The following is a 144179-nucleotide window of genomic DNA, read 5'->3' as shown; positions in this document are numbered from 1 at the left end:
TTTAAGGTTGCAGTCTCAGCATCAAACATATGAAATGTGCATAGCCTTTATGTCTGGAAAGCCAGTTCTATACAGATATACCTTAAACCTTCATCAGTGTTTCTAGTTACCAGCAAACATAACGCAAACTCACCCGATCTGTCGCTTCAGTAAAGACTTCCCTGATGAGTTTGTCATGAGCACATTAAGTCTGAACAGATAAAGCTCCAACTCTTATCTCTAAACCAACTCAGTGTTGTTTGAACAGTGTACCAGAAAGGGCAAGAAAGAGGATTTAAGGGACTTTGAATGTGGCAGATGGTCTAGTTTAAGTATGTTAGAAAAAATAACTTGATAAAAACAGAGAAAAGATAAAAACATCTGGGGCTGGGTGAAAATGCCTTGTTGATGTCAAAGGTTGGAAGACAATGTCTAGACTCTCTAAACACACAATATGCCAACGCTTCCAGCAGATGGGCTACAGCAGTAGAAGACTCCAACTGATGCTACTCCTGTTGGCTAAAAACAAGAAACTCTCCAAGAAGTATGCACAGGTTTGACAATATTGGACAACAGAAGAGTGTAAAAATGTTGCCAGATCTGATGAGTCCCAATTTCTGTTGCCACATTCAGATGGTTAGATCAGAAGTTGGTGGAAAGAACATGAGAGTATGGATCTTTCATGTCTTGTATTAACGGTTTAAGGAGGTAACAACTTTGGGTCCCAACTGAGCATTGTCACAGCCTACCCAAATATTGTTGCTGACCGTGTCCATCCCTTTATGAGCCAGTGTAGCCATCTTTTGATGGCAGCTTCCAGTAGGAAGTTAAAATCATTCCAACTGGCCTCCAGAGTCATCAGATCTTAATCAATACAGCGCTTTTGCGGTGAAACAAGAGATTCACATTATGGATGTGCAGCAGCTGCATGATGCTATCATGTCAACATGGACCAAAATCTCTGAGCAATGTTTCCAGTTTCTGGTTGAATCTGTGCCACAAAGAATTACACAACTGGGAAGGTATAAGGGCTCCAACCAGTATTTGCAAGATCTGTATCTAATGAAGTGCCTGTGAATGTTTATGTCTAATTGTGTTGGATGAAGAATATACAAAAATGGCACACTTTTGTGAATAAATCATAGTATTTTCAGTCTAGTCTTGTAATTATGTTGGATGAGAAAAATGTGAAATGGTCACTTTCACATTGGTAAATGGTAAATTATAGTGTTTTTAGTCCTGTCTTACTCCCCTCACCCTAAACCAGTCTCAGCAGATGGCTGCCTACCCCGAGCCTGGGTCTGCTGGAGGGTTCTTTCTGTTAAAGGGAGAAAGTCAAAGCCAGAGAAGTACAGTACACATAAAAAAAAAGTTTGCTGTATGTTTCGCTACAGGAATAATTTTTATGTGAACAAGGTACGCCGAAGTTGGCTAGACCTCTGTTGCCACCAGAATCTTGAATCTGTGCTGTATGTTTATGTTTCAGTACATCACTCTGAAAAACTCACAAACCCCGTTTCTGTTTTCATATTTTTGTCATTTTTGTTGAAGTACAAAACAGCCAAATGAGGTGGGAAAGGCTTGCGTTACATGTTCTGAGCGCTGTGTTTTGGATGTTTCGCTGTACTAAATGCTGAGTAGTGTTAATATTTGGAGTGGTTGCTGGTGTGATCTAAAAAGCAGCGTGTGGTAATGAACCCAGATGAAGCAGTTTTAATGGGTTTGTGAGGTTTTGCCAGAAGTGTTGGCGGTTTTATGAATATAGTTTGAAAACTTGATTTTGTGTTTAGTTTAGAGAAAAAGGTTTCAGGAAATGTGACCTGGGAACATTTTGCTCATTTTGGAAACTTGTGGGGGCTTTATGACCTTTGGGCATTTGCCCACTTTGCCAGGCTGACAATTAAGAATTTGCTAAAAATGCTGTTATATTGTTCAGTTTTATGAGCCCTGGAGCTGAATAACAAGTGGGTATTATTTTAAATTCTATTCTTCTCTTATCATGTGTGCCTTTGTTGTTTAGACTAAACAAGTGTGCATAGACTGCATGTCTAGTACTTTATTACTGAGAAGTACACACGGTTTTGAATCTACGGGGATAAGAGCTCTCTGGTGGATTCAAAATAATCATGAATGTTCTTTCCACATTGTAATCTCATTATGTGCTCACAGGGTGTTCTCGTTTCATTCAAATGCTCCTAATTGTCTCTGTGGCTAATTTATCCAGTGCCTCTTTTTCTTTTGCACAGCTAATGGATTTTTTTTTTTACAGTCTTCTCTCTCTCTGTTTTTCCTCTCATTTGCTGCGTCTGTCTTCTTGTCTCACTCTGACTCTTTGTTTCTATCTGTCTCACCTCATTAGCGTCTATTATCCATAGGGAGAGCTAAAAGCTAAAGATGCAGTCTTCAGAATCACGATGTCAACAAGTCATTTCCTGCCGGAGATACAGGACACTGTATGTGTGCGTATGACTGGGCTGCTAATGAGCTACAAATCCCCTAGTTTGTGTTGCGGCCCAAGCTGCATATCAGTGCTGCTTATTGGCAAACATGAATCCGGGCTTTGCAGTACAGCAGCTGAGATGTCCTCATCTATGTGTGTGTGTATGTGTGCCCACACACATACACACACAGATTAGTTTCTATCATCACACAAAGTGGAATCCCTTTAAGTAGCAGAGGGATTCCTCTGCTACTTAAAGGGATTCTTGCATTATAAGTAAAAGCTCAGTAAATCACACCTGCTGAATATAGCCTGGTGGAAAAAGATACAGGTAATGGGTTTCTTCATTGTGACAGAACTATGTGATGATGGGAATTATCTGAATTAGAAAGAAAGAGAGAAGCAGTTTGTTGCTGCAGTGCTGCAAAGCAGTGAGCAGCTGGCAGCTGGTACGTTGAGCATTTCCTTCTTATATCCTGACTGAAACTATATCCTAACTAAATGGGGGACCTTCACAGGGCCTTAAGATTAATCTGCAGCATGAAAGCATAATCATTTTTTCTGGTCTGGTGAATTAACTTTTCTCTGTCCTGAAAAAGAAATCCGTTATGGGTTTAACACAAGCTCAAAATGTCAAAATATCCCAAGAACTCTGTGAACTGTGTTTAGCTGCTCACCTCCAAACACACACTTTCAGTTTTTTCGTTTTCAATAACCCAGCTTTGGGGTTGTTAAAATCATCGTATTCCTCACCCAATGACAGTGTCATGTCAGGTGCTTCCGCTCTTCATTAAAACTTTGTGATGATTACAGTGTGGCCTTTGTCGTCTTTGTTTTACAGTGTGTCCTAACAATCAGATCACTTGTGGGTCATGCTAGGTGGAAAAATAAAAAAACCACTCAAATAAGTGGTGATTCAGCCACTTTCTCTGCTTTTTGAGATGGACTGGGACTCATTTTCTCACTTTTTTCCCCCTAGTCTTATGACAATGTGTCCTGATGGGTCTTCAGCATGAACATAACAGGAAGATTAAAGTTATGTAATAAGTGCAGGATGTAGTGCTCCCTCATCTTGTCCTCCACAGTCTTCAGTGAATATGCCCTGCCACTCTCAGTGGTTGTATCATACTATACATTTTGGTTTTTGTTGCTAAAAAAGGGGGCGGGGGGTGTCACCTGACTGGTGATGGAAGCAATAACTGTGCATAGGAGGAAACGATGTAGAAATAACGATATATAAACGCAATCGGTCAAACCAACCACTGGAGATGCAGCAGTAGGTGTAAATGACGGCGTGTCTCTGCTGTCCACTTATGAGCTGCCTCTTAAAGGCAAGTGGAAACAAGGTCTGAAAAACACGTGACAAAAAGGTTATAAGTTTGCAATGACGGGCACACACACACACACACACACACACACACACACACACACACAGACACACACACACACACACACACACACACACACAGGGATGCTGCTTGCTGTGAGGTTAATGGTTTTCTGATGTTTGTGTTGTTATAGTCCAGTCTGTGGTGAGCGAGGGGAGAAGACAGGAGAGGAGATCCACAACTGCTTAGTCAGCTTTCCTGTTGGTGTTGCCTGTTTCTTTTCTTTTTTCTTTCCCTCCTTTTTCTTTATTGCCATGACAACAATTACAAGCCACTACTACTGTCCAATACAGCTTCACATATATAATATATAATAATTCAACCAATGTACACACAGAAATGTCTGTTCGTCTTCTTTAAATAAGGTGTAATGACTGAAAACAAAACCAATTGCACACAAATATTGAAACTTTTATAGACACAATCTGACCCAGAAAGAGATGTTCTGGAGTCTCCTTTAGTTCAACATCTTATTAAATTTGACCACTGCTAAGCAAAACGGTGTGACACAATGTTACCAAATGTTACTTTAAAAATCAAAAAGACGTTTTTTAAAAAATGAGGAAGTAGATTTATAAGGAGCTTACTGCAGTTTCATTTCTTTATTTCCATGTTCCCTCTAGCTAATATATCATTTTTCTTATTTCCCATTCTTTGGACACATGACTTTGTCATTTTAGTATTCTGCAATGGTACTTTTGATTTTAGTGGTGCATTGCTGGGTGGTAGCTCTGTTCCACCTTGCATTGGCGGAACTGACTGAAATGACTGTGTCTGTCTAGCTATGACTAATTCTAACTGTGGGAAAGTCTTGTCCTGTCCTTGGCCCAGTGCGACAGACTCCACCATGTGATCAGAGGTGACAGATTCTCTACATATCAGACGACTCAGGTGTCCACGGCCACTTCCTGCCCCCTCGGACACACGCAGCACACACGCACGCACACACGCACGCACACACACATACTGACACCTAAACCCCAGTGTCCAATCTGTCTTCCTGTTTCTGTACTCAGAGCTAGGGCCCAGTCCAGTTCCACACAGCTGCCAGCCGTTTCAGGTTGCAACCTGAAAATAGATGCTGTGACCATTAACATCCAACATGCTAACCACAGAGCTTCCTGTTAAAGCAATGAAAGATGCAGAGGGTTACAGAGAGAAGCCTTTAAGGGCAAAGAGAATTAAATACAGAGCTGATTCGCTTAAACTCAGCTCATTATTTGTATTTATTCATATAAATATATATATTTATATTTGTTTATCTTCCTTATCTGACTCAAGTACTTGTCTCATAGCTATTTAGAATTAGTTGGACCTTATAAGTATAACAGCTAAGCACCAGTAAAGAAAACATTTTTTAAAAAGTATATTTTCCTATGGGGAAAATAAAATACAATAACTTTATTTTGAGAATAACAAAATAAAGCTACCAAAGCTTAAAAAACATGTTATTAAGATGAATAAACTATGAGGTACATAAAAAATGTAATGTATTTCTTTATTTGTCTGTTTTATTTTAGGCACCATGCACAAAATACATTCATCACATAAAAGGAAAAGATGCACTGTAGCAGATCAGCTCATTTCCAAATTTCCAAATTCCTGGGCAGATACAACAAACAAACAAACAAACAAACAAACAAACAAACAAACAAACAAACAAATCCAGTTAGAAAAGGTAAAATACAGTTAAAACAGTAAAATGTAGTAAAAAACAAACAAACTGTAAAATACTTTAAAAATAAAAACAAAAATATTTGTGGACAGCCCAAATCTTGTTGCGTTCCAAGAAAACCAGAAACTATAGAAACAATCAGTTCAGAATGTTCAACAGCTTTGACCTTTGACCTTTAACCTAGGCATATTTCTCATTTTGACCTGTCAAGGCTGGAGAAGAACAGCTGCCAGTAACAACATTAACAATGACTTTGCTTGCGTAAAGCGTCTCTGGTAAAATGTGAAAGAGCGACAGTGAGTAAGAAACCTAAATAGCAAGACTTTAAAATAGCTACATGGAATTCAGCTATTTATGTCCAACTGACATTTTTCCTACTGTGACATGTCAGAATATCCTGTGCAAAAATGTACTCTCTCTGCCTTTGTCCTCATTTCTTTTAATCACCTAATCTTCACACCCACTCGCTACCTGTTTTTAGTGACCTTATCATCAGTTCCTCATCATGTAAACCAGTCCAGTCTCCATTGTTTCCACCGGACCATCTGTTAGCACGTCAGCTTTCATGTTCTGTCCTGTCCTTCCTGCCGGGCTTCCTTCTTTCCTTTCTCGGTATGACCTTTTGTCTGCACTTTAAGATTTATACTTGCCTTTTCCTCTTGCTTAACACGCTGCTTTTATCCAGCTCACTGTGAACTTTGCTTTCACCTTACCCATTTTCCTCAGAGTTGTACATTTGAGCCCTCTACCTCCCACCTACCTGGTAAATCTGTGCAAATGCTTTTGAAAATCAAATGCAAATTAAAGACCTCAGCAGAAAGAAGAGCACATAACACCAATGTGCTCACAGTGTATTCACAAAGTGGAAAAAAACAACCTCAGTACAAAACAAGCCGCTGGAAGTTATTTTATTAGTGAATAATTAGGAGGTGATTATTTTTTAATCATCTGCTATTTGATCTATGTCCTCGCTTTATTCATGAGTTGCTCCTCATTAACCGTTTGAAATAATCAATGGAAAAAAAAAATCAGTATCTTTTCAGTCATTATTGACTATTACAGAATCAACTACTTATTTTGTCTCGAGTTACAAAGCACCATACTAAAAACCTTCTCTGCCACTCATCATTTCCTATTATTATTATTATTATTATTATTTATATCCCAGCTGATATACAGTCATTATTTATTGTAGTAATAGGGCAGGAATTAAACAGCTCCAATGACCCAATACAGGGTCAGTAGAGCTTACTACAGCTATCACAGCCGGAACAGGTCACAGACCATCAACAGGTCACCAATCTATCGCAGGGCTAACAAACAGAGACACTTCACACTAATTCACACCTACAGCCAATTGAGAATCACCAGTTAACCCCATGCATCTCTTTAGACTGTGGGAAGAAGCTGGAGTACGGACAGAACCCACACAGACATGGGGAGAACATAAATTCAGATTCCACACAGAAAGGCCCAAGCCAGCATTTGAACCCAGAGTAAAGTGCAAATTTTTCAGTAAAGGTAATTTCCATCAAGAGACAAGCCTAGACTCGACTTGAGAAGTCGTGCTTTGAAGCTCTTTGGGTATTTTGCTGCCAAACATAACCATATTTGGACAAGTTATCATGGTGCATTCCACTGGAAGTTGGAAGTTTACTACGGAGCAAAACAAATGCTATTTTTCTTCCCTTTTCCGACTTCACTCAGGAGTGACGTAGAGACATGTAGCATCAGCCAACAGTTGCAAGCCTGGTTTAGAAGGAGGCATCAGTTTAACTCACCAAAGCATAAACTTCTCGGACAGGCTGTAAAAAACAGCAGGCCTTACTATTCGCCTGATAATTTCATTAAAAATCCACCAAAAGGCACCGATGGCACAAACACAGTCAAGAGATCCAGTTCCAATTAGTCACAGAGAAGCATAGGAGTCAGAAACCTAATCATGAAAACTTTAATCCTTACTAAAATGAATGGGTGAGTTATAAACCCTCCACCCCCGCATATAGTTATCAAGGTTAGAGGCCCTATATTAATTTTTAGCACTGTCACGTTGGGTACATTTGGTTTATTCCTCTTTTTTTCTTCAAGTTTCTTATTGTACATGAGAACGTTTTTGCATGATTTAAGATTTGTCGTTACAGTGTTGAACAAATATAAGACTCCTTCACCCATTGCGCTAATTCCCAAGGTCAGCTCTCAACTGGTTAATTCAGGGAGAGAAAATTAGTAATTTTTGAGTCAGTGTGGTCAGAGTGATTTTCAGTCTGGGGCTCAATGGAAAAGCAGCTCTTATCTGATGCGTAAGTGTTCATCAGACCTATTTCTGGCTTGAGTGCCGACAGACAAGCTCAAGTGTTTCCTCTGTTTTGTCACACACACACACACACCAGTGCTGAAATCCTTGCATATCAACACTCACTCGGGGTGAAGTGTGACAAAATGCACACACACATACAAATACAGAGATCAGTTCTGTCACCCTGTCACTATGGCAACTGGGGCTTGGCAATTACCACTGTGGTGAAGTGTGAGCGTGTTTATGTGTGAGAGTACCTCTCCACACGTACATACTTGTTTGTGTACATAAACGTGTGCTTATTCGTTTATGTGTCTGTGCATGTGTGATGTCAGGATTGTCCTTTGTGAACGCACACTGACATCTCACCTCTCAATGGGAGCTTTTCAGTTTTCATCAGATACTCCCGCAGCTACTGCAGGAATCGTTTGAGGTCTACGAAGAGTACAGTGATGAGAATTTGCAACGTCTGCAGTTTTTTCTTAACAGATTTTGAGGTTATTAGATGTGCCCCGTGCCAAAGATAAGCTTAGAAACATTTTTGTTAAAAAGTTCTTAACTTATTTCCTGCATGTCAAAAACTTAAGTGCATCATTTTTTAAATTGAATGGTCAGTGGATGCTGTTTATATATACTCCAAGAGTTTCCACTATAAGCCACATTAATCCATTGTGATGGCATCAGCCACACAGGGGTAAATTAGTCCATTTTTCACTTTATTAGTTTGCTTTGCAGTTTTCTTCATTAATATAATTCATTAATCATTTGGTTAAACCTAACACTGATATTATGAGGCGCGCACATAGTAACATTGTGTGGTTTTTCTAAAATGTTTTGTTATATTAATTATGTTTCTCTTTCTTTGAGTTACCTGGGTTTGGGTGGTGGCTGTTTCCTGTCTGGGCAAAAGGCATGGCTGAGGACTCTGTGAACAAAATGCCTGCTCAGCAGGACCAACCATGAGCTTACCAGGAGCAGGGGTGTTTTAGGTTTAGTTAGGCTATTCTGTGCTTAGTTAATATTAGTGTGTTTTTGTCCCCCCCTATTGTGTTCAAATGGTTTGGCCAAATCATTATAAAAGCTACCCTCATGTGTCTTTGTAATTAGGTCAGTTTGAGTTAAGTTGTGTCTCACTTTGTTTTGTTTAAGTTTCTGGAAATTACTTTTCGTGGAGTTATATTTAGTTGACCTCTTTTATGGGCCTGCTAAGTATGTTTTTGAATTTTGTTAATTTTGAACTTTTTAATGGTTAAAATAAAAACAAAAAAAACAACCCTTTTTGAAGATATTTTCTTGCCTGTGTCCTCTTTGCTTCGGCTGCTTGGTCCCTCACACCATTCACAAAGCACTTTTACTACCACACAGAAACTGTTTTCACACGTGCTCTGAACCCCTGAACTTTTTTGGACATTACCCTCTGACATTACGTGAGAACACGGCTGTCTGGCACGGTTAGAAGTTGGTCAGAGTTCACAGCGGCAAGTGGGCGTCATGTCCCCAGCCTCCTGTGCGCTCTAATCAGGCAGCTCCTTTGCTGAATACAGAGTTTATGGTCTCCTGTTGGGGTCTGTTTTATGCAGCATTACATAGAAAGAGGGATTGTTGGAGTCTAACCTGTGCATAGGCAGAGATGCAGTTTTATGTAGTCTTCCAAACAGCCAACAATGTAGAGTAGAAAGCTGACTGGTTAAAAAGATTCCTTGGTCTTAAGTGTAAAGTGTAATTTGTGGTCTTGCAAATGTGTCTGTCTGCACTGACATTTCTTTTCGGAAAGGGGGAATAGAGGTGGTTTTCACCCACCCCAGATGTGCTACCATGCAGTCCTCCAAGAACCCGCCAAAAGCTGATTGGTTGACAAGTGGGCCTGAAATGGGAAGGGCGTTATAGCGCAGTTCATCTTGAACAGGAGCACCAACCCCCCCCCCCCCAAAAAAAAAAAAACAGAAGGAAAAAAAACAAAACAAAGAACAGCATGAAAAGCACAGACAGTGACCGTACTGGGCACATTTTGTTGTTTTTAACACTCTGTTTCGGTTCAGCTCTTTGTTATAATCAGTGTTGGGGAGTAATGGAATACAAGTACCTCCGTTACGTATTTAAAATACAAAATATGAGTAACTGTATTCTGTTACAGTTACCGTTTAAAAAGGCGGTATTTAGAATGCAGTTACTTTGTTGAAATAAATGTATTACATGGTGGTATTTTCCTGTTTCATATTGTGGCGGGTCAGGACTGTTTGGGTTTGGTTTGACAGCTATGTTCTGTTGTTCCAGGCGGCAGCGTTACGGTTGCCATGGTTACAGGGTGACACGTGCTCTGTGTGTTTCCTGGGGGTTGTTGTTGTTGTTGTGCTAAGCTAATAGACCGAATGCTACAGGCATAGCCCTAAAGAATGTAGCCTCATGGGCAGTGTAGTCCGTGCTGCAGGGAGAATGGACTGCCATATCCGTTATGTGTCTGTTAGCGGGAGAAAAAGGAGAGTGGAAAAGTATGAGCTGTCATCAAGCAGAAACGGGAGCTGGAAGCATGTAAATATAATAATAACCACTGCAGCCAAGAAGAGTGCCTGAAGAGCCCAGTTGTAAGTAAGCTATTAAGACTCGACTGTACACTGTGTTTGTGTTTTCCTCTAAAACAATAAGTTCCGTTGGAGCAGCCTTTCAAGGGCTCTCTCTGTGTCTCGCTAGCAAACTTGACCCAGACAACAAAGTAAAGCTATTTTTCGGCTATGAACCCGACACAGAACCGACATATTAGCCAGAGGTCCCTTTACTATGGAGCCGCGGACCTTCAGTAATAGTAATAAATCACACAGCAATAGTACATTCATGTAGTTGTAAAAAGCATGATAATATATTAAGTAATCCAAAGTATTCAGAATACGTTACTCTCATTTAGTAACCTAACGGAATACCTTACAAAATACATGTTGGGGCATGTATTCTCTCATCTGTAGTGGAATACATTTTAAAAGTAACATTCCCAACACTGGTTATAATGCTATAATTTTGCTCTTCTGCGCACCTGGATGAATGTAAGTGGAAGTGGAATGTAAACATGAGAATATTGTACTATCTCTACTTAATTTGCTTATCTGTGTTACATACTATAAGTTGTTTGTTTGTTCTGAGTTACCATATTTTTAGATAATTTATTTTGTGACTATTTTCTGATTTCTTTTGCACATTTTAGATTAATAATTTCTCTCAACTTTCTTTCTTCCTGTAGACTGTGTTTATAATATAACTGTACTCTTGCTTATTAAAATTAGATTATTAAATACCTTTATAGAGTATTTTACAGTTGATGTCACTGAGAACAGAATTTACATAATTTCTTCATCACCTGCAAGATATTTTTGACTAATGGTGACTATACCTGGCAAACAACAGCATATTAGCATTAAGATTGTGAGCATATTAATCATTTGGGTCAAAGTAAATTTGATAAAACCTTACTAATCAAAAAGGGAATTCATCAGCCAGTGGCAGTTGGCTGTTCACATGCACAATAAATGAAACATTTGCTCTATAAAAAAGAACAGGACAGGACAGGTTAAAAAAGAGGTGCACTGTGGGTGATGTAGTCACCAGCTTTAGAATGGAATAAACAAGAAAATATATTTGTATTTTCATTTTGTTTGATAATAGACAACAATAGATGCTTTATACACACACTACTGTCAGAGTTTGGATGTGCCCTCATGTAGCATCACCATTTCTCAGAGTTAGTTTTGCATGTAATATATGTAATATATCTTAGTTACCGTAGTCTAAATTAAAAATACAGCCATTAAATAAATGTTTCTTAGTCTGTCTGTTCCTTGATTGCATGAATCTTATCCCAAGTGGATGATTCTCAGCATTTGCAGGACTTCCTACAAGCAGTTCAGAGGACAGATACCTAATTATTCATGAGGTCTCATATTACACCCATCTTGATTTCCTTGTATTTAGTGATTTAAAGTGGAATAGCACCTTCACTCAGGGCTGCTGCTAACCCATCCAGTAGCAACTAACAGCGTTGCAGCTCAAAAGTCAAATCAGCATTACAAAAAGAGACAACTGTAAATCTGTTGACTTGTAGTAGTTAGTAATAATAGTTACTGTTCTTCCTCTGTTGTCATAGAAGCCATAGTTTTATGTAACAAAACAACTTTATAAGCATGAATTGAACAGTAAATTATGTCTTCCTGTTGTAAAGTCTATGGTTTCAGAGATATATTAGTGCAGTGTGTTCACAAAAAACTCTTTCAGTCCCATGCCACGCAACCAAGTGTCCATTTCTATGCTTCAAGGAGATTTTCTTGCACTTTGGAACAGTAAGGTTATACACCAGTTCGGATGTGCACGGATCATTAAAGTTAAAATAGGTGAGAGTACTGGGTTTCAAGGGGCTCTCCCTGCTTCGTTAATAATTCATAAGAGACCAATTCACCTCCAGACGGCAGGAACACTAACTAACCTCAGCTGTCTTCCTCTCACCATTCAGTCTACCTTTTGATGCCCATCTCACATGTCTTCGGGTGTGTGGGTCTACATTTTGCGTGTGTGTGTGTGTGTGTGTGTGTGTGTGATTTTCCTTCCATAAATGACCTCCAGACGAGATAGGATGTTTCGTCTAGAGGTCGGCTGTGTGAGGTAGAGAATGTCTCCTGTTTGTTATTGCTTTGCCTTAATTAGAGTGAGGCTGCTATTTGTGGCTTTACTTCATTCATGACACGTTTAATTTTCGAATATGTATGGCTGTATGAAAAGTATGTCATATTTATGTATGGCATTTCTCAATGAATGAAAATTAAATTTTGTTGGTCATACCATTATCCTGGCCATAGGCAGGCATTGGTGATCAATGCAGTAGCAGTACAAATCCAGGACTAGTAATAAAAAAAAATAAAAGTCTCCACCCAGTACTTCTGTAGCCAGGTAGATTGACTGTCACTGAATGAGATTCAGCTCAATTCAATTTATTTGCAATTTATATAGCACCAAATCACAGCAGTAGTCACCTCAAGGCACTTTATATTGTAAGGTAAAAACCCTACAATAATATTGATGAAACCCTATAATCACACAATCCCCTTTGAGCAAGCACTTGGTGACAGCGTGAGGAAAGCAAATTCCCTTTTAACAGGAAGAAACCTCTGGCAGATCCAAGCTTGAGGAGAGGCATCCATCTACCAGTTGGGGGTAATGATAATTACAAACTGAACCTGCTAGTGGGTTGAGTGGCAAGGAATATGGGACTGATAAACTTTCAGTCATTTTTTTGTCATTAAATTAATTGAAAATATTTGAAATCAGTTAACTTTGGTTAGGTGAAAGTTATATGGCTCTGCAGTGGTTCACAGATTTGCCTAACAAATTCAAACTTCCCAGTTTAATCCTGGAAGGAGAGACCATTCATTTTGGGATTATGTCAGGAAAGGCATCAGGTGTTAGCTACCCCCTGTGGTGACTCCTGGTGAATAAGGGAGCAGCCGAAAGTAGCTTGTGAGGAGGTGAATGCTGAGGTTCTGTTAGGATTTGGGGCAGACTTGGGGTGTTCTCTGTTTTCTCAATTTCTTTGCTCTCAGGTGGTGAGGAGGGCAGATTACTTGGACCTGCCCTGTTCAAATCCTGCTTCTGTAAGTTCTAGTCAGTAACCCTTATGTGTTGTCTGCTCTCTGGTATCTGCCTTGAGGTTCTGCCCCATTTTCTGAAGAACTTACCTGTTTCCTACTCTGGAGTCAAAAACTCATCATCAGTATTCAAGTTTTGGGATTTTCTGTGGAAAGAAAGACTTATCTGAAACTCACCTCCCTGTGCACTCTCCACTGAGCCACCTACTTCATCTGGAAGTTCCAGCTTGTCAATCAGCTACCGGTCTCACGGCTCATATATCCACAACAAATTAATGGCAGTTTAGTCTGTAGGAACAAAAACTGTATTTGAATAAGAAATAAAGGCTTTTTCTTGATATATTTAAGAATTTAAATCACTAGTTATTAGCATTATTACTTCCAATACAACTACAAAGATAAAATGCCATCCAGAGTGATAAATCTAGACTGACAAGCTATAATATTACAGTCAAAAAAGTTGTAAGCTACCAGAGTGCTCATGACACAATTAAAAAGAGTAACTTAAAACAGTTCCTTCTGTCATAATCGATGGCTCCATTTCATTGAATTAGATTTTTACAAAAGCAGCATTTGAAATCAGTTGTTGTTGTTTACAAACACATTGCTTGGTTTGAAGGTGCCCTGGTCTGTAACATCACACTGGGCTGAACCACTGCGGAGGCATGGGTGAGTGGATGACATTAACGATTAATGGCCCGGGGGTTGGTTGTTGTCAGTGGCAGATCGCCTGATGTCTCTCCAGACTGGCAGAACGATGATGTCATGCTTTAGAGTATCGATTAAACTCTCCCCTCTTACACATCACTTTGTCTCTCTCTTTTGCTGTTGTTCCCCACGTTTTACTCTTCACATCTGCCTCCTCTCTTCCCATATGGAAAAACAATAGTAAAAACTTATAAAAGACTTGCATAAGATGTGGCCTACTTCATAGAGGGAATCATATAAGGCTTATATGATTTACTCATGAAAGTAGCCACTTTTTCATTACTTTCATATATTGTTTTAGTAAGTATCCAAAACATACAAGTTTCATTTATATACTTTTTAAAGGGATCTTATATCTGTTTTCACTCTTGTATGCTTTTCATACAAGTTTTACACAAGACAGATACGAACTTTATACGATTTATATATATCTATTCCATATGGGTTGTGTCCTCTTCTCCCTGCTCCTCTTCCCCCTACAGTGACCTCATCAGGTCCATCATCAGAAACCAGAAGTGGCCACTAAAACAATAAAGCTCCCCTCCACAGAGTCATAAAACACATCATAATCAGATGGTACATGCCAGGATCAATATTTTCCAGCTAGACCCAGTACCCTAGAAGGCTGTTTTGGAAGCTTTAGTAGGATACAGAGGGGGCTGATGATTGATGGGGGCTGGGAGTTGGGTTACAGCTAAAGTGCACCAGAGAATCGATAGTTTGTGGAGGCCCTGGCACGCAGTCAGAGTTATGGACCGGTCTCTGGTGGGATCGTGAGCACACAGGCCCTGACAAAAACAACAGATTGTGTTTCACTTTCAAAAAGCATTACACGCGTCATCAATTTGGAATCAGCAGTATTGTTATACGAATTGTGTGCACCTGCTTTTATTTATTTATTTATTTTTGTTATGGTCAGTGATGGAAAGTGTAGAAATACTCTCATACAAGTACGCAGATTTACCATAAGGATGTACTGTAAACGAAAGTGCGTGTTATGGTGCGTTGGTCATTTCAGAATAATGTATTGTATTTAGTAGAACACACTTCTACACTTTAACTGTGATTATTTTCATTAATTTCCATTTATATGCTTACAAAGCTTTTGGATCAAGAAAGTCTTACCTCTTAATATATAGTACATTGCATTGTGTCTTTGTACTTACTTTTGATCACTCCACATCTTGTGATAATAGGAGCTCAGGTTAGATTTTGGTTTTGAAGCTTTTAGTAACAACCATCCCACCTGTCACGGCTGGCGGGGTGAGCCATGTGGTGTGGAGGAAACGGAGGACCCAAAATGCAGACAGCCGATATGAGGATAAGAGTGAGGGTTTAATTTACAGTGTACAAATAACAGAACTGAGGGCAGGACAGAACATAAACCTAAACTGGGTGACCTAAATAACAAACCGGATCATACAAATGGGGTGGGAGGCAGAGAGACACAGACGAGGAACAGACACCATGAAACACAGACGAGCCGACAACGAACACAGACCAACACCCACTATATATACACACACACGGTAAACGGGTAATGGCAGACAGGCGGGGACACAGCTGGAACCAATGGACATAACGAGACACAACCCTACAAAGTCAAACAGGAAACACACAGACTGTTTTACATAACAACATGGGGACATGAACAGAGCACCGAGGGAGACGCAGGTAGGGAAAATAAACACAACCAATACAAAATCAGAACAAACTAGAAAAATGATAATCATCAACTTAAAGCGCTGGGTCACCGACCCAGGACCATGACAGTACCCCCCCTCCAAGGGCTGGCTCCAGACAGCCCAAAACAAAAACAGACGACCAACCCAGGGCGGGCGGCGGGGGTCCAGGACGGAGGGACCACAACCAAACAAAAAACAAGCTCCAGTGGCCAAACGAATTGTCCAAAACACAACACAGACTGGAGTTCCTGAACAGGGTCCCAAAACATAGTTCAGGAGGCCGGCCCGGAGGCTGACAACTCAGGTCCAAAAGCCGACCGCGCGGGAGGCAGCGGTGGCGAAGTGGAAACAGTTCAGGAGGCCGACCGTGCACACGGCAGCGGCGGCGAAGTGGAAACAGTTCAGGAGGCCGACCGTGCACACGGCAGCGGCGGCGAAGTGGAAACAGTTCAGGAGGCCGACCGTGCACGCGGCAGCGGCGGCGACGGGGAAACAGGTCAGGCGGCCGACCGTGCGGACAGCAACGGCGGCGACGGGGAAACAGGTCAGGCGGCCGACCGTGCGGACAGCAACGGCGGCGACGGGGAAACAGGTCAGGCGGCCGACCGTGCGGACAGCAACGGCGGCGACGGGGAAACAGGTCAGGCGGCCGACCGTGCGGACAGCAACGGCGGCGGCGACACAAGTCCGGAGGCCGGCCGCACGGAAGGTAGCGGCGGCCTTTGGGAGGTCGTCCATATCGATGATGACGCCCAACAAGCGGCCTGGCAGATGACCGCCGATGTCGAGGCGGCAGTTTGGGACCTGAAGGCTGCGTGGCCTTTGCAGCACCAGACGAGACGGAAGCTGAAGCTGGACCAGACGAAGCTGAAGCTGGACCAGACGAAGCTGATGCAGAGGCTGGACCAGACGAGGCTGAAGCTGGACCAGACGAGACGGAAGCTGAAGCTGGACCAGACGAAGCTGAAGCTGGACCAGACGAGGCTGATGCAGAGGCTGGACCAGACGAGACGGGAGCAGAGGCTGGACCAGACGAGACGGGAGCAGAGGCTGGACCAGACGAGACGGGAGCAGAGGCTGGACCAGGCGAGGCTGATGCAGAGGCTGGACCAGACGAGACGGGAGCAGAGGCTGGACCAGGCGAGGCTGATGCAGAGGCTGGACCAGACGAGACGGGAGCAGAGGCTGGACCAGGCGAAGCTGATGCAAAGGCTGGACCAGGCGACGATGAAGCCGGAGCTGGACCAGGCGACGGCGTGGGTGAAGCCGGAGCTGGACCAGGCGACGGCGTGGGTGAAGCCGGAGCTGGACCAGGCGACGGCGAAGCCGGAGCTGGACCAGGCGACGGCGACGATGAAGCCGGAGCTGGACCAGGCGACGGCGTGGGTGAAGCCGGAGCTGGACCAGGCGACGGCGTGGGTGAAGCCGGAGCTGGACCAGGCGACGATGAAGACACGGAGGCTGCAGCTGGCGAGGATGAAGACACGGAGGCCGCAGCTGGCGAGGATGAAGACACGGAGGCCGCAGCTGGCGAGAATGAAGACACGGAGGCCGCAGCTGGCGAGGATGAAGACACGGAGGCCGCAGCTGGCGAGGATGAAGACACGGAGGCCGCAGCTGGCGAGGATGAAGACACGGAGGCCGCAGCTGGCGAGGATGAAGACACGGAGGCCGCAGCTGGCGAGGATGAAGCCGCTGCTGCTGCCGGCGGTGTAGATGAAGCCGCTGTTGCTGCCGGCGGCGTGGATGGAGCGGCAGCCGGCGAGGATGATGATGAGGCTGCAGCTGGCGGCTGGACTGGCTCCTCGGGCCCTCCAGCTGACGAGGCAGAAGACTGGACGGGCTCCTCGGGCCCTCCAGCTGACGAGGCAGGAAGCTGGCTGGGTTCTCCTGAACCTCCAGCTGACGAGTCTTGGGGCTGGACGGGCTCCTCGGGCCCTCCAGCGGACGAGTCTTGGGGCTGGACGGGCTCCTCGGGCCCTCCAGCGGATGAGTCTTGGGGCTGGACGGGCTCCTCGGGCCCTCCAGCGGACGAGTCTTGAGGCTGGACGGGCTCCTTGGGCCCTCCAGCGGACAGGACAGGCGGCTGGACGGGCTCCTCGGGCCCTCCAGCGGACGGGACAGGCGGCTGGACAGGCTCCTCGGGCCCTCCAGCGGACGGGACAGGCGGCTGGACGGGCTCCTCGGGCCCTCCAGCGGACGAGACAGGAGGCTGGACGGGCTCCTCGGGCCCTCCAGTTGACGGGACAGGAGGCTGGACGGGCTCCTCGGGCCCTCCAGCTGACGGGACAGGGGGCTGGACGGGCTCCTCGGGCCCTCCAGCGAGAATAGTCTCAGGACCAGCGGGCACAGGGGCCCCTGGCGGGCGCAGAACAGACCCAGCAGGCGCGGAGACCTCTGGCGGGCGCAAAACAGAACCAGCAGGCGCGGAGACCTCTGGTGGGCGCAGAACAGAACCAGCAGGCGCGGGGGCCTCTGGCAGGAATGGATCAGAACCAGCAGGCGCACGGGCCTCTGGCAGGAACAAATCAGAACCAGCAGGCGCACGGGCCTCTGGCAGGAACAGATCAGAACCAGCAGGCGCACGGGCCTCTGGCAGGAACAAATCAGAACCAGCAGGCGCACGGGCCTCTGGCAGGAACAGATCAGAACCAGCAGGCGCACGGGCCTCTGGCAGGAACAGATCAGAACCAGCAGGCGCACGGGCCTCTGGCAAACACAAAGCTGACTGCAGCTGCACCGAGCATTGACTCAGCTCAGGCAGCGACAGCCGGGTGCAGTCCTCAGCTGGCTTCTTTACCTCCAGGGGTCCAGAGTCTGCTGGGGGCTGAAACCCAGCCTCTGGGGAGGCCCTGGAGTGCATCTCAGTCTCACAACTGGCCAGCTCTTGAGGAACGTTTGCAGGATTGTTTGGTTTGTCTCTCTGCCTGGAACAGATGGGTGAACAATAGTGTCTTTCGGATTGAATTGGCCTAGCTGGTTGTACAGGAGGAGTTGGTGAAGATGATGGCTGAACAGGTGGCTGAGCTGAGGGCGACTGAAGTAAAGGTTGAGACAATAATGGTGGGGAAGTTGGAGACTGAACGGAGGATAAGGCTAATGATTCTTCTGCCAACTGGGCTACTGACTGGGCTATGGATTGTAACATGGTTTGTAATAGGTCTGGCTGTGACTGTAAGTGAGCTATGGATTGTGAGGCTGAATGTGGTGGGGGTGGCGACTGAGCGGCTAACTGAGCTAGTGGCTGCTGGGCAGCTAACCGAGCTACCGGCTGGGCAGCTGGCTCAAAAAACACAGCCCCGGTATAAACAGTCACAGGTTCAGGCGAAACAGAAAGAGTGCCTTTTCCACTCACCACAGCCGGCAACTCAGAACTCTCGGGGCCCGGCTGCGGCGATGGGCGTCGGCGGCGTGAACGTCGCTTCCTTCTCGAGAATAGCTCCGACCGGCCGGGTAATTCCACATCCGGCGGGCCGGGCCGCAGATTCCCCGGCGGGCGGTGCAACACATTCACCGCCGGGCTGGGTCGGGAAGCGGTAGCAGCTGGAGGGTGAAGGTGAAGTTCGTGAAGTATGAAATTCTGTGCGAGTGGGTGAAGAGAGTCCAGTAGCCAGGAGTGAGTAGAGATTAATTGCTGTAGCCTGGCTTCTACAGCGCGGTGAAATTCCTCCCCCCCATGTTCCAGCCACAGGTTAACTAACCTTGAAACGGTGTCAATCACTCCCTCCCGAAACTCCTGGGAAGGTGCGGATGCTGCTGGGTCCATTTTTGGTCGGCTCGTACTGTCACGGCTGGCGGGGTGAGCCGTGTGGTGTGGAGGAAACGGAGGACCCAAAATGCAGACAGCCGATATGAGGATAAGAGTGAGGGTTTAATTTACAGTGTACAAATAACAGAACTGAGGGCAGGACAGAACATAAACCTAAACTGGGTGACCTAAATAACAAACCGGATCATACAAATGGGGTGGGAGGCAGAGAGACACAGACGAGGAACAGACACCATGAAACACAGACGAGCCGACAACGAACACAGACCAACACCCACTATATATACACACACACGGTAAACGGGTAATGGCAGACAGGCGGGGACACAGCTGGAACCAATGGACATAACGAGACACAACCCTACAAAGTCAAACAGGAAACACACAGACTGTTTTACATAACAACATGGGGACATGAACAGAGCACCGAGGGAGACGCAGGTAGGGAAAATAAACACAACCAATACAAAATCAGAACAAACTAGAAAAATGATAATCATCAACTTAAAGCGCTGGGTCACCGACCCAGGACCATGACACCACCAATCTAAAAATTGCTGTTTATTGCTACAGTTTTAGAAAATGTTGCAACAAAGCAGCTTCCAACTGTTTTGGACAAATACAGCATTCTTGAAAATTTCCAGTCTAGCTTACGCAGAAACCAAAACAGCTATCCTTAGAGCACAGGTGTCGAACTCCAGGCCTCGAGGGCCGGTGTCCTGCAGATATTAGAAACAGGGTGATATCTAAAACCTGCAGGACACTGGCCCTCGAGGCCTTAGAGGCTCCAGTGACACTTTGATGTGAGGCGATGCAGGCAAATGTTCTGCTTTTCTGATCTTGGACATGACCTTTCCTTTTGATACTGTTTACCATAGGCTCAGATACTAGGTGGGTGTAATAGGTTGTATTTTGGAGTGGTTCTCATTTGAATCATCCTTTTCTGTGGTTGCTGATAAGTTCAGATCCTCTTCTCTTGCCTGTGGTGTGCCACAAGGTTCTATTTCGGGTCCCTTGAAATTTCTGTTGTGTCTGCTCCCTATATATTTAACCTCTTAGCCCCAACGTCCCTGATACCAGGGCAAAAGGCAGGAGATCAAATAGGCTTGGGGCTTAAGAGGTTAAGGACAATTCTTGTCACTGCAGATGACATTTAGTTATATATCTAAGCTACAGAACTCACATAAGTTCCTAGACTCTAATAAATATTGAATTTCTGATGATGTAATCCATCTTAAAGAAGCAAAATCAGAAGTCCTTGTTTGTGCCCCCAACAGCTTTGACCTATGATAACGGAAATTCTAGGTCCCTTTGCCACATGTGCTACATTTTCTATCAGGGACTCTGATGTCTTTTGACTGATCTTTCACTCTAGATAGAAACATTTAATCCATGGTTTGCTTTTGCTTTTATCACTTAAGAAATATTGATAAGTTGAGTTCCATTTTATGATTCTCTTGATTTGGAAATTGTTTTTCATCTTTATTTTGTCAAGTCTGGATTATTGTAATTCATTGTTCACTTGTCTTAACAAACCTTCTTTGGAACACCTACAGGTTGTTCAGTATATCACAGCACTTCTGACAGTCTTGTCAGGCCTGATTTGGACTTCTGCAGTGAATCTGTGTAGCACCTACAACATAACCTATAGAGAAATAAAGGAGACCAAGCTTTCGCAACAGTGGCCCCCACTGTGAGTGAAACTCGCTACCAGTGAGCCTGAGATCTGTGCACTTTGTGATCCCTTTTCAAAAACAGCTAAAAACATTTTAAACTTGCTTTCCTGTAATGGTTTTGTTTGTTTCTTTTGATGTTCTGGCATTTTTTCCTAAGCACTGGGATCTTTATCTTGAAAGGTGCGATATACATAAAATTTATCTTACTAATATTAATTTACTGATAGCTTTTTAGCCTATAGCATTGTCCCGTTAAAAGCCTCTTGTATCAATAACATGAAAGTGCCAAAACAGGAGCCAAATAACTGAACTGAACTCCACTGCAGTGGTTTGTATCATATCTATCTAATAGACTCCAATTTGTGCAAATGGAGAGTCCTCTTCACACACTGAGGTTAATTATGGAGTTCCACAGGGTTCAGTGCTAGGACCAATTCTGTTTACATTACATTACATGCTTCCCCTAGGCAGCATCATTAGAAGACATAGCATACATTTTCACTGCTATGCAGATGACACCCAGCTCTATCTGTCCATGAAGCCAGATAACACACACCAATTAGTTAAACTGCAGGAATGTCTTAAAGACATAAAGACTTGGATGGCCACTAACTTTCTGCTTCTTAACTCAGATAAAACTGAGGTCATTGTACTCGGCGCTGAAAAGCTTAGAAATATGGTATCTAACCAGATTCTTACTCTGGATGGCATTACCTTGGCCTCCAGTAACACTGTGAGGAACCTTGGAGTCATTTTTGACCAGGATATGTCCTTCAACGCACATATTAAACAAATATGTAAGACTGCGTTCTTCCATTTGCGTAACATCTCTAAAATTAGAAATATCCTGTCTCAGAGTGACGCTGAAAAACTAGTTCATGCATTTATTACTTCCAGGCTGGACTACTGCAATTCATTATTATCAGGATGTCCAAAAAACTCCCTGAAAAGCCTTCAGTTAATCCAAAATGCTGCAGCAAGAGTACTGACAGGGACTAGAAAGAGAGAGCATATTTCTCCTGTTTTGGCTTCCCTTCATTGGCTTCCTGTTAAATCCAGAATTGAATTCAAAATCCTGCTCCTCACATACAAGGTCTTAAATAATCAGGCCCCATCTTATCTTAATGACCTTGTAGTACCATATCACCCTATTAGAGCACTTCGCTCTCGCCCTGCAGGCCTACTTGTTGTTCCTAGAGTATTTAAAAGTAGAATGGGAGGGAGAGCCTTCAGTTTTCAGGCCCCTCTTCTGTGGAACCAGCTTCCAGTTTGGATTCGGGAGACAGACACTATCTCTACTTTTAAGATTAGGCTTAAAACTTTCCTTTTTGCTAAGGCATATAGTTAGGGCTGGACCAGGTGACCCTGAATCCTCCCTTAGTTATGCTGCAATAGATGTAGGCTGCCGGGGGATTCCCATGATGCATTGAGTTTTTCCTTTCCAGTCACCTTTCTCACTCACTATGTGTTAACAGACCTCTCTGTATTGAATCGTATCTGTTATTAATCTCTGTCTCTCTTCCACAGCATGTCTTTTATCCTGTCTTCCTTCTCTCACCCCAACCGGTCGCAGCAGATGGCCGCCCCTCCCTGAGCCTGGTTCTGCCGGAGGTTTCTTCCTGTTAAAAGGGAGTTTTTCCTTCCCACTGTCGCCAAAGTGCTTGCTCATAGGGGGTCATATGATTGTTGGGTTTTTCTCTGTATCTATGAAGCGCCTTGAGGCGACTTTTGTTGTGATTTGGCGCTATATAAATAAAATTGAATTGAATTGAATTGAATATATAGCCACTTATCTATCTAAAAGACTACAGGGATGACACACAGAGTGACACAACCAACAGATTCACACTTACCGGCAGTTGAGTCACCAATGAGCCTAGCCTGGATATCTCTGAACTATGAAAACTGAAACAGCCAGTGGAAACCTATAGGCAGAACAAACTCTGCATTTAGTAATGTTTACATACATGTAGAAAATTGGTGCTTCAATGCTCAATTGATGCCTCAATATTTATGGAAATTCTAAACAAAGATTGTCATAATATAATATAATCATTGACCAGTGTTTTTACTATTTAGGAAAAAATTGTAAATTTTGTTTTTGTGAAAAAATGTCTAGATCATTATTACTCATCGGAATCAAGGATTTCCTAAATTGCTTCTTTTACTGGAATCTTTACTAATGTTTCTTCAGTTAATTAGGTGAGGCATGCAAACATTTGCACTTAAAAATCCTTAACTGCATAAATAATTATAATTAATTATAATTAGTGTTTTCCTGTGACAACACTGCACTGCGCTGAAATAAAAATAAAGAATAAAAAAGAAATGACAATTCTTTATTTAGGCCCTACCAGGGAGAACAAACTCCCTGTGAAATGTTTGTGCTTCAGTCTTTGCAGTATTTATTATTGAATGAAAGATTATTGCACACTAGCGGAAGCTACTTAGTCACTTTGGCCAGTGCTATTAGGGTTTGCTGTTTACCAATTTTTTATTTTTTATTTTTTTTGCCATAAACCTGCACTGAAACAAAAAGACAAAAAGAAAAGAAAATGTATTATGTTTTCTCCCATGTGAAGGACTATGGCCTCAAGAAGAAAATCTATCTCTGTCCATATTTCTCTCACAGTCACAGTTTAACCTCTAAAAACACATCAAAACACTGTAGCCTTGCGAATTTTGCTATCCCTGAAAAATACAATTTCTTTAGTTTTTTTCTTCAGTTCTGAGGCTAAACAAACAAAGTATCTGCTCAAGGTCTACTTGGATCCTTATACCTGAGACCCAGTTCAGGATCTGGTCTGGTTCCAACCAGCATGTCTCCTCTAGTTCTGAGTGTGCCACGATGACAATGCCCCAGTGGTTGTTAGTGGACTCAGTTCTGGTTAATTTTTTTCTAGTGAACATCACAAGATCACAGGATGTTTTGTGAGACAGAGGCAGTGCCCAGAATTTCTCACTGCTTACTAAATAATTCAGGACACTTACTCCCTGCCATTATATTTTAGCGTCAGTGTTAGTGTCCAGAAATAAGAAAAACATCCAAAAGGACAAAACAAAACTGTACAAAACAATAGAAAGCTAGGTAGCACTTTCAATTACAGCTCAGTAATAAAGTGGTAATAGTAGGATAACAAGGAAAAAACAAGAACATAATAATGTAAAAAGGTTATTATCACTCAATTACCCATGGTAGTTTCTGTGCAGGAAACAGAGCTGCAAAATGCAAAAATGCCTGTTTCTCTTTAATAACATCCATCCATCCATCTTCCTCCGCTTTATCCGAGGCCGGGTCGCGGGGGCAGCAGCCTAAGCAAAGAGGCCCAGACCTCCCTCTCCCCAGCCACCTCCTCCAGCTTATCCGGGGGAACACCAAGGCCTTCCCAGGCCAGCCGAGCGATATAATCTCTCCAGCGTGTCCTGGGTCTGCCCCGGGGCCTCCTCCCGGTGGGACATGCCTGGAACACCTCACCCAGGAGGCGCCCAGGGGGCATCCTTGTCAGATGCCCGAACCACCTCAGCTGGCTCCTTTCGATGTTGAGCAGCAGCGGCTCTACTCTGAGCCCCTCCCGGATGGCCAAACTTCTCACCCTATCTCTAAGGGAGAGGCCAGCCACCCTTCGGAGGAAGCTCATTTCCGCCGCTTGTATCTGCGATCTCGTTCTTTTGGTCACTACCCACAGCTCGTGGCCATAGGTGAGGGTAGGGACGTAGATCGACCGGTAAATTGAGAGCTTCGCTTTTACACTCAGCTCCCTCTTCACCACGACGGACCGGTGCAGCGTCTGCATTACTGCAGCTGCAGCCCCAATCCGTCTGTCAATCTCCGGCTCCCTTCTCCCATCACTCGTGAACAAGACCCCGAGATACTTGAACTCCTCCACTTGGGGCAGGAACTCATCCCCGACCCGGAGTGGGCACTCCACCCTTTTCCGGCTGAGAGCCATGGCCTCAGATTTGGAGGTGCTGATCCTCATTCCCGCTGCTTCACACTCGGCTGCAAACCGTTCCAGTGCGAGCTGGAGGCCCTCACCCGATGAAGCCAACAGAACCACATCATCCGCAAGGATCAGAGATGAGATTCGGAGGCCACCAAAGCGAAAACCCTCCGCCGCTTGGCTGTGCCTAGAAATCCTGTCCATAAAAATTATGAACAGAACCGGTGACAAAGGGCAGCCCTGGCGGAGCCCATCACCCACCGGGAACGTCCGACTTATTGCCGGCAATGCGAACCAAGCTCTTGCAACGGTTGTATAGGGATCGAATGGCCCGTAGCAATGGGCCAGACACCCCATACTCCCGCAACACCTCCCACAGGACACCCCGAGGGACACGGTCGAATGCCTTCTCCAAGTCCACAAAACACATGTAGACTGGTTGGGCAAACTCCCATGCTCCCTCAAGTATCCTCGAGAGGATGAAGAGCTGGTCCAGTGTTCCGCGACCAGGACAAAAACCGCATTGTTCCTCCTGTATCCGAGGTTCGACTAGCGGACGAACTCTCCTTTCCAGCACCCTGGCATAGACTTTCCCAGGGAGGCTGAGGAGTGTGATCCCCCTGTAGTTGAAACACACCCTCCGGTCCCCCTTCTTAAAGATGGGGACCACCACCCCAGTCTGCCAGTCCACGGGTATTGCCCCTGATCTCCACGCAACATTGCAGAGGCGTGTCAACCAGGACAGCCCTACAACATCCAGAGCCTTCAGGAAGTTGGGGCGGACCTCGTTAACACTTTAATAACATATTACATAATATTACTTAGGATATTACATTGTTATTACTTTGGTAATAGCATAGTAATAACTTAGAAATGACCACATTATTATCCTCTTGGTTCCCCCTTGTTACCCTATCCTTACCCCTTTATTACTGAGCTTTAATACTAGAAAGTGCTACTGAAATCTATTCTTTAAAGTTTGTCTGAATTTACTTAAATTGTAAATCCTTTTTCTTTTTAATGTTTTCTCACTCTGGCCCCTGCTGGAGTACCAACAACTAGTGTGCGTTTGTCAAGGATTCAAGGAGGATCAAGTGATCATGTGACTTTTCACAGATCATTGTGTTTCATTGAGCATGTTTAGACACAGCCAATGATTCTGCTCGACCACACATACACTTATACACACACACACAAAACCCTGCCCTGCATTTGCCTTTCTGAACTGCACTGTTGATCGAGCTCCATTCATAGTTAATCAGCGAAGAGGAAATGTTGATCGTAGATTTTAATTATTATTTGAAATGGCCTATTTCCTCGTAAATCCTCCCCTGTTTTCCTGATCTTTTTTATCCTTCACCCACCTCTGTCTCGACACTCCGTTTCCCACTTCATTTCACCGCCTCTTTCATATAGTTTTTCTTCCAAATTTTACGCATATCGCCTCACTTCATCTCCGTCAGCTTCACTTTTCTGCTTCATTCCCTGTCATTCTCCTCATCCCGCCATCTCCACCACCAAGACATTCAAACAGTAGCTAGCTGCTGAATGGGAAGGCTTTGCTAACACCGCCTCTCCCCTGCTCTCCTTCTCTATCTCTCTCTCTCACTCGCATACACATATACGCCCATCCATATATCACTGAGTAATGTGCAAGAGGGGATCAAAGGGAGCATTAATTCCGCAGCACTCAAAATATACACACATTTGCGCACACACACTCACTGTGCTGAGAGCTATTCATTCATTAATAGAGTCACATGCTGCACATCTCAGTTTCACACATCGCTGGCTGTTAGTGAAAGAGAGGGAATGAACATGCCTGTGTTCATGCATGTCCGAGTATACTCTCAATATGTCTGGCTTTTGTTTTTGTTTTTTTGGTACATGATCGTGATTTTGTCTGCACAGGAACATAAGTGTGTGTGTGTATAGCTACAGTAGGTGCTAAAGACTGTTCACTCTCACGCTTCGGGAGATACATTAGCAAATCATAAATGCATGTGTAATTATGCATGCATACTCCTGTGCATTGTTGTCTATGCACTTGCTTTCTGTCGCCTGCTTGCCTAGATCTGCTGTCACATGGCTTTAGCTCACTATCACACGAGACAAAAGCGGTGCACAGGAAAATAATTGTACCTCACATTGCTAGGGGTTTTTTCCACCTAAATTCTGCAGGTTGGAAACATTTTGGTGTTAGAAGGCTCTTGAGTTTAGCTCTGAAACAGATTCTCTTTGACACTAACCATGAGATATGTTTTTTCAGTGGTGTGGTTTTGATAATAAAACAAATGAAAACCTCATCAACCATAAATGTTTTGGCTTTTATATACCTTTTATTTTAAACAGTCCCGCCTGATTTTTGATCAGCCCTAAACTCTTGCAAATGTGTCCCTTCCACAACACAGTGTTTTCTGTTGGAAAGCTATCTGCCTGTAAGAAATTACACACATGCAGCCCTTATGGATTACTTTCTGCTACGGGACCTGAAATTGGATAAAAATGTCCCTGTTTCCTCAATAGTTTGTATGGTTTCCCTAGCAGCAGATACAAACCACATGGTAACATGTCTGATTTCCGAGAAGCAGTGATAGGGTTACTGTTTACAGATCAGATGTGGATAAGAGATGGCAATTTATTCAGTCGCTGATATTTACCAGCTGCAACAGCCTGGCTGGTATTGCTTTCACCTCACATGTATGTATGTGTGTGTGAGTGTCTGTTTCTGTCTGTGCATCATCACAGCAAAATGCGGTCCCGGTGGCACCTACTGTAGCAGGAACTACAACAAAGGCAGTTTAAAAGGGACAGTGTTTGTACGTCTTTCTGTAGACAGATTTTTTTCATATAATCACAAGTCACAGGTGAGTGTGGTTGAGAACAAAGCACTATGTTGCTACCTTACTGTAATATGGTTCTTAAAACGCCTTGAGGCGACTGTTGTTGGGATTTGGCGCTATATAAATAAAATTGAATTGAATTGAAAACTTCATTTTAAGAAAGATAGAATGTATACATTGTTACTGTATATAATGTACATATGACATTACTGTATATATGGTTCACTGGAAGGGTATGAACAGATCAAGCTACGACCATCATAGCTGAAAAATGAAACTGCTGTTTCTCTAGATGCCACTTGATGCCAGAAGTCAGTTCCCAAACACCAATGTTAAAATGCCAAACCTTACAGCATTAAAAAGCATGTTTACAGCTTTGGTGAATTTTTTTAATATTGTCATTCACTTTCCTGGATAATTGACTCAGGGGCATGGCCCTGCTGATAACCAGATGTCCCCTAAAGTCTGTTAGGCCCCATCCACTACTTTGATTCATTAAATTGGACCTCTTCACTGTATGTGTGGTGTTTAACCCTTTTGGAGCATTTGTATTGGATTTTCTGACTGTGGCGTGCTCTGTGATACAGACCGTGGGGTGACTGTAGCTCAGGAGGAAGAGCAGGTTGTCTACTAATTGGAAGGTTGATGGGTCAGTCCATGGCTTCTCCAGCAGAAGCTGCTCTGATGCGTTCAGCTGTGTGTAAATGTTAGCCACTAAGCATTGAAAATAGTGAGTGTGTGATTGTGGCATGTTGTATAAGGTAGGAAAGTGCCTTACAAGAACTATTCCATTTATCATGCAACAAATTTGTGTTTCATTTTTGGTGATTGAAATGCTGATATTTTATTGATCTGATACTAATTAGCTGATATGTGCGTCTAGTATATAGTTTGTTGGGTGCAGTTTGCTAAACAAGCTTAGATATCTATAGCCACCTCTCTCTTTTTTTACTCTCTCTGGTAGAGACACCGCTGTACTTAAGTGAAATCTTTTGCACCACCACCAAGATGTTACTCAATAATTTCTGGACTCTGCATTTCATCTAGGAAATATGTTGTCAGTTTTCAGTAAAATGCTTTATTACCTGTCTGATTTTTTTTTTTTTGCATCATTGCAAAAACCCAAGTTATAATAAACATCACTCATTCTTTAAATGTGCTCTACAGATACAAGATTCCTAGAAGATACGGAAATTCAATAATGACACAGGAGCCTTTATTCCTCTGAATATTGAAAAGTTGAAGTAAACTACAGTATTACTAAATATATTGTTCTGGGATATATATAAGCATAATATATATATTTCAGTTATAACATGGACACTTGCCATCTCCAGAAGTTCTCAGACAACACCACCATTGTGGGCCGGATGTCGGAGGGAAACCAACTGAAATACAGGAGGGTCATCAATGACTTTGTCAGCTGGTGTGAACAGAACCATCCTCGCATCAATGCCAGCAAGACGAAGGAGCTGGTGATTGACTTCCAGGGTTTGGACATTGAAGCGGTGGAGGAGTATAAATACCTGGGTGTTCACCTCTATAACAAACTGGATTGGTCCACGAATGCAAATGCCCTTTACAAAAAGGGCCTAAGTCGTCTTCACTTGCTACGGTGTTTGAGATCCTTTGGGGTGAACAGGACTCTTCTAAGGACGCCTTACAACACTGTGGTAGCGTCTCTTATGCTGTGGTCTGCTGGAGTGGTGGAAAGGCAGAGAGGGACAGAGGGAAACTTAACAAATTGGTCAAGAGGGCCACCTCTGTCCTGGATTGTCCGCTGAAGTCCATCGAGCAGGTTGGGGAGGAGAGGATATTGTCTAAGCTAACATCCATTCTGGACATCACCTCCCACCCACTGCATGAGACTGTACGAGCACTGAGCAGCCAGTTAAACAGTAGACTTTTACACCCACAGTGTAAGAAGGAGCGCTACTGGAGGCAGCTTCCCAGCAGCTATCAGACTCTATAACACAATTTAACATGGTTATCTTACTCATCACCTGTTTAACTGACATATCACATATTTTTAATTACTGCTACTCATTTGCAGCTTGTTTGTACACTGTATATTTCATCAGGATCATTCCCTACAGTGTGGGCCTACAATGGCTACAAATAAACCAGATACATAAGTCTATAAAATAGGAATTCTTTTAAAGGGGTTTAAAAAGAACAAGAAACTAGAGGAGAAACAATGGAGTGCAAACAGACAAGTAGACAACTGTAGAAATACAAATATCCAATCCACACACAGGGCTGATACCCGTGTAAATAGGGATTCTTCCCCACAAATGAAAATTGTGGTGTTCCACTGTGTTCTGTGCTGGGATCAGTGCTTTTTACATTATACATATTTCCCTTAGGCTCTGTTGTTAACAACTATTTAATACAGTTTTTATTGCTATGCTGATGATACCCTGCCTTATTTATCCATGAATTCAGATGCAGCAAATCAATTACTAAAATAAAGTTTAAACTGGACAACTGGAGATAAAGTCATAACGTCCTAGATAATCTCTGATTTCCTACTTCTAAATTCAGACAACCAAAAATTTGGCTCTAAAAATTCTAGAAACATGGCGACTGACCAGATATTCATTATGGATGGCATTACCTTGGCTTGGATGTGAGAAATCACTGCGTTCCTTTTGACCAGGATATGTCCTTCAACTCTGTGAAATACATTTCACAGAGTTCATGTCTAGGCTGGACAGTTGCCATTTGATATCATCAGGTTGTACAAAAAGTTTCCTGAAAGACTTAAATAATCCAAAAATATTGCAGCAAGAGTTCTAATAGCGACTAGAAATAGAAAGCATATTTCCCCAATAATTGTTTGTCTTCATTGGTGTTGTGTTAAAACTAAGACCTCTTAAATTCAATTCTAGGTTTCTTTTAGTACTTTTGTTTCCGCATTATTCCAAACATTTCTAACAGAGCACTGTGCTCTCAGATTCCCTCTACTTTTAAGCTTGAGAGTAAAACTTTCCTTTTTGATAAAGATTATATTTAAGGCTGAGTCAGGTAGCTCTGAACCCTCTCTTCCTTATGCTGCTACAGGCTCAGACTGTGCTACATTGTGCTACTTTTTCACTCACCTCTTTTAAGTATTAATATAACATTGCTGCATGCACTGTGCTGTCTCCTGAATCAAAGGGAACCAAAACTGAAAAAATGTTTAACAGAAATGATGGAGTTGAAATGATGGAGCTGACCACAACCTCAATATCAAAATCCTTGAGCAGGCCTGTAGCTCCTGCTTTCCCCTTTTTACCAACGTGCTTAATCAACACCTTCAACTTGCAGTGAACTGCATATGTGTGATTAACCAGAAGAGAGACCTACTTTTTCCTCATCACACAGACAGCACCGGGGTTTCAGCTGTAAGCACTGGTCTCGCTCTAAATCCAGTGTGTGTGCTTCGACATGTATAGGCCAACCGCTGAACAGCTTCCACTGTAATTAGACACACACTGCCAGAAGATTAATTCATGCTATGAAATAGAACAGACAGAGAAATGAAGGGAGAGAATAAGAATGAATCAGCCAGAGTGGAGTGACTTTACAGGTTATGGCTGTGTTTCACAACTAATATGTTTATTAAGGTGTAAGCCATTATAAAAACTATGTAGACCCTACTTCTATGAAGTGTGTGTAAATCTTTCAGTGATTCCCTGTAGATTTTGTAAAAACTTGCCTATAATTGTTATATAATTGCCTACAAACACACATGGATCTTCTGAGACACATTTCTATAATAGTAATCATATGAAGTAGCTATAAAAGAGAACAACAATGATGAAAACATATGTTTCCAAACATGGGCTTTATGTCATGTAAAGCAGCTGTCTAAACAGGGTTGCCCAGACCTCCATCTCCCCAGCCAACGCCTCCGGCTCTTCCAGGGGTCACCAAGCCATTACCAAACCATCAGAAATATAATCTCTCCAGTGCATTCTGAGTCTGCCTCTTAGGCTCCACCAGCTTGGACTGAAAGCCTGAAACATCCTAGAATGCATTCTGGTCACATGTCCAAACTTCATCAATTGGCCATTTTCCAGGCGTATGTGCAACAGCTCTACCAGAGAGCCTGTCCTCATTCTACCTCTAAAGTGTGCAATCCAAAATGTTATATTTTATGTTATACAGATTTAAATATTATTTTATTTTATCTCCTATATTATCTCATATTATCTCCTTAAAGTTCCTAGTCAGTAACATTTACTGTATATGATGGTCTACTTGGGTACTTTATTAGTAATGCTTGTTTAGTTTTGTCATATCTGGCTCTTTAGCAGCTATATGAAAAACTATGTTCACCAGCCAGCTGCCAACTTTGTTTGTAGGGTCGTGCTGGTAATAACGCTCCAGTGTTATTGGAGCTGTTTTTTGATGTAACACACTGATGCTTAATATAGCATAGAGTTGGCTGGCAATTATCTGTAAGTTCATCAATATGCAAAGGTAGTTTCTGACTAGATAAGTCAACCCAGGCTTTCTCAATCTGATATGTATAAACTTTCACATAGAAGGAGTCGAGTAAAAACAATACCACCTGCAAACAGTGACCAGTCCAACAGTAGCAGCTAATTTTAGCAACGATAATGTGAAGAGGTTAAACACATAATACAGGTTAGAAACAGCACAGCTGCTGCAGCTAAAGCAACAGTGTGAGTCTGATTGGACAACCACTTAACACCGTATCCCTATACTACTAAAAAAAACCTACTCTATGAACATGCGTGTGTTTTGGTTTGTCAGTAATACAGGAAAACTCTAGGCAAATAAAGTCCAAATAAAAAAAACCTGACAAACAAATGCAGCATATAGACTTATCAGTATTCCTGCCCCGTCATTAAGACACAGATGATCTGACTACAATTAGACCTGCATATTCTGTTAGACAAATGTGTTTTTTAAATGTATTTCTAATCTCCTGCAAAGTTTTTAGCTTTTCTTTTATCTGAAGTCCTGTTGGTGTTAAGAAGTCCAAGGAAAAAAATAGTACAAAGTGTTTGTTAAGTTTAACAACCAGGAATAAAAATGCTTTAAAATTGCTTGCAGAAAAAACAAAGGGTTTTCCAGTAGGTGGTAGTACCTGGTCCCAGGTACTTTTTAAGTACCTGTTTGGCTGGGGCTGGCCAGACTGCGTACCACCAATTGGCCAGTCACTGACATCTCTCGGTGACTCATGAGCAACTCCTTCAAAAAAATCAAAAACATAATTTTTGAAAAGCAGCAACGAGGGAAATGGCTACACGAAAACCATCAAAGTTGTCCCAGGGCCTAACAAAAAGCCACAGATTGAGCAGCAGGTATACTATTACCTGTTGTGTTGGGTTGTGTTTGTGTCACATACAAATGACATCATGAATTTTCAAATATGACCCATGCACATGGACGCGGTTCTCAATTGCAATGGAAAATGACTGAAACCAGTAGAGTAGATCTCACAAAGTTGATTCTGTTCATCTGGACGTAGCGTTTTCAGTGGGAGAAATGTTTCATCACTCATCTAAGTGACTTCTTCAGTCTCAGCTGACTGCAGGTTTCCCTAACATTATAAACAGTACATTTGCTCAATGACTGACACTAGCACCACTGGCTAACAATGGTCTCTGAGGTCAAAGACCATTGATCAATGCCAACTGATAAATAACCATGAGTGCCATTCACAGAGAGTTGGGAATGGCTGCAATCACAGCATTGTAAGATGGTGAAAGATGTACCCTTAAGCCTCCTTGATGCCTCCTTGAAATCACCGTTCCTCCTTGTCCAGGGAGGAATTGATCAGTTGACCATTGATCAATTGTAATTGATCAATGGCCTTTGATGGTTGTTGATTAATGGTCATGCCAATTTCATAATAATGATCAAGAAACTGACCTCAGAGCTCATTGTTTGCCAGTGGTGCTACTTTCAGTTTCTCCCCCTGAAAACGCTACGTCCAGATGAACAGAATCAACTTTTTGGGGATTTCCTTACCTGGATGACTGAGCATGCATCACGACAATTAAAGTGGAGTCACATTGAGTAGGTACTAGTGGAAAAGAGGCTTACGTCTGAGGGATCTTCCAGGAATAGTGACACTCTTTTCCAGAGAACTAATTGATGAGCAGGTGTTTCCTTTGTGCATAAGATCTCTTCCGTTCAACTTAGTCTGCTCTGGAGCAGAAACTTTCCAGTACTACTTACTCCTAAAAGACTCAGGGTTACATCTGAAATCACCTTGGAGCGCTCTCTTTTATGCTTTTGGTTTTGCAAACAGTGACACACAAAGCTGATCAAAATTAGTTTAAAATTGGATGCTGTGTACAAATGAAAAAACAACAACGGATGAACAGCTTGCTGGCACAAATAAAATGATTATATCTATTTATGTTTAATTACCTTGTTTTTCCAGAATATTGTTTTTCTCCCTGAACACTGATGTTTTTTCCCCCTTACATAAATAATGTTTGGGGGGCATTCAACCTAGATAAGACAACATTTGTGGATTCCCTAAAAGCCAAGGTAATTGTGATTCGTTTCCACAGTAGTTTGAACAAATTAATTGGAAAAGGGTTCAGTATGTAAGTCTTCTTTGATGACTGAGAAAATTACCAATGACCAATCACGAGTGGTTTGGTCCAGCCCCGAAGAAAAGAAGCAGGATAATAATCAGAACAAACCCAGAGCAAACAAGTGCATCAATAGACATGACTCAACCCTCTTTGGAGCCTGTCCCTCTTAGACCATTGTGTTTTATTATTATTATTACACTGTATCTCTTTACAGGGCTTCAACAAAAAATACTCAAGGTTAAAAACAACCAAACAAGACCATCATAGATTTCAATATTAGTGCTGTTTTTCCAGTGCAGAAAAGTAAGGCATCCCAGAGCATCAAACATGAATTTATTTTCAGTTATCCAGCCTCGTGGAGCACAACCTAAGTCGTCCTCATACTTAGCCATTTTCTGTGTAAAGCATGATCATTCTACTGGAATATATACATGCAAGCTGGAGAGCAAGTAAAAACACCTTTCAGTTGGGTGTTGATCAAATGCTTCTACTAAAGAAAAAAAAAAAGAAAAAAGGAAGGAGCATTCACACTGGAAGACCAGACACCTTTATATGTAAATAAAATGCAGCAACGATGATGACAGATGAAATAACCTTTAGGATTGAGAAAAGCAGGTGATGAGTTGAACTCAGCCCCACTCAGCTTTGTGGCCAGTGTAGTACTATTGACAGCCATGATGGAGTGGTAGCTCTGAATGTTCAATACTCTGACCAATAGTCAGCTACAAACGAGTGTGCGATGAGTATTATGGGGACTGGGTGTCAGGATCTATTAGAAGAAAGTCAATCTGCTGATATTTAAACAAAGAAACAAACAAAAAAACAGTGGGAAGCTCTGTGAAATGTAAGTAAAAACTGAATGCAAATCTCGTGAACAATATTTTATTCACAACTCACTTGGATGAGAAGTGAAACGTCTTCAAGCCACTTAAAGAAGTCCAGATGCTTTTCTTGCCAAGTTCCTTAGACTATTATGATCAATCATCTTCAGGTAAAGAGCTGTGCCAGACATGCAACACAACATCTTATTTTGTTATCTGTTTTCAGTGGCACACGTGATATTTGCTGTTTGCTCAATTACCTCTGGCACCTCTCATTTTTCTTTATATTACAGTACTTTGCAAAAGTCTTGTGCCAACCATTTCTTTACATTTTGCTAGAAAAATGGGAAATAGGTGGAAATACAGTATATGAAGCAAAAATATAGCTTGTACACTTTCAATACAGAAATTTGGTATGCCCACTTTCATTCTTCAACACAGCCTGAACTCTCTTAGGCAAGCTGTCTGGAATTTTCTTTAAGTAGTCTTCAGGAACATTTTTCCAGGCTTCTTGAAGGACATTCAAAGCTCTTCTTTTGGTGCCGTTTCTTTCATTCTCTATCAAGATGATCCCACACTGCTTTAATAATACTGAGGTCTGGGCTCTGGGGAGGCTGATCTATCTTTTTTTTTCTTTTCTTTTTTATCCTTGTATGCTTTTACTGCACTGGCAGTGACTTTGGGATCAATGAAGCCACTGTCAACAGAACATTTTACAGACGGTATTGCATGGTGGATTAAAATCTTACTGCACTTTTCTGCATTCATAATTTGGACAAAATCCCCAGCACCACTGGCTGAAATGCAGCACCAAATCGTGCCAGTGCCTCCACCGTGTTTTCAGACGGCTGTAGTCTCTCCCTGTTGTACCTCTTGACCTGTTGCCACTGATTTTCAGTCCACTTCTAGTTTAATTTGGCATACCTGAGCCTTTCTCATTGTTTCCCTCCCTTAACAATGGCTTCTTGAAAGTCATCCTCCCACTGAGACCATTTATTACTATTTTATATTCTTTTTGACGAGACTTTTGGCAAACAGTAGGTGGATCAGCTGGAAGTAAAGATGTATCTCTTATTTCCCGTGTCAGGTCTTTAGTCAAGGAGCTGGATGGGTTGTTTTTTTCCCACCTTATTCTACAGGACGGGTTTATTATTTATACAGATCTCTCAAAACAGTACACAGAAGGCTTGGTCTGTGTTGGGAAGGGGAAAGGTGGCTTTTAGCTGGAGTTAAAAAACTGCTGTGATCAAATGTACTTTTTTCATATGAATTCTTTTACATGTTTGACTGATCGAACTTGTGTTCTGCCATCTTGCTTTTGCATTCACGTTCACTCTCTCTCTGGTCTCTCTACAAATACAGGAGGGGCCGACAGTTTTGAAAGAGACGACTTACATGAATGCGTTACTGAACCAGCCACCAAAACATAAAACAGAGAACAGTGCCTGTTTGTGAAGCTAGTATCTTCCCACTGAGACAGAAAACAGGTCAGTTTGAGACTGACTGTCCATGAGATGCATATTGTATAACAGGCTACCCAACAACACTGTGTCCTAAAATACCCAGTGCTGAGCTGTAAGGTGTCCAAGTGTGTGCATGTGTAGGTGTGCTGCGAAAACGCAAGTGTGTGTGCGCTCTGTGCGTGCGATAAATATGTGTGTGCTCAGTGGATAAAGAATGAGTGAGTCACCAGAATATGATTAATACAGTTTCTTTGCTTCACATTTGTTGCCTCTGATTTAACCAACGAACTGCTTCAACTGTTTCAATTCACTGATTGATGAATTGATTGAGCTGTGTCACCTATGATGATAAGGAGGCGCTTCTTTTGATACAGGTGCTCCAAATAGGAAAGATTAAATCCTGATTAAACGATCTACTGAATCACATCTGTCGCCAAGATAATCAGTAGCTTTCAGTGATGAAGTGGCTGGTTGCTGAGACTGGCATTTCAGCTCAGCCACAGGTTAAAGTATGTGAACACTCATAATCTAATGAACCGGGGTGCTGAGCTCAGCTAGAGTTGAATAGTGCTGGTGTTTTATATGCAAGTTTTGTTTTTATTTAATATGTCAACTTGGACTACAAACAGATAATCTAAAATGGGATGTGGTCATTTACTTTTGCACTGATGACAGATCACAAATATCGGTTCCAAGACTTGCACTTCCTTAGGTGGGTCGTTGGTTTATTTTTACAATATAACTATGGTTCTAAAAACGGCAAACAGAGGAAGGATCTCCACCTCTGTTTATGCTCAACTAGCAGGGCTAGAGGCAGAAGTTATAAGCAGAGAAAGATGGTGGGTGACATTACTATAGTGATCCCAGTCTAGCTCCATTACATTCAATAGTGAGTTGTGTTTGTGCTTCTGAGTCACTTTGTCTTTCATTCAGGTTTAAGTTAGTTTAAGGATCAATGTGTGGTTTTCACATTCAGGTATGTTTACTGTGATTTTTTTAACATATTTAATATATTTTTTTATGCTTTGCATTAAAATTTCATTCCTCATACACTTGCTGTATACTGAATGAAAGCAAAAGTCTGCCTTTACCCCCTAACCTTAATTACTGCATAACCATGACAAAGACACTCTAACCTGAAGTGCTTTTTTAAACCAGGTGTTGTCAATGTTTTGATGACTGAGTGACAATTTAGGAAGCTAGTAAACAGATGAGTGTGGGGAAAGCAAAAGCAAACATTTACTTTTTTAAACGTTAAGCTTCCAGAGAAGCACAATTGAACCTTTAGAGTTGCGGTCACATTCCTAACCTGACAGAGAGGTGTCACATTGTGCTTTTTAACACCATAGTAATAAGCTGGCTGTAGTGGCCCATCTTTCCCATCATGCCTGAAATGGACTGAGTGGACTGTACTTCACTGTAATCTGTTTCAGGTTTCTGTTTTAAGTTAAAGTTACTTTTAATTAAAGGACGTTGAACCAGTTTATGTTGGGATTTTCTTTTCTTTTGTTTTGTTGTTTTTTTTTTGTTTTTTTTTTTACATATACAGTACATATACTGACCTCATTGTTTTTCAAGGAAAAGAAGAAAAAGCCCTACTTGGTTAAAATTTTCACATTTTTCTTGTACCCATACTTGGACATTTTTTCCACTCATCTTAGCATTGCACATGTCCTTAAGATCAGTGGCGGTCCTAGCCTGTTTGGCGCCCTGGGCGAACACCCCCTCTGCCCCCCCCAACACACACACACACACACACACGAAGAGAGAGACAGAGTATGCATTGTATGCGAACGTTGTATGCAAACGGCTACTAAACAGACATAATTCGTCATACAATGAGAACAGGACAAATCAACAATTGACACTGACTAATTAATATTATATTATTGTATATATTGTTTGGAGTTTAGTCTGTTACTATTTTTACCATTTCTTCTTGGAGGAACTGTAACCCACATAATTTCCTTAGGGATTAAGAAAGTATCCTGATTCTTAATGTTTTAGGATACATGACCTGCCATTATCCAATGACACATCTGCTTACCTGTATCTTTTGCTCGTTTCTCCTTGTAGGAGTCATAATTAAATGTATTGAATTTTAATGATCACTGGGTTTTCATTTGTTTGGTTGCTATGGTGATGTGTAATGGGAGTCACGTGGGTGCTAGAAGCGACATTAATAGGGCGTTGTCAATCTGTCTTTCACTGGTTTGATTTTGACAGAGAGGAGGGCTGGGTAGCCCTAGTTTTTGTTGACCGCAGCACAACGAGTTTCCCCTTGTTGCATTAGAGCCTGTGATGTCTTAAGAGTTTGAATCGCAAACGATCACATTGCTCTGTAAACTTTTCAAGCACTTTAATAAACAAGCAAGCAATTCCACCTCTCGCATTATTGCGTAAAGTTAACAGGCAAATAGGCAGGCTCAGTCCCCGGCCTCTAGCGACTGTGGAAGTCCTCTTCTTTTCTGTTTTTTTTTTTTTAGAGTTTAAAAACGGGTTGTGTGTGAGACATTAAATCAACAAAATATAAAATATACATTTTAAATTGTTATTGATCCCTTTACCCCTAGTCCTAAAGTGTATATTTATTTTCTTACTCTTCTTATATATATATTGTTTGTTTACTTGCATTGCTGTAACTGGAGCCTCGTCGTCTCGTCTCTCTATATACTGGACTGTAGCGGACTTCAGCAGCAAGCAGGCGCACTGAGGGCTCTCGCGCTCACTTTTCGCGTATAGAATTTCGAAAAAACATCGGTGGAAATTATAAGTCTGTATCATGATGTCTGGTGTTTTCCTGTTTGTTGGTTTGTTTGTAATTTGTTTTATTTTGCGAGTTGGTAATTTTTGCTGCTCCAGCCAGCCAGAGCATCCCCCGCCGCCCCGCCCTCTCCTCCCTGTGCCGCAAGCAGCAGGCGCACCTCGCAAACGGAGGGCGCCCTTATTACTCCCAGCAAATGGGCGATAGAAAACCAATGCCATTCCCAATATGCGCTGGCATGATGTCGGGACAGCATGAGAACGAGCATTTTTTTTTTGCTGATGCCCGTGATGCCGCCCCCCACCACGATGCCGCCCCGGGCAACCGCCCGTGTCGCCTGTATCTAAAACCGCTACTGCTTAAGATACTTGAATTACTGCCTGTGTAACAGCGTTGCAACGATTCAAAAATCTTAGAAACTAATATAATAATTTTCTAATTTTATAGATTCAGTGAATGAACAATTAGGTGAAGTTATTACAATTAATATCTGTAGCAGCAGCGTGTGTCTGTGTGTCTGTGTGTGTATTTTAAAAATGGTATACATACAAATGCAGTTATTTTCATTCTCACAGTATTTTCCTGTATACTTACAGTTATGTGATAGTAGAGAGCAGAGCCAAAATGAGTCATGGCACTAACCAAGGACAGATATTTGTAATTCATGTAGAGTACATTGGTAAGTTTACATATACAGATAAATGACAAATATTCGAAGGTTAAGCTTCTCAAATGTGATGAATTGCAATTTGTATCATAAAAGATAAGTAAATTCAGTAAAATACTGTGTAAATCTATGAATGCCACTGCTTTTATTTTTCACTGATAAAATAATTAAGCTAAAAACAAACTGGTTAATAATAATGTAATAGCACAGATATAAGATCAACGAAGTCTTATCTCTGTGGCTGTCCAAATAGAGCCAGAAGTAGCCGAATTTAACTGAAATAGGAAGATAAAGCACTCCTTGTAGGAAGAGCTCAGATAACCTTTAAGCTGGCAAAAATAAATTGGTGTTGAGTCTCAACTGAGTTTCCAATAATGAGATACCCCGTCTGATACCCTGACATTGCCAAGAAGCTACGATATAAGGCTCAATAAGCATGTATCCAGTGCTGAAAGTTGATATATTGTGCAGCGATGCAGTGCGTGCTTTGGTAGTTAGAGAAAAGAGCCAGTGACCAGAAACAAAAATACTGCCTTCAGTTTACTAATATTGATTTTCTGGCTGCTGTGCTTTCAATTAGTTTGAGAGCAAAAGCACTTAAGACAGCTATACTGGCAGAGATAGTAACATGTCTTTTCTAGGTCACATAAATGTGGTGGTTCAAAAAAAAGACGACTCAAAGTCCACGACTTTATTAACAGTATTGAAGTAAACAGAGGGTGAAGGTTTCAGAAACCAGAGAGCAATTAAACTACCAAAGGCAAAGATCCAGAAAAAAAATGAAAAACCAAACAAGAAAACATAACAGGAAAAATTAGATAAGGAATGGTCAGGAGTTTATATATTCAAGGGAACAACTGGATGACTGAATTCAAGTGATGCATAAAAGAGAGCAAATAAACATAGAAGAGAAATTTCAAAATACAACAGGAAATGACTTAAAGAACACACTACATATCCAGAACTGATCACAGGTATATTTCTAAGAATATAGTTTAAAAAACGGATATTAGGATAGTGATCATGTGTTCCCTTAATGTTCAAAAACATGAACATTAAGGGAAATAATAAATATAATATGATTTATTATCAGATTACATAAGGATAATGCAAAATGAGAGCTTTCTTTTCCACATCTCCTCACTGTTTATCTTGACTTTGTTCTGTTTGATTTCCATGAAGGTTTTCATTGTTGCAGGATTTTATGGCATACCGTAGTACACTTACTGGCATTTGTATCTCTTTGATGCCCTGACCGACTGATTAATGCAGACTGATGTCTGTTGATTCCATTTGCCAGAAGCAAAAGATGCACAAAGTCAGAAATTATGTCCAAAGTCAAAGAAACAATATGAGTGATGAGCAAAGAACATAAATTTAAACAAAATTAAAGGGTAATATATGCTACTCTACATTTAAAAATATGTATTTTTCATTACATTGTTGGCACTGTAGTGGCAATTCCTTTTGTTTGACAAATCAAACATCACACAATCAAAAGTCCACAAGCCACTGCTGCACTGAGAGACTATTTTGTACGCAGGCAAAAGAAGTCCATTGTCCAAACTTGAAAGTTGCGTTTTGATGGTTTATTTATCCAGTTTGGCAAGCAATAACAAGATCCAATTTTTTTGTTACCTCCTGCTGCTTCTCCTGCTCTGGTAAAAAACCATAGGCCCACCCCAGTGCATGCTGGTCCTATACCAGTCGCTTTATTTATAGAAAACAAAATGGCCCTACAGCTCTTCCTGACTAATTTAACAAAGTAACATCAAACAAACTTTGAAACAAAATATTAACCAACAAATAAACCCCAAAATATTAAATAAACTAACAACAAACTTTAACTAATTTCAAAATAATAAAAAATAAGAACAAATAGCTCCAACACTCTGGCCCCTAATTGTGCATACAATCACAATTACTTTAAAGTCCCAAAAGGAGGAGCTATTCCCTTAAGCAGGTCCTTAATCTTTGCTAATGATCTTCTTCACGGTGAGGCTTCCAGTAGCAAAAGAAGTTTTGTCACTGGCCTTTCCAAAACACTGGTCTTTGTTTGTAGTCTCACAGAACGCACCAAGCCTTTTGCATCCTGGTTTACACTTAAGACTTTCGCCATCATCCACGATCCTCTTGGTGCTGTAGCGTCTGCAATTAAAACTACATCTCCAGGTATAAGACATCTTTTAGTCCTCATCCATTTTTGTCTTTCTTGCATCAGAGGTAGGTACTCAGAAAGCCATCTCTTCCAGAACAACTCTGCCATGTACTGTACCTGTTTCCACCTTTTCCTGACATACACATCACTTGGATCAAACAGTCCTGGTGGTAAAACTGGTTTATTTTTCAGCAACAACAAGTGATTGGGTGTCAGTGCTTCAAGATCATTTGAGTCACCTGAAACTCTAGTAATGGATCTGTCGTTCAATATAGTTTCAACCTCACAGAAGACTGTTTGGAGTCCTTCATCATCCAAAACTTGCTCTTTGAGAACTGAGGCTAAAATACTCTTTATTGAACGAATAAGGCGCTCCCACACACCGCCTTGGTGAGAAGCTGCTGGGATGTTAAAGTTCCATTTCATGCCATCCTGAACAAAAGCCTTTTGAATTTTAGCATGGTCCAGCTCAGTCAAACTTTCTTTCAACTCTCGATTCGCCCCAACAAAATTTGTAGCATTATCAGATCTGATGGTCGAAACTGGGCCTCGTCTACAGATGAACCTCCGCACAGCATTTATACAGGAGTCTGTATCAAGTGTACATGCAATCTCCAGATGTACTGCACGACTGGTGAAACAAGTAAAAAGAACTCCATACCTTTTAAGGAGACTTTGTCCTCTTAACACTTATAGGTCCAAAATAGTCCACTCCAACATTTGTGAATGGAGCTGTGTCTGGCAGGACTCTCTCTTCAGGCAGATCCGCCATCTTTTGTTCAACAAACTTTCCTCTGTTGCGTCTACACGTAATACAACGAGAGATGATTTTCCTGGCAGCAGAATTTGCATTCAATATCCAGTATTTTTGTCTTAGTTTTGACAGCATGTGTGCTCTTCCTGCATGTCCCAACCTTTGATGGATATGGCGTAAAATCAGTGTTGACACATGCATATCTTTTGTCAAAATTGCAGGATGCTTTACTTCCATAGGCATGGCTGCTTTATTCAATCGGCCACCCACTCTGAGGATTCCTGCATCCAACACTGGATCAAGTTTGTAAAGACAACTTCCCTTGGAGACTCCTTTGAGGCCATTGCTGATTAAAGCCATTTAAGTTTTAAATTTCTGTTGTTGTGCATATTGAATAATAGCTTGTTCTGCCTTTGCTAAATCTTCTGAAGTCAGATTTCCTTTCTTCAAAGTGGTCTTAAATCTTTCCATTCTTATCTCCACTTCTTTCTGACTTTCCAGATCATTCTTATTCAAACCTGCAGCAAGCAACTCTATCCTCTTCTGCACCAGCAACACCAAGGCCTCTTTCAGCTCTAAAAGCCAGGCTACAGAGATTTTAAGTTTTGCCCAAGACGAGAAGTAATGGATAAGATAGTTGGTAGGATTTTGTAATTCCTTCACAATGACATTTGTTGTCAGGTCCCTTTTGACCTCTGGGTCATCTGCAGAAATTACACTGTACTCCACATCCAGTTTAGGCCATTCCCTTTCTGACTTGTAGAGAAATTCTGGCCCTTTTATCCATCTTCTACATTTGAGGAAATCCCCAGCACTCATGCCTCTGGATGCATCATCTGCAGGATTCTCCTTGGAAGAAACATATCTCCACTGATTCACATCGGTTGCTTCTCAAATGACAGCAATTCTGTTTGCAACAAAAGTATTAAATCTTCTGCTTTCATTGGAGATGTATTTCAGTACAGTTGTACTATCAGTCCAAAAAACTGATTTTTCCAACCTTATCTGCAGCTCTTTTTGCAGAAGCATATTCACTCGAACTGCAAGAACTACAGCCGTCAATTCCAGCCTGGGAATTGTAGTTTGCTTGAGAGGAGCAACTCTAGCCTTCCCCAGGATAAAAGTAACATGCGTGATGTTATTCTTTTCCAACTTTAAATATGACACAGTTCCATAACCATCTTGACTTGCATCAGAAAAATGATGAAGTTGTGCCTAATCTGGTCTTCCAAAGCAACTTGGTTTAATGCAACGTTCCACTTTGAACTTTGAAATCAGCTGGAGATCCTCCAGCCAATCACGCCACCGCTGGGAAAGTGAGTGGGGAATAACTTCATCCCACTTCAAATTTTGTCGGCAAAGCTCTTGTAGCAACAGTTTAGCTGGCATACTGAAGGGAGACAAGATTCCCAAAGGATCATACAGTGAGCTGACCACAGACAAAATGCCCCTTCTGGTTGTTGGACGGTCCTGCAGGGAGGTTCTGAACTGGAACTTGTCTGTTTCTATGCTGCTGGGGAATATTGACTGTAGAAACTGGCATGGTCTTTTGAGTCAAAACATCTGGCAACAGCATGAAATCATTTGCTTCCAAACCAGACACCTCCAAACCAGACAGAACTTGTGCACTAACAATCCTATCTTGACTCATTGTTCTCAAAAGGATATTGGTCCTTTTACCTTTTAGATTCAGTCTTTTTGCCAGGGTTTCTGTACAGAATGTACCGGAACTTCCAGAATCCAAAAATGCATAGGTTTGCATTTTATTGCTCTTTTGGCTCTTAACTTGAACTGGAACTATAGGAAAAACTGCATTAACTTCATGACCGGCCCCAATATGCCCACATGTCTGAGTGGTTGCAGTTGACAAGTTGACATTAGAGCTTGTCATCTGTTGAGTTTGTTCTGAGGGTGCACCTGGATCTTTTCGCTCTATATGAAGAACCCCTGGGTGCTTTTGGTGACACACATTGCAATCCAAACGACTCCTACAGTCTTTGCTTGTGTGACCAACATTTAAACAACCAAAACAAATTCCCCTTTCCTTGATAAAAGTCAACTTATCCCGATGCATTTTAGCTTTAAACTGCTTACAATTCTCTAGTAAATGATTGCTGTGTGAACAAAACAAACAACTGTGCAGACCAGTGGGATTTGTTCTGCTTCCAGTTGATTGAGCTTTGACTCCTGGAACTGTACTGACATTAGTGGCAAAACTACTTCCCTTTTTTCTTTGCTTGGTGGAACTTGAAACCTTAAAGCTGCTTCCAGATTGTGAGTCTTGGATGTTGCCAAACACTGGATCTGATGCTACTTTCACCTGTTTTATTATGAAGGCAACCAGATCAGTGAACACTGCTCTGTGACCATTTTGTTCCTGCAGTTCATAGGCAACAACTCTCCATTTTTCCCTCAATTTGTATGGAAGTTTCATAACAATCATTCTCATATTTGAGGGCAAATCCAACTCCTTCATATAAACAACTTGCTGTGTTAGATTCGAACATCCTTGAAGAAAAAGAGAGAATGACTGTAGACCTTTCACATCCTCACTTTTAATAGGTGCCCAAGTCACAATCCTCTCCATATATGCAGAGGCAATTTTATTTGTGTTCCCAAAATGTTCTTCAAGAAGATATTTGGCTGTGGAATAGCCCTGCTCAGGAGGTAAATGCTGACAACTATGCACCAAGTCTTTAGGCTGCCCCCTAGTGAACTGCTCTAAAAAATGCAAACAGTCGCTCCAGTTATCTGTTTTAGCTTCCACTCCATTTTCAAAGGCATTCATAAATGATCTATACTGTAAAGGGTCTCCATCAAACATAGGGATGTTTCTGGCTGGGAGGACAGAAGATAAATTTTGTTTTACAAGCAAAGTAGTGATGTCATTTTGTTTTTGCATAATATTGACAATCTCCCTCGTGCAATTCTCAGTCAAAGTAGGAGACTGAGGCTGTGTTTGCTGCGTCACTTGAGCTGAATCATCCACCTGATGTTGGTTTTGACTTTGTCTAGGTATGATTACTTGTGATTCAGATGCAGAATTTGTACCAGAGTAATCTCTTTTTGCCGGAACAAATGTATCAGCACAAGGATTTAAACTAGGCGCTTCTTGTACGTGCCCTCTTTCAAAATAAGAGTTCATTCCATCAGAATGCTCAGAGCTACAAACTGAGTTTATTTTTAAGACACGGAGCTTTGCATTGGTTGCTGCCAGCTCTGTTTCCAAGGATAATTTCTCCTTTTCTTTTCTCAATTTCGCTTTTCTTTTCTCAGTTTTTCCTCTTGCGCTTCAATAGAATGTTTTTTCTTTAATGCAGCGAGTCGCTCCATGAGCGCTGCTTTGTCAGCCACAGCTTTAATGCGTGCGGAAGATGTTGATGACATTCGACTTTGCTGTGACAAGGTTTTTGAAGGTGGCTTTACACTTGAGATATTAGAGACACTGTCTTCAGGATTTATTTCATCCAAACTTTCAACAGCTTGATCATTAAGAGCAGTATTGCTTTGTTCAGTATACGGCTCGCCTGCTTCCTGCAACCAAACCTTTACTTTGTCCATAAAAACAGAGAATGCTGTCACCTTAGACTGAAAATTTGCGCTTTGCCTTTTCACTTCATCTTCTGGCAGTGGCAAACTTAAAAAGGATTCTTGCAAAGCATTTGCATCTTGATAGCATTTAATAAACTTCCCGAATTCAGAAGACACTTCCTTAACGTTCTCATGTGAAGTCATTAAAGCGGAAATTTTCCCCATGTACTTAGATGCTTGCTTACACATTGAACTCCGCTTTTCTTGGCATGTCTTTATATACAAATCCAAACCTTTTGGTGTAAATTTGATGCTTCTTTTCTCTGCTTGCATCTGAGTGTCATCCTCTTGTTTACTCTTAATATCATTTTTATTGTCCTCTTGGATTATTTCAAACATTATAAAGATGCACAGCACACTGAGAATCCATAGCATAGGGAACAAACATGACATCCATTTACCTGCTGATTGCAGCATACAAACATTTCCACAGAGGGCGTTGGCATGTTTCAATTAGCGATCCAATTATGCACCAATTTAGTACATCAAAACTCAGTTCATCAGTCTTTGTAGTGAAATAATGTCTTTAAACTCCAATAGCTTCACCGTTTTCCTTTACGGCTTAAAACAATATTATCACTCACCAGTTTTGATGAACGAGTGACATGTTGATCCAGGCCTCAACATCAAATCTGTCGGGAGTACTCACAGACGATCCAGTAACTTTTATACCAGTTCGACGGTGATCCTTGAAATCCATATATCCAACATATCCATTAATGAAGGATTATTCCTTTGTCCACGGGCGGGTTTTTTACTTTATGTAGTGGCAATTCCTTTTGTTTGACAAATCAAACATCACAAAATCAAAAGTCCACAAGCCACTGCTGCACTGAGAGACTATTTTGTACGCATTGTCCAAACTTGAAAGTTGCGTTTTGATGGTTTATTTATCCAGTTTGGCAAGCAATAACAAGATCCAATTTTTTTGTTACCTCCTGCTGCTTCTCCTGCTCTGGTAAAAAACCATAGGCCCACCCCAGTGCATGCTGGTCCTATACCAGTCGCTTTATTTATAGAAAACAAAATGGCCCTACAGCTCTTCCTGACTAATTTAACAAAGTAACATCAAACAAACTTTGAAACAAAATATTAACCAACAAATAAACCTCAAAATATAAATAAACTAACAACAAACTTTAACTAATTTCAAAATAATAAAAAATAACAACAGGCACAAATATAGAATGCAAGGCTCCTAGGAAGCAATCACATGCTACATGCTAACTTTCTAATATAGATAGATAGATAGATAATGACCTCCCTCTGTCTCACTTCCCTTCTCCTGTCATCCCAGTGCTGTTTCATGCTCTAATTCCTTGTGACATGTGGTCTTCATTCAAATCTGTGCAGTTTCATTCATCACTCCCCGTTAACCAATAGGAAAGCTCGATGTTAGCAATGTCTGCCCACCTCTCTCCTCTGTCTCTCCCAGAGCAAATGCATACACTCTGCTGCCATCGACTCCCTTCTCATTCGTGTATTTTGCCTTTCATTTTCATACACTGGTCTGTGCCCTTCAACCACAGTGAATGAAGACAGCGCTGCAGAGCAAACATGGTGTCAGGAGCCGTATGAGGAGAAAGATGAATAGACGGAGAGAGCAACAAGGACAGTATATACAGAGAATAATTGGCCGTGCTGCAGGGCAGGCAAAAAGGATGCTCAAAAACTATATCTGCATTCAGACAGGGTTTGATGGACATTTAGGACACACACACTGATGTACATAGCAAAGCTGAAAGAACCACTTAGTGAGTCATTGTCGATGGCAGTTTGAAAGTGACAGACTTTAGTCTAATGTACCGGCGATGTTCTCTGGTGGAGGACGGAGTTTTGTGGCAAACTAACACATATCTTTTTTAATGTGAAAGAGGACTTTCATAACAGTGTGCAGTGTTTTGGAAACTGAGGCTTCACATAAATGCACACCACAGCTTCATCACATTTTTCTTACTGAGTGGCTCCACTTGAGCAATGAGTTGACTCAATGTGTTGCTTAAGATCTCCTTTCTATAGAAACTGAAAATACTGAGAAATACAAGATATTAGTATTTTTTTTTGCTAAAGTTTTGAGCCACCCCTCATGTCTTTGTATTTCATTTTCACAAAACCAGACTGTCTTGTAATAATTTAAAGTGGTTATGGGTAATATTTCTCCGGCCTTTGTGAAGGTCTTTCAACTGGCTGCTTTTTCAACTTTTTTCAGTCCAGCATGCCACGTCTGCCATATTCAACCTAATCACAGGAGTGTCATGTCATTAAAATGCTGCAGTACAGAAAAAGTGACAGATTTACTATCACACGCTCAACTGTACAAGCTCTTTTCCAAACAGTCAGGGCAAAAACTGAGATAATAGAAAAGCCAGTTTTTGAGTGAGGAAAAATGTTATCTCCCATCTCTGTCTTCTCATTAAAGTAATAATTATTAGAAACACTATATATAAATATATATATTTGCTATGAACAACATCAAATATAGTTACCATAATGTATGTCTGTGCTTGTAAATTTAGGCATGCTCAAAATTCTTATGTAATACATCTAATTTTGAATTTCAGAGTACATTTTCTGAGATACTTACAGGATATTACGCCACATTGTACAATATTGTGCAAAAGTCATGAACCACCCCTCATTTCTTTGTAGTTTGCTTCAAGGATTCTGAGTTTCTGATTTTCTGAAAATTATTTGCGCATCCGGTGTGCAATTATTTGCACACCGGATGCTTTTTCACTCGTTTTTATTTAACTTCTCGCACGTGACCATTTTCAGAAGAAGGGACTCCTATTTATGTGCTGCTAATTCTCATTTCAAACCAAAATAAAGCACACATTACATTTTCACAACCAGCAGGTTTTTGTCTGTTTATTATATTCATTTGCACAGATGTATGTGAAAACTAATGTATCATCCACTCTATTATCCTACATATAATACCTCCAAAATCCAGAGATATAATGAGCCGCCTCTTTCATGTGTTGAGCTGAAGTGAGCCCTTGGAGGATTAACTTTGTGCTGCTTGGATAAAAGATTTCCTCTTACAGATGAAAAGGAAATGAAAGTGGGTGGGGAGGGAAAAAAAAGACAGAACGGAAGAGTAAGAGCAGTTCAGAGGCAAAACAGAGAAAGAGTAAAGGGGTGAAAGCAAAATTAAATAAAAAGAATAAGACAGTGGACGAGAAGGAGGGGAAGGACATTCAGCAAAAATGAATGCAAGTATAGAAGGAAGGATGTTATATTTAAAAAGCAAAATACAGTCAATCAGCGATCAGATTTTATTCATGCAGCAACATCACTATGTGAAAATATCAGTGTTGTGGGATGTTTGCTGAATCTCTTGACAGATTTTCAAGTACCTACTTTTCTTCTCTACCCCTCCAGGTTTAACATTTGTAGTTTCTAGTGAAGTTACTGAGTGGATTGCTATAAAAATCGATTATACATTCATCAAATGCTATAACACAAATATCTAAAAATATGACTTTTCCAAATATTTAAATAAAGACAGGATTTAGTTGTATTGCAGGCTTTTTTTTTTTAATGATTTGCACATTGATATTAGCACATAGCTTAAATTTGCCCTATTCCCATAAAACCTCAGTCATGCAGGCCTAGAGACCAGTTAGTGACCCTTTATGAGAAATTAGAAATATATTACATATAATCATTGTACTACAAGTACTCTACCCAGATCATGCTAAATGCTAAACTTATAAACTTATAAAGATATCCCATATAAATGGATCATGACTTGAGTGGAAGAAGCAAAAGTAATAGATTTTCATCTGATTTTTTAATATCAGGAAAGCAATATAGCACCATGTGTAATAAACATAAACAATTATAAGAGTGCATATGTGGAGATTTTTTGCTCATAAGGGGAAAACACTTACAATCAGACCCTCAGATAAGATCTAATGTCTCTGATTGGGTTAGACGGCAAGCAAGAGCTTCATATCCTGTAACTGTAACCAAATTGGTGTGACTGTTTTGTGGTTGTTGCTGTTGTCTGAGTATTTGTAGGTGTCTTTATAAAGAAGACACATGTTTTTCAGCAGTTAAACAAATATATACATAGAAAAATTCCAGTAGCTGATAAAGCTGCATTCCAAGCTGATAAAATAATGCTGACTGTCAAAGCTGCTTTGTCTCAGTTTCATACAAGGTGTCCTTTATGGCTTTACTGAGATGAAGCCGTCTCTCTGAACACCTCGTTTTTTAACTAAGATTATTATAGTATAATTTACCCAAGGTTATTAGTGCCTAGTGCCAGGTGAAAGAAAAAGCAAAAAGCCAGTGAAAAAGCAGCTGAACAGTAGGCTGGAAAAAAGCTAAACCAAGTGCAAAACACAAATGGCTAAAAGGGAGACAAATCATGGCTGCTGCCATCCCTACAGCCTCTTTAAGCAAACTTTTTAGCTCCCTATAATCAGACTAAAATCTCTCAGCTGCCAAAATTACTGTAACAAGTGTGTCAAGACACATTGCTGTACATAACGGTGAGATACAGAAAGCATCTGTGCGTTCCAGTTCTAAGTAAGAGTAGAAACATGCTATACAAGTACCAGTCCATTTAATTTGTGCCATGTAAGTAGCCCTGGTTTTACTTAGATGGCACAAAGCTGGGCAGCCAACTGCTCACAGACATGGAGCTGCACATACAGACAAAAAATACTTTAGGGAAGGTTTTTCCTGCAGGGGACATACGAATCACTTTCAAGGGATTTTCTTTTCTTCCAGACGTTACCGTTTGTCGGGGGAATCTTCTAATTTATTCCCTTATTATGATCATTTTGAGTTTCACTGTAGCAACTGCGAGAATATAACCTCATTATTACAGAGAAAAACATTCACAGAAATGTGTTCATTTCACAGTATGAACTCACCACTGCACATAACGTGTTTAAGATAACAGAGGAAATGGAAACCAGTACGCACGCCACTACGATCAGATCAAGAAGAATGTATGAAAGAACACATGTAACCAAATCTGTAATTGACTGAACAGATCTGAGTGCTGCAGAGTGGAGTGCGGGGATTTGTATGATCAAATGGGGGGGGGGGGGGGGGGGGTCTAAATATAGGATACTGCTGCATGATTTCCTCCGCTAGGCCTGGGATTCACCCAGCTGAGAAAGAAAGAGGAAAGGGAAGGAAAGGAAAGCTAGGGCCACACATTACAAGACAGATACAAGGAGAGATGTAAGCTTAGTCACATGGCTCTGCATCCATCCCCATCCATTACAACACAGTGGAGTGCCAGCAGCACAGTAATCTCTTAGGATCTGTCTATTAATGCTGGCCAGTGAACAATCTGTCTATGGTCTCACCATGCTATGAGTTGTAGTAATCAGCATCTTCGGCAGGTCTGTCAGAATGAAATCTCATATAATCCTGGCCAGGCTTAATTCCGACTTTTGGCAACTGAGGATGATTTTCTGCCAAACAAACATGTCTTTAAGTGTTTTTTCACAATACTGTTGTCCACTGTTTTCTGATATATGTCTCGTTTTTGCCCCCCCCCCCCCCCTTTTTTTTTGTTTTTCCCTAGTAATAGTTAGTAAGTAACGCATGTGTGTTTCATCTTTAATGATAGAAACCCTATTTTTGTAGTGGGGTTTGCAATGCAGTTTCATAAGAAATTCAAGCTCTGGTGCAACCAGGTGCCACTCAACTGTGATCAAAATGCAAATTTTCACAGATCAATACATGTTGTGTAATTCATGATCCATGTGAAATCAGCAGAAATTTTGAAGATACAACAGCACAGAGTTACACATATTAACACAATTCGTTTATGTAATACACCAAAATAAAAAAAAAACAAAAAACGTCTTATTCAGCAGCTGGTGGTAATAGACTCATCAACCAGGTCAAAGTTTTGCATGGGCTTTTTATGTGGGAGACAGAAAGCAGCAGAATAAAATAGTTTATTCATTTTTTCTTCATATTATGTGCCTGTGGAACTTTTTTTGAAATTGATGTTGATAATGTATTTTAGATTTTTTTTAATCTAGCGTAACAGAAACCCAGCCTTTTTAAGTTTGTGAAGCTTTAGAATTGAACAATTAAGGCCTTTAACTTACTGGTTGTCTTTTTTTCATTGTAACCTTAATTTTAAGATTTTATATATAATACAACATGACAAAAAAAAAAGCTTTAGCTTTAAATAACTTTAAGATGGTCTCACATTTGATCCTACAATACTTTGGTATACAATAGAGTTCTGATATTTAAAAGTAAGTAAGATTGTGTATTTACTTTTTACCATGTTGGACATTAATTTCTCATTTTTCCTTTTATGGAGAAGATGGAGTTTTTTATGATGTGCAGAAGTACTAAAGGCAAAATAGTAAGTTCACTTAGTCTACTATAAAAATAAGATCAGGTACAACCAATGACTGTAGAAAACAATCTTTTCTACAGTCATTGGGTACAACCAAAAAGTATACTTACCGAAGAAAAGTGGATTAAAATTAAATAACCTTAAATGTTCTTTCATTTTAAAGCGCCATCTCTGCACTTGCCCAAATGCAATATATCGTATTATTTTATTTGTTATCTTTTTTCCCCACATCTATCTCTATGGTTTAGCAACACAATAGACTGGCCACCTCTCCACGGTGTCCAACCTGTCTGCGTCCCTGAAGTGAAAATTTAAGAAAATGGATCGATGAATTTTATTTTGTTTGATAGTCAGTTTCTTAGAAATCATAGATATCTAAAAAACAAAAAGGCCCACATGCAGTATACATCTTTCTGTAAGGCAGGTATGACAAACCCGTTTTTATATTGTGGGCCACAACAGCCCGCTTTGATTTCATTTATATAGCACCAAATCACAACCGTCACTTCAAGGAAAGACCAGTTAAACTCCCATTCTGTCGGTATAAGGAAGTTTAACTGCACATTTAATTATTTGAAGATATCACTGTATAAGTATATATCTGTCAGCATGACTTGGGTTTAAGTTGTAGGAGATAAATGTGTAAGCTCACACTCAAAACCATGCAGTGGACAAGACTGGAGTCTTTCCGTGGCTAATTCTGGCCCCTGGGCCTTATGTTTGACACACCTACTGTAAAGGTTTACAAACCAAGAATGTTTGAGATGGTTAACTTAATCTACAGCAGTGTATGGGAGTGGCTGTACCTCAGGTGGTAGAGCAGGTCAGCTGCTAACCGGTTGGTGGTTCGATCCCAGGCTCCACCAGTCTGCATGCCAAATATCTTCGGGCAAGATACTAACCCCATGTTGCTCTCCGATGCATCCATCGGAGCATGAATGTGTATGAATGTTAGATAGTAAGCACTTAACAATTTAGAAAAAGTGTTTGTGTGATTGGGTGAATGAATTAGTTGTATAAAGCGCTTTGAGTGCTCAGAGTAGAAAAGCGCTATATAAGAACCAGTCCATTTATGACAGAAAAAATACCATGGAGAAAAAGGAAGTGTGCATTCAACAAAATTGCATTTACATACATTTTGGCCTGTTTTGTATTTCCGATGCTTTTTTTCCTTTTATTTATATAGTTCTGCTCCAAATATATACTTTCCAAATGCAAAAACAAAAGTGAAAGATTATGCAGAGGAGAATCAGTCAAAATCAAATCAGTGGGTCTTATAGTTACAAGCAGATTTGTCACGTTTTCATTTGTGAAACAGAAAGGCTGTGAGTGACACCCAGTGGCTTGTCGTAGACTCCAGCCTGTTGTAGAAGGACCCACCAATCAGCAGGAGGCGCTGTCACCATCCACATCTGTTTTTCTGCCGCTGACTTCCTCTCTTGGCTCCTTTTTCTTTTTCTGCTCGCTCGGGTTTTCTTTCTCTTCCGGTTGTCGTCTGTTCGTGTGGCAGGTATCTATTTTCCCCAACTCGGGGACTCTTAAAAATCCTCATCAATCTGAATGTATTTCATATGTTTGCAAAGAAACAGACAGTGATTTAGATGAGGGGCTTTCTTAATGATGAATCCATGGCAGTATTGTTTAGTTGGGATCCCAAATAAAGCCTGAAAATGACGTTCAAGGCGTGCTAACGCTCTGTGTAGCAGAGCTGTAGCTTCGCAGTAGCTTCCGACCACCAGGCAGTCTTTCTGAGCACAGCCGCACAGTCATTTTACGTAGTTTTTTAAAAGTTATTTATTTCATGTGTAGTTTTATATCGTAATTCTGTTGCTACCCAGATTTTTTTCCGACAGGCACAGCTTATTGAAATGAATGAAGCATAGTTAGCCACCTGATGCTAATCCAATCCCAGTTAATACTGATGATAACTACAGAATAAGGTCTGATGTGCATTTCTCCCTCCTTTTCTTTACTTTTAGATTAACCAGCGTCGAAATGGCCAAGTCTAAGAACCACACAACCCACAACCAGTGTAAGTAACTGCTGAAGTAACTGGAAAGTCGTTTTAACGAGATGCGGTGGTGTTGCCTTAGCTTTGCAAAGCTAGCTTCTTTGTATTAATTGTCGCTCCTTTTTATTTGAACAGCTCGGAAACACCACAGGAATGGCATCAAGAAGCCACGATCACAGCGATATGAGTCTCTGAAGGGGGTGCGTACTGTTACAGTTTTACATGTTTGTGTCTTTGAGGGAAAAAAAAACAGCAGCTCATGTTAAAATTCTCTGTAGTAAAGTGTGTTTTGTATAACTTTTGTAATGAAGTGAGTAGGTAGGAGTGGGTGTTATTGCCTTAAAATGTAATATATGGAGTATTTCTAAATGTAAAACGTTGCATTGGCGCTTGCTTGCAGCAGCATTTACAGTTAGAATTAAAGGAACAGCGTTTTCTGTCAGCCTTTTCCAGTGTGCTGCTGTTACTAGTGACTTTCTAATTTAAAGAATGAATATTTTGAAATAAAACGACAGCAATAGTATTGATAGCATTATATGCAGTGACATAAGTTCAATGTGAGGACAAAATTAGCCCAGGCAGTGTTTTCCCTGACAATTTCCTGTGAAATTATAAAATAGCTGTTTAACAATAACAAATGGTAACTCATCAGGTGTTGTACATCTGGTCAAGCTTTTTAAAGAGTAGTTTAAAGTCCTGTTTTTCCGAAATGTAATCACAATTGTAACTACTTAATCCATCATTTGTTCTTCCTAGAGTTGTGGTATTTATTTACATTTGGATCACAGATCAGCAGCAGTTGGCGTAGCTTGATTTGAATCAATAGTGCTTTTGCATGAAGTAGCAAATACCAATCAAAAGGACCGAAACTGTGAACCAAGCTTTTTTCCTATGTTTAGTTGGAATAGTTTTTTGCGTATTTAAGTACTGGACCCTTATTAATTAAAGTTATTAATCATTTATTTTCAAGTTGTTGAAGTAATTCCCTTTGGTAACAAATCATCTCTGGAGGGTGACAAGTGGTTCATGCTCTAAGACAGGCCCTACCTAGTCTCCTTGAGGTTTCTTCCTGTTGAAAGGAAGTTTTTCTTTAGCACTTTTGCCCAGTGCTCACTCATAGGGTGTTTGTTGGGACAGTAGGGCAATATAAAGCACCTTCGGGTGACTATTGTTCTGATTTTTGGAAATCCAAGTAAAACAAACGTATTGAATTGAATTGTTGCAAGCATTAGCAACGTAAAGACACACCTTTGCTATAGCAGTAGGCTCGAATCATCAGAATGTGCATTTATTAATTATTTAGCTACCGCCCACCCAAGCTAATTTATTAATTCCTTAAGATGGTTGCGTGCTGGATTGATGATTAATTCAGAGACCTGCTCCCAATCAGGCATAAACACAGTGACATAAGAGACAGTTTGGTTTGAAATTATACAGATAGGCCAGTTAATTGTCATATTGAGATGTGTAATTCTTGTCTGAGAAACCTGAGAAATTATTGCATTACAACAAAATAAAACTGTAACCCATCTGTTATTCAGAATATTCAAGTCAAGGCCCCTGCACCTGACTGTATAACTGTGATCTGTCCATTACTGTAAATGCTGCTGCTTATGTGTGAAAATACAGACAGGTCTGTCTGACATCTTTTGGTTATTTACAGATCAGATTCTGTTGGTGAAAACTGTCTTTTTTAAATTCCTAACATTTACTTAGATCAGTATTTACATTAAAGAAATTGATTACTGCTGAAACACCTCCTGGTTATTATTATAATCTGGTTATTAAAGTGTGTGTGAATGTGCAGAGTAACAGAGAGGTCCTTGGTAATTTTGGACTGTAGGATTTAGGTTTATCAAAGTTTCATTTAGGTTAGCACTGTTTTAATACATGATACAAAGCTGCTAACATTACTCTGTCTGTCCAAAGCTCTCCCTAACCTGTTAAAATGAAATAATTATTTTTGCATTGTGTTATTAAAGTTTATTATTTTGCTTCGAAGAAAACTTTCTGAACTTTCAGTTCAGTGAACCTGCTAACTCTGCTTGCTTACTTTGTTGCAGGTGGACCCAAAGTTCCTGAGGAATATGCGCTTTGCTAAGAAGCACAACAAGAAGGGCTTGAAGGCAGCACGGAAGGCCGCTATGGAGAAATAAGCAGCTAGCCCATCACCTCATGTCTGTCAGAGTCCATTTTGTGTTACCATCATTGAAATAAAGCTATGCTTTGTTAACACACCAGCATCTGATTGTTTTTTATTGAGGTTCCTGCTTCTCTCTGGTTCTATAGAATAAATTGTTATTGGTTATTAAGGGGCGGCACGGTGGTTAGCACTGTTGCCGCACAGCAAGAAGGTCCTGAGTTTAATTCCACCATTAGGCTGGGGTCTTTCTCTGTGGAGTTTGCATGTTCTCCCCGTGTTTGCGTGGGTTCCCTCCGGGTACTCCGGCTTCCTCCCACCGTCAAAAGACATGCAGCAATCCAAATTGTCATTAGGTGTGAATGTGCTAATGAATGTGAGTGCGAATGGTTGTCTGTCCCTGTGTGTTGGCCCTGCGACAGACTGGTGACCTGTCCAGGGTGTACCCCGCCTCTCGCCCTATGACAGCTGGGATAGGCTCCAGCGCCCCCCGCGACCCTGAAAAGGATAAGCGGAAGCGAATGGATGGATGGATGGTTATTAAGGGTTTATTTCTTTCTAATGTGTCTCTAGTTTGTTCATCAAAACTGAAAGTATGTAGAAAACTGGATAATGTTTGAAATATTGCAAAGATTGGGGGGGAAACGGTTTTAATCAGGTTAGATGAAGTTTGCACAACCTCAATAGAAATAAGATCTTTCTCTAGATTTCTAAAATCACTAACAAGCCGTGACAGAAATATATTCTAATAAGGAAAGGAGTTGAATAAATCAAGTTGACTTTTAGCATCTTTTTTTCACCCTTCCTTAATCCCATGCAAAGATTTGAAACACCATGAATGGAAGTCATGAAAGTGTGATATTACCATGTGAACACAAAATCATTGCACAGGTGTTATCACATGGGTAATAACTAAAGCAATTCAACAGCAGGAAGTGAAGTGATGGACCTCCTTGCTGCCAGAAAAGCTTCACTGTGTCTTGACAATGATATTTACTCATTTCGTGTTTTGATGATGTTGGCGGTTTTTAACATATGGCTGCCTACTGCTTCACTGAGTGAATGGGTTAAATGCAGAGAGGAATTTCCCCACGGGCATCAATAAAGTACTCTTTCTTTCTTTCTTTCTTTCTTTTCTTTCATATTAGACCCAAACCGCCCATACAGTGGGGTTGAGATCTGATGACTTATAGCATTTTCACATCTTTTGTGCCCTATCCGTGGCAGAGAATTGTTATTCCACAAAAAAACCTGTAGAGGTGGAGTCAACTAGAGCAAATACCCCCCCCCCCCCCAAAAAAAAAATGCATAGAGGCTGAACATAGATCTATATTGCACTTCGTAAAGTCTTTGTATTTCAGGAAGTAAATTTACTGAAAATATAGGGTAGTCAAAATGTTTAAGTTTTTTTTTAATTGAAAAAAAAAATGTTTAAAACTTGTGGTTGATTTTTAAACCTTTAGTAGATGGCACATAGTCATAGGAATGAACAGAATAAAATATAAAAAGAAAGGACCAAAGTGGGAACAAAATATAATTTCGTCGTAGTAAAAGTTAGTAAGTAAAACAAGTAGATTAATAGTGTTTTTTAAAAACACGAATTTCATTATTTAAAAAACAAATCACTGAATTTGAAGATAAGATTAGGAGATGTTTTTTGTGGAGTTTTGTTTTTGTTGTTCCTGCAACAACGCTGTTTGCCGTCCATTTTCGTCACTTCCGCTCACGCTCTGACTCCAGCTTGCATCATTTCTCGCGTCTTGTCAGCCGGGTTCGGACAGCATGTGAGTACCTGCATTCAAACTTAGTAATGGCCTTAATATGAAGGTTTGGTCGCAGCAACACTGCGCTGTACGGCTGTCAGTGTGAGTGAGCGACTGAACGTAATTTTTAATAAACTTTGCGTTTCCTTCAGCTACAAGCTAACTAACTGAAGCGCCGACTTACTAGCTTAGCCTTCCAGCTAACTACAAGGAGGCGTCATTTCTCGGATGCGAACTGACTGCTGTGGAAAAGTGATTTATCAGATTTAATTATCACTTTGGTCAAATTTAGAGTGATTATATGTCGGAGGTAGAAATAACATATAGCTAGGCTTGACTTCAGGGTTAAACATGATTCCTAAAAAAAAAGGGACAGCATGTTTTGCTAAGAAAGTATTGAGCTCTGACAGGTTTTTGGCACATCAAAGAATGAGAGGTAGAGTTATTATAATTTTTTAGGTTTGCTTTTAGTTTACAAATTGGTTTTGCCAGTTTCAGTTTATTGTTTAAAAATGTGCTCTGTTTTAGTCCTTTTAGATAGGGAAGTCAGTACAGTGTTACAATAAAATACAGAAGTCTGTGAGAGAAGTTGACTCAGTGTTGCATACCTCCAAAGTCTCAATAAACATGACTCATCAGGCAAATTGTGATTTTTATTTTTATTTTTTTTACTAATCTAACAAATACTAAAACTACTGTAGTTTTGTGCTATTTTTTTTTGTTAACTATTTTTTTTCGCATGCAGCTTTAGATTTTAGTTTTATTTTTAGTTAAGAACCTTTATCAGAGGAGCGTGAAAGGCATTCATTTAGAAAATATGCTTACAGGTAGTCTCATTAGGCGTTGGCTCGGTTTAGTTATTTGATCAGAAACCTTTGCGTCATGGAGTCTAAAGATTTTTAACTTGAAAGTGAGATTTAATTATTCACTTTTATAAAATAGGGATAACTGGGGATATTTTAATAGGTGATCCTTTATAGTTCTAGTTTGTTAATGCATTAAAAAAAATTGTGCATGTGATGATCTCAGCAGGAAGCACAAACTATAATTCCTGTTCTGTGAGTGTATTAAATAACATTTGAGTTTTGTTTGTCCTCACAGATGCAATGGTGGAGCGGGTTCCTGAAAACATTAACTTTCCCTCTGAAGAGGAGAAGATTATAAACTTTTGGAATGAAAAAGACTGCTTCCAGGAATGCCTCAAACAGTCCAAGAACAGACCCAGGTAAATCCAGTTGCAAATTTCCATGTTCTTCTTGTATCTGTATGGGTTTTCTCTAGGTGCTCCCATTTCCTAACGAACAAAACATATTTACACACAAGCTGTGAATAACCTAAGATAATACTGAAATTTGGTTGGTGTGTGTTTAGATTAAGTTAGCTTTTTGCTTGGAATGTGTTGGTTCGGACAATCTCCTGTATAAACGTCTAAAAATCCACCATTTATTATAACTTATTGTAAAACACGTACGAACAGTTCTTTTAAATGTTATAGTCATAGTATAGTCAATATATGACTTACAGCTGCTAACAATCTGTATTCGAGAGGATATTGTGAGGGCTCTATTGGTGCTTTTGAACAGCAGACATAATTTTGTTGTATCGCTTTAATGCTGGGTGTTTTATAAGGATTGGTTTTAAGCGTTCTGGCAGCATGTAACAGCCAGAGAAAATAGTTGTATTTCCTGATTGTCCAGTTTTATTTGGTACCAGTGTCTGAGTCATGTGAGGTCCATTGGAATAAACAAGGTAGCTATGAAAAGTGTGTATGGTAGTATAATATCAGAAAGCACAAATACTGTGTTATCATTGCATCACAGCTATGATGTTCTGGATTCAAACCTGATTATCAGCTGGGCCTTTTCTGTTTGAAATTTGCATATTCTTCTTGTATCTGTATGTTTGGTTTTTTTTGTTTGTTTGTTTTTGGAGTCAGCTCCAGCCCCTCGTTGACCTTGACTGGATAATTGGTTAAGAAAATAACCTGTTGTTTACCTCAGGTTAAAACTTGGCTCTCAAAAAAAGTGTAATGAAAGTAAAAGTGAAAGTAAAGTGTTACACTTCCCATTATTCTTTCATAGCTTAGGATCATATCTGTGTTATTTTCATATTGATTCTTTAAATTTGACTTGCAGATCAAATCAGGAAGCTTTTCTCAATCTACACTCTTAACTAAAGTTAAAACATTTCTTTTCATCAGCAACTGTGAGAAGGTTATTTATGCTTTAATTACATGGAGACTGGATTACTCTAATTCATTATATGTTGAATTGAGCAAAACACTAATATCACAGTTGTTATTACTGGTGTGTCAAAGTGCAGCTCCCTGACTCCTGACTGGTACCTGGAAGGATGATCATGTTTTGCTTGTTCTTAAATCGTTACACTGGCTTTTTGTGAAAATATTATTACTCATATATAAGTGCTTGTAAGAAAATGATCCAGGTTATGACCCACGTCGCTCACTTAGATATCTCACTCAGATATCCTGTGTCCCACATTGCTCACTCCAGCGATAAGCAGATTTTAGTAATTACAAATTCCTGATTGTCTCATATTCCTGACCGGACATTGTCTCATACAGCCCAAGTCCAAAACTCTGGAATTGGGTCATCTACCTACTAATAGTATTTAAATACCAGCTGAAATCATACCTCTTTTTAATAGCTTTCTCAGATTCTGACTTACAATGTCATTCTCGCTAATGTGTCTCTCTTATTATTTTTATGATTTATTATTCTCTAAATATTAAAACTTTGTGTCTTTTCGTTTTATTATTTTTATTGGTCTTAAATGATTTGTTTTTCTTTTAATTATTGATAGATTTATTTGCTGTGTGCTGTATAAATAAATGTGTAGCATGTTGCAAGTTTGTTTTACCAGTTAACAAAAATGCTGTTCCACATAGCAGTATTCAAGATTTGCATTTGCTACCTATCTCTCAAACCAGGTACACCTTCTACGATGGACCTCCCTTTGCCACTGGTCTACCCCACTATGGTCACATCCTAGCTGGTACCATCAAGGACATTGTTACTCGCTTTTACCACCAGAGTGGCTTCTATGTGGACCGGCGCTTTGGGTGGGACTGTCATGGCCTACCTGTGGTAAGAATTTGCCATAGCTGTCTTTTTAATGTTTCAATTCAATGTTACAATTAGGGCTGGGCTAGGGGTGGGCGATATAAACGATATACGATAGAAACAATATAAATTTGGCCAACGATAGAGATTTTGACTATATTGCTCTATCGCGATAGCGCATGTTGATGATGTCATCAAGCTGCGCCTGTTTTGGTTGAAAGCATTGCAGCGGCTAAAACCATTATCATCTGCAAATTATCCCGAGCGACAGTCATAGCAAAGAGATTAAGCACTTTTGAAATATGGGGAAAGCCAAAAACTGCGCTTCCTCCACTTCCGTAACATTGATTCATTAATGTTGAATTCTCTCGCAGCTGCTCTGTTCCCATGTTGTTGCAGTATATTAATAACTAACCTTCTATTGTGGATGAATAATCTCAGTTGTTCTCCTGACTGAAGTTTGCCCCGTGTATAGCATCCTGCTATGCGATTGCATTTGTCCCTAACCACCAGAATCCGTCATGTTAACTTTTATCGAGTGGAAAACAAGTTGGCGTTCATCCTCCAGCTTTACTGTGCTAATGTTATGCTATCATAGCTGTGTCGCTAGCAATCACGTAGCACAACATTATATACCAGGTAGTCCAACTTCAGTAACCCTGCAAACGCCACTGCTGTTTAGTCTTCTGTCTTCATTTATGTTGGAAGTGGTAGCAGAGCTGTACGTTTTATTTAGTTTCAAAAACTCTGTCAGAACATGGCATGAAATGTTTAGGTGGAAACTAGCGAGCTAACTTTCTGTTAACTTCTAATTCTGTTAAATTTAATAAATTCTGTTTTCATGGATGCCTGGATGTTAAACCTAATTGTTACACCCGATAAAGCAGCAACACTGATCCTTTTATTAAAGATGAAAGAATTTAGACCGTTTTTAACTCTCAGTATTCGTTTGACTTTGGGACCTGAAACCGACGGGGTTTTGGACCCAGATTACTCCGCGAAGCTCCTCACTACGGCAGCCGTAATGCTCTGACAATCCATCAAGCAGTGCAGCTTACCAAAGTTGTACTAAAACATTTTTAACAGATTTCTGCACGCCAACATCGGTTCAAGGTCAGTAAGCACAACCAGAATTCATACATAAGGCACACTCTCGATTTTTGAGAAAATAAAAAGATTTTAAGTGTGCCTTATAGTGTGGAAAATACATTATACAGAAGAAAAGAATATATCGTGATATATATCGTTACCGCACATTTTTCAAATTATATCGCGATACGAATTTTAGGCCATATCACCCAGCCCTAGGCTATATCATGCCGTTCACGGTAATACCGGTGTAATGTTGGGCAACGATAGGAAAATGAAATATCGAGATAGAATATGGGTAAAACGCGCATGCGCAGTGCCTTTGTTTACATACGCACATGGCGGCGACGCAGAATGAGAAGAGCAAAAGTGGATCGTTAAATGAAACGGATGAACCAGAATTGGTTTGTAAAAATGCTGCAACTTCAGTGGTGTGGAACTGGTTTGGCTTTCGTCCGTCAGATACACAACAAAGCACTATTTTTGGTAGAGCATGCTAGCGGGCTGTCGTTATTACCGTGTTTTTTGGAAAATACGGCACACTTAAAATAAATCCTTTGATTTTTCTGAAAATCAACAGTGTCCTTTATAATCCCGTGCGCCTTATGTATGAATTCTGGTTGTGTTTACTGACCTCGAAATGATTTTATGTGGTACACGGCGCTCAAAAATCTGTCAAATGTTCCAGTACGACTTTGCTAAGCTACGAACCCGCACCGCTTGATGGATTGTCGGAGCATTATGGCTACCGTAGGCAGGAGCCTCGCGGAGTGATACGTACTGTGCATGCCTTTTGGTTAAACTGTCAGCAAGGAATTTGCATTTGCACTGTTAATTTTTAATATAAATTTAATGCACTTAAAGAAGCTGCTTGTTTAGGTGAAAATACATTGATGTTTTTTTGGGGATTCTTTTTGAACTAATAAAGTTGAGGAGTTGTAAAGTATTTTGTCTAGTGTCAGTTATATCGTCGGTTATATTGTTATTGCAAATTTTCAAATGTATATTGTGATAAATATTTTTGGTCATATCACCCTGCTCTAGTTACAATGTGGTCCGTTAATATTTAGTATTTGTCAAATCCTGTGTGTTTTATGTAGGAGTATGAGATTGATAAGACTTTGGGGATCAAAGGACCGGAAGATGTGGCCAAAATGGGCATTGCTGAGTACAACAAGCAATGCCGAAGCATTGTAATGAGATACTCCAATGAGTGGGAGGTGAGTACAGTGTATCTAACTAAGAGCAAAACACAGTTTACACCAGATAGTAGGGCTAGGTTTATGTTGAATGTTGTGGTGAATTTCTTGGCATTTGTAAGCCTGCATAACAAGTGACCTTCTAAAGTAGTTGTAAATATGTGTTACATCTAAATTCATATCATAAAAATCTATAACAAATCGCCCTGCATATATTTACCATGGTAATTGGTTCTTTTCATTTTTACGTACGTTTGTAATTGTATCTAGGCTTCAGTAAAGCGAATGGGACGATGGATTGACTTCCAAAATGACTACAAGACTCTTTACCCATGGTTCATGGAGACTGTCTGGTATGTATGTAAAAAGCGGGAAAAAATGCACGTTTTATAAAGACTTGTTTTGACTGCAGCAATTGCAAAAACATGGTCTGGGGCTATGGAAGGGTGTTTTTTGGATTGGCAATGTGTAAATCTCTGAACACAAATGCAGCCAGTTTATTTCAGCAATGAGCAGCAGAATCTACCAAGAGCAGTGCAAATCAATGAAATGCACCTGAAAGAGAATCTGTATATTCATGGGGACTATGTAGGGTCTCTGAGGTTTTGGGTAGCTGTTATCTGGCTAAATCTGACAGCTCAGGCAGAACGCAGGATTTATCCTGAGAGGGGGTGCTTTTGTCATTTAATAAGACCAACACGCATGATGTGTGTCAGACACACAAACCATTACTTCATGTTAGGTCCTGACTATTCGGGCATTAAGTTGCAAATATATGCTGTACTCCTGAGTTTTTGGTTTCTTTTTCTCTGCATGCTTTGTGACGGTGCAGTTGTTTGTTTTAGCCAACCGAAGTAATCAGACTGATCTGGTTGCACCAGCTTCTGCAAAATCCCAAAATACATTCAGTGAGACTTGACCATTATGTTGTAGAATTTAAACAATTGCCTGTTGTTGTGTTCTATGTCAGTGTGATCCCACACCAATTCAGTAATGTTGTCTGATATGGTAAATGGATACTTATTATAGTGCTTTTCTACTCCAATTGAACACTCAAAGTATTTTGTTTTTCCATTCTATGTTCTGATTTTTTTTCTATCCATCTATGCTTTTACTACTATGTTTGGGATCATTGTAATGAATGAAAATGAAGCTGTTGCCAATCACATGCTTTACTGGTGGTATTGCATGGTGGTGTGACAGTACTTTGCAGCCTTCATAGTTCAATCAATTTTGACAAGCTCTTCAATGCCATTGGCTGAAATGCAGCCCCAAACCATGGCAGAACCTCCACGTGTCTTACAAATCACTGTAGACACTCACTGTTGTACCTGTCTCCTGACCTCCTCCATACATATTGATGAGGAGAAATCTCCAGTTTGGATTCTTCACTCAGTCAGACCTGCTGTCACTGATTTTCAGTCCAGTTCTTGTGCAATTTGTCATACCCCAGGCTTTTCTCTATGTTTCCCTTCCTAAAGAGTAGATTCTTGACTGCCATCCTTCCACTGAGAGCATTTCTGATGAAGCTTCAGTGAAAAGCAGATAGAGCGACAGATGCAGGTTTTCCATAAATTTTTAAGGACACACTTTACAGCATGCTGAGATACACAATTTTTCATCTAAAATTTGCTCTTTCTCAAAGAATCTGAAAGAATTAGTTCTCCTCTAAGTTTGACATAACATAACATAACATTAACAATAACAGACAACTTGCAGGTGTAAGAAACTATGACTAAAAGGCTTTTTGTCAATTTTTAACCAACAAATTATTGAGTTGACCTTGAATACCTTGGTGGATGCAATACATAATTTAACAAGTAACTTTACCGCACTCTACACCCCTACAAAGTTTTATCAGAATTCATTCAAAACCTTTTAAGCTATTGTGTTTAAAGATAAAATTGCATGCAAACACTATGAGGTGTGGCTCAAGAGATTTGCACAAACTCAAAATCTTAACAAGTATATTTGTTTTATTTCTAGTCAAAATATCTCATTACACTTAAAATAAGACAAAATCAGCTACAAAGCAACATTCCAGTAAGCTATATGAACTTGTTTCAAGACAGTGAATCTTGTAACTAGAGAAAAACTAAATAATTTTCACTTGTTTCATTGGCAGATTTCTTTTCACTTATTTCAAGTTAAAATATCTTGTATTAAGTGAAAAAGCAACATGTTTAGCTTGTGTTAGGTAATTGAGCATCTGAAGAAAGAAAACAATGTCAAGATTTCCTCTGTAACATATAAATAGCCATGTTGAGGGCAGGAAATATGCTCTGTTCTACACATTTAGGTCTGTGAACAGTCAAAACAACATTGTGTTCACATAACATTTTGCACAGCTTTTGTGGTTTATTGCATATTAAGATAAAGGTAGAAGAGTGCAAGTCCCAGCTTTATGTCTTTGTATGCAGTGCTTGTGCACTGTTATATATTGTAATACTTGCATCAGAATTCAGTCTCTGGTGATAATAAATGATGCAGTTGATGCAAAATATATCAATAGATTCCCTGTGAGAAGTGAGGATGAGCATCCCTTTGCACTCATATTGGTTATTAATTAAAGGCTTTAGCAGGAAAATAAGTTTTGAAATTCATCAGTAATACAGCCTGTGGGTGAATATAAAATGGTCTTTAACTTAGCCTTCTCTCATTTCTTCTCACCACTGGCCCATGACCTCACTCTTTTCATAAATGCTCTGTCATATTTGATGAATGCTATGTGGGAAATCAATCTGAACGATTTTTAACTTTTACCAGAGAGATAAAGCTAACAATTTTATGTATTCATGTGTGAAACTGTTGCAGTTTAACTTACTAGACACAGAATCTTTGAAACTTGTTGCGTTTTGTGGAGTTGATGTTTTCTTCTTTATTTTAAAATGTTTGTTTTCTTTCTCTCAGGTGGGTTTTCAAACAGCTGTATGACAAGGGTCTGGTGTACCGAGGTGTCAAAGTTATGCCTTTCTCCACTGCCTGCAACACCCCCTTGTCCAACTTTGAGGCCAATCAGAACTACAAGGTTGGCACAGAACATTACCTCTTTACATATTTGCTGGTGTAATGTAACACGGCTATGGTTGCCTCTATTGTAAGTGCAGGTACTGTACTTCTTAAAACAAAGTTGACCTTGTTTCTATGCTTAATGCTTGTCTCCAGGATGTTCAGGACCCCTCGGTGATTGTCAACTTCCCACTGGTTGAGAATGAGGATGTTGCTTTGATTGCCTGGACAACCACACCATGGACACTGCCGAGCAACCTGGCCCTGTGTGTGAACCCAGAATTGCTTTATGTCAAGGTCAAAGGTGAGCAAAGAACATAGCACACATCTTGTGCTACAACCAGGTGCGCTACAAGGGTTGCTGTTTCTTCAAGTCATTGCAGTTATGCACCTCGTTCCTTACAATCAGTGGTTTTACACTTTTTAACCCAGCCAATTACTAAATGCTACAGTAAAGAGGAGCAGGTCATGGAGAGATATGAAGAAAATGAGAGAAAATATTATGACAGAAAGCAACACTGTAACTGTGAAAATGTAAACGAGGAATGCAGCATAAAATAGTTAATCTTGTAAATTGGTAGATCAGTATATTTATTTTACCAGTTAATGCATACTTGGTATTATCATTTATTGATAACATGACATATGTGCTCTTAATGATTGATACAGTTGAGTATAAGTGGAAGTGCATTCAAAAATGATTCTGTTTTATGGTGAAGGAGTGAGTGATTTCTCCCTGTGATGAATGCCAATAGACATTAGTTGCTTTATCAGCAATTTAGCCTAAAACAGACTCGGGTAAGGAGAATTAAGAGTCTAAAGAACAAATGTATTCATTTTTTTGTATCGTCTACTGTAGTGTTTCCCAACCTTTGGGAGCCACGGCACATATTTCACATTAGAGAAATCACACGGCACACCACCAAACAAAAATGTCACCAAAAGCATATTGATGATTTTTCTCACCAGGCATAGCGGTTTGTCCCCAGTATACCTTTTTTGCTTTCTTCTGACCACTACTCTTGCTAGGGCCTTCATCTGGGTTGAAATTTTCTCCAGGACCCAGGTCAGATTGACTACTTTTTCTTTTCAAATATTTATTTATTGCTATTACCAGGGTTTTGCAATTTTCATTAGTTTTTATTTTTATTTCGTTTTGACTTCAGATTTTCAATTTTATATCAGTTTTAATTAGTTTTTACCAATTGTTTGCTAGTTTAGTTTAGTTTTTATTTTTTTTGAAAATCCTTAGTTTCAGTTTAGTTTTGATTAGTTTCAGTTATAGTTTTAGTTGTGTTTGCAATAATTAAGTGCAACAAAAAAAAAATGATATGATTTTCATCATATCAGTCATTCTCTTCTGCTTATCCTTGGGTATGTTGCTATTCCAGCTACCATACCCTGCACAGGTCGCCTGTCTGTCGCAGGGCTAACATGCAGAGACAGACAACTCACATTCCCACCTATGGGTTCTTTAAATAAATAAATAAAGGCAGATGAACAACCATTGATACCAGGCAACTATAAAATGTATATCTTGGCCCCAATGAGACTATTAACTCTTGCAGCACCGGGTGTTCGTAATTTTGGTTCAAGTGAATTGATAAACTTTTTGAAGGCAGTTGACTCACACAGTTGTGTAGATATCCCCGTCCTGTTGTCTCGGGATGCATCACGCTGCCTTGCCTGGGGTTAGCTTCTGTTTTCTGGGGATGAGGGTTGAGTGTGCTCCCTTACCTTCTCAAGGTAAGCTAGGTTAGCCTAGCTAACCCTAGGTTTGTGGGATTTTTTTCCCTTTCGAAATGTCCCTCATAATTTGTCTGTTTCCACTACAAGACACTTGCTTTATCCAAAACACAGTCATATTCAAAGTAATCCCAAATTGGACTCTGGCGCTTTCTTCCGACTTTTTCTGACATGATTCTGCGCGTGGACGGAGCAGCAACACAGACGACTTGACTAACGCACTTGCCACCTGCTGGCATAATGAGACACAGCAAGAAAAAAATATGGAAACTAAACTTCATTTTCACCCTTGACTATTGTATGACACGCACACATCAATGAAAACTAAACACATTTTTGCTATAAATTCAGTTAATTTTAGTTAGTTTTGTGAACACTCATTTCAGTTTTAGTTAGTTTTCCTTTTTTTGTTTTTATTTTTATTTCCGTTAACGAAAATGTTTTTTCACTTCTAGTTTTTGTTATTTCGTTAGTTTTCGTTAACGATAATAACCTTGGCTATTACGCGCAGTGTTATCTCACTTGCAGCATGTCCTCTTCTGTTTACTGGCAGTTGGCAACCTATTTAATTGCAACAACAGGTTGTACTGCCCTCTAGCAGAAGATAATGTAATTGTTCTGCCCATTACTCATGCAGGTCGCTTAGAGTACTAATCAGGTGAAACCAGATAATCTTCCACGGTACACCTGATCATTTCTTGCAGGACAATGGTTGGGAAACACTGATCTACTGAATGCATATAAATTCCAGTGGCACTGTGACACATTTAGTTTATGGAACTGTTAACTGCACATTCTCATTTTGTGACATTTGCAGTATACGGCATAGCAATTTTAGCATATGTGACCTTCAGCTGAAAATTTCTCTCACTCTTATCATATCGCCATGATACAATCATGGAACATGGTGATTAAAGGCAGCTACGGCCAGCTGTGTTTAGTGAAGTTGTTTCGTAATCTAGCCAGGTTAAATGAAGAAAACAAATAACAGCCACCTTTGTGCTGCTGAAAACTCTAGCTTCAGGCTCGACATACCACTCTAACCCATTAATCTTCCTTTGCAGTGCACACCTCAGGACAACTAGTTTTGTTAAATGACAGTGCTTAAATGCTGATGCCTGAGGCAAAACTTTTCTGACTGAAAATCTTGTTTCCCTTGTGGCTTTAGTGTTTTGGACCACAGTATCAGCTGATAGATGTTTGTTTTCTTTTAATTCAGAAAGAACAAACAAGAACAAATTAGCTGAGGAGGAGTGCTGCCTTTGCAAATTGCACCCGTAGGAAATAATGGACCCGTAATGTGTTGGTGTGACTGGAACTTTGTTTTTATCTTCAAACAAAACACACAGGCAGTAACTTGCATGAACATCAGTTATGATCATGCAGGATTTATCCTTAAGTGAAAATACAATCACCCACCTAAATTGCTCCTTTCAGGTTTAAACAACAGAATCTTACATAAGACTGTTTGCGCTAATGGCCAACTTGCATTAAAGTAAAGGCATTAAAGTATTTTTGCAATTGTAAGCCATAAATTTTAAGATCTAAAACTTTCTCTATAGTCTGCAAAAAAAGAGAGTAAAGCTAGACTACAATTTAATATATTACACATGTTTTGTTTACTATAGTTAAAAGACACATTTTTAACAACCTTAATCCAGTTTTTATTCTGCTGAACAACAATACTGTACACAAACACATTTTCCAGTTTCTTAATGAAAACTAATGCAGTAGTCTAATTCAACATTCTTACAATAAATCCTGCTTTCATGAAGGTCACAGTGGTTGATGGAAGTTTCAGAAAAAGTGTTTGTTTTTGTTTGTCATAATTTAGTTTGCGGTGCTGTTATTTTGTTCAGTCCATTCATTTTAATTAATTGCATGACTGTTTTATAAAGAGCTACACCAATGAAACCTAGTTGATGAAACAAAGTAGGCATTTTATTCCCAATTTTTTTTAATGCAAAAATACAAAACTTTTGCAATAATTAGAGGGTTAATTAATTATATTTATATAGCCATATATAAATCATTTTACAGCAACATGTTAACAGGAAATGCAAATGTATAACTAATAACCTCTGGAAAAAATCAGCTATTGTTTATTTATGGCATTAACACTTGTTTTTCCTATTTTAATGTATCAAGATGTGTTTTTTGGCTTTAGCTGGTAGGGGTGCGTATGTGCGAGAGACATTGTGTAGCTCAAACCTGAAAATGTGGCTGAATCTCAAATCAGGCCACTCAAAAAAAGCCTTGTCCTTGTTCAAATATAAAAAAACGATACTCAAGAGAGGTGGCTACTGTTTTTCTGTTACCCTCCTGCTGTAGGTTTTGGTTCCCTATGAGAGAAACTGGTGGGTTTTTAAAAGGATGACCTAGATTCCTTTTACTTTGGCATAGCGCAGATGATACTGTAGGGGGCAGTGTTGAAGCACAGTCTGTTGTCATTACTGCACCGCCTGTGCTGCATGGGAGACTGCCTTGGAATACCAATGAATGTGGTCTTTTTTTTTTATCAGCTCAGTCTCTTTTTATCTCTCCTTGTTCACTCACTCGATCTTCATCCCAGTTCTTCCTACTCTTTTCTTATCGCTTTCTTTGCTTTCAAATCCACCTGTTTTCGTCCTACCTTGTGCTTATTCCCTCTCAGTCCGTCTCTTTTAACGTCTGCCTGTTTCCCTCGATGCTTTTGTCGCTGTTTGAGTGCGGGGCTGTCAGCAGGTCTGAGCTGTGCAGTCATTTGTCACACGACTGAGGGGAAGAAACATCTTTTATTGATGCTGCCCTCTTGTCGCTCTTTTTTGTGTCTCAGTGTCTCAGGCCATTTGGTTTTTGCCCTTTTCACAAGTGTCATCTTTGCTGTTACTGGGGACTCATCTTTTTATGTTTCTTACAATCTGTTTTTGGCTGTATGTAGAAGAAGGTTCAGTTCTCCCCCCTCAGTGACGGCTGTATGACAGCTATCATTATTATTATGATGATGATGATGGACCCTATCAGAAACAAGATGTTACATCACTGTTACTATTATTATTCACAAATCGACCTTCAGACATGAATATAGCACAGCTATGAGACGAATGGATCTGAGCCATGTTGGATGAGTTGCTATTTATCATCACCTGAAATTCAGGTCAATAAAGATAAATCATGCTGCTGTGGCTCTTTACATGACAGACTTTGAAAAATCACCAGGATACCCCCCACGCATCACATCATAGAAATCTGCCTTGTCATTCCCCCTTTATTATACATACTGTGAGATTTCAAAACTATATGGAAAAAGGGGAAAATGCAACAGGGACCCGGTTTTATTTTTAGCTATTTATACTATGGGATTGAGCAACTGGAGGACAAGGTCCACTGTCGTATCTTTTTATTTGTGCGATTTTTATTCATTTATTTTTTTCCCCAGTTCTATTTATCTAATTTATGGGTCTGCTCTGGACTTGCTAAATGTTCAAAGATGTTGTGATGAAGAGCTGAAAACAGCCACGTTTTTCATCACAAAGAAAGGAAGGAATGAGTAATGATGGAAAAAAATAAATAACTAGCTGTTGCACACAGTCAAGCGTAAGTTCTTATATCTGTTTATAAATACGTACTTATGTACATTTATTATGAATTTTAGCCAAAATTAAAGATTAAGAGGTTTAAGATTAAGCGATTACAGTGTGGAACAGTCAAAAGGCCCCGAGCTGGTGACTGGTGAGGCAGATCGCTGTAATAAGGTCTCAACAGGTCCTTAAACATACAGGAGCCTGGCCGCGTAGGGCTTTATATGTAATTTAAAAAAAATTTTTTTAAGTGCATTTCTGCATTTCCTTTTTTCCTTTTGGATGCTAATGGAAAAAAAGCAAGAACAGAGGTGATGTATGGCCATCAGCTAATTTGTTAGCAACCTAGCTGCTGTGTTCTGGACTATTGAGAGGACTGAGCAATGAAAGTAAAAAGTCTGTTGCCATAATCTAGTGTGACAAAATGTAATTGTCTATTATGTGTGTATTAGTTCCAAGTTGTAGTACACCCCCAATGCTCTAAATGACTGTTAAGTAAAAAATAAAGATGTTTATGTTAATAGTGTTATCACACGTGAAGAAAATGCACTAATTACATCCTCAGAAATCTTTGTTGCTGACCAGCAGTGCACGCCTAAAGATATGAAGTCTGCTGTTATATGTTCTTTGCTTAATGAATGACCGTTTGTGATCCATTTCAGATGTAGACAAACTAAACATTTGTCAGTCAGCTGCCTGAATAACTGTTGAGTCATTGCAAATTTACATCGTTCTATCGCCTGACATTGAAAGTGTTTGTGGTTAAACTGCACCTACATTTAACAGTAGCAAATTAATTGGTAAAAGGAGTCTTTGGTTAATGATTTATCTGGATTGATGCTCTCCACAGGTGTGATGGGAAATTTTGAAAAGCAAGAAAATTACAAAAAAAACTAAAACCAACGTGAATTTCTATTTTGTCTCTTAGATAATACCACACACAAGACCTACATCATGATGGAGGCCAGACTGGGGGCTCTGTTTAAGTCAGAGAGCGAGTACACTATCCTTGACAAGTGAGTACAAAGGCTATATAAGTGAAGAAAAAGATAAAAAGTTCAAAGGATTAAATTTTTCAAAATGTGCACACTTCAGTCTGTTGGCACCAAAGTGCAGCGGTCTGTTGCTGAGCTACTGGGGAAGTAATTTCCCTTAGGTGAATATACTGTACAATACAGTCCTACTTTATTAACAAGAAGTCAGCTAGCAACCAGAACTGTGAATAAAGGGTACACAAAATACAAGCCAGCCGCTGCTGTTTCTTTTTGTTAGGAGCATTTCTATATTTGTGCCCTGATTGCTGGCGTCATGACTTACGTTAGTTGCCTTAATTTGCTTTCCAAAATTAAAGCTGTTTCAGCTGACAAATGATTCTGAAAAGCAATAAAGATTAAAAAAAAAAAATGTGTTGTGTTATGTAGTTACTGAAGCATTTCCAGATTTTTATTTTTTGTTTTTAGTCTCAATTTAATTGGAAAAAGTTGAAGTGAAAGTCTAGATAGCAATACATGATTGTTTTGGAAATATAGTTGTTATTATATAATTATAGTTATTTATGTAATGTTAACATTTTGTACTTGAAACCCAGCTGCTGCCTTTTTCAACGAGTAAGAAACTTGTATTTAATGTTTCTTGTTAAAGGTTTTTTGTTGAGTTACGACTTCTCTTCCAGAGTGGCTAAAATTTGTAACAGCCAGATTAGGAGAGGTTGTATTTTACCAGCTAAGTGTTGTTCTTTGCAGCAGAAAGGGGAACAATTCCAATTTCTCAGCTCACTGGATGAGTCTGGAGCACAGGGAAAGCACATAGCAGAAAAAAATAAAGCGTAGTGAGATGACGAAAACAAGTGAGTGAATAAAGACTACAGAAATTACTGAAACCTGATGGAGCAAATTTCTAGGCATGATTTATCCCCTCTCATCCTGTATATCAGATAACTGAACCGGTGATGTAAACAAGACAAAAAAAATGTCCTTCCTCTTCTTCTTCCACAAGGACAAAACCCTTAAACACAGACACAGACGCCTTTATTTGAACTATGATTACAGAAACGGTGCATCGGGACTGTCTCAGCTGCCAATATGAACACAGCCCTTAAATGGAGATCTCACAAAGATCCTGAGGCAATTTCTGTCCTTACCAAGTGAAATCACCTCCCTTTAAAAAAAACAAAAAAAAACCATTTAACGTCTATCCTTTACTTTAAGATAAGTTATAAAAACTGTATCGTAAAGATGATTTGTCTGAATTTTTTGGTGTGAGCCCGAGAGGTGAAATTCAAGGCTAAGAACGTCCTCAAATTACTCTCCGCTGCTTCTAAGGCTTAAACACCATTACATAAAGCTACTGCTCACAGTTCTAACTCAAGGTGACTGAGATAAGTCCATCAACGTGTTGTTCAGCTCCTTTCTTCTCATTTATTTTGTGCGAGCTCAACAGTTGGAGGGACACTGTTTAGAAAGATTTTGGTGCAGAAAAACAAACTGGTGTCTGGATTTAAAAAGTGGAATATGAGGAAACTTCTTTTGTCCTGTGAAGCTGTGCTTGTACAGCTTTTCTGCTGGTTTGTGTCTGCAGTAATTATGAATTAAAGTTATTGTAGGAAGGTTTCAAGTGTTTTATTTGCTTTTTAGATTTCCCGGTAAGACACTAAAAGGGAAAAAATACAAGCCTCTTTTCCAGTACTTTGCAAAGGTTAGTACAGTTTTTCTTCCTGGTTGTTTCACAGTTATGTCTAATGTTTTTCAGAAACTAAACAGTATGCCTGTCTTTAATTAACACAGCACAGTGACACCTCTATTTACATCTGTGCATCCATGAGTTTGTATTGTTGCTGTACTACTCACCCTGTCCTCACCCTTCATCTAATATCTTGTCATTTTTTTAATTCAGTGTTCAGAGAAAGGAGCTTTCCAGGTTTTGACGGATAACTATGTCAAAGAGGAAGAGGGCACAGGAGTGGTCCACCAGGCACCTTATTTTGGAGCTGTAAGTAGGATCTTTTCTAAAATCCTGCAACTGCGACAACATGCAATGCTCATTACATAAGGGGGAGCTGCAAAAAGTAAAATTAAATGTTAAAGAAGTGTTGCTCTTGGTTTGTAGTAATCATAATAAGCAGAAAAATTAAAGGTTCAACTGATGAGTTACTTCATAGATTCTTGGGATGCTATTTTAAACAATTATCTTATGAGCATCAACATCTTATGTGGATTTATTGGGTGTTTTTATCTGATGTAGGATGCTGTGTTTCTTGCCTGATAATTTAAATTCTTTTAATTAAATGTATGCATTTAAGATGAGATGAAATGAGCACACACATTTTCGAATTCATTTCAAGTTGAGGTGTATTGTTGTCGAGGAGTGTTTGTTTTGAGTGCTATGGTATCAGTGTATTGAGTCCAATGCAGTAGTGCTATCAGATGTATTGGGTCACTGCTAATAGGTTAGATGCCCTTGCCAAGGGTAGACAAGTGCCCCAGTGGCTATAGCCAGCTTTGAATATCAACCAACCGTCTTAGCTTTCTGTACAGCAATCTCTGAACTGTTAACATCACCCTTGTAGTTAGCATCTCATTTCAATTTGCATTTAATTTTTTAATTTACTTAGTTGTCACAATAATTTTGATTTTCAAAAAAAAATGAAAAAGATCTTCAGTTAATAATACCATATCAAAAACAAGCACATTAGCTCTGAAATTGTACAGTAAAAGGGAAAGAATTGTCAATTTACATTCTTCAAATTGTATTGTATGACTAGATGTGAAATGACCATGTGGCACATCTGTCTTGGGTTTTGACAGGCTGTTTGAATACAAATTACATCTGCAGCCGGACAGTGCTCAGATCTTTCATGCATAGCTGTCACATACCAGCAGTGCTTGTTTCAACACTGCAAAAAGTATCCAGCTCAACAAGGAATTTAATATGGAGTCATAACATATCTTTACACTGTCGAAACTGGGTTCACTTTTGGCTGCACCTATATGCAGTAATGGAATTGTAAAACGAGCTTAAGATGAAATGATCAACATTAAGATTGTGTAGTCTAATTTATTTCTTTTACATTTTCATTACATGTGACTTTGTTATAAGTGGATATTTGTGACACAGAGAGAGAGAGATTAGATGGATAGATGGAAGCATAGATAGATGGATACTTTAAATGATCCCACAAGGGAAATTATTTTGTTACAGCAGCAGGATAAATAACACAAATAGTACAATCTACAATAAATAAACAACAGAGTTAACTTAAAAGTGCCACAGGTACTGCATAAGGGCCTTATACTAGGCAATGCAAAAGTTTATATATACATTGAAAAAAACAAAAGTAAAACTGTAGTTGACATTGTGCAAGAGCGTAGTGCAAATTGTATTTGTAAAATAATAAATAATATGTAAGAAAAACAGCCGTGAAAAGGAATAATACAGAAGACTATATTGATAATAAAGATGCCAGACCATGTCAAACCCATCTCTAAACTGTAATATTATCTCTCTGTAGGATGATTATAGGGTGTGCACTGAATACAACATCATCCAGAAGGACCAGGCTCCTATCTGCCCTGTGGACGCCTCGGGCTGCTTCACTTCAGAGGTCACTGACTTTGTGGGACAGTATGTCAAAGTGAGTGACACTTCATGCATTTACATGGAGATTAGGTTAGCAAGCATCGCATGTATTCTAGCCACAATAAGAGCCGCTGATATGATACACATGATAAATATTTAAACATTATTGATAGCTGGATTAATTCAGTGTTTCATTTTCTGCCTTATCAGTTCACACTCCTCAACTGTTCTCCATTTCCTCCATTTGTATCTTGGAAATGCGTCTTTTCTTAATAGACTTCTCTCTTTCTAAAAGATTTCATGATATGTGCCAAATTTCTGTTGTTAGTCCTCTTTAGAAATATACTTTAGATATATTCTCTTTAGCTATACCTGCAATAAAATGTTTTACCTTTAACTAATTCTTAACTCAAACTGTCTAAATGTCAAGTTGAGGGAATCTTTGTCAGAGCAGTCTTCTGGAAAAACTTGCTGCCAAAGCACATTGTCATTTACCAGCGCACTGGATAGCCTCTTCAAGTCTGTCACACCCAACTAGAGTCCTTAGAGAATAATGAGTTAAAAAGAGCATTAATATATGATCTCATCACTATTTCACATCCTGGCGCAAAGGCCAGGGAGTGACCTGCCTGGCCACTAACAATACAGCGTTAGGTAATAAAGAGTGTGCAGCCACAGTTCTCCGAAAGTCAGTCATAATCCACTTTTGAAATGTGTTAAAGCGTAGCGTGAGTTTCAAGGGTGTCTGAGACATTCTTTACTACTGCATAAAAACTCAGAGACAGTCTAGGGGACTGTCAGTCGCAATATTTGCTACACAAGAAGCCAAAAGAGCAGCCACTCTTCTGTAAATTGAAAAACAAAGCCGGTATCTTACACAACATGAGAGCTGCATCTTACAGTCAGAAGAGTCTGCAAGTTAGCAGTGCCAGCAGAGCGAGAGTTCAAAGTCCGTCACCTTCCCGGTGCCGTGGAGCTTCTTTTGACAGCCGGGGACGCTCGGGTTATCATGGAACTGCCATCGAGGTGGGCACAGAGATACATCAGCACCATGCCAATGAAAAAGAGGAAATGCAGGAACTCAATGTCAAGTTCGCAGGATACATTCAGAAAGTTCAGGCGCTTGAACAGAGAAATGCTTCTCTTCAAGCTGAGCTAACTGCCCTGCAGAGCCGCTATAAGGGAGGCCCCACGGGCATCGGAGAAGAATACGAGCTCAAATTTAAAGAGGTGCGAGAGCTAATTGAGGTCCTGACAAATGAGAAGGGAGCAGCTGATATTGAACGTGGCTACATCGAAGAAGAAGTAGAAGTTTGGAGACTTAAGCTGGAGGAGGAGCTGGCACTTAAAGAAGAAGCAGAAATGATTCTGAAGGAGTTTCGTCAAGATGTTGACAATGCCACGCTGCAGAAGGCTGAGCTGGAGAAGCGCATAGAACAACTGGTGGCCGAAATAGAGTTTCTCAAGAAGCTGCATGATGAAGAAGTGGCTGACCTCATGAAGCAGATTGAGGACTCAAAAATTAGTGCTGAGATGGATGGCGATCGCCCTGATCTGGCTGCTTATTTGCGTAACATGCGTGCAGAGATAGAAGCTGTTGCTGCTCGCAATGTCCAAGAAGCAGAGAAGTGGTACAAGACCAAGTTTGACAATCTCAAGGACCATGCTGGCAAACATGAAGAACACATGAAAACCATGAAAGAGGAGATCACCACCTTCCACAACCAGGTGACAGATCTTCAGAATCAGATTGATGGTCTGAGGGCTCGCAATGCCGCCCTGGAGCAGCAGCTGGAAGACATGGAGATCTCCCACATGGATAAGGTGGGGAACCTAGACAGCGTCATCGCTCAGTTGGAGTCTCAGCTCTGTGATACCAAACTGGAGATGACCAAGTATCTCCAAGACTACCAGGAACTGTTGCACATTAAGCTCAAGCTGGATGCAGAGATTGCAACCTACAGGAAGCTGCTGGAGGGAGAAGAGGAGAGGCTGGGAATTCCCAAAGATGTCTAATTACATGGGAGAGGTTCAGCGGCGAGTTTAAAGAATGGTCACAAAGAGAATTCGCAGAGTATCATGGAGTTTCAAGATCAGTTCACTCTATTTCTTACCCTTCTTCTTTCTGCGGGCTTTTTAAAAATGTGTTTTTCTGAGCACAGATGCCAACACTTCTCCTGACACTTTGCCTAGACATGACTCCACTAATCAGGTGTTATAAATTTTGGGTACATATTTTTTGATATGAACTCTGCCTGCATCATATAAGGAAGAGTTTTGATCTATTCTTGTAATCTTATATGTATGCTTGTGTAGTTTTGGATACTCTGTGCTGCAGACAAATTTCCCCTAACAGTTTATTGAGATATAAGACCCAGCCCTTTCCTACCCCTTATTTGTCTGTGATCATATTGTCCTTATGTATTCTCAAAATGATCTTCATTCCTATTCATTGCCTTCCCATAACTCTTGAATGTTTGGGGGTTTTATTTTTTTTGGAGTCCTCATTTCTCCTCGTTGCTTTCATTTGCTCATGCTTATGCAGTACCCCTGCTAAATTTATCTTCTGTCTTTTCTGACAAGTCAGCCCCACTGTTGTACCTTCTCTGTTATCACTTCCCTTTGCTACAGTTTGTCACTTTTTGCCATCACTGTCTCTCTTTATGAAAGTTTTGGACCCGTCTGACTTCTAAATGAAACACTCAACTCAAGCAAAGCAATATATAATCGTAGTATTGTGACTGATCTTTACAGCAACTCCAGTTAATTCTGAATGTTTTGACAAAACTGTTGACCATTCACACTAATGTTGACCAATTTAATAAAGATTTAAGTGTGTGCATACAAAATATTAGTAATGAATGTTCTTTAACATGTTGTCATTTCCTAATTTGTCTTTTCCTACAAATAATAAATTGAGTAGACAAACAAATGCCCATTTAATGCATAGCAAACCAAATCCCTCACGCAATTTTTCCCTGATAAAATAGCATTCATAAAAAAATGATAAATTGTTTTTCATAGCAATTCAAAAATATAAACACTACAAAGAGTGTTTCTGATTGTTTGCCACATTCAAGTTCTTATCAAAGTCCTAATAGGAAGACTGAGTCTTTTTTTAATGCATAATTTGCTTTTCTTCTTTTAGTGGATAGGTTTCACATGATTTTTGTTATTCAGAGCACAAAATTCGGTCTGTCTGTTTGGAGGTGTCAGGGCAGGGTCAGGTTAGGATCGTTATTTTGCACTTAAGAAAACCCAGATTTTTACTATGATTTTTCTACAAATTCAAACGATGCAGAAATAGATTGGGCTCATGTGGTGTTTCTTTAGAAATAATGTTCTCACAGTCCTCCTTCATCATTTATAGCAACCTCTCTATAAAGGTGATAAAATGCAGCATCTGACCAAGTCAAGCCCACTGAATTTGGATTCTTTTTGGTATTTTCTATTCTTCATTATCCTGTAAATAAACTGTAAATACTGTGGGTGTCACAATGGGACTAACTTTTATGCAAATCTAAACTTTCACCCTATATTATTTTCATCTGTGCAAACTGGGTTTGGTTGTGTAGCTGGGGTAAGTACCGTAAGATGCACAAACAGAAAATAAATGAGTGTTTTGGAACCTTAAATCAGATGCAGATTAATTACAAAGAAATCACAAGCATGTGAGTAATTTTATAACATACTGCTTAAGTCTTATTTATGTTGAATTGGCCAGGTGGTGAAATTATTTCATTCTCTCAGTGCCAAATTTCCTGTGCATCTTTACATCACAGGTGTATCTTGATGCTTTAATGAGCATGGGTCAGGACACAACAAAATTTATCCCTGGCTGAAAGAGGGGTGGGAGGCTGGCATGGGAACTCTCTGCAAAGAGGTCACGGCCACCTGCCAAGCACTTGCTGAAAAGTCGTATCTATGAGCATCCTGTGAATTGCACTTGGCTAGAGGGACATAAAATATGGGATGATAAGACCCCATATTAGACTGTTTGCCATAAACACTGAGCTCCATTTTTCATAGTTGTATGGGTAGACTAACCTTGGTTGCAAAATTACCTTGGATTTTCTGCAAGAAAAGTCATACTCATATTGATGTTTCCAGAGAATTCCTCTGATCAAGGTCTATTTCACCAAGTATTAAAGGTATGGTAGCCCTGAAGTGTACTGAAAATCTTCTAAGAAATAAAATGTAAAAACTGAAAGTTGCTCAGTAAACGTCCCATAATAACATGCTATTAGGATATGTGAAATATGTTAGGTAGAGACAGTTATTATTGATATAATACTATGGAGCATAATATAATGTAGTGCTGCAGATATCAGTTATTTCAGTAATAGAGTATTCAATCGATTATTCCTTCAATTTGTCGAGTAATTGGAGAAAAACTTATTTTTGTCTTATTAATGAGAAATAACAGTTGAATGAACTATTCACTGGTTTCCATTTTAAAAATACACCAGTGCCTGCCCGAATAAAGGCTCCGCCTCTTTGCTCTTCATCCTTTTTGTGTAGGCGGACTCTGGTTCCACATTAAACTGCTCACATGGTGACAACTGAATGCTATGGAGGTGTGGATTAAACAGATCTTTCGAAGCAAAGAAATTTGCACCGATGACTTTCTATAATGAAATTATTCAAGTTACTCGATGAATTACTGCAGCCTTAATTGATAGAACTAAACTTTAAATTATTTCACTATTGTCCACTGTATGGTGACCTTGACAGTATAAAAAATGGATGCAACTGTCACCTGTCGGTTTGTGAAGTCCAGCTTCGAAGCTGCAGTCATCTTCTTGGTAGCATCGAGTAGATGTGAAGAGGAGGGGAAGAGACTGTGAAACTGCATGCTCAGTGGATCTCCATTAGCCAGTGAGTGGCTCTCATTAGCCAATGAACGCGCAGCTTCATCATACAGATAATCCTCCAGTTTGCTGTCAGATATGACCAAGATTTACAAAGTTGACTTAATTTTTTTATTCACTATAATCCAAAATGAGTGACTGAGCCCTTAAGGTCAAGAGGAAAGTGTTTACAGAGGCCAGGATAGACAGCTGTTTTCTCATAGACTTCTATAGGACGAGAAGTTTTGCTGCAACCTCCATGTGGTGGTCATAGATTGATACAATGCATGTTTAAGGCTTTTCCATGGTGACATCATTTGTCTTGCCCGCAATCTTCGTTTGTCTTTTATACTCTCTGTGGTCTGTAATAAGGACTTGATTTAATTCTGTCAATTTATACAGTGCATAAAATGACATTGTGCCACTTATTTTTTACTATTAAATGTTTAACAGTGCTGAGATATTGTATTTATGTAATATTTATTTATTGAGAAAAAAAACAGTGCTGCAGGTTTTTTTTTTTTAAAAAAGACGATATGACACAAATAGTGTACTTAAAAACACAAAACGTTCACTGCAGTTTTCATTCAACTAGATACAATTATTGCATGATCTGAAGTGTGTTTATTGTTAGATCCTTATTCATTAATTGATGAATTCATTTTTGTGCATAGGTGCAAAGAGCAAACCTTACAGTGATTTTATAAAAGTTAACTTTGAAATGAGCTGAAGAGCACTGGCAGATCTCCATGGATTTTTAAATTTTTCACCTTGCAGCTATGATGAACAGATGTACTACTCCAGACTCTTTCAGTACGTTGTGACATGACAGTTGGCTGTAGTTTAAAGTGTAAATGCACACATCTGTCCATGCCTAGCCAGCTAAAATCTTTGACCCTAAATGACATTACACGTGGCTCTTCAGCCCTATTCTGTGCTATAAAGCATTCTCTAAACAATGTCTCATGTTTGGTGGTTCTGTTACAGGACGCTGACAAAAATATCATCAAGTGGCTGAAGGAGAATAGTCGCCTCGTCAATGCCAGCTCCTGCAAGCATAATTACCCCTTCTGCTGGAGGTGAGACATGTACAGAATTCAAACTGAAAAGCTAATGTTACCTCCAGCATCCTTTTCTGTGTCACTCAAATTAACAGCTTAAATTTTTGCCTTTCACCACGGGGCTTTTAAAGCACCAGTCGAAGAAAAACTCAAACTTCTGGACACAGGAGATTTTTGTCACAAATGTTAAGCCTGACTCAATGAAATATTTTCTCTTTGAGTGCCATTGGCCTTATTTTGTTGTAGAATGTGTGAAGTTCAATGTTTAGCATGCAGGATAAGATTAATAAGATTGATAAATTGTTTTTACATTTTATGGCTTGACAGTAAATATAAATGAAATCAATATATTGTCTGTATTGTACAGGATCATTTTGTTTGATTTAAGACCAACAGCTTTATGTCTCAACTTCAAAATAGAAATACACTTTCAAGTATAAGTAAAGTTTTCGTTTTAACCTTTGTGCAGTGTTTTGGTCTTTCATTTTCAGTATTTACCAAAAGGAAAATTATGCGATTTATTTAATTTATACAGCGCCAAATCACAACAACAGTCGCCTCAAGGCGCTTTATATTGTAAGGTAGACTCTACAATAATGCATACATACATATGTTATTTGTTACTTACGCTCGCACAAGTACAAAAAATGAACACCACACAGGGTTAAAGTTTATGTGGTATGCCTCTTTGGTCCTTTTTTTTTTCTTTCTTTTTTTTAAAATCTGCTGTTGTTTTTTCAGATCGGACACACCACTCATCTACAAAGCCGTCCCCAGCTGGTTTGTCCGAGTGGAGCACATGGTGGAGAATCTACTGGACAACAATGGAAAATGCTATTGGTAACTTTTTTTCTGAAAAAATGATAACTGGCTTGGAGGCAGTGAAGTGGCAGCTGTGAGCATCTTGCCAAACAAGTGTTCTTAAAAACCATGCCAGACAGCAGATAGAGTCCCAAAACAATTACAGCCCTCCTCTGCACTACTAAATCAAGTTATTGGACTGTCTCTGCAGAGCAGCTATCACTGGGTATAGTAGTTTTGAATGGCAAAGAATTAGATTTTAAATAGAAGTTGTTTTGATTGTGGTTTTTTCTATATCTGACATGGTGTTAAACTCTTGCTCAAGGAATTTTAACATGAGTCAACGGGGACTGGTGGTTTCTAAAACATTAGCATGATGCTAATTGCAGTGGCAGAACATGGAGAAAACGTAGGCATCAGCATGATGGCTTTGCTAAGTGGTATTACCCCTGGTGCTCCCAATGCTCTTTTCTGAGCCACAGTAGCTGCCTCCAGTAATGGGACTGTCAAACTGAGATGAATGACTAGCCGCTAGGAAGGTGAAGACGCCCAGACACACACATACAGAGAAGCTGAGACAAACGCACACACTACTTTAAAGGCTACGGTCCTTATCTAAGAGGTACTAGTGTTGCAGGTTTTTTAGGAACATCTAGCTAAAGGTTATGTACAGTAGAATAATCCTTGCTTTGGCTACTCTAACGATTTACAAGTTATGGCCAAGATTATAATAGAAACACCTGTGATTATAGTGTAAAACTATTCGCCACACTACAAACTGCAGCCTCCAACTTTATCATATGTCTTGATCAACACGTGTTTAAACCGTTTCAAATATGTACTGAACATGTTTAAAATGAGAACCCCAACAAAACTAGCATTTATTATAGATGAGCACAACTGAGATAATCATGAGTGCTGAAGCTAGTGATTTAAAACAAAAAAATTGTTTATTATTTGCATGTTGTTATGTTACTCAGTTATGTCCTCAGAAAATAGTGAAGAATTTGTAACCCAAGCCTCCATTTTTTAATTAATTTATTTGTTTTTTTTGTTGGGGTTTTTTTTGCAAACATTGTCCCAAAAAATCAACTTAAACAAGCTCCTTATCAAAATTTTCTGTCAAATTATTTTAGCTCTGGAGTAAAAAGATAAAGTTAAAAGGTGTTTGAACGACATGCAACATTGACACTAACTTTAACTTGGCTGTGTTAGTGTGGCTGCATTCTTATGCAGATTTCTTATTAGGTTGATATTTTAAACGTATTTTTATGTATAAATACATATTAAAAATATAAATAACCTTCTTATTTTTTTATTATTAGACTCCATTTTCAAACTCAAGTTCTTGTCCCATAAAGGCTGTCTGCCTGTCAGTCAAGGTTGCAGCTCATCAGCTTCCTAATGAAAGTAAAGTCCTTGTAGAGTTCAATACATCTATATAAAGTTCATATTAGCTGATGAGAGGCTTAAAAAAACTTGAGAAAGCAAAGTTCTAAAGTGCTAGTTAATGTATTCTCCAAGTGATTTGTTCATTTTATCTCAAATGGTGCAGCGCAGACAAAGGCTAAGTGTCTTTTCAGAGAGCTCGGTTTGAATTCTCCAGATGCCCGTCTGTCAGAATAAATGAACGACTAAATTTTTGAATGCTCAAAGGGTGGCTGATTTCTTTTGAGGTTCAAGGTGCAGACAGCTCGGCCACTGACATGTGAATTTAGCACATTATTTCGTAATAGGTAATCAGCTTAGCCTAAAAAGACTTGGGTTAAATACATTAAGAATCAAGTATTATATTTCTAGTTCATTATTTTTTTTCTTTCTTGTCTGTGTTTTTTTTGTCTTTCATTTTTTCAGGTATTCATTGAGTTCATTCATTCATGTGCTCACTGACACACTTAATTCTTAGTATTTGTCTTTATTGTGACAAACGTATAAAAACCTCCTAATTCTAAAAAATGTAGCTAACTTTAGCTACACTACTTATTTAAAAACAACATTACTTTAAATTTTAAACTTGAGCAGCTTTTGAGTGGTTTTCCTGCTTAACCTTAAAATTTGGACATTCTTGATAGACATACTTGTTTATAATAAGAACTGACCTTTTTGGGAACATGGGCTAAAGACTTTGCTTTGCAAACACTGAATAATAAGTCTGAATTAGTATAGAAATTATATATTTATTATAGCGTTCTGTAATACCTATACAGTGGGGAAATCTTGAACTATACATAAGGTACAACCTTATATAGTATAGTATAATAATCAGGAGTTTGAGTATTTTGTTACTAGAAGTTGGTGCCATTTACTAGTGTAAAATTGATTGCAAAGAAGTCTAGTGTGCTATACTAAAATCCTTGCAATTGCTTTGCTTAATTGCTGGTTGCCACAGTTGCCCATAGTTTGCATGGAATACGACGACTTTACTGATTTCAAAGTAGCTGCAAATGTATTTGCTGCTGGTGCACTGAACAACTTTTATTTAGGCCAGCGTGCTCTGGTTTGTATCACACTTTTGTCAAATTTCAAAACAGCTCAAAGACTAAAGTCCTGGAGAGTGTGGGGGGCTACCAACCTGTCTCTAGGCCTGTGTGACTGCGGCCTTCCAGTTTAATATTCCTGTTTGTTGATCCATGCATTTTCTTAGCTAGTTATCTAATGAGGATCAGAGGTCCAATAAAGCGTATCCTAGCTAAAGCTGAGTGATAGCCAGGGAACACCCTGAATAGCTCACTCGATCATTTTAATAGACCTTTGCACTATTTTGCATTTTTGTAAACGAGTCAAACCACCAGTTATCAGCATGCTTTTACATAGCTTTGAACTGATTAGTTAAGCCTTGTCCATCTGTCTTATTTACCCCCCTCCCCCCCCCCTCCCTAATAAGTCTTCTGTGTGTCTCGAGCACAAGATGGGACACTTTAAATTCTACATTTAGCATGAATAGGGGGTGGAGGGCGGTGGTGGGCAGCAGCAGCAAAAGGAAAAAAAAAAAAATCATTAAATTGATATATTAGGAGCCTAAATAGAAATGCCTCCTACAAATGGGAATTGATGAACTCTTTGCTTAGTGTGTGGATCCTGAGGCCAATATATCCCCCCCCCCCCCCCCCCCCCCCCCATAGCCCCTTGCACTGTTCTCCTAAGCAACACAGACTGCTGCGGCGAGAAACGGGGACAGAAAAAAATTAGTGAAAGAGGGAGAGATTTGGAGATAGTGGCAAAATGAAAATGAAAGAGCAGAAAAGGGGGTAGAAAAGAGAAAGATGCCTCGGAGGGAATGTTAACCTTTGCAGTTGAGCTTCATAAAGGGGCAGTTTTAAATTTATATCCTGGGCTGAAAATAAGGAGTAGTAAATATGCCAGCAAGGAATAATATTTTCTTGTGAGAGACTGTGTTGCACAGTAATATACAGGGTATGGGTAAGTTTGTGTCTTGAAGAGTAATGTATACAGTTTCCATATAATAGACCTTAGAGGATATTCACAAGTCTAAAATTTAATTTACACATCTCTTAAAATTTCCTTCCCTGCTGGAGGCCATACAGTTAGTTACAAAACGGATTTGTCTTTGACTGCAGTGTGTCAGGAGGCTCTGCATACATATGATCATCACTTTGACAGGCTACACCATCAAAGTGGTAGAAACACTTTTATCAGTTTTGCTGGTTCTAGTTGCTGGGAAGCTCATCAACTCAGAGCTCAGTAACTGTTGAATTTTTATCAAAATGTAGGATGACTTAATAATTTTAGGTTAAAATGTCCTCCACAGCTTTTGTGTTCACTTCATATTAATATACATTAGATTATCAAAAGTATTCACTCAGCCATCCAAATTGTTGAATTCAGGTGTTCCAATCATTTCTGTGGGTGCAGGTGTTAAAATCAAGAACCTATGCATGCAGTATGCTTCGTCGCTCTTAAGGCGGTGAATTACAGCATGCTGCCATAATAGGATCCCACCTGTGCAACGAGTCCAGTTGTGAAATTTCTGCGCTTCAAAATATTCCATGGTCAACAACAATAACTCAGCCATGGAGTGCTAGGCCACGTAAAATCACAGAAATGGGTCAGTGGATGCTGAGGTGCATAATGCCCAACCTTCTGCAGAGTCAATCACTATAGACCTTCAAACTCCATGTGGCCTTCAGATCAGCACAAAAACAGTGCACAGAGAGCTTCATGGAATGGCTTTCCATGGCTGAGTGGCAGTATCCAAGCCTTACATCATCAAGTGCAGTGCAAACTCTCAGATGCCGTGGTGTAAAGCATGCCGCTACTGGACCCTAGAGCAATTAAGACGTGTTGGAGTGATAACTTTTAATGCTTCAGCATGCTGAGAATTTTTGGACAATTTCATGCTCCTATGTTTGTGGGAACAGTGTGAGGATGGAACCTTCCTGTTCCAACATGATTGAGCACCAGTTCACAAAGCAAGGTCCATAAAGACATGGATGAATGAATTTGGTGCCCTGCACAGAGTCCTCAACCTCAACATGATAGAGCACCTTTGGGATGAATTAGAGCACAGACTGCAAGCCAGGCCTTCTTGTCTAACATCAAGGTCTGACCTCATAAATGTGATTCTGGAAGAATTATCAAAAATTCCCATTAACACAATGCTAAGCCTTGTGGAAAGCTTTCCAATAAAAGCTGAAGGTGTTAAAGCTACAAAGGGTGGGCCAACATCATACAAAACCCTATGGAATAAGAAAGGGGCATCACTCAAGATCATATGAGTGTGGAGGCAAATACTTTGAAAATATAGTGTATTTTATAATCTCATTAAGAGTTATCATTGTACGCTTTGGAGAACGACTGGACGACAAAGAAATATGGTTACTTCTGGTTTACATAAATGGTAAAATATTAAATTGTTCTAGATGTCATTTTAAAAGTATCAAGGTGACCCTTATAATCCTATGGGCAATAATTAATTTTTACAAGCAGTGTTTGAGTTTGATATTTTCGGCTAGAGGAAGTCTGAAGTGGCAGAAAAGTATGTTAGGTTGCTGAAGGACATGAGGACAGCGAGGCAGTGGTCCAGATGTCAGATATGCAGGAGGAGTGACAGATGGGTTTAAGGTAAGGTAGGGATGGGATTGCATAAGGGACTGAGTCCAGTCTTGTTTGCAGTGGTGATGGACAGGTTGACAGATGAGGTCAGGCAGAAGTCTCAGTAGGTTATGTTTGCAGATGACATTGTGATCTGTAGTGAGAGTATGGAGCAAGTGGAAGAGAGCCAGAAGAGGTGGAGGTATACTCCAGAGAGAAGAGGGGTGAATGGTAGAAGCAAGACAGAATATGTAAATGTGAGGGAGACAAATTGATAGGTGATGATACCAAGAGCAGAGGTAGTGAAGGTGGAGTTTAAATACGTAGGGTCAACCATTCAAAGCAACGGACAAGGTACAAGAGAGGTGAAAAAGAGAGCACAAGCAGGGTGGAGAGGGTAACGAGTGTTGGGGTCGACAGAATGATAACAGCAAGAGTGAAGAATTGCTTCCCAAAATTTAATCAAAAGAACTAATTTAGGCGTTTATTTCACTGCATTTTTCCCTTTTTGTAATATGCTAATTAGTGTGTTTAATGAGGCATTGCCTCATTTGCACATTTTAATATAATTTTCTGAAAACTTGTTATACAAAGACAACATGTATAATGTCTTAAGTTTCTTGTGATGTCTATTAGTTTAAAATGTAAAAATGTTATAGTATAAATGTCACAATACATTTTTTTTTAATAAAAATTAGTTGTTTTGTTTGTTTTTTAATACTCTGAGCCTACTCAAGTAGCAGTTACAGCCACCAGACATTCCCTTTTTATACTCTGACTTTTTTTTTTTAAGGAGTCTACAGAGGGAGTTGTGTATCTATCATTCAGAGCCATAAATGTATATTTCTTTTTCATCCTTAAAGTATTCAAAATATTATGTTTATTCATTATTTGGATGTTTTGTCATCTCGAGCAAAAGGCCTGACTGTCCTTGTTTTTTTTGTTTTTTTTTATGTATTTCTCTTTAATTATAAAACGTATATTAATGTGTCTCTGCAGGGTTCCAGAGTTTGTGCGTGAGAAGCGTTTCGGCAACTGGCTGAGAGATGCACGCGACTGGGCAATTTCAAGGAACCGTTACTGGGGCACACCAATCCCCATCTGGGTCAGCGATGACTTTGAGGAGGTCAGGAAAACACATACATGCACTTCTTACTCTTTAGTAGAGTACTTAATGCTGATGATAAGTCTTTATACTTTATCACACATTTTGTGTCCTTACCAAATACCAAGATAGTTCTTCTTTTCTAAAGAGGTAGCGCTCAGAGTTCAATCTGGGCTAAGCAACAGAGGCAATAATTGAAAAGTTAAACTGTCACTTTATTTATTATAGAAAAGACTGGGGCTGCAATATTACAGAAATCAGTTCTTCTCAGAAATTGCTTCTGTGAAAATGTTTCTCTAATGATTTAGCATATTAAAATCTTTGTTGTGTATGTGGAGGCTTGTGTAGCAGAGACTTTTTGGCATGGCAGAGCGAGGTGACCATGGTGTCAAGCCAGAGAGTGTAGCGTGACTCCGTGTTGCAGTTAGCTACCCTTAAGCAATTTATAGAGCGCCTCCAGAAACTCAACACATGAATGATTCATTAATGTAAACAGCAAATAATCATGAACTAAAATGTCTTTGGTTTCTTTTCATGCCAGTTGAGGTAACGTCAAAGCTCTTTCAAGACAAATGGCTTCTGTTTTTGGGAGAGAGGGTAAATAAGCTACTGAAAAACACAGCAAGAAAGAGGGGTCAGAATAGAAATGAAAAATGAGAGGTGAAAGAAGGGGAGGATAATAAATGAATGAGTTAAAAGAAGCAGACAGTGAAGAAGCGAGCCAGACTGTAAGTGTCCATTTTGTTATGGACGCTCCTTGCCAAACCCAGCTGACTATGTGAAGTAGACTGAACCAAATAGAGATGTCAGAATTGGGTTGTTTGAGCATTTGAAAAATGAAGTGTTAGTCCCCCGGCTCAAAGAGGGACAGCCAGCGACCTGCTTGCTGGAAATAGCTCTGACTGTTTCCAGAACACTCGCACTCCCTGGTGCCTCCCTCCCTCACCCACTGCAACAAATGACACACCCAAATCTGAAGCCGTGAGCGAGCGTTATACGTTTCAGTACAACTTCAGTCTCATCATCACTGTTTTCTTTTGTTCTGTCGCTCTGTGTTCTTGGCTTTTTGGGTATGTTTTTTTTTTTTTTTATCATTCTGTCTTCTGCATTTGATGGTGGTGTATCTGGGCCATGTTACCTGGTGCTCCAGTAAAACTAGAGCGGAGCCTACAGGTTAGCTCTCTGGGGAGACCAGATAACACACTTTACCATACTTTCGAAGGTAAAGTTACTCGGGAGCTGTGTAGGCCTAGTTTTAAGTTCCGTGCAACAGTACAAACATGTAAAATTTGCTATCAGAGAAGATTGAGAGCAGGCACTTGTTACATTTTTAAAAACCAAAGCTCTCAAATTGTTACTTAAAGTTGTTTAACTGTGTCAGCTGTGATTTAAACAAAATGCACTGTATTGTATACTGCAATCAACACAAATATGTATTTCTCTAATATAATGTGAAGCTTGCTAATAGCTGTACTTAATACAACTGCAGTGTTTTTTTTCTTTAATTAAAATTTGTAAGAAAACAAATAAAGGAGTATGCCAAATAATAATAGTCGATTTGAACAGAAGGAGCACGGTAAATAAAAAGTGATTAGGTTGTTTGCTCTGTATTATCATCAAGAAAATTGCATCTATCCACTTAATCTAATGCTTACATCTGCTGCTTTATATAAATTCACTTTTTTGTTATTTCAGTGGGCTGGTGTATAGGGCCTAAAGTGTGGTTTCAGACAGTGTGAAATATTTTTTATTTAGATTAATTCTTTGTCAGACCAAAAAAACAAAAGTAATAATTTTTCATGCTAGAAAAAAAGAAAGTTGGTACATTCTCAAAACAGAGAAGCATCAAATTATATTTAGTTGGTAAGTGAGATGTTCTCCTGTTGATCAGTTGGTTATATAATTGATTAACTTTCTAATATTTATAAAAATTTAATGAATGTGGGGTTTTTTGCTTACTGAAGATATGCTCTGTGTGTGTGGATACTCATTAGGTGGTTTGCATTGGATCCATGGCCGAACTAGAAGAGCTGACTGGAATCAAAGTGACTGATTTGCATCGGGAAAAGTAAGTCACAAATTAGCAGCTATCCAGTTGAACACATACTCAGTGTTACTACTGTAATAGTGAGTCACACCCTTAGACTGTACAGGAATCGACGCACGGTGATACCTTTTTGTGAGGTCGTGTGTGTCATTGTGCAAGTTTATTTTTCAATTCTGCATCAGATTCCTCGAATGTGACCTGTCTTCCTGAACCAGACGGGTGTTGTTGTGCATAGATCACCTTTCTCTTCCACCCTTCATCTACTAATTACCTTTAATCGCTTCCACAGGGCTGGCCATCTTTAATTGATGAGTGAGAAAGGGCTTGCTTTCACCAAGCTTCCATGTTTGTTTTTCTATGCAGGGCATGACGTTTGTAACAGTAATCTGAATGATTTTAGCAGCTTTCAAGATTAGAGACTCTAATTAAAGAATATCTGATTAGCCATTTAGCAGTCAATTGGATGTTGTCTTTCGATGTCTAAAAAGTCTGCAATGTTTCTAAAAACTTAAAATCTAGAAGAACCTTAGGCGCACACCTTTAGATAACCTGACTTTTAATACACTTCATCTTTCAAGACCCAAAAACCTGGATCCATGGCACAACTCAGTGTGGGTGCATCATTAAAAACTAGCCCTAGAGGCATACTAAAACAGCTTCAGTGCACCCTGGCATTGATTCTCCAAATCTCTTGAACATTAATCAATGAATTAACACAGTTTCTCAAAAATATGTTTTTACTCATCTGGTATTTTGATGGTGGTTGCTGAATTTGTTAGCTTAACATGTTGGTCCAAAATTTCCCATTAGTGTGCACCTGGTTGAGATCCAGTCACTTCAAAGGCCATAGCATATAATTGGCATGTTATTTTTATATTCATCTAACCTTTTTGGAATGAGTGGAGCCAGATGATGCCAAAATGTCCCATCAGTTTCACCCCGGCCCTTCATGATAGAAATCAAGGTTAATATCTTGCCTCAGACTCATCTACCCAACTGTAGATGATGACTTACACCATGGATGTGACATAGTTCATCAACAGTTAATTCTGATCTAACCAGTCCTTAACGTGTACCTTTTAAATAAATCATTTTCTTTATTTAAAAAAAACAAACCAAAAGCTATGAAAAGATGCTCATGTGGCGTGACCAAATACTGAAGATTATACTTTTGCCTGCATTGCATAACAACCTACAAAAATAAGAGCGGGTGTACTGCTCAGAATATGTTAACTTCACTTATTTTTCACATCCTTCCTTCAGTAAATTGAAAAAGAGGCTTCTTAAGAATAGAAAAGCACTTTTATGTAACTGCTTAATCGACTTTTCTTTGGACGTCCTGGGTTAATGTTTTTGGTTCTTGCTCTTATAAATAAATGTTTAATGGGTTTTGGGGCCTTTCTTGCTATCTGACACTTGATAATTAAGAGAATATTCAGGTGCATCTGTTTGTCTCAGGTTAGCTTAATTTATCAAAAAATAACCAATTTTATTTATTGGCTGAATCTGACCAGATCAGTAAACCAGTAAAAAAAAAAAAGAAAAGAAAACTCTATTCCCTTTTTTACCCAAAGCTGTAATAAAAAGCTTAATCCAGCAAGAGCCAACTTTATATTACCATTGTTCTCCTCTTAAACCTCATTCTCAACAGTGAAAGCCTATAAAATCCTTGTTCTGGTCTGCAGCCCAAATGCCTCAAAACCTTATTCCATGTAATGCACATCTGTTTAAGAAGTGCCTTGTGATGCTAACCAAACTTAAAATGAAACAGAAGTTCAGCTGTAATTGCTTCTTCTTATTTTCTGCTGGTTAATTTTTTTCTTTCTGCTTTATCTGCACAGCATCGACGATCTGACAATCCCCTCACGGCGTGGTAAGGGCGTGCTGCAGAGGATCACAGAGGTGTTTGACTGCTGGTTCGAGAGTGGGAGTATGCCTTACGCTCAGGTTCACTATCCCTTCGAAAACAGGAAGGAGTTTGAGGACAGTTTCCCAGCAGACTTCATTGCTGAAGGCATTGACCAGACCAGAGGATGGTAAACTGAAGATGAATGAGTGACACATAAGAAGTCGACACATAGAGAGCTCCCTGAGTAATTTAATTTAGGGAAATCATGAGAAAAGATCATTGGCAGATGGAAATACAGTTCGGATGAGTGTGTTGCTGAAATATGACGTACATTTATTTTTAACTGTATGAAATTATATTATTAAGAGTGTAATTTTAAAATCTCTGTCCAACCTAAGAGGACAAATTAATTTTGTGTTATTGTCGCCCTGACCTACTTGTCTGTGTACCCCACTGTAGGTTCTACACACTGTTGGTGCTCTCCACAGCCCTGTTTGGGAAACCACCCTTCAAAAATGTCATTGTTAATGGACTGGTGCTTGCCAGGTAAGTCTGTCTGCTTAACAAAACATCAGTTTACTTACTCAAAAGGTGGCCCGTTTTTATTTTCTTCATTATCTGCCCTAAATATGCTGTTACTAATCAATGAAAGTAAACATAGTGCATCTCCTTTAAATGAGCTCGTAAAATGTATTTTAATTAAAGAATAACACTTTTTTTTTGCATTAGTATTTGGGTCTCCTGATATTTGATAACTTTGAAATACCATTTGCAGCTTATTCATTTCTTCTTAAAATGTTAATTTTCACAAACTCATCACTAATGTGTAGTTTTCGGGACTTAATGTCAAACTCGTTTGCGCACTTGGGACGATTTTCAGCTGAAGAATTGTGCACTAAGGAGCATTCATGGCTCCAGGATGGCAAAACTGGGACTGACTCAAATAAACCTCACTATTCATTTTCCCAGTAATCAACGGATATTTCATGTACACAGAGGAGAACTGAGGTCTTTGGAACAGAATAAAATTCAGTAGCAGGCTCATATTTCTTTTCATTCTTTAAGAGGATTTGCTGACAAAGCAAATATTCCGGGCTATTTTTCCTGCACGTTTTCTGTGCAGAAATTTTCTTTTTCCCAACACATATTGTGTTTTGTGCTCTCCCCCCACTAAATCCACTATTTACTTCACCTCATTACCACCATTTTTATTTTAGTTTTCTTCCCCCTATTTATCCCATCTTTGTTTTTCTTTTCCCCCTTTACTCTTAATCAGCGTGATGTGTGTATGCAGCATTTAGGCTTCAGAGCCGCTGCTTCTTTGCAGCCTTGGGGTCTAAGTGCAGCTCTATGTTCGCCGGCCTACTGACCTGGAAGGACTTGACTAATTTGAATATTAAGTGCATGGTTTCCAACATGCACTTTAATGCATGCATGCATTAATAACTTTGCTTGTCTCAATCCCACAGCGATGGACAGAAGATGAGCAAGCGCAAGAAGAACTACCCAGATCCTGGACTGATAGTGCAGAGCTATGGAGCTGATGCCCTCAGGTCAGCTCTGTGAGCGAGTGTGTGTTTGTGAAGCGTGAGTGCTTGTGTGCGCCGGTGGCAGGGTGTGAGCTAACTTCACTTGTGTTTTCGTTTTAAAAAGTTTGAATTGCTGTCTATGCTTAAATACAAATGGGCCCACTCCTACATACGTTACATACACACTCATGCACATTACATGCATACAAATGCCCCTCTTTATACATTCTTTCTCCTTTGCCCCGAGCAGGAAGAGCACTATGGCCATATGGCCTAATGAATAAACCACTATGCAGCTGCACCATATGCTCACATATACACTGATGGGGAGAGAGCTGCTAAAATGGAGAGGAAAAGGCAACAATCTGATTCTATTTGAGACCTTCATTTTTCACTTTTCTGGCTTTAATCAGTGCTTACAGTATAACCATTATGGTGTAGTGAGCTTCAAAAGGCAGACTGATGTACAGACTATAAGGACTTTTTCTTAGTACTTTTGAGTAGTGACATCTCCGTCTCCTACATATTTTAGCAGTCGGAGATTCTGCCTATTCTGTATTATTTTTCTTCCAAATTAATCTCAGTGTTGCTGCTATTAAAATTACTCATTGCTTGTTGCGTGAAGTTTCATCATCATTCAGCTTGCTTACAGAACCCAAAAAAAAAAAAAATGTCCATCAGTGTGCTGATGCCTGCCAGAGAATATTACGCTAATATGTGTTATTTGTCAACTGTGGCTTTAACGGAGGCAAGAAATTAATTTGTACTGTGATGGTTGCTGCTGGTAAAAACTGGTTTTGGCACAAAATGACCTTGAAGCATTTCAGGGTGGACATGTGTAACTTTATATTGAGAAAATGCACACTGTCACATAACTATATTTTAGTACTTTTCAGAAAGTATCCGGTAATGTTTTCCTAGCATTTATAGAGAGTTTTGTTCATTTTTAACTGAGTTTTGGATAAAACTCAGACTCTTTTGTCAGTGCAGCTGGGAGCTGATAGGGCTGCTTAGAGGCTTTTGCTCATACCTCCATACACTGATTGGCTGCTGGTGTGTGTTTAATGTGCTTAACAGAATTTTTGTTAATTTTTGTTTTTAAAACCTAACACATTTGCTTGTGTTAGGTTTTAAGAACACACTCGAATCCACAAATATTGATCTTCCAAAGTGGCGTAAGACAGAAATGAACATAAATCAAACTTATTAAACCATTGCTTTGGTTCAGCTTGTAGATACTGGTTTCACTGGTTTCCATAAATCAGCTTTGGCATCTTTGCCAAGATGTACATGAACTAATACACTAAAATAAAAACGGTCACATCATGCATATATTGTTGATGTGAAAATTAATATCATGCATCATGTTCTATGTAAGTCATAAAGGCATGACCCTCAGCTGTGTAGTGTAATAACAACCATTAGAAAGACTGAATGTAAATGAAAGTCACTGTGTATTTAAAATGGAACTGAGAAAGATAGATTTTCAAAAGTGAAACTCTTTTCATACTTTGGTTGTAACGAGTGGCATTAATGAGGCACTTTCATCTAGAGAACTGTCACTGGATATTTGCCTTCTCTGTAAACCTTCAAGATGGTTGTAAAGGAGTCAAGCCATCAGCAGGGGTTGGTTGGGGTTATCCTTATTCAGTACCTGTATACTCTCTGTTTTCTCTTTTCTCAGTCACTAATATTTGAATTGCACTCACCACCTCCTTCACTTCCACTGTCCCTCTCTGCAGACTGTACCTCATCAACTCTCCTGTAGTGAGAGCAGAGAACCTGCGTTTCAAAGAGGAGGGTGTGCGAGATGTGCTAAAGGATGTCTTCCTGCCGTGGTATAATGCCTATCGCTTCCTGGTGCAGAATGTTCAAAGGTTACAGAAGGTACATTTGCAATGAACAAAAGTCAGACTCATTATCTTTACAATTCCTGCAGTGTTCCTCTAGCTTTTCCTGCTTCACAAATCACAGCACTTTCTCATAACACGTAAGTTTGCTACACATATCCGCCAATTAATTATTATTTGGTTGTTGCTGGCACAAAAAAACCTTGTTGTTGTTAATCCAAAGTCTGCAGTAATAACTTGTATTATATATAGTGTTATATTATATTAGTGTTTAATGGATGGCTGGTTTTTCAGCCTAATTTGAAAAACTTGGAAGCTAGATTCTGCTGTGCATATTTATATATAAAAAAAATTATTATTCATTTGTATTTGCTCAGTATCTTGACTTACCTAATAATGGGATACTTACTGAGAGTAGCTTTATGTGGCATAGTGCTCCTAAGAAAATAGTAATTACCTGCAACTGCCTTTAAGAAATAACTAAGTTTAAATATAAAAAAGACAGGAGAATTATGCGATTTGCCAGTTCTCCACTTGTTCGTGATGACTTTTAGATTTGCAGTCCTTAAGGCGAGTCATGGAATATAGTTTAAATCCAAGTTTAAAACCAGAACCCAATAATGCCAGAAAAAAAACATGAATGAAGGTGCAACTTCAAGCTAGACTGACATCAACAGTGGGTTCTGTAAATTTTTAAGTCAGGTGCTATTAAGCTATTGTTAATGGGATGAGTTGATTAAAAGTTCAGATTCAAAAATATGAAATAGTGCAGCACCTGTGTGTGCTCAAACTTTAGAGCCCATGAACGACAACATATTCGATTAAGAGCAATTGCATCCTCTGACTGCATTTCCCTGCAATCTATCTGCTGTCAAGTCTGTTTAAAAATGCCAAAACGCTTAAAATACCTTAGAAATTGTAAAGAGCAGATCTTAATTCTTGAACCATTTTAATATCAGGCTGTTTTAGGCACTTTACAGTCAGAAACAAGAGTCTGTATAACACTTGTCCAGAGAAGCAGTTGCCTCTTAATATATTTCTGATTAGTGAGTGCCAACTGCAGTTATAACACATGGAGATGGCACGGGTATCAAAACTACAGCAGCAACTGCTTTCCTTCCCTGTAGATGGTACACATCAGCATGTTCAAAATGATACACTACTATTTTATTCAACTGACTGTGCCACAATTTAGAAAAATAGCACAATTTCTGCAAATTACTTTCTGTGAGCTCTATTTAAGGATTGTGCTCATACGCAATTTATACCGGTTTAAAAAATGTGGTCCATAATGCTGCTGTCATACAAGAGGTGGAATGGTTGGAGATTGTGGCATGACCAAAAAGTTCACACTGCGCATATTGTGAGCTTTGGTTCTTTTTGCCTTTAAAGTGGTACCTTAAAAAAGGAGGCCAGGTTTGCGACCACTTGCAGTCAGTTGGCATCTTCAAAGTGACTTTGGCGCGCCAAGACAGCAATAGGACGACGATAAAACAGCAATAAAAAGGAGTCAGTCAGCTATCGGTCTGCTGTTGCAATTGTGTGCAATCTGTTGTTGAGGAATTGGCCAGTTGTATGCACAGAAATTCACAATAACTGCTTAATTCAGATATAACCTTTCTTTTTATAGGAATGTTATGGCGAAGAGACATGTTGCAGGCATCTTGCGCTTGTGGGCTCAGATTGTTTGCAACATGTTTGCAGTCTGTCTGCATTTATAAATTAAATAGAAGTTATTTACAAACCTTCACTAGCATGTCAGAGTGTGATTTCAGTCAATCTGAGTCGAACCAAAATTGTTTGGAGATAGGTTGTCTCCCACCAAGATACTGGTGTGATGACCTTGAACTGCCCAGAGGTTGAAGGTGTGGCATGCTCTACCTCTGGGCTAAACTACTTGCAGTTTGTCTTTGACTGGGGTGGCTGTAGCTCAGGTGGCAGAGCAGGTCAGCCACAAATCAGAAGGTCGGTGGTTCGATCCCAGGCTGCCTCCTGGCTGCATGCCAAATATCCTTGGCTAACTAACCCCATGATACTAACCCCGGTGGCGCCAGTGTTCGGCAGCCTCGCCTCTGTCAGTGCGCCCCAGGGCAGCTGTGGCTACAATGTAGCTTACCTTTGCCAGTGTGTGAATGTGTCTGTGAATGGGTGAATGTAGTGTAAAGCGCTTTGGGGTCCTTGGGGACTAAGTAGAGCACTATACAAATGCAGACCATTTACCATTTGACAGCAAAAAAACCCCAACAACAACAAGAAAAAAAAAAACCCCACACAGTATAATCAGTGGGTAACCACAAGGTTTTCCTTGGTCACAAGGAGACTCCCATCTTATTTTTATTCTGTGACTGAGCTGTAAGCGTGGCGGTCCAAACTACTGCTGCTTCTACTTTTCTTATTGATACACGAAGCATATTTTTGGCAAGTTTTCTAATTCTTCACCTCTTGCTCTTGTAAGAGGACCGAATAGCATTAATTTGCATCTGTGCTTGAGCAATGATTTTATATATATGGCTGTATGTATTTACATCTTAGGAGGAGAATATTCACTTCCTATACAATGAAAACACAGCAAAGAAGAGCGACAATATCATGGACAAATGGATTCAGTCATTCACGCAGTCCCTCATACAGTTCTTCAAAGCTGAGATGAAAGGTGAGACAGACGCTCTTAACACATGCAAATGTTTCAGTCATTTTACGTGACAATGACTCATAATTCTCCGGAGACTTATCCTATCCTAACCCTAACCTTAAACCAGCAGGGGTTGAGTCCCCACCACCATTAATAGATTTATAATTAACTCTTATATCCTTAAGTCTTGCGTGCAACTATTTATGATGTTTCTCTTTCCAGTGTAATTAGACTGACAGTTTTTTCTGGTCACAGCTTACCGCCTGTACACCGTTGTGCCTCGTTTGGTCAAGTTTGTTGACATGCTCACCAACTGGTACGTTAGGACCAATAGACGCCGCCTGAAGGTGAGATCACAGCTCTAAATCTGTTCTTGTTTTATGTAAAGAAGATGTGGGTGAAAGCAAATGATATATCACTCATACTAAACTCTAAATGATGACTCAAAATATTGCTGTATACAAAAATAGATATACATATTATTACACTTTGCAGAATATTTTCTTTATTTGGTGCAGAATACAGTCTTGTAATTACTAAATGAATAGTATTAATTATTTATTTAAACTACTGTTAAAAGCATCTTTAACACATCCTTCACCTGTGAACATTTTATAGAAGTACGTTTTTAGCCATGCTTGTGAATAATTGGTTCATTTCAACTCAGGGCACATGCACTAATGTCAGCGAGGGCATTTTTTAAATCTTTTTACTGTTCCAAGGGGAAAGAACTTATTGATGTGCATGCGAACTTTATAGGGCGAGAGTGGCACTGAGGACTGCTTGTGGGCGCTGGAAACCCTCTTCAGTGTTCTGTTCTCCATGTGCAGGCTGATGGTGAGTCATCCGCTTTCTGTGTTTTAGTGTGTGTGAGACTGAGAGAAGGGAGGGAGAGAGAAGAGATTGCATGAGGAAAATTTCTTGTGGTGAGGTTGTGCTTTTGTGTATGCAATAAATAAAAGCATAAAGCTGCTATTGTAAAGGTGTGTTTGTGTGCACACTTAACTATGAATAATTCATGAGTAGTAGGAGTTTTTATTTATAACACATTGATGTTTGCATGTGAGGCATGAGGCTCGCTAAGAATCGGTAATCCTAACACAGATCAATACAGATCAGCTGTGTGGTATACAACTTAATTAGCCATGGTTGGAATAGAAGAGAATCACATAAGAAGTAAACTCACAGTGGCACAATTCTGTTTGATCTTTAGCGACAGTTAAGGGGAAAAAAAACTACATAAAAATCGCGCTTCTGACTTTTAGACCTTCTTGTCTGAAAAATGTAAATTAACTACAGTGTCACTCATCCAATAAATTTTCCTCTTTCTCTTTTTCTCTCTCTGTACTTGCTTTCTTGCCTTCTACCCCTTCAGGCTCCTTTCACACCCTTCATTACCGAGATGATGTACCAAAATCTGCGTCACCTCATTGACCCTGCTTCTGTGGAAGAGAAGGACAACAGCAGCATCCACTATCTCATGCTGCCTCAAGTCAGGTTGGAAAAATCCTTTCAGTAATCTGAGAGGAATTTTTTTGCCACTTAATGTGTTTATTATCATTACTGTCAACAGTAGATCACATGGATACGACAAAAACAGAATTCGCAGCCGAGGGGACTCTATTGAGCTCCGCTCAGCTCTGCGGTGTTTTTGTCACTGCTGTTCGGGGAAAAAACAAAAACACCAGGCGAAAGAAAATGAAAAGAAATCACATAGAGTGGGACAAAAGTTGTTCATTTAGTAGCTTCAGTTCCAGATCCAGTTATCAATAGTTGTTGGAGATCCAGACAGAGCTAAATAGAGGGTAATGGATGGAAAATCCAAGTTGCTGGAAACACAGTTGAAGATGTATTCTGATATTGTTTAACGATTTGAAATGAGGAACAACCTTTCTTGAATGAATATAAAATGGTACTCTAAATCAGGTTCTCATCTACAGATAATTCAAGTACATTTTCATATAGATAATCAGCTGACCGTTTAGTAATACAGAAGACAGAAGTAACTCTTCTGTCTTGGCAGCAGTAGTCCTTTTTCTGCTGTGCAGTCTTGGTTAGTTTGGCATAGCAGCACATGAACCATGCCCTGGTCAGAGTGGCCCTCCAGCTCACAGCAAATCTCCCAGAAAGCAGAAAAGGTCTACCATTGCTAGTGGCAGTTCATCATGGTGTCATAAAAAGAGGAAGTGCTATGGGCTGGCAGGTTAGCATGACTTAACTTTTAAAACAGGATTGAAGAATGTGGGGAACCACCTCCAGCTGCAAGTATATTCTGCAATTTAGGTGCATAAGTAAACTAAGAATCTGAAACTGTTCTTCAGCCATTTTAATCTAACCAAGGTCAACTGGGTTCATTGGCTTTTCTTGGCACATAGCACTCAAAAACAGAAAGCACACTTGTGTTAGCTCCTTTTCTGAGAGGATATCCACTGCTTATGTAGTCTAATCAGGGTCAGCCACAGTGCGTGGCTGTACTTTATCACAATTGTACTGAACTCTTAACTCTTCAAAGTAGATTTGGAGAAGTTTTCAGTGTTTTCTTTGTAATTTCCAGGCTTTTCTCATTCTGTCCCTTAATTCCTGTTGTTCTTCATCTTCATCCATTTATCTTTGAATGTTTAGATTCTTTACATATTGAACACAGTGACCCTAGTTTTTAAAGAATGTGCCCCTTATTACATTTTAAAAGAAGGAATAGCCAGCTAAGACTCTTTGATATCGAGAGTTACTTTTGTTGTAATTTTGTAATTTTGTTCACTGCTGTTTTCTCTATAAAATGAGTCTGATCCTGTTTGGGGTTTTTAGGGTAATATCTTTTTCTGTCTTTAAACAGTGTTATAGTAGAGATTTTAGAAGAGGCTGAGAAATATTCATGCAGAATTGCACAGACCCTTTCTTGATTGTCGGCCCTGCAGAATGGATATAGCTCACAAAATGTGTTCTTTTCATTTCCTTTCACTTCAATTACTCCAGTAAAAATTGTGGCTTGGCGGCTGATCAGTTTTGTAATGCCTGGGAGGAATTTCTAATTGCCCAAACTTAATTGCATCATCTTTAACTATAAAAAAGTTCTGACGTGATTAAATATCCATTTGATTTAGCATAAGGAAAATAGTTTGTGTAATGGTTCATATAATCTCCCCTGTCACTTAGGCAGCCCTCAGGGTTGATGCTTTATTAGCTGCTTGTCCTTCCTGCTGTCAAATGAGAGTACTTCACCTTCCTCCCAAAGGTCAGCTACCAATCAGCTGGTGGGAACAGCCGCTCGTCAATCACCTCATTAAATGATTGGTTGTCCCTGGCCACCCACTCCTCTTGTTTTACTCCAATGTGGCGTGCACACTGAGAAGGCACAAGCCACGAGTAAATGAACAAGCATTGTGCATAGTTCTGTGTGCCTGCAGATAGTTAGGGATAATATTGCTATTATGTGTGATTATTAGTGGCTGAACAGCTCTAATTTGAATTCAGAGGTGGAAGTCTTGTTGTACCTTATTAGTGGTGCTAAATAGATGGTTCTGAACTCTGTCTTTTATATATGCGGTACTGACCCTGCTGTTCTCTAGTGTTTTCCTCAACAGATAATCCAATTAATTTCTTAAATCACCATTAACAAAAGATGAGGATTGCTGCTGTCCACCCAAGTATTCCCTACACATAGTTTTACAGAATAATGTATATTTATCCTAAGAGTATGTGTTATTGTTATGAGTGGAGACTGACGTCACGTGGCTTAAATGAACAGAGCTCAGTCACTTCTAGTTTCAGTTGATGGTATTCACATTCCCAATCTCATTCTCTCCGGTGTCACAGAATAGGCTGAGTTATCCAAACACTGATTCTCTCACTCGGTGCTGCATATGATAACATGAAAAGTATGACACTCAATATTTTTTTTTCTGTTTTCACAGGGAGAATTTGATTGACAAGCGCATTGAAGGCGCCGTCTCTCGGATGCAGTCTGTGATTGAGCTGGGCAGAGTGATCAGAGACAGGAAGACCCTGCCTGTCAAGGTAGATTACCATTTTGACCCTATTCACTTCTGTAATCCACTGGGATCTACATTGTACCTACTATAGGAAACATGATTTAAAATGTGGCAAGAAGAGTCTTTACTCAATGTTCACGTACTTCATTTCTCCAGGACCTTCATGCACATTTTACATTGTTTATCAGTAGATTCATCCATTGCCTTCTTGTGATGTGATTGAAAGCTTATGAAGAGGCTCTTTCAGATAAAATGTTGGACTTAATTTGAAAAGCACCATTGCCAAAAACAGAAATGCATTCAGAAAAACAAAAAGAGACACAATTTAAACACAGTCAGACTCAATCAGATGTGATGTAATATGGACCATGTCTGACTCAGGTGCTGGATCATTTCCTGAGTTACTGCCATATTATGTTTGTTTTGCTTGGTAGTAGTATTCTTTATTTATTTTGGGTAAAAAAAAATCATAGAAGACTCAATAGATGTAATTGTCCAAATGTAAATAATAATAATACTATATAGAAAGTTCTGTTTTAAAAAATGATCCAATATATAGCCAAACACAGGATTTAAGAATTGCAGTTTTGCTTTTTGTTGCTCATTTTCTCGTAATTGCAGTAGATTGACCCTGTGTCAAAATGTACTTACTTTTCATACTGCAACAAGGTTTATGATGAATTGGTAGTTTACTTTACAGCTACATTATCTAAATGTAGCTGTAGGTGTATGCTAGTTTGTATTGTGCATGCTTTTTCTTTGATGTTGGTTTTAGCTTTTTGGTTTGTGTTACAGTACCCATTGAAGGAGGTTGTAGTCATCCACCAGGACCCAGAGGCTCTGAAGGACATTGAGTCACTGCAGAAATACATACTTGAAGTAAGTAAATTAGAAAAAGTAAATAGAACACCCAACCATTTAAACATTTATATTGTATTGTGTATTCATATTGCGTTTTTTTGTTTTGTTTTGTTTTTTGGTAAATTGGGGAGATTGATTTGATTTTACTCGTGCACTGTTGGAGGGGGTATTTTCTTGTCACTTTCTTGCAAAGGTTTTCCCCAGCCTGTAATTCTGTTGCTTTACTGTGCTGTGATCAGTACTATTTAACTTATAATCTAAAGAGAAACATCCCTGGAACCGTGTTTACACTCCAAAGCCACTGCTGTTGATTTGATAGAGGGGATGAACATCAAAGGGAGTACATGTTCACACACTACTTGGATCTTTAGCTGTAATTGAAATTTCAGTGTCTGTTTCGTGCAAATAGAGGGGCGAAGCACATGCCTCTAAATCTTATTTAACATTTGATCTACCTTAGTTGCCACATTTCTCAACTACAAAGTGCAATCACAGGCATGCTTTCTTTTTTAAGAGCATATCATAAGTCTTCTGTGTACCAATGTCAGTGTGTGCTTATTTACTAGACAGTGAGGATTAATTCAGGTGTTTAACAGGCTTGCAGACTAATCCCCATTGTCTTTAAATCCTTGAAGTCCTTACCTTTTCATTTTTCCAACAAAAGAAGACATTATAGTACTGTCATAAAGAAGAATGTTCTCACCTTTGCAGGATTTTGTACGTCTTTGTTTCTTGAAATTGGAAAATTGATTCAACCCCCCACATGACTACGTTGACGAACATTAACACAACTTTTACAGAAAAGAGCTTCTGTTGCGTCTTCTGCTGGATCCTCCAAGCTTTATCTGAGTTCTAGCCACTTCTTATCTATCACTCTGTTTTATTTCTGGTGGGGAGGACATTTAACCTTGTCAGCCTCTAGCTTTCCTGCCAGTAAACAAGGTTTTTCGAGTCACAATTAAGAGCAGTGGAGGCCTTGCAGCCCGGTAAACAATCTTTGGAAGCTGAATTTTTCTATTGTTTCTTAATTTCAATAAAACCGCATTAAGTATAGATTCATCTTTAAGCATAACAAAGATACTTTATGTTTTGGGTTTGACCTTTTTGTGGCCAGTGTTCGGGAATGAATTCTCCTAACATTCAGGGAGGAGAGGTTGGAGGCAGAGTGAGACTGGCTGTTGTGGCCATCTGAATTTTAGCTTGGGTCAGCTTTGCTTTGTTGACAGTCTTGTTGGTGACTCTGTCAGCTTAGTTTCCTCTGAGCTTTATGTCAAATATGAAATGAGTTGCTTTTTTGAGCTGACAGCCTTCCTTCATTGTAATGCACCAGCACACTAAGTCATCACACACACGTTCCCCTACACAGACTAACAGAACCTCAAAGCCATATTTACCCTCAAGATTAAATGAGCTATTTCTTTGTGAAATCAACCCATTGATAGAATCCCATTTTAAGTAAGCTTATATTTTCAACCCCCCAGTGCCCTTAAGGTTTATACATCGACCCTCTACAGAAAGCTTATCTGTGCTCTCTGTCAGCAAGTCAACTATGCTAGAGCTTGATCTCAGTCACAACCTACAGCATTGTGATTGAGTATTGCTGATATGACTGGATCACAGATGCCCCCCCCCTCCCTCTCTCCCTCCCCCTCCCCAGACTGAAAAATGAAATATTGACTAAAAAGGGGGGATGGTTTATTGGAGATTTACAGATTGACTGGCTTACTGACTATTTGATTTCAGGGCTGATGTACTCTTTGAGTGAATGGTGATCATTTTTGACTTGCCCTTTACAACACTAGTATATAAAGTTTTTAACTTTTGTATTATTTCAACTGAATAGAAGTATCTGCTTGTTTTTCTACATAAATAAATAAACCTTAACCATTTTCTCTGTTAACAGCTGAAGCCCTGTGAGTTTATTGGCAGGTTCACATTAATGCTCCTTTCTGATCTAATGGGAACAGCCTTTGTAATGGGCAATGAATGAACATTTTTAAAGTAAAGTAAAGAAGGGATTGGACAAGGACCCTTCAGCCATGTTGCACAGTTTGTCTGTTTGTTTGGAACAACAGCGCCAGAAGAGCCAGCTTATCTAAGCAGTCAGGAGATGCATAAATCAATCATTTATCAGTCGACTTCTATTAACAGCAAAACTTGAGTCTATAAATCTTGTACATTGTGAGTGTTCATGTACGTAATCATATGTGTAGTAGTAATACAAGTACAGTAACTCCCCTGTAACAGTTTACTTTAGCTTAGGTTTTGCTTGAAGTATAGCAGAATTAGATGTTGGTATGTCATTACAGTGAATTTTATATTGAGTTCCAAGCACATCCATAGTACGAGTGACCTACTGTACACTGTTTTTGTACCTGTATCAGTCTTGGGCAGATGATATTGTATTCCCCAGTGTGGGATATTAACAATTTTGCAGCCAACTAAAAGACAATGACATGGTGTCTTTGACTATTCTTTATTCCCCAGGAGCTTAATGTGCGACAGTTGACACTTTCAACAGACAAGGACAAGTATGGTATCCGCCTGAGAGCCGAGCCAGACCACATGGTGCTGGGCAAGAGATTAAAGGGGGCCTTCAAAGCCATCACTGCTTCTATCAAGGAGCTCACCAGCGAACAGCTTGAAGCCTTCCAGAAGAAAGGTGACTAAAAATTTTAAAAAGTAAATAATCACAAAATTGTTTCAGCAGTGTAGCTGTAAATTAGCGGCCTTATGTTCTGTATTGACTTCATCTTTATGTATCCTTTTTTTAATGTTTACTTGTTTTCTAGTGGAGTTATCAAATTATTAATGAGCTGGCACCCTGATAACGACTGTGTTTAGTCTGTTCCTTCCCATTCCATGCAAGGCCACCTGGGTTGGCTGGAAGACTGTTTACTTAGCCTGGCAGGGCGAAGGACACTGTCTCAGCTGAACTATCGACACGCACACACATACATATACTGATACTGATAAGCACTCACTGACGCATCACCCTCCCTACCCCGGATCCAACGCCACCTCCAACGCTTACCTCCCCTCTGATGTGGACATCGGGTCAGTTGGAGGCGCAGTCGAAAGATTGCAGCGGTCCCAGATCAGATGTACACACTGGAACTCTTTCCCATGTTGCTTGTCTGTGTTTATTGTGCTATGGTGTGTTGATATCTGTGCATTCCTGTATTATCCTTTTGCGTTACACATTTCGATGTTTTTTTTCCTCGCTACCTAGCCTGACCTGTCTCCCCAATGTGATGTTTGTGTATTGTATGTACGGTCGGCAAGGTCTGTCATCTCGGTTGTGGGCAAAAGACCTGCAACTGACAAATAAAGGCTATCTCTCTCTCTCTCTCAGTGATATTGCTAAACAAATAATAAAGTGGTGAAGAACAATCAGTTAGTGTTAACGACGAATCCTCGATGAGGAAACCAGTTTATCCTCTGAATCCAAACACTAGCTGGTCTGGAACAGGGTAGGGATCAAAGCAATGCAAGGTATCTCGTCTCTCCAATTATAGAAAGATGAGGAGAGCCCCCAGAGTCTTTGAGGAAGGAGGCAGAAGAGGTCAGCTGGACTGTGGGAACTTAAGATTTCCAATAACTTGCATGTTTGAAGTCCAGCCAGTTGTGAGGCGGAAAGAAGCAATGCATGGAAAGAGACAGATGGTAGAAAAATGTTGGAGAGAGGGCACAGAAAGAAGAAAATGTTTATATTACTGCAAAGTTACAGTTCATCAATTAAAATCGAACGCAAGCCATGATGTGAAACTGCTTGCTACTAAACTAAATGGAAGCTATGAACAACAGAAGTCCTTTGTTTTTGGTTTGCAGATGAGTTATATTGATCCGCTAGTGGAGCATTTTGTCTGTCTGAACAGTCAGAGTGAATGAATCTTACCATGGAAAAAAGCTAATGGCTCACACTTGAGTTGAGTCCACTTTTAAACTTTTTGTGTAATTTCCATGACTCTAAAAGCGAGAAATTGACCGTTAGGCTAGAAAGTGATTGTAGGTTGTGGCCAATATTCATGACCTATACCTTTTGATGCTATTACTTTCATGAGGTGGAAGAATAATGGTTAAGATAGAAGATGTAAAACAGCAACAAAGCAGGGAGGGACAAAGGAAATTAAAGCGTGGAAATCTCAGATTAGAGAGAAATGAAGCGACTGTTTCACCGAGCCTCCGGGTGAGGAAAAGTGAAGAGGACAGGAGAACACGGTCATGGTTTTTAGTCAGAACAGAGATATGGGTAATTGCTGCCACTGGCAAAATGGAGATATAAACCTGAGCAGATTGCATTTGCTGTATTGTTTTAAAGCTCAGATCTAGTGCGGATGCAGCTAGAAAGACTTAAGTTTTAAGTAATATTAAAATACAAACAAACATCAGTCCAGACCCCAGAAAACAAGAAAACAAATTAACTTTCAAGTTATAAATGTAAAGAGAGCACTTTCTTCATTGTGATTAAAACTCAAATCTCCTTTAGAAGTCCTGTCAGGAGATGAACTCTTCCACCAAATCATTGGGCACATTTATTTAAACAGAGATATAAATAGGTTTAATGAACGTTATATTGCTAAATGTATATATTTATGATGAATTATCTGCTTAATTTGTAGGCTCCATAGTGGTGGATGGTCATGAGCTCCATGAGGAGGACCTGAGGCTGATGTACACTTTTGATCAGAGCTCAGGCTCTGCACAATATGAAGCACACTCTGATACACAGGTAAACCCAGTGCTCTTGGTATTACAACCCTGTATCCAAAGAATTTTGGCTATCGTGTGAAGTTTAAATAAAATGCGAGGAGGAGGTCTTGCAACCTCTTTGCTTTGGCTACCTGTCGATGTTGACTATATTCAGGTGCTCAGTGACTAGATCTTAAAAAAAAAAAAAGAACTACTCTGCTGCTGTTGCTACACCAAGCTGCCACATGCTGTAAATGCATTTATGTTTCTTTACTGTGAGTGTGATGTATGAAATTATTTCGCAGCTAAGTGGAATCAGTATATATGCATTTCCCAGAGGCCCTCTCTAATGAGTGCTCTTTCAACCGCATACATGCCACACGGCTGCAGCTTAATACCAGTTTACTGAGCTGGCTTTTTAATTCTCTGTTGCTCACTCGCTCACACTGACTCTTCAGGTTCCATCTGTCTGACGCTCTGTTCTCTCTCATATTCTGTTTCTCCATTGTTTTATGTGTACATTCACTCATCTTTATCTCCTTCTATCCATGATAAAATGAGAAGCAGACAGTATATCCTTTACTGCTGCCTGGATGTTGTCTTATATTTTGACACTGTAAATGTTTGGGCAATAGGATAGCAGACTAACTGCTTAAAGATTGCTCTTGTCAACTCTTGTTAACCTTTTCAAAGTAATAGTTTGTAACAATGAGGTAAAGGACTGGATGGTTCAGTTTTAAAGTAATTTAATTACACTCACTGGCGCTTTTATGTATATCTTCCTAGTACTGGGTTGAACGGCCTTTTGCCTTCAGAACTGCCTTAATTCTCTGTGGCATAGATTCAGCAAAGGACTGGAAACATTCCTCAGAACTTTTGGTTCATATTGGCACAATAGCATCAGACAGTTGCTGTAGATTTGTTGGCTGCGCATCCATGATAATAATCTTTGGTTCCACTGCATCCCAAAGGGCCTCTGTTGGATTGAGATCTGGTAACTGTGGAGGCTGTTTGAGTTCTCCTGTTAGAAGGAGCCATCAGAAGATGGGTACTGTGGTCATAAAGAGATGGACATGGTCAGTTACATGGCATTTAAACAGTTTAAACGATGCCATGCACATCACCACATCACCATGAGCAGTCTAAATCATTGATACAAAGGAGGATGGAGCCATGTTTTCATGTAATTTATGCCATACAAAAGTTGAAGCGGATTCAAAGTCATCTGATGAGGCAGTGTTTTTCCCAGACATTTATTGTCCAAATTTTGTTGAATTGCAGCCTCAGTTTCCTGTTCTAAGCTGACAGGAGTGGCGTGGCAACCAATGCAATATTTTTTTCCTGTAATCCAAGTTTGATATTTTGTGCATTCAGAGATGCTCTTCTGCATACCTTTGTTGTACCAAGGGTTTATTTAAGTTACTTTTGCATTCCTTTCAGCTGGAAACAACCTGGCATTAGCATTTTTGCTCACGAATTGCCAAAAAGTGTTGGCTGATTAGATATTTCCATTAACAAGCATTTGTACATCTGTAGAAAAAAACATGGCCGCTGTATGTGTATATTAGGAGATTGGTAATGCTTGAAGATCTTTATTTTGCGTGAAATTCTTTCTTTTTATGACTCATATTCAGTTTTTATGGGTTGTGCATAGCAGTAATAAGAGAAAATTTAACTATGGAGTTCGTCAAAGTTGAATGCCAGGACGAGCACATTTCACCTCATTGTTTCTTTCTATTTAAGAGTATTATTGGAAAACACAGCACACAATTAACTTGCTGTGCAGACAGTGCTATGTACATTTTTCACAGTTATAGCTACATTAACTAATGGTCTTCTCACTTTCTGGATAAAAGTACCTGATATATCTTAAAGACATAAAAGCTTGGATTAGAATAAATACTAATGAAATTAATTAAACCTCCATCTTAAATATTATTCCAACCAGCTGTTTTAATCTAAAATAAAATAATAGCAATAATAATGTAAAATGGCTTTTTTATTTTTTAAATTTGATAGACCTGTTTGAAATATTAAGTTATGATCACCCAGAATTTAATCTTGTTTATTAGAGCGCCACCTTCATCTCAAGTCACAGAAAAACATCAGGAGAGTTCTGTCATAAATTTTGCTAAGAGTTTTTCCCCTCTTCTCTTCTGCTCATGATCTGTTATCATTTAGGTCCTGGTGCTGTTGGATGTCACCCCAGATCAGTCTATGGTGGATGAAGGCGTTGCCAGAGAGGTCATCAACCGCATTCAGAAACTACGCAAGAAGGTGGGTCATTTATTTCTGGACCACTACTAGCTGTGGAACCAAGACGGACACATAACACACCACTACTGAATTTTACAATCCAGTGTTTAATAAGCAGAACCTGACGTAGTTGCAACAGCAAAACAAAACATGCCACTAAGGCAGTTTGAGGAGTTTTGCTTCAGATGTGAACTTTTTGAGGATGTTTCCTTTATTTAAACAAACCAAACAATCCCCTGCTTTCACATGTATGATAATAGTCCTTTAAACCACTCCCATTTTATTTAATCTGATGATGTTTCAAGACTGCAGCGTAGAGTCAAAACAGAAACTTTGCTTTTTGTTATATTTCCGTCACCCCAGTCCTCCCCCCGTTCGTCTTTATGTCTCATTGTATTGTCCGGGCAGTTTTGAAATCTTTCCACTGCAGCGTCACAGTTAGAGGTTTCTCCATCATAAGGCAGGCTTAATGGAAGCTTAATTACAGTCTGGCCCCTTTCAGATTCTAATGTTCGAGCTTTGAAGTGGTCTGGGGAGTAAAGACGGATTAGCCAACAGCCCCTTGTTTTCACAAGCAACAAACAGTTTTTTCCATCCCCCTATAGCAGTGGTGTGCATTGGCTCCCTGCCAGGTTAAATTCCTCCAGTTATTTCAAACTGAGATCTGTCAGGAATTTTCCACCCTGTGGATGGGAATTAATTTTTAGCAATTCTTGTACATGTTTGGTAGTAGTTTGGTGGGTTGCACCTGTTATCACTGTTCGCGTGGGAGGCAGAGTTGAGAAACAGGGGTCACCATTTCCTTATTTTTAATGGACTGTTCCCCAACTGGAGAGATCTGTTGCTTTATTCAACACCCCCCCCCCCCCCCCCCCTTCCCACCACACACACTCATACAGAGGCTCATGTGCACTGTAGTAGCCCCATCAGGGTAGGATCAGTTACCTTGACTTGGAGAACCCTTTAAACCTTCTTCCTCTTATCGACTTCTCTGTATCTGGCTGTCTGTCCGCCCTTGAGCCAAATATTGCAAATGGCGTGTTTGCGAGAATGTGTGTGCTACACTGTTGGTACATGTGTGTGTGGCCGTGCATGTGTGCGCCCAGCTACACATTCAGAATAGGATTAGATCAATGTGTTTGAATATGTCAAGGTTATTGGAAGTTTGCGGCATACGATGCCAAAATAAATGGGCTGTCATCCAGTAAAAATGTCCCCTTGTTTGCTTTCACCTTTATTTCTTCCTGTATGGTCTCTGCTTTTTAATCCAGCTATTCTACTCTTTTGTTTATCTTTTCATTTTGTTTGCCTCCTTCTTGCTTTCAGGTAATCATTTCCTCCAGATGTAGTTTATTTATAAAGGAGGAGAAAAAACTTTGAAGAGAGTTACTTGTGCTAAAGATTTTTTGTGTCCTTTGCAGTCATTGGATTTGTGTTGTTGTTTGAAGACCTACTGAAGCAAGACTTTTAGCCTGTTTACTCGCCTGCTCCAATAAAGAAAAACTCTCACTTCTCATGCCACCTGTCTCTTAATGTCTGGTCTTAGGGGCATTTGGTGCCATCAGATGAGATAACAGTGTACTACCGCTCCCAGCCAGAGGGGGAGTACTTGGACTCTGTGATCAAGGCTCACACTGACTTCATCCTGGCTACCACCAAGGCTCCACTTCTACCCTTCCCTGTCTCAAAAACTGCCAGTGTCATCATAGATGAAAATACCCAGGTATAAAAGAATACGTTTAGATCAACCAGGGTTATATATGACTGAGTTTTGTAGCAGCTTGTAGTCTGACACAATCTTAAAGCATTCATGAAATGTGCTGGAAAGTATTTAGCATATACATAATATACACAAGGAGCACTCAAATTGGTGTTACAGTAATAAAATTAGTTTTAACTTTGTGTTTAGTGGTTACCTTCTTGCATATCTCTTAAGTATATTTGTTGCAGTTGTCATGAGACTGAAACTTATGTGTGCTTTTCTCTATTGACTCTTTCACTCTTCTTCTATGTCTGTTGCAGCTGAAGGGTTCAGACCTGGAATTAACCATAGTAAAGGGATCTTCAGCCCCTCGGGCTCCTCTAAATGGACCAGCTTGCACATATGTCAACCTCCAGGTGAAGGTCAACAACAAAGAACAAGGTAGCACATGGGGAGAGAATCTGTTTTTCTCCAGTTTAAGTGGTGTAACAGGAAAACTGTAACTGTCTAATTTTAAATAGAGTTACAATAAATCTTCTCTGCTGATGATTGAGATTATACATATGTGCAACCAAATGCACATATAATATTAAATACAACTATAGTATAAATACAGTAACATTATCTTACCTGTGATTTACTTTTAGTAACTGTTTGGCTATGTTAATAATCCTCTTGAACTGGTTTCTTGTGCAGAGGGTGTAGTGCTGTTGGAGAATCCCAAAGGGGATAACAGGCTAGACTTGGACAAGCTGAAGAAAGCGTGCAGCAGCATCTTTGGAACCAATAACACACAGCTCAAATTCTTCAGTGACGGAACTGGTGAGAACTAAACTCCCTTCTTTTTTATGGGAACATTTAATCATGTTATTTAAAAATGTACATCTTCTTTTTACCTCCAGATATTTAATAACAATGAAAATTCTTCCTTTATTACCAGTCGGTTATTTTATCTGTCATTTATTTCACTTTTCTTTTTATATATTTCTGGGTCGTTTATTTTGGCTGTTTTCGTGCTGCACTTTAACCATTTTTAATTTTATAGTTTTTCCACAGAATTTTGACTGTTTTTTCTTTTCCACTTTTCTGATCTTCTTCATAGCTATAATGTCAGTAAAAAATAACAGAAAACACGGGTAGTTACACACAGTGTAGCGAACTTTCGCTGTAAAACTCCACTTTGCAGAGCAGTTCATTTTTAAGAGTAAGGATCATTTAAATTATTATTAAACAATATAATATTGTACTTTTTTCCAGCAAATTGAAATCAAATAGAATTAATTAATTATTTAGTCATAAAATGGTTCTTTCTGTTAAACTGTAGAGAAAATAAACATTTCATAAAGCCTTCTGACATAAGCTAGAGCACTTTATCATGCGAGAAATGCCAACAGAGCTTAGTCAGTTTTTTGATTTCATTTATCATGACAACAGTAAAAACAACCATTATCCTGTGATAATAATTGTTAAATTAATTTTATCTTTTAGGCCCCAGTCATGCAGGCCTAGAGACTGGTACATGACAACCACCAGTTGCTAGGGAAAAATGAGTATTCCACAAAGAGGTCTTCTGTGCTGAGACCTCGTTGTGATTGCTGTGGTTGCCATGGACATAATTTGTGCCGACTTGTCTGCAAACACTCGACAGCTACTCACTAAGCAGTAACTGTGATGCAAACCTAAAGCGAATACTGCCTTGCCTTCATTTTATCCAGCAGCAGGCAGGATGAAACAACCACTGACTAACTGGTTAGAGAATAAGCATTGCTCCCTAGCTACAGGTGGTTGCCAGGGGGTCTCCACCAGATCTCTAACTCTGTGTGACTGAGGACTTGTTGGTTTTATAGATTTCACAAATCATCATGAAACATATGTATATATGTAACTGTCTGTTTCTTACAGAGCTGACCAGCAAAACGGACGTGCAGACTCTGACTGGTAAAACTTTGTCAGTGACTGCGGGAACTGCGTCACCTGGCCCCGCCCCCTCCACCGACACCATCGCGTGTCCTTATGTAAACCTTCTACTATGCAACGCTCAGCCAGCTGGTGAGAGAAGCAGCCACAGAAACTGAATTTATGTGCACAACACGCTTTTCTCACTCCTAAAGATTAATCCTAATTAATCTTCGTCTGACCGACGTTTTATTTGAGAGAAATATTGAGAGGATTTTCTTTGTTTTGTTTTTGTCCTCTTTATATTTGCATTTATATTCGAGATTGAACTAGTTTTAAATGAAAAGTTTGACATTGATTTTGCTCCAGACCAAATTTCCACCACTGGGGCTACAAACATTGATTCGTATATTTATTCATTTATTCTGTACTTGTGCCTGCACAGCCACTTAAATTAGCTTACCACCAAAACTAAAAATGGTAAAGTGCTTGCCTGTGGTCATCAGCACCACAGGCAAATGGTCATGGTAAATGGCCTGTATTTGTATAGCACTTTTCATCAAGATCATTTTTCATTTTTTTTGTAAGTTAACCAGCTGTTGGTGGAGACAGAGTGGCATCTGTCTCCTCATCGCTACCATCAGCTACCATGTATATGGATTTCTTGTCAACATTACAGTTATTCCTATTATTTTAAGTGGATATTGACAAGGAGTAACTGTAGCTGTGTTTAGGTTTTTCTTCCATTTCTTCCAAGTCATGCATGCTGGTTGTGCAGTTATGATGCAGTTTTGCTTCTACTGCAGGAAATTGAGTATAATCCAACTTTATCTTTTGAGTCATTCAGTCTCAGTCCTTTCACCTTTCCCTTCTACTCAGCCAGGATTTTTTTTTCCTCATCTTTTCCCAGCTGAAGCTTGTATATATGCCCTCTCAGGACAGAACCAGCCCTGCTAATAAAAAACATTGTTAATGATGTAACATGTCGTACAGTTCTCTTTAACACCCTCCCTATCTCTTCTAGAGTGCCAATCAGGAGACGTGGGTACCCTCCTACTGGTCAACCCAGTAGGCCAGAATCGTCTTAACCACGAAGGCTTGCTCTCTGAGACTGCCAAAGTTTTTGGCCTCCGCAGCAGGCGGCTCAAACTCTACCTGGATGAGGACCTTACTCAGGGTAAAAAAAAAAAGATCACTAAAACCGTCACTGAAACAGATTTTAAGGCAATTAATGCCTGATAGAGATACGGTGTTTCCCCCCACACTTTCTCATGAAAAGTTAGTAAAAACATGTAAATGTATTTGCCAGATTTTCCTTAAAATACTACTCAGTACCTAGTGGTACATGCAGAAAAATGGCTTCTGTGACTGGAATAGATTTTGCAATTCTGCACATAGGCAGATTTTTTAAAAAAGATTTTCAGCTTGTAGGGAAAGCTGTAAGATTCTAGTTGTGTATGTTGTTAGATGCTAAGCTGTGTATTCTTTATTGTAACCAGTAGGACGTCCAAATCAAGTATAAAACATGAGTTAGTGCATTGTCATTTTAAAAAAATCGAAGCATTTTCCTGAAAGACACCAAGTTTCTTTTAACTTCTTTGATAAAGCAAAGTAACTTTCCTTAGCTGTAAGGTTTTAAAAGTTTTAAAAACTGCTCTTCTCAAATGTAATTTTAGCCATAAATATTTCTGTTTTCCAGAGCTGCCAGCTGATTCTTCAGTCAAATCTCTTGACACCAAAACTCTGTTTGTGAGAGTTCTTCCTACGACCGCTGAGGCATAAATCCACAAACCACCTGAAGAGCATTTGTCTCTGACAGACCACATGTTCCCTAAATGAAGGTTTCTACCACTCAATAGCCCGATTGATGTACAATGGAGTAGCTTCATATGTTTATGATGCTTTTTGAATGCAAATCAGGGGTTGTCTGTCAAATTCAGAACTGTTAAAATGCAGAGTCACAAACAGCAAAGTCTTTGTGTAACATAAACTCAGATAGGAAAAAAAAAGAAGAATGTTTTGGGATGTCTTTATATTTAAACGGGGTGTAACTGGGGAGGGGAGAGGGGGTTCTTTATAAGAGTCGATGGTCTCTCTCGCTCCAGTTTTCTCCCTGACAACCACACAGGTTTTCCCTCCTCATATTAACCTTGTCAGCAACTGTAAGTAACTGTTTCTGAAAAGTATCTTGTTAGGTCATATTTAATGTGGACCAAGAAGGGATTTTTCTGGGTGATGGTGTACATCCTCTCCTAAAAAGTGGGTTTACCTCTGTAACACAGTGATGGTTCATACATAACCAGCTCTTTCCAGGTTTCGAGGAAACACTTTAATTCGATTAACTGTCAATTTTACCAGTGGATGATTTTCTTTATTATGATAATGATGCAAGCTACTTCTCTTTGAGGCTTATTTGAAGGCAGCTTAGTCCAGAGTAATTATTGCTTTGTCTCATAATTGGAAAAGCAAATTTGGGCTATTGTGCTTATACACCATTTTGAATTTAACAGATAAACTCATTGTGCTCACTGCATTGAGAATCCTTTGACAATGGAAAAGGCATTTAAAAGGTGAAATGGGTTTTTGGGCTGCTGTACCTGGGGACAAAAAGGTTCTGCAATGAAAAGAGCAACAAATGAATAATGTACTATTTTAGGTGACTGAATAAATCAAAGGTGACTTGGAATCAGCATGTTTTTTTTTTTCTTGTCTCCTTTCTGTTCACTTAAACCTCTTCGTGGCAGTGAGAGACAGAATGTTTCTGTGGGATCCTGCAGTCTGACATTTTGAATGACTGATGTTACTTTCTTTAGCAGCAAGGTCAGGGAACAAATACATCAAAATGCATTACAGATGCTCTCAGCAGTGGTAAAAGTACACTTTGGCATGTGGACTTACTTTGAAAATGAGTTACAATAAAATCTCTGAAGCTAATTTCCCTCTTTATTTTAACTCCATGTGGGTGCTTTACTTTTTTAGGCGACTCACTGTATAAACTGAAGTATTAAAGGTAATGCATAATTTAGACTGTAGCTTCTTGTATGACACACAGGTACTCTTAAGGATTTGGCTGTTCAGTTTCTGTTTTCTCCTAGTCCAAAATAGCATCACATTCACTATCACAGTGAATTAACAAAGCAGCCCATGACCAAAATTAGATGACTAGTGCTAGCATAACTCCCAGCTGAACCCTCTGATCCAGATACATTCATCATTCAGTTGACTAAAAACAGCCCAAAGCAAGAAGGCCTAATGTGTGAGTTGGACTTCTGTCGGAAGTAACAAGGTAACTGCAAAGCCCTCTTAACCCTACACCACAACCTGCCACGTCGTTGCAAGCTGCATCGATACCATGCATCGTGTTGCAAGTTTCTTGCAGAGATTAACTGTGATCTCACAATAACTAAGTCCATCTTTTATATATGGTGTAATACTTTGTTTCTGCATTTGTTTCCATTTGAGCCTATGCAAAGTGGTTTTCACCCTTTTGAGTACTCAAAGGCATGTAGCTCCATGTAACTTCTTGGCTCTTCTTAGCTAAAAAGTTATAACTTAGTAGGGACCAATGGACAGTACAAGCAAAAGTACTGTCCTGAAGTATTATCTTAATCTCAGAAGTATTAATCTTATTATTCTCTGTTATTCTTTTGGCTCTATTCCTTATTGTTATGTCTGGGCCTGTTTTTAATTCTGATTACTACAGAACATGCATTAGACACTGATTTGGATGATTCCACAAGTGGTTTTTATAAAGCATTTACCGGGCACAGTGTGAGGCTGATGTGGCTTTCCAGTGGATGTTTAAATGGGACTTCTATTAATCCGTGTCTGCAAAAACCAGTTTCCCGTTGGTTTGGTTGTTGATTTGCATATTTTGATTATTAAAAAAGCCAGGAGGAAGAGCAGTCTACTTAGGTAGTTGAGGTAATTCTCAGCTGCAAAACATCATCTTCTACACATCCTTGCAACGCCATACCATAAATTTACTATTAATTTACATCCAAATTAAATGCATAAATAGTCCATTAATCTTCTACCGTGCAGCTAATGCTCATAAACATTTCTTTACCCTGCACCCTGCTAAGTCATCAGCACCAACACTGTATAATAAACTGCAGTTACCCATAAATACATCGACGTCACTGAGATCCACTGTGGAGCACCTGTGAACACATAATTTCCTCTGGGATTAATAAAGTATTGTGTGATGTGTTATGTTAGCCACAGAGTGATTTTACATATTAGCATTCAAAGTTATTCTCATATTAAAGGAACAGTGTGTAGGATTTAGTGGTCACAGAGTACAAACAACCAGCTATTCCTCATTAACATAAAAAAAACTTTGGCTTATAATGTAGCTACTCAGAATCTTGGGGTGGGGAACAGTGATGATGTCATTTCTGTTGGTTTTATGTTGTGGGATGGACATTTAGTGTATGTATTGAGGTTTCTTTAAAATCGATATATCTCATTATTATACCATATGTTATTGTACATTTATTACCATTTATTTATTAATGAATTGACCTTGATCTGGTTTTCGTATTTATCAGGTCAGCTAACAGGAAAAATGACATGAAAAGGATAGCAGAGCGGAATAACACAGATTTAAGTAAATTATCTTTATTTGGTTGTCAAAAGTCAACAGGCTCCACAAAACATGTTTTTGGTCATAACTCAAGAATTCATGTGCAAATCAAGGCATGATTTCACACAAATTTACTGATCAGTATGATAAAGTGATGGCATTTTATATTCAAATCAATAAAGGTTAATCTTACTGTGGCATCACATTATGCAAAAAAAAAAACTTCAGACAAAACGGTTCACATTTATCTTCATTGTTTCCTCTCAATTCTATGCAGTACATGAAAAAGTAAGTATACAGTTACTGTTTCCAAGTACCTTACCAATTACCAATGTAGAATACCCAAACATTATTTGGTGAGGCCATATGTTCAACAGCTTGGCTCAAATTGGGTGATGCAACAGGACGGGGCAGCAAATCTACAATAAAGGGTTTATACTGGTCTTTTTGTGTGTGTGTGTGTGTGTGTGTGTTAACTAAAGTTTCTTACAACCCAAAAAATACTTCAGTACATCATAATTTGAGTATAGCTCAGTACATGATGCTTCTTTTGAGCACAGTATTTTCTACCTTTGATTCCAGCATCCCTACAATCAGTGTTATTTCATTGTGATCATTTTCTCCTCTCCCATCCTGAGAGGAGCAGCATGCATCTTCACTGGTTAAATATTAAGTACACAGCTCTGTCTCATCATCCTGTCATCCATCTCGCTCCCATCTGCTCCTGCTGCTCCCTTTGTGCCTCTACACACCCCAGCCTGGGCAAGTATGCAGGTCGACGACCCATCTGCTGATAGGCATTACAGAAATACACTATGCTACACAGATGAATTGAACATGAACCCTGACGTGTGATTCTAATGACAGACAACAAAACTCATTATAGTGTGCTGCAGTGACAGAGAAAAAAGAAGTTGCTCCTGCAGAATAAAAACTGGTGTTCTTTCACGATATATAGCCAATAAGGGTCGTTTCTAACAATCTACCCTGGCAACAAGTGTGCTGTGTAATGGAAAAATCTAAATCTCTGCCAGTAAAACAATTTTCAGTGCTCTGCATGTTGCCAACTTCAGAATGACAGCAGCAAACACTACCTAGTAAGCACAGTAGGTAAGAGGATAAAAAAAGAAGTTGTTACTTTGGATGCAGAGCTTGGTAAGCCAAATGAGGGGAATACACCAGCCACTTAGTTTAAAACAAGTTATAGTGGATGGCAGCGTTTTACCAGATATGTATGTATATTCCTTGCAAGACTGTAGTAAAATAAATAATAGACTCTTAGTGTGCTACATACTAAATGCTGTGTAATAGTGGGAAGACCACAGCACACTGTATGCTGACGTAGAAAAAGAAATAATAGTAGAGTGTTATATTGAATTTTATTCAGAAGCAGAGATGTTTAGTGATGGGATTTCCGGCTCTTTATAGAGAGCCGGCTCTTTCGGCTCCGAACCGGCTCTTCAGGTTGTTTTGTTGCTTTAATTATTTAATCATTAACAATAATATAAAATTATGCAGAAAAGGAATTACTAATGTAAAAAAAAGTGGTTTTATTTATATATGTTTATATATGGCCCCTAGAGACAAAGCCCGTACAAACTCTAAAGCATATACAAACTCCAAAAAGCACGTACAAACTCGAAAACACATTTCTAGCGTTTACTGAACACAATTGAAAACGTGTGTATTGTTTGTGTATTTATAGACAAGCACTCATATTTATTCAAATAATTTAAAAAAAAAGTTCATTTACCTGTTACTACCACACACCAAATCCGGTTGTTGATACTTCCTGGCTTGTGTAGCCACTAGGTAACAAAAGCTCAACACTGCGCCCTAGAAACCTGGAGCACTTCTGTTGTCTTTTGTACGTGTTTTGGAGTTTGTATGTGCTTCTGAGTTTTTACGTGTTTTGGAGTTTGTACGTGCTTCTGAGTTTTTACGTGTTTTGGAGTTTGTACGTGCTTCTGAGTTTTTACGTGTTTTGGAGTTTGTACATGCTTTGTCTTTAAGGTCCACCATAAATATACTTTATTTATTCACTCCACATAAAATGTAATAAATAAATCATATAATACAAAAAACAACTATTTACATTTTAAACTTTTAACTATTTAAATGTTCAGCTTTTTCCTTTTAAACAAATTTAACGTGAAACAACACAAAACACTGCAAACCACAACACAATTAAATATAAATTAAAATATTAAAACAAAAAGAAGATGCACATTCTCTGTCATATGGGCCTGCATGATTTCTGAATCCTTTATCATCTGCAATTGAAAATAGCGGATGATTACTATATCTTTCTAATGTGACGTTGTTGTCCCTCGCTCTCTTTCTCTCTGGCTCTGTTCCTGTGCTACTGAGTGTAACTAACGCCCCTCCCCCCTCTGCCCAGCGCAAAGTACAGGCCGCGCATGCGGAGTTTAGCGGAAAAAAGGGCGAGAGAGAGGGTGAGAGAAAGAAAAAAAACAAAAAACCTCAGGGCTCCCAATAAGGAGCCGGCTCGCGTCGTTCACTTCAAAGAGTCGGCTCTAAGAGCCATTTCGTTCGCGAACGACCCATCACTAATGCAGTTAGATCGGTCAGTTTGGATCCGTACTTTACATACTCGATAGTTTATTAAGCCTAGAAGCTGACATCAATAAACATGTTTCAGATTAGTATTGAAATAATAATATTAAGATAGTACCTTGAAATTTTCTGCACTGATGGGGAAAACAGGCCAGCGAACAAAAGTCAGAGATGTTTTATTTACTTTTGTTCGCTGTGTCCCCTGGATTTAATTATGGCAGGTCTTGAAAACGTTTTTTCCAGAACCTTTGACTGTATAATTATCAAACTGTGAAATCTTCGTTACTTTTGTTAGGTGGGTATTTTGTGTTTTCTTGAACACGCCACATTTCTTCTTTTGTGGTCTGCCTGCAGCCATTTTTATTATGACCAAAAAAAAAAAAAAAAAGAGAGAGAGAGACGAAAAAGGGGGAAAGGGTGTATTTTATGAGAAATTAAACATATGTCTCTCCTGTGAAGAGTTCAGGGGAATATGAAAATGTCCTAAAATGTGGTAAGTGTTGACTTTAAAGTCCGACTTGTTGTAACAGAGAATAGTTAGCTTTAAGGTTTGTTTTACTAGCTAACAAATGCAGGTAAACCTTAAAGGATAGCAAGAAAACAATTAATTAATACATAGATGAAAATATAAATTAATAAATAAACAAAGAAGATGCATAAGAAAAAGAAATTAAGTATCACTACCCCCAAATGGGTGGTGTGGAGTTTTATGACTAACATTTGGATTCGTTTACATGAATAAACTATAATATTTGTAGTGAGCCTGACTTGGTATCCTTGCACCTTGCTTCAGCTGTGGGCCACTTTCTGCTGTTTCGTCTGCATCAGCACTGAATAAATGGTTAACTGGTAAGAAGTATCCAATACAAATAAATAACAGGCAGGCTCCGGTAAATTGGATTCAATCTTTTTTTTCCTTTTTCTTTTTTTTCATACTAAAGCAGCTGTGCGTCAAAAGTAACCGTCAAGCACAAAGTGGATAAATGCATTGGCGACGTGCATCGTGACTGTGGAGGGAGCACCAGATCCCAGCTATCTCCTGATCATCTAAATGCGGCATCTATCTACATCCTGATGCGCCTGCTTCTCCTCCTCCTCCTCCTCCTCTCCTCCTTCCTGGAACGGCAGAAACAGGTAGGACACGCTTCCGATTTGAAAACGCATAACCCACATATCCAGCTCGGGAGTGGAGGAGGGAGATAGTGCTTTTAACATTCTAGTTTGTACGTTCCCTTTTTAGTGTGTCCATGTCGTGGTTGTTAGGAGACCGCTGTCAGATGAGGAGTCGGTGATAATGGGAGATGTCCTGGCATCTGTAGTGAGATGCGTCGGCAGCAATAACACACTGTTGCTACCCACGCTCTCTTTGCCACAGAGACGTGCGTTCTGCCGCAGGTATGCGGTGGAACAGAGGGGATGGATGCAACCAATTAGTTTGGTCCAGTATAGTTCCACTTTTATTTGCGTGCATTTCTGCTGTACCTTTCGCCTCTCACATTGTAGAATTTGAAAACATCGAGGCTAGTATAGGGCGACCCATTTTCTGTTCTTCTATCCTTATAAAGAAAGCAGTACAACTCAAAATAGCACAATTTGAGACTCGGCATTAACACACTTCAGTCACATCTAATTGTTTGCTAGCACATGCTACCTAAGCTGCAATACAATGTTTAATGAAAAAATGCTTATAATCGCCCACTTTTCACATTGTTCTATTTATAGACTGACAGCAGAACTTGTGCAGCTCCTACTCTGTAAACTGTCATCAGTTATGAGGCCATATTTCAATTTATACTTTCAAAAGGTATGTTTTGTTATTTTGCAGGCATTTACGTATTTCTTTTCAATGGTTCTGGAAATACCTTTGCTTTGTAACATTGTTGCTTTTACTGTACCTCTTATTATTCTTCTGTTATACCTGCGTAGAAGGATTTTTGGTGCGTACCAAAGAGGATTTAACCAGAGCCATATCATGGTTATAAACCCTCTATACTTTAATTGTAGTTAACAGTATTTTTCTTTCTTTCTTTTTTTTATTCAATTTTTTTGCTGTGTTCGAGTTTATTTGTGTTATTTGTCGCTTTTGTCACATGGTATACTTTGGGTTAACTGATTCTCTAGTGCTACAGTCTCATATAATGATGGCAGTGGTTGGAAACCATAGCACGACCAAAATTGTCACTGTGTGCAATAAACTTGGGATCTTGTTGCTTTTGAAATTGTTGATTTGAAGATGGGGACCAGGTCTGCGGCCACTCTCAGTCAGTTGTCATCTTCAGGACAGCGATAAAACAGCAGTAAGTCGGTCTGCTGTTATCGGTTCATGATGGAATGGGATCAGCTTGGCAATTACATGCAATCTGTTTGTGATGATGCAGCGGCTGACTGTGATAAATCAGCAAAAATCGCTACCTTCTGTTACAAATTTGCCGTCAGCATATACAGAAATTTTCAGTAACTGCTTAGATTCAGAGTCCAGTTGTGTTTCAAATCCACCAGAATGCAACCAGCTGGCAACCAGCTGAGTCGGGTCCCCTATTGTGAAGCAATAATGTCACAGATGAGTTGAGCGATCAGTCTGACTGCATTTACAAATTAGACCGAAGTTATTTGCAAACCTTTTCCAGTCTTTCTGAGAGTGAATGCAGTCAGTCTTCAATAGAGAGACAGGTTACCTCCCAGCAGGCAATCTATGCAATTACTTTGTGATCGAAAGTGATTACCGCAACTACTTGCAATCAATTGCAGGATACAAAAAAATGAAACTGGCAGTTTTTCCTAGTGCTAAGGAGATTGCTGTCCTATTTTTACTTTAGTATGACTGAGCCAGGAAAACCTAACTGCAAAACATTACAAAGCTGTTACCATCTTTAGCATAACAGAACCCTTTTTATACCAGTGGTCTCTTCCACGATGACAGTGCCCCCCATCTGTGGAGACAAGGTGTCAGTTGTATGATGAGTATGAATATGATGTGAAACATCTGCTGTGACCTTCACAGTCAGCCAGATCCCAGCCTAATTGGAGCATTTTAGAAAAGCATGTTCAATTGTATCAACGCGGTCTGTCCTTTACTTTTTCAAAAGTAATAGATTACTCCTGTAAGGTTATTGTTGTAGTACGTTGTAGTGTAGTGTAGTGACCAGTTCACCTGGAAACTACAGGTGAGGGAATGTCTTTCCTTTCATCCTTCCAGTGGAGTGCCATAGATTAGGAGAATTAATGCAAAGGAGCACAACCCCAAACTAACGCACTGTTTATTTCCCTGCTAATTTGTCACCAAATTGTCTTTTAAAATTGTACTTTGAACCGCACACTGTAATCCCTATTGATCTTGTCACAAACAGAAGTTCCCTTGGTATTGCTCTTCTGACACTTTCAGTAAATAATGCATAGTTACTTTGTTTTGGGGGTTTGTAGTCCAGCAAGAGCACAAATCTATGTGTGTGTGAAATCTCTTGAAGGCTTGAAAAGCATGAGGCTGAAACACCGAGCACCTTGGCAACAGTTATAAGTGATGGGTAATCCATTTGTGGGAATTTGGGCAAACCAATGCAAGCTGAAGAGCAATAGACACTCCAATCAAATAGCATTTAGGTACGTTTGGAGAAAAAAATGTGTTCACACAAACAGCCGCTCATAAAATAGTTGATTAGTTAATGAAATCACGAATTGTAATGAGCCATTTAGGACTGTTAATTACTGCTGCACATTCAGTGCTCCTTCTGTCTGTCATTTTCATATCACAGCCTAGTGTTAGAATTAATTTTACCATGACCAATTCTCACTGCAACACTCAGAAACACGACTGCAGGCATAATGGTCCTCACAGAATCTCTAGACAGATGGATGAAAAATCAGACTGTAATTATTTCATGTGTATTTTCCCTCTCTTCTCTCTTCCCTGCCTACTCGTCCTCTCTTCATTCCACTCAGCAGCCTGATTAAATGTATTTTTTGTCCGTGGTGTAATCAGTGATAAAGTGGATCATTGTTTGCTCTGTCCAGATGTGCCAATTAAAAACTTGACACCACAGTTATCTGTTTCCAAACCATTTTCAGTGCTCTGTTTTATAGAGGCAGAGCACGCATGTCTCATTTTTGTCTTTAAAAAGAAAAAAATACATCTTAAAATCAGTGGATAGGCAATGTGAATTGTGGTCAGTGCTGTGAATGGCATTTTCACACAAATTACAAGCCACAGATTTCCCTGGATGAATACAGCAATTTTCCTTTGATCATTCTTTTCGTTAAAACCCCCAAAGAGAACAACTGTGGAGTGTTTGTTTCACCATTTTGATGTAAGCACTTACTGTCTCATTACATTTGTTGGGTTGATTGCTGTTAAACGTAACAGCTTAAGCTCAGTGGCTATTGCAGCTCCTGTTATACACATCCATTCATTACTCAATTCTGCAGCTAACCTTATTACGTAAGCTGAGAGTTACGCTGTTGTTAACCTGATTTCTGAGTCTTGGCAAAAGTGGACTTTCAGCATTTGCAGTAAGAAAATCTGAACTCCAGGGTAAACTGCACATTAGAGGGCTTACAGTGAGCCGTTTGGATTTGGAGCACTCAGGTCAAACCTTTCGCTCGGCAAATGCTCCAGCGCGACTAAAGGAACTCACAGAATTACACTTTACTATAATGTAAGTGACAAACTTGTACGTAGACAATGGTTCTGTGCTATTGTTGTGTCTCCATTTCATGCGCTCTATAGTGTGTGTAAATTGTTTGCATAGTAGTATTTTTCATACCCTTACTTTGTAGGCTTAAAATTCCTGCCACATACGAGGCACAGCAGTTACCTCCTTCCTGCTGACTTGCTGTTCTTTGTTGCATTCTCCCAGAAATCAATGTGCTTGTCTTTTGGGCATTAGAAAAAAGTAGAACTTTTATAACTTGCATGGTGAGAGTAGTAGACTTCATATTGTCGGCTTATTGGAATATGTTCAGTGACAGCAGCTAATTTAAAAACTCAAAACAGATGAAATGAACAGTGTTTTTTAATAAAAAATTTTTTTTAGAATAAATAAATAAGGTGCTGATATAAAAGACAAACTAATTACTCTGAGCTGCTATAATATGATATATGGATACTTTTATTTATTTATTTATTTATTTATTTATTTGCTACTGGCTATATTCTGAAAAGTTTGGAAACTCATTCTTATTTATTGCCTGCTGTGTTTGGCAGTTTTTTCTTGCCAGGATAATTAAGCCCAAGAAAACTTTGAAGGCCAGTAGGAAGGAGGGAAGGAGGGAAATGCTTTAATGCCTATGTTGGACAATAGCCGATACAAATATTTCATTTATTTTTATCATTTGTATCTATTTTTGTTGTAGTGAAACAATGAGAAGTACTTTATACCAAAAACAACAGCAACAAAAAAGATTCTTTAAGGTCTTTATTTGGCTTGGTCAAAATTAATGTCACACAACTGACAATTGTCATAAACCAGTATCAGTTAACTAGGCCGATATTGGGTGATACCAATAATCCCAAAGTATTCCTCTGATGTCACCCAAAAGCAGTAATTTTATGTTATTATCACAGAAGAAAAATTAAAAGAGAGCAGGAATTAAGAGAAGAGTAGGTATTGATAACCTAGCTCTCACATCATTGTGGAGGAATTTACACCAGTGTTCTTTATAACATTGCTTCAGTTCACTGATGTTTACAGACGTGTATTCATGCACATCTCTCTAAAGGTCTCACCATCAGGTTGGGGACTGGACTTTTGACCTTGATTCTCTACATTTTTCAGCCATTCTATTGTGGAGTTGCGGCTGTGCTTGGGATCATTGTCCTCTTGCATTGTCCAAGCTTGGCCGTTAGACACATGCCATTTGAGTCTAGAATACTTTGGCATACAGAGGATTACATTTCGATTCGATGGTTGCAAGGTGCCCCAGTCCAAGTTGTCACCCCCCATCTAGTATTTCTGTGCTGATACAGTGTGCTGTGTTTTGTTTTTGCCAGAGTTGTCACTGTACATTTTGGCAAAGTATTTCCACATTGGTCTGGTCTTATTGCAAAAGTCTTCTCCTAAGAACCTAAGATGCCCTGCTGTGTTTTGTTGCAGATAATATACTTCCCCCTGACAACCCTTCCAAACAAGTCACACTTGCTCAGTGTTTTTTTAATTGTACTTGTTACTGTAACTATAAGATTTGTCATGCTAAATGAGATAATTAGCTAATATTACAAAGTCTATGTAGTATGGGTATTATTAATGCAATGTAAGACCGCCCTGTCCTCATGACAGTATTAGTAATCTTAGCAAATACCCAAAAACACCATATGTTTCCAATCGAACCAGAAAGACCTCTAGCAGCCATACATATTATAAACCATGTCTCCTGGGAGAAAAAGAGGAAATAGTGTACTATTTTTATGGTACCACAGAGTTATCAAAGGGTCAGGGTGGCAGCATGGGGCAACAGAATGTTGGACAGTAGAGGATCATTGTTTAGTTTCATGAGTTATGCTTTTCTTTACCCCAAAACTGTTCTCACAGTGTTGCATCATGAGAAGTATACATTGTGATTGTGCTGTGAGTGTTTTTCTGTATTTCAACCAAAAACCATGAATTTGGCCTAACATTTCTTGGTTGTTCTACATCATACCTGAACTCTACAGTCTTTTCAGGTTAGAAAACTCAGATTTCTTTTTTAACAATTGAAAGGTGAGATTGTCCTGCCAATCAGAAAAATCCATGTATGTGTTCCTCTATAGGGGAATTACAAATCATACGTATTGGTATCTATATTAGATGAGTTGTAAAAATATTTAGTTAGAGGACATATCATATTGAAGACATATCAAATTGAACTTTTCTGTTTAAGATCAGAGACATTGATCGGAGTATACTCACTGTATGTAACACTAACGTAATGCTGAATGTCATGATGGAGTCATCTAAGCAAACGGCAGGGAAAGTGCGTCTCTCTGCTGCTTTTTGGGGTTAGGCATGTCTGCTCAACAGATGGTTTACCACAGCAGCATGGGTAGATTACAGTTATGACTGGTTTTCTGTAGATCTGAAAATGTGTTGACAGTAAGGTTGAAGGATTTGCTCTTGTTTAGAGGTCACCTCTACCTTATGTTCATCTATAAATGGCAGCTGCTCATGTTGTAAGTAGCAGCCAGTGTTGAGGGTCTCTACTAGCCCAATATGAACTGGGACATGAAACATTATGTGGCACAGACAGATACATGTCAGTAATAAAATATGACATATAGAGTTCTTTTAGGTCAATGTTATGCTACAGTTTTTGAGGTTTCATAATAAAAAGTTATTTAGTGGGACTGGACGTATGAAGGAATCTCAGCGTGTATCTATGGGTGGGGACAGGGTGTAACGTGATGCTCATGGTAATTTATGATCATAAGGCCATTTAAACGTCAAATTCATTTGTCATTAAATTGTGGCCTTTAGGTTGTCCTTGTATTGTAGCTTTTGTCAATAATTTTACAGAACAACCTGCTCTGAAGCACAGCCAAAGCACACAGATGACCCTGTTACGACATCTTTATTCACCGCCATCTTCCATAAAATTCCATAATATTAATTCAGGTCAGTTTTAGGAGACCTGTATTCCACTAGTATTTAATAATTTTTCATGAAAGCACATTAAGCCCCATGGATGAACCAGTGCTTGCTGAGTGACACAGACTCTCTAAACACCACTAAAGCTGTGCAATGAGATTCCTGCAGGGTGAAAGGCATTTGGAAATCCGTTTGTGCTTACAACTCTCCTCTGTGAACATGTTTCTCTTGTATCTTTGCTTTCTCTCTATCCTCCTTCATGTTTTAACCACTCGGTATCAATTACTCATTAATTACTCACTAATAGTAATGTAGCTACAAATACACATACGAAACAAGTTAGGGCTTTGGATTTGAAATAAACAGCGCCCATTTCTAAGCTTGTCACTTGGCCTGGGGTGCTACTTCGGTCTAAAAGGTGGTGATGGGAGGGAAAAGCTATCTGCTAACACAAGCTCCTTATGATTATTATTCCTGAGGGAACAGGCTAAAATCAGAGATATCTGAACTGTTACTATCACTTTGCACTTTTCTTTGTGCTTTCCGAAGAACTAAAAACAATAACAGAAAAGAAAAGACAACTTCACATCCAATAAAAAGATGAATGATGTGTGTCACTGTAAGCAGTTGAGAGGATCTCCTCTGGGCAACATGCTGTTGCTTTAATTCTGCCTCGATTTCACCGATGTTCTGTCCTCATAATCTAATAGACTAAATACCGTCTGGGTGCTTTTTGGCTGCAGGGATCTGAAAAAAAGAGAAAAAAATCAAGACATTGCAATAATTGTGTGAGTTAGTGCGTTTGTGTTTACGCAGCTTTCTGCGCTACCTAGTCTGAGGCTTCTGTCAACAATTACACCCCTCTGAACGGTAATATTTTAGGCTACATTAATTTACTGTACTTTACCAGAGTGTGCTGCAGTGTTTTATAGTACAGTAATTTACCGTGCAATCTTTGAAGTGGCTTGCTCCTGACAAATAGTTCAATAAAACCTTGTTTCTGTTCTGTGGTATGGCTATTAGACCCCTCCTGACATATCATAAACTATTGCTGTGATCTGTTTGGACATTAACGGTTACAGATGTTCCCTGAGCTTGCCAGAGAGCCCGGAAGCTGCACTGCATGCAGGGAAGTCTGCTGCCGTACTGTACTTTATCAAACCTATGCAGGACAGTGAGTGTACAACTTTCCCGAGTTGTACTTGAAAACTGTTCTACTTCAAGCATTTTGTCAAATTGAAACTCCCTGTAGTCAGAGGGTAGACGTGGTTGAGTCTCTGTTGAAAGAGTCAAGCTGAATGCCCCTTCTCACTGTGGGAGGAGGTAGTGTGAGTACATGGCAGCGGGCTGAAGTAGGCATCTAAGTATAGTTGTGTGTGCGTGTGTGTGTGCGTGTGCTCATGCATATGTGTTGTGTATGAAAGTTTTTGGGGTACTGGCTATTTACAGCTCAGTCTGTGGGAGATGTCCAATTCCAACAGAAAGGGCAGGGGGGCATGGGAAGACCTCCACTCTGCCTCATGTGTCATCCTCTTCTGTTAAGACTTTAAGCAGTCTGTGTGTGTTTGTGTGTGTATGTAGAGTTGTGTATTTGCGGGTGTGTACACTGTGTGTTGTGTCAAGGTTGCTGAAAACAGTCTTGGTGCATAAGTATAAGAATATGACACTTTTGAACGCTCATGCATAGTTGTTCAGGGAGATTTGTCTAACAAGACTTGAAATTTCCTTGTGGCTCCCTGTTGTTTACAAGGCCAAATACTTTCTGTTCAGTGAGTCATTTTCAGAGAGGGGGAGAGAGGGATAAAGAAACAGATACAAGAAACTTTTATTCCACATTATTTTTCATTGAAGTGAAGAATATTTCAGTGCCTACATAAATGCGCTGGACTATGAAGAAAACAGTTTGTTTTTCTATGTAAATGAACAAAATGTCAAAATAATTCATTGTCCAGTCTTTTCACCAGTTTCACAGTTTGCTCAGTTTTCAAAGCAATGGCTTTGAAAGATGATTGTACTTTGACTCTATAGTAAAACTATTGTTGTCTGTGATGTAAAACTGCTATTTTCAAGTAAATATTTACCCTTTTTCACTTTACTGTAATTCTTCTGCCGGGCGGGATCAAGAGAGTGCTACAAGGCCAGAAGTCAGCCTAGGAAAATCGAAAACCATGCCTGATTTAAATTTGATCTTGATCTTTAAATTGCCTTACTTACCTCATATTTGGTCCATGCGTTAGATCAAACTACTTGGTGGAGTCTCTGACACCTGCAGGAAAAGTGAGGGTGAAAAAGGAACCCATTAGATTTTGGTGCAGATCCAGAAAGTTTTCTTTAAAGTTGTGAGTTATTAGTTTTGATGATTTCACTCCTGTGAAAAACAAAGTTTTTATAGGAATCTATGCAGTCCTATGACAAACCAAGCGCACCATTCATCACTTATGATTCAATAGTAACCAACTTCTGTATGTCTTTAGTCTTTGACCCCTGTAGAGGAATTATGGACTATCTGTTTTTACAGCACGCCTTCAGTTCATTTACGTTTGTGGACATTTGTTTCTCTTAAAGTCCCACCACAGCTTTTTAATTGGTTTGAAGTCTGGACTTTTATTGGGCCATTGCAACTCACTTTTCAAAAAGAACTCTGTTATTCTTGTTGCATGGCTCACTTTGGGCAAGTTTCAGCTTTCTGACTGGTCTGCTCTCATTTGATTCTAGAATACTTTAGTATACAGATGAGCTCGTGGTTGATTCAGTGACTGCAAAGTTTCCATGTCCTGTACCTGTAGAACAAGCCCAAATCAGCACCCCATCACCACCGTGCTTAACAGCTGTTTTGAGGTGTTTGTGCTGATATGCCGTGGGTTTCTCCAAACATGGTGCCGTGCATTATGGCCAAACATCTCCACTTTGGTCTTGTCAGTCTGAACGACATTGTTACAGAGGACTTGTGGTTTATTCAGACTTTCCAAAGTTGTTATGTGGAAACTTTCTTTTTCACATGAATGTTTGCGTTGAAATCAGAATGTTCGTTTGGAATATTAACAAATTCTTAATTAATAGCAGTAATGTTTTTTTTTAAAGAAGTTGTGTTGGTCTGAATTGGGGTGTAAGAAGTGGGTCCTCATTTTAACAGACAGAAGTGATTTCCATCGCATTTCTAAATCCACATTTCCAAGAAAATGCAGTTTGGCAGGCATTGTTGATACCCTGCTGTGATAAAGTTGATGCCCAGCTGTTTCTAAAAGTGCAGCCTCCCCGGTTATTTTATAAAATGTTTTTAGTATGCGATATCGACCGTTTAGAAGTGCTGTTATTGAATAAAAGCCAACAGTTTTCTGTCTGTTGACTCCTGCATTTAGACTGTTTTTCTGGTTAATTTAAAGTTCAAATCATGCTAAGCACAAATAGTCGTTCAACTGTTCATGGTATTTAATTGAGATTTTTCTTAGAAAAAACATACAACTTTGAGAATTTTATAATTTTTTTTTTTATTATATTACATTTATTAAATTAATCTTGTGTGTGATGTGGAAATTCAATGACTTTCTGTACTATTGTGAGGATACGAAGCCTGACAGGTGTATGCCTAAGAATTGTTTAACTTGACTGACAGGTCCCTCATATTATTTACTTCAGTTGTGAGAATTATTGTTTGCTTGCACCATTAATTCTGCCTAAGCTCAACCCCCCAAATTACGACTTCATTAAAAAAAAAGCTAATAATGCTATTCAGCTTTCAGAAACCTGCAGGAACATGGCATACATCAGTTGTGTTTTTCTATGATCTTTCATCTCATTTCAACATTTTATGGTGCTGTTTAAGTGGAATATATTGAGGAAAGGTTAAGAACTGATTATAGCTGTGGTCCTTTGCATTACTTTGTCATTTATGTGAAAGTGTTTTTGTTTTTGTTTTTGTCTTAGCAGTTAACATAATACATCTATTCGAGAGCAAAAGAAACCACAGAAATTGCCAGCAACCAGATATACACTCAGTTTCAGAAAAGTTAACAAATGTTAACTGATGTCCAAGATAGAAGGTTTTGACTCTGTGTTTGTGCCAGTGTACATACGCTCTTCACAAGAGGTCATGCTAGCTGGTCCTATATACACACGACACCAGCTCTCTCCCTCGCTGCCTCCCTCTCTTTCTCTTTCTCCATCTCTCCCCTCTCTGCCTCCCTCCCTCCCTTCATTTGTTCTAGGGACAGAGTCCTAGTGTGAAGCTTCTTGTTCTTGTCCTTTCCCTGTACTCTGCAGCTTTTCAGCCATCCAGAATGAGTTTCCTTATAGCAAATACACTGTACATGAGACGTGGAAGAGCCTGGTTTGGCCCGCTCTGTGTTCCCGCTACAAGCTCTCTAGGTTATATTTAGCCTTCGACAGGCCACCCTGCTACTACAACTATCATCAGCACCAAAAGGGATATCGGGGGAAGCTGTACCAATTACCGCCAACACATTTTCCTCTCTGCTGTTTCATTGTAAGTAAATCCTTTTAAAATAATATGTTTGTTGAATTTGAGAGAGCATCAGCATGTCCCTACAGAGAGAGCATGAAGTTGGAAGCAGTTGCACTATAAGTGACATGTTGTAACGTACTTCAGCTCTTTTAGTCTTTCAGCGTTATGCCACATAGGCCAGCTTGTCATTGTTGTGGAAATGGTAAACTTGACTGTATGTCCCTGTGTTTAAGTCTGCTTTTGAAAGAGGCTCAATAAGCAGCACAGCTGTGGAAAGATTGCAATTTCATAGTGTATTATTTATTTGTTTTAAGAGATCTGTTTGTATGTGAATCTGTGGATCTGGGTATAGAGCAATACTATTTGGAGCAGGCTGATGGTCCAGTTTGACCTTGGTAGCTTTAGTTTTTCAGCTTGTCACCACATCACTAAAATATCAAATGAAACCTGAGGTATGAAAAAAGTATCTAATGTGATTTTTAGCTCTTGGTAATATTTCTACCTGGTTTTCTGGTCACACACCATCTTTGCACTGTTTCTAAGTAAGGAAATGCTACAGTTAGGTACATATTTGTCTGCAGGGAGAACATTTCTCTTACTCATCAGTTATAGCAGGAAGGGAGGGGGTGGGATTTGGGCAACAGTTATGCTTGCATTTGACTGAGGAAACAGGCAGCAAGACATGGAAAGTTTAGTTTCTCATCCCTGAAAATGGAAATTTAGAGAGTAGGCAGATGCAAAAAAAGGGAGAGAGGGAAAGATAGAGAGACGTGGAGACAGGATGGTGGGAACATCTGGAGAAACAAGACCAGTGAAAAAAACCCTGTGACAACACGAGGGGACTGGAAAGTCTCTGAAGAAAGTCTTGAACATAAAGAGTTGTACAAGTGCATTCATGTCAAAGAGTACACAAAATTATATGATAACATATATGATATACATGATTGTATGAATGGAAATGAACTGAATCCATTATTAATTACGGTTTTTTTTTTTTTTTTAGATTTAAATGACTTAAATATTTATTCTTTTACTTAATTTGTAAAATAATCAGTTTAAGCTCAGAGAGCTGTAATGGAAATATGAGGCCTCTCACCTACTGTACTCTACTTTGGCCTTTTTAAGAAGATGCCATGGGACTTTATATTCTTTATAGATTTGTATAATCCAGTTTCACATTTTAATCCTTTGCTATACTCCATGGGGAATCCTGTACAGCAACAGTAAGTACATTAAACATGAATTAATTATAATTGTTGCTTATGGGTTTTATCTGACACTTTTTAAATTACAGTAAACAGGCAGCATTACCATTACTGATGGGATTTAAGATATTCACTTATATAATTGCTGCATTTTCTACCAGCAGGTAGAAAATGCATGTTGTTTTCTTTCATCCATCCATCCTTTCGTGACCACCATAAAGAGTTATAGTTCATGATAAACACTGAACATGTGTGAGGTATGGGGTAGACTGTAGGTTGTGAGAAGCTTTCATAACGCCAATTAGCTGCAGTGAAGATGCTGTGTGCTTCTGTTTCGATGTGTCTAGAATTATTCTCCACAAGTCTTTTCCCATACTTTACTGCAGGTGAAAAACTTTACTGCAGGTAAAGAAGCAGCATAATGGAGCACTCCCAGCTGGAGAATCACACTTCCGGCATATTTGATCTAAGTCTTCCTTCCTTTAAGAAAGTGGCTGTAAGGTGATAGTTAAGGTCATCTACAAATTGGAAGGTTAGTGGTTCGATCCCTGGCTGCTCCAGTGTGCGTGCCCAATGTCCTTGGGCAAGATACTGAACTGCAGGTTGCTCTCTGATGCATCCATTAAAGTTTCAGTGTTATATAGGAAAGACTTAAGCACAGAAAAAAGTTGTTGCTGGAATGAGTGAACGGGGCATACATATGAAGTGCTTTGAGCGCTGAGGTACATTAAAAATGCATTATGTAAGAACCTGTTCATTTACAGCTTAAAGGAAGGATGGTGGTGGGTGGGGTGTACATATGCTACAGTATGAGCATAGATGTACAGTAATTATTAGTCAGCCGAGAACTTCACGCTTTTTTCCACCACCAGTTGTTGTTCTCAAACTGGACGTGACAGTTGGGGACAGATGTGTCGTTACCGCACACCCATACGGTAACAAGTTGTCAAATACAAGGTAGGCCTGCGTAGTCTAACGACTGCTTTATCTTCCTTTTTGACTCTAACGTTGACCATATGTTATATAAACACCATATGATATTCAGGAGGACTTAATGTTTGTGACTGAGACTGTAAACTAAGTGTCTCATGTTCAAGACAAACATTTGGCTTCAATTTTAAGACCTGGAACCTACATCAGTCTTTAATATATCATTTATACATATACATATAATGTGCCGAGTACACTTTTACAGAACATAGTTAGAAGCTGGAAGAATTTTTTTTAAACTTTCTTTTCCAGCAAACATGTAACGTGTAGTATGTAATCACCTATAATGCAAAGAGAAATTTGTTAGAATCAAGTAGACTTTCTACTATTTTAATAAAAAACAATTTTTTCATAATTAAAAAAATGTCATGTTACCAATATCCATTAATCCATGGATGGATGGATATTGAACTGCTTTTTAATATATATACATCGAAGCACAGTTGATGTGTGACTTCTTTCTCCCTGTACGGCTGCACAGTGTATAGGAAATAATGGAAAAACACAGCTTGCCATATTCTTACACAAGTTTTAAGGAGTCAACGGAAAAATCCTGTTTGGTCAGTGGAAATAGCCCCTGAGAGGAAATAACTTGACCATGCTAATGCTGGGTTCAGAGACGAGTGTACCACGACCATTAAAGTGCCAGGAGAGAGATACAATCAATGAACCCACGCACTCAGTGCACTGTAGAGTAGCACAGGACTGAGCAAGGAGCTACCTGAATGCCTGCGCTCACACAGAGTTGCTGCTACACAGAAAGTATAAGGACTCTGCCGGCCGTCTTTGTTTCTGATGGGGCTGCAGGATTAGTTTGATTCACTGACGGGCTTTCAAAAATAGCCAGCTGCTTCTTGTGATGATTGCAGCTACGAGAAAAAATAGCATATAAGTAAAAAGAACAGGAGAAATGTATGAAGACCTGGTGATGAAAAGAATATGATGTTAGGGAGGAGCAGAAGAGGCAGAAAAAAAAAGCCTTGGGAATATTATTAAGCACAAAACTGGAATTTTCCAAACAAATTGTGCTGCAAAGTTTACCTTTACTTTTAGTGCAAAGTACTTATTTGATCTTCTTTATCATTTTTAAGAAATACGTTGGCATATGAAAATGGCTAATAAGTAATGACTTTAATCTTATTTTTATGTGTGTACATTTACATACCAGCACAGGTTGAAGCCACAGCACAAGTCAGCACGTTGCTCAGTAAAAGCATGTATTGATATTAAACAGGAAGAATTGGCTATATTTACATGAGTGTACTAAAATATGGCTGTTTGATCATTATATCCAACGTAATGATAATGTAAATACCAATATTTACATTATCATTATCTGATGAGGATTCTCTGCTATAATTTGTTTTATAATTGTTCAGAAGACAACAATTGGACATAAAAATAGTTTTAGCTGTTAAAACTAATGGTTTTGCGCATTTTAGCCCATTTAAAACAAATATTTAAGCAGTAATATGTACTTACGAAGCACACAGTGACAAAATCCAAATGGTTTGGTTTTAAAAGCAACACAGAGTTGTTATGAAAGGGAAAATTAGCTATAGAGACCAGAATAATATTTATACCAATGTTCCAGTCTATAAACTTCATTTTATGTTGCCTGTCATGAAACTTAGCATTTAACATGCCAACTGAGGCCTGTAAAATTTGAGCCCTTGGGTTTTTTGCAGTGCCTCTGGGCATTGCACATTGACCTTAGGGTGAAGTTGCCTTGATATTTACTCCTGGGAAGATAGTGACATTGTGTTAACACACACCTGAATTCTGAATTCACATGACTCCACCTCTTTGTGCAAGAGAAAAAATACCGCTCCAGTTTTCCCTACATGCATGTTGAATTAAACTTCTTGTAAATATTAAAACTGCTCTGCTTGACTAAACTACCTGGCAGTTTTTGTGGTAAGGATTTAGTGTAAGGAGATGTAAATAGAGAATACAGACACTTAGTACTAAATTGTCAGTTAAATATGCGAGTTTCCTCGCATATTTAATAACCTTTCCTAGTCTTACCAGACTTATTTAGCTAAGGTCAGAGAGACGTGCTATCAACCTGCTGTAATGCTAAGTGTGATGCTTACATGGAACAGTGGAGGCTTGTTAGCCTAGTTTAATGTCCGTATACACAATTTATTTCCAGTGTGAGAGCATATTATAGTTAGAATGTTGTAACCTACTGTAATCTGTAATACAGTAGGCTACAGTATGATATAAGTGAATATAATTAATACTTGTGGGCTTTTTTAATTACTTTTTTATGATTCATTATAGTTATTTGCACTATTTTATATGTCTGCGATGAAGAATGGTAACAGTATGCTAATAATATTACATTAGTTAACTTAATCTAGATTCTGTATTAAAAAGTAAACAATCAAAACAAAGAAAACCTTAATGCTCTGACCTGACTGCTGGGCTTATAATAGGAAGAACCACTGAAGGTGCAAACCACTTACTCCACAGTTTTAATGTGTGGTGACAGTAGAAAAGGAATTCGTGGCTCAAGAGTTGGGAATTTTCCTTGTAATCGGAAGGTTGCCGGTTCGAGCCACGGCTTGGACAGTCTCGGTCGTTGTGTCATTGGGCAAGACACTTCACCCGTTGCCTGCTGGTGGTGGTCAGAGGTCCCGGTGGCGCCAGTGTCCAGCAGCCTCGCCTCTGTCAGTGTGCCCCAGAGTGGCTGTGGCTACAATGTAGCTTGCCATCACCAGTGTGTGAATGGGTGGATGACTGGTTGTGTAAAGTGCTTTGGGGTCCTTAGGGACTAGAAAAGCGCTATACAAATACAGGCCATTTACCATTCCATTGCACTGAATTTAGAAATTGCAAGTGATACATAAAATGCTCTGTGCACATGTACAGAAGAAATTGGCCTCTCAGAAACTCCAGGTCGGAAATTCCCAAATGCCCCCTGCAATTAACCAGGACCTAACATCATTTAAATATCGAGTTTGACTAAATTGGGCCAAGTGTCTTGGGAAAATTCTCATTCACCAAAATAAATTCTAAGATGACAGTAAAACAAGTCAGTAATGTGGAATTTATTAGTTTACATGCTTCAGGGTACATTTGCTTTGTTAATTTTGCTTTCTTATTAATTCAGCTATGACTACAAAATAGTATGGTTCATTGATATGCCCAAGACTAAACATGCTTCAGCAAAGCAACACACATTCACTGCAGGTTTAACATAATCATGATTTCGTGCAGTCGCTTGTGCCTCGGCCTTGTCCAACACAAGGACATGAGTTTTCCTCCTATGATGGACAGTTTGCTTCTGTCTTTAAATTACTATAACACCACAGCAGAGACTCAGCTTTTGAAGAACATTTCCTTTTACCTTTGTGTTGTTGTTATTGATATTTAGAAATAGTGTGCATTATTGTAAGAAAGAGCATTATTATAGCTTTCTTCTTGCACATTGTGGAAACTGTAGTGGAAGGGCATGCATTTCTTTTTGTGATTGATAACTGACATTTAATATGCGTTAAGTTTCCTTGATTTGGTGTCTGGTATTGCTCTTGACAATGAGAAATATTTTATTTATCCCATATTTGGGAAGTAATTTTGTTAGAATATCTATCAGATGATTCCTTTCCAGACAGATATATAGTATTATAGAGGGTGATGGCATGTGGTATGAAAGATTTCCTATATTTGTCTTTGTGGCAGTGGAGCTGAATCAGTCAGTCAGAGAAAATGTGCTCTGCTGCCTGTCCAGTAAATGGTGCAGAGTGTGGTCAGGATTATGATGGATAATAGTTTGTTCAGTGACTTCCTCTATACCAGAACTCTCAAAGTGTCCAGGTGACAGTGAATCAAAAACACAGCCATCCTAAACAGTCAATTCAGTCTGTTGGCACCACCAGCCGTGATGCTGCTCCCCCAGCAGAACACAGCAATGCCCACTGCACTCACCACAACTGAGTGGGAGAAAATCTCCATCATTTTGCTGCACATATCGAAAGATCTCAGCTTAAATAGAGCATGTGCATCAATTCTTTGGTATACAGCATTGGTCTTCAGGTTCAGCCTATTGTGCATCTGGATGCCATATCAACATCCTGTTCTAGGACAAATACATGTCGTGTAGCTGCCCTCTTCTATATGAAGTCAATAACCACCTTTCTGGTCTTAGTTATATCACATCCAGAAACAGATTATTTTGCTCAGGCCAATCTAAAACAAATCATCTCCTAGTATCCTGTACTCCTCCAGTCCATCACGAATATATGTGACTTGTGCAGAATTATTGGAGTATTTCTGTGGGTCACATGATCTAAAGTTGCGCTGAACGATTGAGTTGTACAAGGTGAACAGGAATGGAGACAGCACAATCTCCTGTAGACCTTCTTTTCCATAGAAAAGGGAAATACAAGATAGAAGATCATACAGCAAAGTACAGAAGACAACATGCAGAATTTAACTCACCTCACATGTCACTCTGCAACACGTTATAAATTTAAAGTGAAAGATGGTGAGAAAAGTTAAATGTTTCTGATCATAGTAACACAACAGTTTGAAGTAGGTTTGATCTCAATCTGGATGACACAGCAGAGTAATGTATGCTGAAAGATATAGGAGTGACCCATGCTGATGAAGAAACAAGGTGCGACAAACAGATGCTGTTTCTGCTGGTGAAATGCTGTTGGTGGTTTCCATCAAAGAGATGTGATCCAACCTATACAGGAGATAGGCATTTGTCATTTGTTTAAATCCCAGCAAGAGTCCCACATGTCTATGATTAGAATCACAATAAAAGAGTTAGTGTAGCTACTATACTAGCATGTTTCCAGGAGTGTGAACCATCATGCATCACATGTGTTTTAATTACCTCAATAACACCCATTTCCACCAGGTATAGAAACAATGAGCCAATCAGAGCTTTTTAGGCAGGGTTACATTCATGAACAACATAGCTGACTACAGACCAAAACTGTATTCCAGAAAACAACTTCTTTAAAAATGGTGATGAGAAAGAGGAAGATTGGCAGTCTTGTATTGGTTGTTCCATGCAGCACATCCTGTGTATTCTATAAATTTCCTTGAACATTAGATCCTGTATTGACTGAACTGATGCAAGACTGCCAAATCTTTTGCTGCACTCATAGCTTAAAAAAAAAGAATGAAACCTCTTCCACCTTTAAAAGGAAAATTCTCACTGTGCAGCAAAAAGTAAGTAAGGAATAGCCTCTGCAGCTTTCACTGGAGATGTAAGAAATGATTTAATGATGAAACACATAAAAAATTAAATTTTTTAGTATTCAACTACTTTTATTAACTTGCATAACTTTTCAGATTGGTTTCATGGTCACTGGTGTGGTAGGTCAGTAACGAGCAAGACTTTGGTTCTTGCTGTCAACTAAGCAAAGATTGCTCTGTGTTGTTGTTTCAAACCGAACTAGTGGTTGTTGATAGGCACGAATCCTGTAGGCTCTCTAATGAGGTGATACAGTATCAACCCGATATCAGTTGATGCAGCTGGTATCAGTGGATGGTTTTAATCAACTGTATGTGCTGGTATTGATGTTAAGATATCCAAAGCTCGCTATATACATACAAACAAAACAGTGTATATTTGTATAATGCTAAACTAGTCCCTAGGAGACTAAATACAGCTTCTTTTGAAGCAGCTTTTGACAACCCTAAAAACAACAGACAAACTTTGCTGATGTTTGTCGTGGCTGTTTTCTTATTTCAGAGCACAGCTGGATACATTGTAATGATTTTTGTTACAGAGAACACACTGAACATACAAAGGGCGAGCCACATGGCGACTGTTTCATCAAAGAGATGAAACAGCTGATGACACTGGGTTTCTTTCTTGGGAAAATTTTGTATTCCCTAATGGGAAGCTGTTTCCCTAATGGGTTTTATAGATTTATTTTGTGTATTTATTTCCTGGTTAATTGGCAAATGCAAGATTTCTTTAGCAGTGTTCTGCTTCATTTTTTTCCTTTTATGTTTTTTTCTTAGTTCCATGTTTTGAATGCTGATGTGCATCTTTGCAGGTACAGCAACAGTTAAACTCCTACATCAAAGATGTCTTCATGTCCCAATCAATCCAAGCTGGATTGATGCTGGATTGCTAACAGGGTTGCAGGGACATAGCATGCAGTTTGGAAATATGCTACTGGAGTCACACTACATACATTTCTAGTTTTTTTAAGCACACTTTTCAGCATTCGTTTCTGATGGCTTTTAATAAATAATGGAATTCAAATGCAAAACATGTAAATGTAACAAGTTAAAGGCAAGAGACTTTGTAAACAGTTTTAGTGAGACTAGATAAATAGATAAATAAAAAGATAAATAAGTCTGTAACTCAGCAATTGTTGAAAATCAAAGTTGCTTTGGTTATATGCAGAAGTGCTGACTTTGAAATTTACTCCCATTAGCATTATTATAGAATCATCATGGACATCAGTATGAATTTATTCAAGCATCATCTTGCTGTATCATCAGCATCATCAAAGTTCAAATCTCAACATCTTCCTCTCCCCTTTCCTCTCTCTCACCCTCCTTTTCTAACACTAATCTCATCGTCTTTCTTTTTCTCCTCCCCTTCTACTTCCTCTATTCCTTCTCACTTCCCTCTTCCTTTAATCAGCCCATGTCTTCTCTCGTCCTCTATCACCTCCTTTTCCTTCTTCCTCCTTCTCTTCCTCCTTTTCTCCTCAGTTTGCTGCAGTGCATCACTGGCAGGCACATTAACATCTCATCTCCATTACCCAGCAATGCCCTGCCCTCTCTCACTGCTTTTAACCACCCTTTTCTCTCCTTCTTTTCTCTTTCTGTCGGCGCTGTTCCCGTTTTCCTCTAAATTTAACACTCTCATGCTATCCCTGTTTTCTTTTAAAGTGTCCATTATCATCCCTACTGTCTTTTTTCTCTATAAATGTGATCATCTTCATTAAGGGGGTGCTCTCCTCTCCTCTCCTGTGACGAGCTGTGCTGTAGTGTTTCAAGGGAGTGGATGCCCTTGGTGTGACCATGAGAGAGATGGGCTAAAGCTCTGCAGTAGCAAGCCAGTGAGTGAGCAAGTTGGTTTCACTGTGTATTTGTGTGTATGTGTGAGTGTGTATATTCAGCTAGTAAGATGTGAGGAGTGAAAAAAGCATAGCTTGTGTGTGTGTGCATGTGTGCGCATCCTCAAAAGCACCGGTCTGTGGTATTGGTTTAACATAACTTAACCAGAAAACCATAGTTAACATTCACACCAAGCTGTCTTTCCCTGGAAGCCCACCATCCCCAAACTAGCGTTGCCTCACTGCTCATCACACGATTC

The 144179-nt window shown here is 39.4% G+C and overlaps 3 protein-coding genes, 2 long non-coding RNA genes and 1 pseudogene across 5 annotated transcripts; 4 read left to right on the top strand and 2 right to left on the bottom strand.

The window, feature by feature from the left end:
* Nucleotides 1-41876: 41876 nt before the first annotated feature.
* On the bottom strand, nucleotides 41877-44719 carry LOC146518397 (uncharacterized). The gene is made up of 2 exons (XR_014874169.1): nucleotides 43375-44719; nucleotides 41877-42274 (listed from the first exon to the last, which is right to left on the bottom strand). It is a non-coding gene; the product is annotated as an uncharacterized LOC146518397 (long non-coding RNA).
* A 5-nt stretch (nucleotides 44720-44724) lies between these two features.
* LOC146518396 (uncharacterized) lies at nucleotides 44725-47958 on the bottom strand (annotated as a pseudogene).
* Nucleotides 47959-54561: 6603 nt separating this feature from the next.
* On the top strand, nucleotides 54562-57405 carry rpl29 (ribosomal protein L29). The gene is made up of 4 exons (XM_085160891.1): nucleotides 54562-54664; nucleotides 55134-55186; nucleotides 55301-55365; nucleotides 57229-57405. Exons 2-4 carry the CDS (start codon nucleotides 55150-55152, stop codon nucleotides 57319-57321), a joined length of 195 nt encoding a protein of 64 aa, XP_085017017.1. The 5' UTR covers nucleotides 54562-54664; nucleotides 55134-55149; the 3' UTR covers nucleotides 57322-57405.
* A 1567-nt stretch (nucleotides 57406-58972) lies between these two features.
* On the top strand, nucleotides 58973-118187 carry iars1 (isoleucyl-tRNA synthetase 1). Its single transcript, XM_085160880.1, has 34 exons — nucleotides 58973-59089; nucleotides 60170-60293; nucleotides 62019-62175; nucleotides 64341-64460; nucleotides 64710-64792; nucleotides 67350-67467; nucleotides 67605-67752; nucleotides 73683-73770; nucleotides 75388-75448; nucleotides 75647-75742; nucleotides 77262-77384; nucleotides 83167-83258; nucleotides 83982-84080; nucleotides 90093-90219; nucleotides 92193-92266; nucleotides 94087-94281; nucleotides 94554-94640; nucleotides 95564-95647; nucleotides 97366-97510; nucleotides 100006-100126; nucleotides 100361-100452; nucleotides 100865-100942; nucleotides 101481-101602; nucleotides 104017-104119; nucleotides 104890-104973; nucleotides 107443-107617; nucleotides 109578-109687; nucleotides 111829-111924; nucleotides 113450-113626; nucleotides 113926-114046; nucleotides 114302-114427; nucleotides 115508-115654; nucleotides 116526-116678; nucleotides 117201-118187. Exons 2-34 carry the CDS (start codon nucleotides 60175-60177, stop codon nucleotides 117281-117283), a joined length of 3804 nt encoding a protein of 1267 aa, XP_085017006.1. The 5' UTR covers nucleotides 58973-59089; nucleotides 60170-60174; the 3' UTR covers nucleotides 117284-118187.
* Nucleotides 77391-82699, top strand: vimr1 (vimentin-related 1). Its single transcript, XM_085160890.1, has one exon. The coding sequence runs from the start codon at nucleotides 78212-78214 to the stop codon at nucleotides 79343-79345; it is 1134 nt and encodes a 377-aa protein (XP_085017016.1). The 5' UTR covers nucleotides 77391-78211; the 3' UTR covers nucleotides 79346-82699.
* On the top strand, nucleotides 104980-105400 carry LOC146518393 (uncharacterized). The gene is made up of 2 exons (XR_014874261.1): nucleotides 104980-105328; nucleotides 105365-105400. It is a non-coding gene; the product is annotated as an uncharacterized LOC146518393 (long non-coding RNA).
* Nucleotides 118188-144179: the final 25992 nt, after the last annotated feature.

This window comes from Neolamprologus multifasciatus, chromosome 5 (assembly GCF_963576455.1).
Source record: "Neolamprologus multifasciatus chromosome 5, fNeoMul1.2, whole genome shotgun sequence".
Lineage (NCBI taxonomy): Eukaryota > Metazoa > Chordata > Actinopteri > Cichliformes > Cichlidae > Neolamprologus > Neolamprologus multifasciatus.
The sequence above is the reverse complement of the archived record's forward strand: the minus strand, read 5'-3'. Positions and strand labels throughout refer to the sequence as shown.

Coding starts and splice junctions, on each gene's coding strand:
- iars1 (XM_085160880.1), top strand. CDS start 60,175: ATGGTGGAGCGGGTTCCTGAAAACATTAACTTTCCCTCTGAAGAGGAG. Junction 90,220..92,192: donor TCAGCGATGACTTTGAGGAG/GTCAGGAAAACA, acceptor GATACTCATTAG/GTGGTTTGCATTGGATCCAT. Junction 97,511..100,005: donor ATGTTCAAAGGTTACAGAAG/GTACATTTGCAA, acceptor TTTACATCTTAG/GAGGAGAATATTCACTTCCT.
- rpl29 (XM_085160891.1), top strand. CDS start 55,150: ATGGCCAAGTCTAAGAACCACACAACCCACAACCAGT. Junction 55,187..55,300: donor CCACACAACCCACAACCAGT/GTAAGTAACTGC, acceptor TTATTTGAACAG/CTCGGAAACACCACAGGAAT. Junction 55,366..57,228: donor GATATGAGTCTCTGAAGGGG/GTGCGTACTGTT, acceptor ACTTTGTTGCAG/GTGGACCCAAAGTTCCTGAG.
- vimr1 (XM_085160890.1), top strand. CDS start 78,212: ATGAGAGCTGCATCTTACAGTCAGAAGAGTCTGCAAGTTAGCAGTGCC.